This window comes from Pinus tabuliformis, chromosome J (assembly GCF_031772625.1).
Source record: "Pinus tabuliformis cultivar Carrire ecotype Pingquan chromosome J, CPIR1, whole genome shotgun sequence".
Taxonomy (NCBI): Eukaryota; Viridiplantae; Streptophyta; class Pinopsida; order Pinales; family Pinaceae; genus Pinus; species Pinus tabuliformis.
Genome location: NC_142295.1, coordinates 530,895,503 through 531,039,681, shown reverse-complemented (window position 1 = coordinate 531,039,681; position 144,179 = coordinate 530,895,503). Strand labels below are relative to the sequence as shown.

The window sequence follows — 144,179 nt, the reverse complement described above, 5'->3', positions numbered from 1 at the left end:
ATCACATCATCCAATTGTTGGTTATATAAACAAATCAATTATTACCTTTTCATGTTAATACCAAGCATGTTTCCTACATTGTTTACACATGTCAAACACATTGTTAGGCCCCTATACTACTAGTGTAACACCTTATCGTTATTAGTACAACCCCTTATTATATTTTTGTACCCATGTAGTCCCCATATTGTTATTATTGTGCCCCATAAAAGCCCAATATTGTTATTATTGTGCCCTTACATTATTATTGTTATGTCGGCTCTGATTATATTATGACCCCTTAGACTCCTATATATAGAAAGGAGGTCTTGTCATTTGTATCATCTAATAATTTTTCATTTGTGTAATGTAAAGGAGGTTGCCCCCTCGAAGAGGCTTATTTCTAAGGCGTTGATCTATCTTTTCTATCTTTTTGTGAGCTGGTTTCATAACATTTGGTATCAGAGCTTTGGATTCTAGGGTTTTGCTACTCCAAATAGGTCATTGTGGTATTTTCGCTATAACTTTTTTTTTCTGCGATGTTTCAGAAGCTAAATGAAACACCCATTTGAGAAGAAATCTTGTTGAACCGCACGTACGAATTTCAGATCTTGTCTCACTATATTTTCAGAGATATAATCTAAGACATTTAGGGTTTCTGCAGGCTCTTGAATTACATCCTAAACAGGTGACCTAGGGAAAATCATCATAACTTTCTCTTTGAGCATCAAATTGAAATTTCGTAAGAAGTTGCAGAAGGAGGACGGACTGTAGCTTTCTATGTATCGATTTTAGGCCCTAAGGTTGAAACAGTAACACGTGGCACTTCGTATAAGTTCGCTTTAGTGAACTAGTCTATAATCGGGTCATCGTGGGAGAGTTGACATAACGCTTCCTTACAGAATCCAATCTTGATCAGAATTTCAGGGTTAGAAAGAGGACTCATAGGGCTACTACAAGATGAAATTTCAGAACTTGGAGATCTGAAATTACAGAGTTACAAGCGTTTCAAGATCGAGCTCCTAAAATCAAGAAAAAGAGAGATGAGGAAGTTTGATGGCAAGGATCCGATAAATTGGATATTATAGATGGAAAAATATTTGATCTACATGGCGTACCACTGTTACAAAAGGTATGTATTGCATCTAATTATTTGGAACCAGATCAATTTTTATGGTATAAAGGGCTTTGTTCTCGTAAACCACTTATTACATGGTCAATTTTCACAAAGGAAATGATAACACATTATGAGGATACAAAGAGCAACACCTTCTTTACCCTATTGATAAATCTCAAACAAAAGTGTTCAATGGCAAAGAACATTGAAGACTTTCGAAAATTAAATATAAGGGAAAATGATATTCCAGAGAAGCAAAGGATTTATGTCTCCATAGGGACTTTAAAGGATAACATTCAACATGAGGTTTGTCATTAGGAACCTGATTCATTGGAGAGGGCAAGAAAAGTGCAAAGAAAAATTATGGCAACAATGAAGTCTACCCCTCACAACTATAAATATGGAAGTATTATTTCTCCTAACCTTCCACAACTTACAAGGTTGACACCACAACAATTGGAAGAAAAAAGAGCAAAAGGGTTTTGTTACAATTGTGATAAAAAATACACTAAAGGTCATAAGTGTGATGAGAATAAATTATTTTACATAGATTATGAAGAGGAAGAAGAAAAGGATCAAGAAACATCAAAAGAAGAGGATATACACCAGGAACCAACCCCAGAGAAAGAAGAAATTAATCTGACCATATCTTGTAAAGCATTGGCAAGAATTACCACTCCTCAAACTCTTAAGATAAAAGGACACATGATTTGGAATTAATCCAAGACAAAGAATAAGGTATTACAGACTCATGTGCATGGATGTGCCTATGTTATTTTATGCAACGGATCGATAAGATTGCAAAATACACAGGCAATGAAGTAGTTAAAGAAAACATAACAGGAAACACATATAAACACAACAAGTTTAGTAAGGAGTTCACCCAATACTCTTGGGCTACGTCTCCTGGTCTAGCCTTCAGTGGTAGCCTCTCTATTATGTTTTCAAAGCAAAGTTTTTACAATAGTGAGCTCAATTTGAGTCTCACTCAACAGATATAAATCATCAAGACTATACTTGGATCCCCAAGTCTCTAGAGTACACAGACTCTCCTTACTGACTCTCGACCTCTATTGGTCACAGTAGCATGAGTCCAGCTTGAGACTCATACATGACAGGCATATACAGAGGAGTTCGCTTGAACCTCTCAAGCCTTCTCTGGAGTACATAGACTCTCTAACTCTCTCTGGCTCTATCTTAACTCTGGCTCGATGCTGCCTTTGCTTCTGTAGGTCAGCTCAGCTTCTTCTTTCTGCTCTCTGCTCTTAGCTTTCTTAACTTGCCTCCTTCTTTCTCTGTCAGTTCGTGGCTTTAAAGCCAATCTGCTTTCTGATTGTTTGTTTCTGCTTCCTGGCTTTTCGGTTCCCCTGCCTCTGTCCGTTTGGATCCCTCTATTCTGCGTAATCATCACTGTATAACACCTCATAGGGAGGTGGCCACCTATTTCATAACGAATTGAGTGTGAGTTCTCTTGGACATATTCGAAACGACCATTTATTCCATTAACTCCAAGAATGCCCGCGAAACACGACCTTCCGCCAACGCATCGTCCACATCAGACTTCAAATCCTATACAACTCTGCCTATTGACCTCGTCAAATCCGGTCATCCATCAGAACACATTTTCATCATTGATCTGGGGCCTCCAAATCCTATGGTCATCGTCCATATCAGACAGATAAGTAACATGATGTTTACCCGTCCGATGTGAGCAATTTTCTCTTTCTTCCGCTGAACGCGTGGCAACCATTGTGTGGCATCAGGCGGGACTCGGTTGAAATTTCTTACTACTCATAGCCCTTATGATATTTTTCCGGTTATGTGGAATCCCGCTCCGTCAGAACCAAAACATTATTTTTCGCGTTTTATAACTATTTCGGGTCCCAGCGCTCGGGGTTTCTCTTCACTGAGAGGTTTTCCCTGCGATATGTGATTAGCGACTTGTCGCTAATCGCATATCAGAAAATACCTCCGTGGCTTAAAATTTGTCCCTGCATTTGCTGGTTGGTGTCAGCTCACATTACCATGGTCCGCTGCGCTGCGCACTAGATTGACGGCCCTCGTTGATCCACATTGATCACCATTGAAACTGTCTGAGGATTCCTTCCGATAGCTTGATCTTTATAAGACTTTCAATCTTTGCCATAATTTTTAATGAGTTCATGAAAACTTAGAGAGTGTTCTAAGATCCACTTTGGATCAACACATCAAGAAGAAAAAGGTTCAACAAGTGAAAGATCACATCGAGAAGGAAGAAATGAATTTGACCATGTCTTGTAATGAATTGGCCAGAATTACCACTCCTCAAACTATCAAGATAGAAGGACATATTAAGAAGAAAAATATTCAAGAAGGGAAATATCACATCGAGCATCAAGAAATGAATCCGACCATATCTTGTAATGCATTCGAATAAATTACCACTCCTCAAACTCTCAAGATAGAAGGACATATCAAGAAGAAAAATATTCAAGCAATGAAAGATCACATCGAGCATCAACAACAAATTCTCCAACTTTTAAAGGATAACGCCACTTTGGTGCAGAATTGAATGAAACAACAGGTAGATCAACATCGCAGTGAAAAAAGTTTTGATGTAGGTGATTGGGTATTTTTATGACTACATCTCAAGCAAGCTATTTATGAGAAGGAAATGTTGGCAATACTACATGCACTTAAGAAACGATGACCTTACCCAATGGGAAGACACTTCAAGGTAAAAATGGATCATGATAGTCTTAAATAATTTTTAGAACAAACATTATCTTTATAAGAACAGAAAAAATGGGTCACAAATATGTTGGGTTATGACTTTGACATCATCTACAGAAAAGGGAAGAAAATTTTTGTTGCAGATGCACTCTCAAGAAAGGATGAGGATGTGGAAGCATTGTTTTGTGCTATATCTATATCCAACCAAATTGGATAAACGAAGCAAGGGATGAATGGAAGAAGGACAAAGAAGTGTGGCCACTCATTCAAAAGTTGCAGAATATCCCAATTCAAACAATATTGCTAGAACTTGAAGAGGAAGGAAAAATCATATTGGAACTTGGAGCAGTCACAGAAACAAGAACCCGACAGCTATGAAATCGATCAATTTCAGAGTATCTCATCAAGTGGAAGAACTTACCCACTGAATATTCCACATGGGAGGACAAGAATTTTATACAGAAGCATCAAGAACTACTCAAGCGTTGAGGACAACACTTTTTGAAGGAGAGGGGCATGTTATGCCCCTATACTACTAGTGTAACCCCTTATTGTTATTAGTACAACCCCCTTATTATATTTTTGTACCCATGTAGTCCCCATATTGTTATTATTGTGCCCCATAGAAGCCCACTATTTTTATTATTGTGCCATTACATTATTATTGTTATGTAGGCTCTGATTATATTATGACCCCTTAGAATCCTATATATAGAAAGGAGGTCTTGTCATTTGTATCATCTAATAATTGTTCATTTGTGTAATGTAAAGAAGGTTTCCCCCTCGAAGAGGCTTATTTCTAAGGCGTTGATCTATCTTTTCTATCTTTTTGTGAGATAGTTTCATAACACACATGTTCCAAATATCAAGACAATCATATCTATCAATTTGAAATTAGCCTTTACCAAGACTAGCAATCATGTGATAATTCATAGTCAACTCATAGTCATTAGACATAATACTACAACTATCACCTATTACACTCAAGTACATGTCAGCTATCTCAACACATATGTGTTAGTACAATCATCTTAAGAAAAGATTGTTCATTCAGGAAATCTTACAAACACATACTCATATCATGAAAGTAATCAAACATTCAGACAACAGATAGGCAACATAATAGACACCAACACTCAAACACCAATTAAACAACATAATCAAACATTCAAGCACAAAGTAGATGACATAATCAAGCTGATACCTTAATGTATCTTAGGGGAAGTTATCTTATTTGCAAAATCAATCTAGTTAGAACGATATAAATTCACAACACATCAACTCAAACACAAATAAGATCATGATATCCATAATAGTCACTAACTAACATGTTCACATCATAAACTCATAAACAATTATCATTCATACATAATAATCACATCTGCACAGTCAGTCTAGATTAGTATGACATAATATCACAACATATTAACTCATACCTAAATGTCATAACCCTAACCATTTACATAGACCAATCCAACTTAGTATGATACATATAACAACAAGATCTTAATGTAATAACCCTAATCATCAAGTTACTAGCATATAACAACAACAAGTTATACATCATGCTCATTAACAACATATAACGTAATCATCAAGTTATGTAACATAAAATAGTAATAGAAATGCATACAACCACAAGTTACTATCATTCCTAACTATTCGACACATGTGCGTATGACTACAATAATCAAATAGCATCTATCATGTATGTAACCATAACATCAATAGACAAGTACATAAACCTAATGTATATAACCCTAATTCATATAACAATCCATTAACTAACATACATGCATGTCAAACATACAATACATGTATAATGATATGCTCTTACCCCAAAGTCTAATGCTACAACATCAGTATGATGATTTGCATCTCCTGCTCTATCTCAGGCAACACATTAGCACCATAACATACCAATAGCACCATGATGGCCTAATTGCATACAATGAACTCATGCACAAAAACCTTCACCATGACAATGCATGCATAACAACATATAGACATTGTCATGCATAATAAATGCATATACCACCATACACTCATGACGACACATCCCACAACAACACCATCAACCTTCACATGGCGAAATCACTACAACCATGATCAACACCATGCAAATGAAACAAGCACATAGACTGCAATCGTAAGGAACACTATGCAACTGACATGAATGCATGACCAACACATCGCCCATCCAGTTAGAGGGGTGAACCATGCTCTGATACCACTATGTAACACCCTCCTCCCACATTTACCCAAGTAACCAGCCAAATGGGGTAAACATGTCATGAGAGGTTAATATGATTGGATTCAACCTCCTATGTGACCTTAATGAAGTGGAATCAATGGAAACACAACATACATACCTTCCACATCAGCTACAAGACTCCCACGAACCATCCCAGCCACTCAGGTAGCCAGCCCCTGGGTCCCACTAAGGTTTTAGACCACTTTACCCCTGGACGATCCCATGATATGGACTTGACAATGTCCAGGAGGATTTGGATGCTCTCATGACAAGGCATGCCAGCGTTCAAGGACTATTTTTCTCAGTGTTGTGCCATTTTCCCTTGGATTTGAGCCACTTTTTCAGACCCCAATCGCAGGTCACTGCCCAGAATTGAATGATGCCTTCAAAGCAGAAAAATAATAAGGAAACAATGATGCAAATAAAAAAATTGAATAAGCCCTTAACCGGATCCTTACTAGCCATGACAAACATTTCGTCAAACATGTCACAAATATGTAATCTACAGGTGTAAACAACAAATTTAAGCATAGGGGTCTCATACTTATATGAGAATCACTATGAAGCATTTTTCCCTTATATCATTTGTTGCATTATCATCTATTAGGTCATAGATACATTGATAATTCATTTACAAGTAAAAACATAATGAGAACCATACATAGCCACTGTCATAAAACATATACATAACCAACATAATAGCAACAAAAATACCAAGGAAATCACAACCATATGATCCACATATAAACCAGTATATTACTCATAGAAATACAAGGAGAAATAACCACATATTGATGACACAAAATCCAAACACGGGATGAGACTACTACGTTCCACCCGACCATAGAATGGTTGAGACAAATCTCTCTTTAGCCATTCACCCTCGTGCCATATTCCAATCATGAATGTGGGACTCAAATAAAAGAACCAACTAGGGCATCCCGAGGCTAAACTATCTCACCCTCATCAATAGAAACCATGATTTATTGTAATCCATCTCAGATCACTAGGCCAACACAATCAACATGCAATAGCATGCTTTACCATGATCTCCACCCGATCACTAGGCCAAACAAGCATGGATGCCACCGGATTTCTCCACCTACACATAAGAAATTTTCCTGCCTCCTAATCTCTTAGGATTTACCGAATCCACACATGATCACTAGGTCCTAAACTGAGACCCACTCTCCAGGATTTACCGCATATCCCAACCCGGGATTACTAGGCCCAACATAGAGAAATCCATCCTCTTGGCTTTACTGTATATCTTGCCCTTCATTGGTAAGGATTCCTAGGCCCACCGAGGAAACATAAAATTTGGCTTTACCGCAACCCATAGTCTGGTTCAGGGGTTACTAGGCCATGTGTTCTATCATTTGGAGATCCACCTCACTCAACTTTGAATCCATCCGGCAATCCAGCTCAACCAAAACATGAGAAACCCATCACACCATGGTTATCCGGAAATGGCAAGGCTAGGCTGAAAACATTGTCACACTTGGAAAAACCCATGCCATAACAACAAAAGAACCACATGCAATACCATGCATGCCAAATCTAGCAAGGAAAATACACATGCAAATCAATACATGCAAAGAATCTTGTTGTAGCTACTTGATCCTGCTCTTCCTAGATTGCTCCTTCCTTCCTCTTACCTTCTTCGCCTTTCTTGATCTAATGCAAAACCTGAGCAAAATCTTGTGAACTGGGCCTCAAAAGCCTTTTTATCAAAGAGGCCTCTATTTTCTTCATTTTCCTCCTCACATGCAACCTGCGACCTTTCACATTCATTTTCATTATTTTCTTAAATAACTGAAATGAACACCCACTAGGATGTCTTGACCAACATTCATCTTGGAATACGTGTCCCATCACCGCGGCCTTATATATTTTTACATGGATTTTTAACTAGGGTTGTTACACACAGAGAGAGAGAGAGAGAGAGAGAGAGAGAGAGAGAAATGATGGTTTTATAGTTTCATTATGATCAAGAAGACATAAGGAGGCCAAGACACAACATGTGTTGCTTAGATTAAACAAGAATAATAATGGTTTACTATTATTAGAATGAGAGAGAGAGAGAGAGAAATGATGCGGTTTTATAGTGTCATTATGATCAAGAAGACATAAGGAGGCCAAGACACAACATGTGTTGCGTAGATTAAACAAGAATAGTAATGGTTTACTATTATTAGAATGAGAGAGAGAGAATCTGTGTAGCCATGGAGATGCACAAATCAGTTGCTATGGAGAAATGACATATTAAATACATTGAAAGCTAAACTCAATGATCTTTGTTTAACCAAATTTTGAGTGTTCGTAGAGTTAGTGACAAAGAACCGGAAGTAGAGAGAATAGTTGGTTGAAGGGCTGGACAGGTTTTGTTAAAGGGAAAGCTTATGGGATCTGTGAAGGAGGTAAAATGAAGAGACAATGAATGATTCGAAGATTGGATGCTTAACTAGGAAAATTTGATTAAGGGATTACAACTAACAAAGATACTTTTTAAATATAAGAAGATGTCTTGAGAAAAGGAAGATTCAATTGATTATTGGAAATACTAAACACTAAGAATGATTTTCTTTGAGGAGAGAGAAATAATGAGAGGCTAAATTTACAAGGGATGTGGAATTATAGAGGCCATGCAAATTTTTGTAAATATATAAATTTAAATAATGTTTTGAATGTTTTTCCTATATAAGGTTCTCTTTAAACATATTGTTTCATCATGTGTAAATGTTGAGTATTACTATCTTATTTTCAATTTTTTTATTTCTTAATGCACACATATATGACATGATATTAACTGCTTATACAAATTTCATTTTTCATTTTAATTAAAACATAATTTTAGTGTCATTGAAATATTTGGACTCAATACCTATTAGCTTTAAATCAATATCTTATAGATAGAGATGTCACAGCACCTATATGCACTTTAGGTTATACATATATTCACAACTAAGTTGAGTTTAGGTGAGGGCTAGCCACAATATTGGATGAAATAATAATCTACCTACAATTGGGATGTTATCATCAAGATTGTGCTTAGGCTAGGGCCAACCAAAATGTTGAATGGAAGAATGATTTTCCCACACGAAGATTGTGTGAAGGTTGGTTATCATCAAGATTGTGTTTAGGTTATGGCCAACCCCAGTGTTGAATGGAAAAATGATTTTCCCACCAATGGAATGTTATCATGAAGATTGTGTGAAGATCGGTTGAGCTTGGATGCCCCTTGGGACAGTTCAATTCCATAAAAGGGGACTTCCATCATCAATCCCTCCTCCATGAAATTCAAATCTAAAACCTAATAAATATTAAAATCCACACAAATAAACCCATATATATATATATATATATATATATATATATATATATATAGATATACTCAGAAAAATAAATTATATATAAATTGTTATGTGATATTATTACTGAATATGTAAAATGTCTAATTTAAAAATAATAATGAGCGAAAAAAATATTAATACTTAAATGATAATAACTTGGTTTTAAAATTTATTATTTAAATTATTATAATTTAAAAAAATTATGAAATATTATTTACATTTAATTATTAGACATTTTAATTTATTATTTTAGCAAATATTTTAATTGTGTTCAAAGGCATTCTCTATTTTGGTATGTTAGAGATGTTGTAATGTATTGTTCTAGACATTTTTAACTAGGTCAAAATAAAATTATTAATAATTATAATTATCATTTTATAATTAATAATTATAATTATCAATAAAATATTTTAACTAGATCAAATTACATAAAATAAATAAATAAATGATTAAAAATAAATAATAATTAAACTAGCCTAGATCCATCTCAAGTCTGGTTGAGAAAGATAAATCTCTAGAAATATAAACCTTTTTAAATCTTTAACAACTTGGTAAATCCGGGGTGAAGATGAATTACATATTTTTCTTTCCATAAGTTGAATAAACATCTAAAGGAAAAGAAATTCATTATTTACATTATTATACTTCAATTTTGAAAAATAAACATAAAAGATGAAAACACTCTATTAAGGAAAGAAATCTACTTATACATAATAATAACCAATCTTAAAAAGAAAAAGAAAAAAAAGAAGAAATAAATGGGGTAGCAAAAGGGGGAGGGATGCTTCAGGATCCTATTGAATAATAAGAAATTAAGTATGTTTGGGGTATGGATGAAGAATCTAACAATATGGTAGAGATGTCCGAACTTCTTCTAGGAATCTAGATTGCCAAAGAAAAAAAAATTCAAAAATTATAGTTATGAAATATTCCATTCTAATAATTTGATTCTTACAAAAATAAATAAATAAATTATATCTCTAAAAATAAATAAATAAATTATATCTCTAAAAACAACAACATGAGGTTGAACTTCCTTCTCAAAATTACAAGCCTCCTTGAATCTTTTCCGCTAAAAACACTTCTATCACATTCATAAGTAAACCAGCCAATAAAATTTACACCTTGAAAAAGGACAAATAGAAATTGATAGACAACTAGGTTGGCAATATATAACAGAAATTGATAGACAACTAGGTTGGCAATATATACCATGATATAGAAATGACAATGTTCACGAACCATTCAAACTATAGAATTATGAAAGCAAAACTTGATTTGATAGATTGCCCCCCGCTCATAAATTCGCCCTCGGTTCACTCAATCATCTGGGAGGATTTCATTACAATCGGCGACAGTGACTCTCATGTGGACGATTGGGGTTAGCCACAAGGCCACGCACCTCCTTGTACGACGTCCAGAGGGAGATCACACTACAGGTTTGGATTCACTTATTTTCTCTCTTGAAGTGCATATTTTTTTGAATGGATAGTTTTTTTTTTATCATTAATTTATTTTAAATACAGATTTAATATATAAGTTCAGAGTGGTTAAATTTTTTTATTATAAGTTCAGAGTGGTTCAATTTTTTTTATCTAAATGTATGGGATATTTATTTTTTTAGATTTTTTATTTTGGTAAAGTTTATAGTGGTTTAATTTTTTATTTAAATGTTTTGGATATTTATTTTTTTTAGATTATTTATTTATTTATTTTAGATAATATGAACAAGATTTTAATTTTGATAAGGATAAATACCTTTACATCATACTAAATTGTAAAAGAAATCTCTAACTTCAATAAGTTAAAAAAATAGCCTTCAATATTATAGAAATCATTTCACTTATGGAGAATAAAAATTAATGATTCAACTTTCCTTTCTCTCTACTTAAAGGTCTTCAGATAGAAATATAAATGCAAAGTAAGAAAAATCCATGTCCATTGACTCCTCCTCAGTTGATGAATGACTAATAATTTAAGTAAATGTGTTACTCTATGGGCAATTTTGCAGAATATATAGCAACCATTATGCTAGTAAGATGTATGTACTAATAACAATTACTGAATAACAATAGTGTCAGTCTCGTAGAAATTCCAATTATATTTGCTTATGTGAAAAAATCTGATCCTAAGAACTTGATGTAATCTTCCTATTATTTGTTTTGTTGTATGCACTGAGTGAATAACAATAGTGTTAATGAGGTAGAAACTCCAACCATATTTTCTTATTAAAAGAATCTGATCCAAGAATTTTTGTAATCTTATAAATTCTATTGGTTAGTGTTAAAATATATATATATATAAAATTAATATTTATAAATAAAAAATAAAGTGAAAATATAAATTTATAAATAAAAAATAAATATAATAAAATAATTTATTTTTATTTAATTTTATATAAAAAAAATATTTTTTAAAATATAATAATAATAATATAATCTTAAAATTAGTTTTTAAGGATAAACAATAGGTGAAAAAGTGTTATGTTAAGGCATTCTGTGATTAATAGGTTATTTCATGGGTAAAAATTCAGCCGTGCTAAGGGCTAGTGTGGCCCATGATGCTATCTCTAAGTGATTTTAAAGACTTAGATGCCCTTGTGTGGTAGTTACTCAGGCTAAATGTTAGACCTATCTAGCAAACAAACAAAAAAAATTAATATAATTTTAAAATTAATGAAAAAATAAACTAATTTTATTTATTAAAGAACTTAATTCTTAAGCTTTATCTTAGATAATGACATAAAAATAAAGGGTCTAAGAAGTGAAAAAATTAAAAGATGGAAGAAGAGAAATATAACAAAAGTTAAAGCTTCTTGTTCACGAGAGGAAAGAAACAATCACAAGAAGGGCATGAAGAAAATCAAAGGATCCCATTATTTATCAACTCTGCAAAATGTAAAAACTTACATTTTTTTTACCTTAGTTAAGTTGTTTGGTTTTTGGAATTCCACTTTACACCAAATAAAATATTTCTATACCCTTTTATTTTATTTAATGTCTTCCACAAATTAATAATATATTTGAAACTTACCCTGATCGGGGTGAAGAAAAGGACACGATGCAGAGAAATGATGGCAAGCAAGACGTGGAAGCTCAAGCCGCCTCCTGAGTTAATCATCCACGGGTATGCTGAAATGACGGCAAGCGGGATGTGGAAGCTCAAGCCACCTCCTGAGTTAATCATCCACAAGTATGCAGAGCCGGCATGCAGAGGTGGTCGAAAACCGAGGTGTGGAGGAGAAGGAGTAATGGTGAGAACAGGGGAGAATGATGGAATAGTTGGGGCGATGGAGTGTAGGATAGGCAACGAAAAATATTTAAGAGCTGGCGAAACCAAAGCAGAAGTTACCCAGAGAATTAGAAAAGTGGTGAAGGCAGAGAATAACAGTCAAAGAAAACCGGGTATTTGACTTAGGAGAGGGCAGGAGACAATGGCAGAGAGAAGAAGGAGGGTAGGAGGAAATATAGATGAGAAAGGGAGCCAAATGGGCCAGGACAAGGACAAGCAGGGAGCTCAGAAGGATAAAGAGCAAGCTAGGCAAAGAACTGAGGTGCGAGGAAATCCGCAGGAAGTTGAAAAACATCTGCCATCCAAAGGAAGAGCGGAGAGGGTGAACAATCAGGAGAGGGAACAGTCGGAGGAGGAAGAAGGGAAAAAAGAGGGAGAAATGGAAGCAGGCAGGGAAGAACAGAGGGGAAAGGCGACAATCGAGGAAGGGCAAGGCAGCCGGAGCAGTAACAGAGGAAGACCCTCCCGTAGAGGCAAAGGTAGAGGTCGCAGGGGCCGGGGAAGAAGCTGGCAAGAAGATGCTTATGAAGCAGAGATGCAACATACAAACCGCCAGAAACAAGGACGGAGAACAACAGAGCAGATGGCTCAGGATGCGGAAAAGGCGTATAACGAAGGGACGAATGAGGACATTAGGAAAATTATCCAGGAGCTGGAGAACAATGTTTTGCAAGAAGCCTCTGACCCTGAAATGGAGGACTGGAGCATTCTCTTACCAGACCCAGGAAACACTAGGGGCTGGTTATCTCTGTATAAACAAGCCCTGCATGTTTATTGGGTAGTGAAAAGGTTAATAGCAAAAGAAATGGAACAGGTAGCAGAAGAGATGATTGAAATAGCTCAAGGAATCCCCAATCTAAGAAGGGAGATGAAAAATCTTCATGTCACTATCCAGATGCAGGATACCAGGTTAGAAGAAATTCAAACTATGCTGAAAAAGATAGCTAATGGACAGCGCAAGGAGGAGATCAAGACGGAATCCATGGTAGATTGAGTTTTTTTGTTCAGTCTTCATTTTAATCCTTTAGTCAATCGCTAGGAGAATCATTTTTTTGATAATGGTCCTGAACTGTTATAATGTTGTATGTAGGTAGAATCATAATGTTGTATGTAGGTAGAATTATAATGCTATTCGTAGGTAGAACAAGATACATTTTGTAGACTCGGTGGTGTATGTTTACATGCTGTGAATTGTCATTCTCAGACTGATGGGGATCAACAGACCCGGTTTCCCTTTGGGGCGAGTTGAGATCACCTGTTGCTTGTACATATTTTATATGCATATAATAGAATAGATCCTTCTGTAGCTTACATATATATATTTGAAACTTACATTTTTTTTTACCTTAGTTGAGTTTTTTCATTTTGTTCAAGCCTTCACCCCAAATAATTTTTTTTAAGCCTTCACCCTAAATAATTTTTTTCTATCACCTTTCATTTTATTTAATGTCTTAGGCAAATTAATAATATATTTGAAACTTTATTTTTTTCATTTTATTTAATATTTTATGTAAATTAATAATATATATATATTTTTTTTTGTACAAATGTGAAACTCACAAAGCATCTAAGGCATTTTAACTTATAAATTTCCAATATTAAATACCAAGTCATAAAGGAAATAATAGTGTATTTAAAGTACATGAAAAATGATTGAATTTCCAATAAAAACAAAATTATAGAGTTGTTTATAAACTTATGGGATTAATTATAAAATTGAAAGATGTATCATATATATTAACATTATTTTAATAAATACTAATAAGATATGTGGACATATATTATTTTTTCAAATAAATACTAATAAGATATGTGGACATATTATTTTTTCAAGGTCATTTGTTATTTATTTTATCATGAAATTGTTTGTTATTTGATAATTTAATTGGTAATTTTATTATTGTATTATATAAATGTTAAAAAGTAAATATAGATTTAGAAATATATTATTTTTTAAGGTTATTTGTTATTTATTTTATTATGAAATTATTTGTTATTTGATAATTTATTTGGTATTTTTATTGTTGTATTATGTAAATGTTAAAAGGTAAATGTTGATTTAGAGATTTAATGTATTAATATTAAATTTTACGAGGGTTTGGTCTTAATTTTTTAATGTAAAATTGGTCATGTTAAGAGGTATTTTACAATTTAGCATAAAGATGTTCAATTGTTAGATTTAAAATTAAGCTAACCTGGATCTATCTTAACCCGAGATCTATTAAGCGTCTAGTGGGATCAAATCTCTAAAGGTGCAAACCTCTCTTGAAGTTTTGCATGCAAAAAAGAGTTTAAGATTTGCAACAAATTACATGTTTATATTTGCAAACCTTTTTTTTGCACCTCAAACATTTTCCCTCTCAGATTGTAACAACTAACCATATTCACAAGGATAAAATCCATACATAATTTTTTTACTATATAATATTACACTGCATAAAGGAATATGTAATATAAGTTCATTGATGTATTGAGAAAGAGTCCAATCATGAATTGCCTTTAAACATAACCGGTTCTTTGAATGTCCTTTGATTATGTGCAATCTAATGCTCAAGGTTCAGTACAATGATTCACAGTTACCATACTCAGCATGATACTTAGCAAATGTGAAATTTCATGATAATTTATAATCTCTACAACCATGCAAGGGTAAGGTTAATGTGTAATGTTTAATTTGTTGTTTCTGATGCTCTGAATCTCGAGGTCATTAATTTTATTAAGAGCGGCAGGAGGCTTCGTTGTCATACATCGCTTGTATTGACCACGATTGTACGCCTTACAGACCCTTCTGCACAGATGGAGGTTTCTCCCATGGTCAATGGTCGAGATCCCGATCCAATGGTTGAGCCGCGGCCAAGGGGAAAGAGGTAACCGCTTACCGCCTCCATTGGGCAGCTCACGACATTTGCACAGCGGTTTTCCTATGGAGAGGTTCTGCAAGTTGAAGGTTTGCTAAGGTGAGGGGTTGAATGGCTAATCCATCCAATGTGACCCAATTTCTGGCCTTCACTGAACAGACATTTCATTTCTTCCAGGTCGAGCATGAGTTTGACAATATTACTGGTCGTTTTCACTTTCTGAGGGAGCATTCTGGTTGCAACAAGGATTCTACTCCTCCCTCTACAACGTCTACGTCCATAGTGCAACCCAAGCTCTGCTTCGATCGAGGTTATGGCACAGGTAAGGATGGTGTCATTCCTTAATAGGTTCGGCTATGATGAAAGAATTTCGCCTATACTTACCCTTGATAAATTCTTGTCTAACAAGGTTCCTCGAAGTTTTCTTGCTTTCAAGGCTTCTTTTATAGGTAGGTTTCTTTTTCCCTCTTTCCCTGTCTAAACAAATGTTGAAGATTTTTGGTTTAGTGATTGTTTAACTCTTGAAAACCTTCTCTTACACGTATCTGAGGACCCTTCACTGTGCATTCTTTACATTTATGAATCCACCAACAATGAACCAACCATATCTCATGCTTGTTTCAGGTTGGTCTTCTTACATGTTCTCAAGCCCACGGTTCGTTTTGAATCACACTTTATTGTTCAGTGAATCCCACCAAGGAGGCCGCAGCCTCTGCCAATTCTATGGTGGCAAGGGATATAGGATTTCATGTTAGGGTTTCATTTCATTTATTTAAGACTTTGGAACTATATTAACCTTGATGTCTGTTCGTGTAAGTAGCAATTTCCTGAATCTGTTAGCAGATTATTATGCATTTTTTGTTTCAAAGAATGATTTGAATATTGTGACTATGAAATTGATGTGGCAAGACTCATACAATGCTTATATTTGTTAATGTTTTGTTGTTAAACAACGATTGTAGTCCAGAGTCATATGTATATTTATGTCTATGAATCTTGTTATTGGACGGTGAATGTTTTCCCAGCTCCATTCAAACTTTATTTTCCTTTTTGGTTATTCTACGCCTCTGTCTCGTCTTACGATTACTGTTTGTATAAAACTCAGATAAGAGGGTTTTATTGTGCATGCTCTGTGGGCAATGAACTTGATTATTTTGGTGCACTCTTGTAATTTTGGTATGAGATGACTTAGCTTTTGCTGGCCGTTTGGTTATAGTATTCTCTTAGTAAAGGCTACAGGACCTTAGAGTAATTCCATGCTTGGAAAACTGATGAATTTTGCAGCTATGCTAAAACCTAGATGCTTACTGTTTCTCTCTTTTCTAAAAATGTTTGTACAGTTGATGATGCAAGTTTTATTATTCTTTACATCAGTTTATAAATCTGCAGCAATAAACTATAATCATACACATTATGCAATGTACCAATTCCTTGATATATTTCTACATACCTACAGAATGGAATTTCATCATTCATAACCTGAGTTATTTAACATATACAGATTTGCATTTGGACATCACATAATAAAAACTTAGTAGTTGATGCCAGCATAAGCTGAATATACCCCAATGATGCAGCCTAAGCCGCATATACCCACAATATGAAAATTACGATTGCATCTCACACTATGTGTGTCCCAAGATAAATACCTATATCAATGGTGAAAACCCTCTTTATCAAAGTTTAAGTCTTTAAGCGGAAATACTTAGGGAAGCCTCCCATGACCTAAGGTTTAACGCTCTTTAATTAAATTATTAAGTCTCCTTAATAAACTCTAAGTGGAAACGTTTGATTTAACTGTCCAAAGTCTAAACCTTTGATAAACCTTTAAGCAGAACCTTACAAAACCCTTCATAAACTTTGGTTAAACCCCAAACTTAACACATGAAACCTTAACTCTGATTATTTCTATTATTAATTTCCAAATAATAGAAATATTACATAACCACACTTAAACCTTTACCTTTCTGCCTTTCTTTGAATCTTTGCACATACATCGATGCTCTCTTTGGCACATTAGATCTCCGTATTGATCTTATTCCCTGATTCAACAGTTATTGCGTCACCTGATCATCAACTAACCCTGAACGATCTTTACCATTGATCTGCTCTGTCCGATCCAACAGTTGTCACGTCACCCGATCACTAACAAGCTTGGTTGATCTTCACTATTGATCAATCCCGCTTGATCCAATAGTTATCGCACAATCTTGCGCAAAATTAAGCACGATCAATATCAGAATGAAGGCATGTGAGAAAAGTGGTTTTCTCTTTCCTCCATGTGCTACGTGTCAGTCGCTAAGGCTAATCACGTAGAATTCTAAAATACCATTTACTACCTTTAGGCCGCGTGAGAAACTGTATACCTTTACGAGACCGCTTCATCCTTTTCTAGCACATGGGCTTAATCTCCGCCGTCCATCTTCTTGACTTATTCTGCATGACTTAATCTTAGTCGTCTATCTCCCTCGCTCTCGTTCGTTGATCTGATTGATCCAACGACTGCGCTTCGCTACTACGTTCTTCTGTTTCTTACTGTGTAACAGCTCATTCGGGTTTTTGCCTGTGTATTTGCTCCCACCTGACGATCTTCATTGGTTCTGAACTCAATCTTCGCTCATGCCTTTATGTTTCCTTCACCTTCATTGTAACATTAATGGCTTCCTCCTATACTGTATGTGTGTAAAGACGTAACACTCCTCTCTACATCTCTTCTCTGGTTTTGTACACCTGCAACCTATGTTACGCAGAATTACTCAAGTTCACACACAACTTATAATTCCAATACACATCATACAAACTCGTTTTGAACTCAATCTCCGCTCATGCCTTTATGCTTCCTTCACCTTCATTGTAACATTAATGGCTTCCTCCTGTACTGTATGTGTGTAAAGACGTAACACTCCTCTCTGCATCTCTTCTCTGGTTTTGTACACCTGCAACCTATGTTACGCAGAATTACTCAAGTGCACACACAACTTATAATTCAAATACACATCATACAAACTCGGAATCGAGTTATTTGTATTAATAAACAAACATTTACATAGGAATTTCTTCCTCGGCCTGATTTTCAATACCAGTGGCCTTTCTTTCCTGCCTGTAGGCTTACAGTCAAACCTATCTAATCTCACTCTAACTAACTGACTGGCTCTCTACCTCTCTACTATGCCTTTTTGGCTTACATTTATACAAAAGGTTCTGTTTAACCAATTCTAGTTCAGATACTCAAGTTCACACACAACTTATAATTCAAATACAAACTCGGAATCGAGTTATTTGTATTAATAAACAAACATTTACATAGGAATTTCTTCCTCGGCCTGATTTTCAATATCAGTGGCCTTTCTTTCCTACCTGTAGGCTTACAGTCAAACCTATCTAATCTCACTCTAACTAACTGACTGACTCTCTACCTCTCTACTATGCCTTTTTGGCTTACATTTATACAAAAGGTTCTGTTTAACCAATTCTAGTTCAGATCCTTAATCTGCTGAACTAAATCCTGAATATCCTCTAAGTCCACTTTTAACTCCAGTAATCCATAAGAATCCTCTCTAGTTCCACGAATCATGACACCACTTTCTAGTCTAAGACTTATAATTGATTTCCAACTCTCTCATCATCACTCATCATCACTCATGTTCTCCTACATTCGAGAGCATTTACAAATATCCTCACAATATCTAATTAATTCCTATTCTAATCACTCAAAACATTAATAATTACATACATAGGAATCCAACTTCCTTGGAAACACAAGACCCCCTAAGTTAATTAGAACATAATGAAATTGTTGAGCTGTATGCTCCTGCATCAAACGCCCAAGGTTAAAATAATCATGACCTCCTGATCATGTGCTTCTGACCTTTGTCTTCCTGGATCCCATACTTTGTTTTGCAATTTGTCCTTGGTTGTTGTTGTTATTTGTTGTTTTTCTCCAGGTTTCCACACTTTAAGCTGCATTATTCCACTAGTTATGCTCTCACAGTCTGCTGCTGTCTTTTTCTTGCTGCTACTTTTCTTTCTTGCTGTTGTATTCTCCCTTTGAGACACTTTTCTCATCAATTCCATCATCAATTCAATTTCTACGTCCAACTCATTTCTTTGTTGGACTTTTTCCTTTTCCTCTCTTACATATCCCTTGCAATCTTCATCAGGGTCTTTCTTCCCCACTGGTGCTTTTAGCCATTTCTCCAGTAGATCCAATTATTTCTCCCATTCACTGATCTTTTGATGAAATTTTAGTCCTTCTTCTTTATTGAATGCCTCAACAACTTCCCTGGTTATCTCTGTTGTGCTTATCATCATGATGGAATGATGATCCTTTACTGTGTTTTCAGCTAACATAGTCTCTTCTTCAAGTTTTTGTTTAATCTTCTGATGTTTACCTTCACTTTGAAGTTGTTGGATCCTTACTACCACCCTTACATCCTTACCCTCTTGTTGCTTCTGAACTTCCATCTCATCTCCAAATAACCTTTGTTCAATTTCTTCAATCACAACATCACACTCATTCATTCTATTCATTGTTCCTGCAAAAAAACTATTGGTTTGTGAATTAAAACACTCTTCTGTCTCCATGTCTTTTAGAGACTCTCTGCTACTATCAAGTACTGCTATAACCATTTCTTTTCTATTGCCATTTCATCCTAGCAACTTCTCCAGCAATTCAATTTCCTCTTTACATTTAGCAAGTGTTTTATCACAATTCTCTTCATTTCCAGCTTCATCCTTTACATGGTCACTATTGCTCAATGATTCAATCGGATTGTCTTCCATAGACAATTTTGTCTCATTCATCGTCACAGAAATAAGTTCCTATTCTCTTCTTACGTTTTCAAACATCAATACTTCATAAAATCCATGCTGTGTAACAATATTTGAGGAATGTCCTCCTTCAACACTTATAATCCCTGTATTCATACAACAATTGTTAGTTTGAAAAATGTAAGGCTCAACAGCCTCAACTAACATTTCACATATCAGCTCTTCTGGACAAACTTCATCTCCTTCTTCCACAAGGAATTGTCCTTATTTTGTAATAGCTCCAAATATCAATTCATCAATATTTTTTTTTTTGCAACAATTTAGTATTTTCCTCATTCAAGAGGCATTGTCCATCATACTCTGCTCTAGAATACTTATCTTCTGAGAAGTACTCTTCATCCTCTGTCAACACATCAGTATGTTGATCCAAGTTCTCCTCTGAACTCTGGTGACTTTTATCAATTTTTATGACAACTTCATAAGACTGCCAATCCTCTGCAAAACCTGCAAACACACCAAAACTATTAGATTCAAAAATATAAGGCTTGATAGCCTCTTCTACTACCTTTGTCCACATTTCCTCACGTTGCTTTGAACTATCCCAATAGTTCACTAATCTCCATTCTTCATCTTCACCCAGAACTTCCCCTTGTTCTACTTCACAAATAGAAACTTCTATTTCCAACTCAGCTTCTCTAAGTTTTTCCATCAGCCACTTCACTTGCCTCTGTTGTAGCCTTCTCTATAACTTATGCCACTTCACTGCCTTTTTCCTCAAGACCCAACCTTGTCTTTGGTTTTCCTCTAGTATCATCCTTAATACATTGAGTTGTTATTTTAACTTTGCAATCTCCTTGTCACGCTCCTCTTGACTCATTCTCTTGCCATTTTCCTTGGCATCCTCCTTCTTCACTTTTCTTCTGTTGTGGTCTTCCTCAGAACCTCTGTTATCTCTGTTATGAATATTAGTAGTCATCTTCTTCTCTATCTTCATGAGTTCCTCACTCACTTACTATGAGCTGCATTGTAGCCTCTGCAACAAGAAGTTCTCCCTGTTGCCACTCACCTCACCAAGCTTTCCTCTATACTTGGTCTTTTGGAAAGAACTTGGTTCTCTATTCCTTGGAACATTTTCGAGCACTTCTCTTTGCTCCTTCTAGGCTTCAACTCATCTGCACCTTTTAAGAACACAACTGTCCTCTTGTATTTCAGTCATAATGAAATACTAGGTTCTGACCACCTCTTCTTTCACTCAGAAATTCTTACCAGCTTTCTTCATTCCTTAGCAATTCTACCCACATTCTCTGTGGAATTGCCTTTATGATCTTCCTGTGAGCTACAAAAAAACCTCTGCAATAACAAGTCTCCTTCTTGCTACACATGTCTCACTAAGCTTCTCTCCTCTAAGCTCAGTCTTTTGGCATCTCTCTGATTCTCTCCTTTGGAAACAATTGAGCACTCCTTGCTCTAGGTTGCTGCAATCTTCTCACCTGCTATCTTCAAGACCTCTGCATGATCTTGTTCTACCATTCACCTACACTTTGAATGGATTGTTCTCTGTTTCCTTTGCATTTGCAATTCTGCTGCACTTTATCTCTATGTGCCTTCTATTTGTCAGATATAAAACCTGATCTCCTCTTACTTGCATACGTACCTTCAAAACATAACTCTGTTCTAAGTTTTCTCAAAGAATTGTTACACACATAATTTCCTTATTCTGCTCTGATACCAAATGATGCCAGCATAAGTTGCATATACCCAAATGATGCAACCTAAGCCACATATACCCACAGTATGCAAATTACAATTGCATGTCACACTATGTGTGTCCCAAGATAAACACCAATATCATGGTGAAAACCAACTTTATCAAAGTTTAAGCCTTTAAGCGGAAATACTTAGGGAAACCTCCCATGACCCAAGGTTTAACGCTCTTTAATTAAATTCTTAAGGCTCCTTAATAAACTCTAAGTGGAAACGTTTGACTTAGCTGTCCAAAGTCTAAACCTTTGATAAACCTTTAAGCGAAACCTTACACAGCCCTTCATAAACTTTGGTTAAACCCCAAACTTAACCCATAAAACCTTAACTCAGATTATTTCTATTATAATTTCCATATAATAGAAATATTACATAACCACACTTAAACCTTTACCTTTCTGCCTTTCTTCGAATCTTTGCACATACATCAACGCTCTCTTTGGCAAATTAGATCTTCGCCATCAATCTTATTCCTCAATCTGACGGTTATCGTGTCACCCAATCATCAACTAACCCCAGACGATCTCTATTGTTGATCTACTCTGTCCAATCCAATGGCTGTCGCGTCACCCGATCACCAACAAGCTTGCCTGATCTTCACCGTTGATCAACCCCGCTTGATCCAACGGTTATCGTGCAGAATTAAGCACGACCGATATCAGAATGAAGGCACGTGAGAAAAGTGGTTTTCTCTTTCCTCTGTGTGCTACGTGTCAGCCGCTAAGGCTAATCGTGTAGAATTCTGAAATACCATTTACTACCTTTAGGCCACGCGAGAAACTGCTTACCCTTTGCGAGACTGCTTCATCCTTTTCTAGCACATGGGTTTAATCTCCGCTGTCCATCTTCTTGACTTACTCTGCACAACTTAATCTTAGTCGTCTATCTCCCTCACTCTCGTTCGTTGATATGATTGATCCAACGACTGTGCTTCGCTGCTACACTTCTTTTTCTTACTATGTTACAGCTCATTCGGCTTTCTGCCTGTGTATTTTGTCCCGCCTAATGATCTTCATTAGTTTTGAACTTGATCGCTACTCGCGCCTTTACGCTTCCTTCACCTTTGTTGTAACATTAAAGGCTTCCTCCTGTACTGACTGTGTGTAAAGCTGTAACACTCCTCTCTGCACCTCTTCTCTGGTTCTGTACACCTGCAACCTATGTTACGCAGAATTACTCAAGTTCACACACAACTTATAATTCAAATACACATCACACAAACTTAGAATCGAGTTATTTGTATTAATAAACATAAATTTACATAGGAAATTCTTCCTTGACCTGATTTTCAATATCAGTGATTTTTCTTTCCTGCCCATAGGCTTACAGTCAAACCTATCTAATCTCACTCTAACTAACTGATTGACTCTCTACCTCTCTACTATGCTTTTTGGCTTATATTTATACAAAAGGTTTTGTTTAACCAATTCTGGTTCAAATCCTTAATTTGCTGAACTAAATCCTGAATATCCTCTAAGTCCACTTTTAACTCCAGTAATCCCTAAGAATCCTCTCTAGTTTTACGAATCATGACACCGCTTTCTAGTCTAAGGCTTATAATTGATTTCCAACTCTCTTGTCATCACTCATCATTACTCATGTTCTCCTACATTCGAGAGCATTTACGAATATCCTCACAATATCTAATTAATTCCTATTCTAATCACTCAAAACCTTAATAGTTACATACATAGGAATCCAACTTCCTTGAAAACACAAGACCCCCTAAGTTAACTAGAACATAATGAAATTGTTGAGCTGTATGCTCCCGCATCAGTAGTTCTTAACCACATAACTGTATTCTGGAATGAAGTAAAACTCAACAAACTAAATCATCCTTATCTGTTTTCCGTTAGTTGAACAACCTCAGATCCTTTTTGGAAGATCTATCCTCCTAGCCTCAAGTCTGGCAATGACATCTAGACTCTTCCCCAAGCTCTTCCTCCTCCAAACAATATATAAGTTCTGTCTTAGTTTGGGTATCTTGAAGCGTCAGGACTGACTGTCCAGCATCAAGTCACATACCCTCATAAATGTTCTCCATATCTCCCATTGGTTTATTTCACCCAGCTCAAGGAGTTTCTGATGGCAACACTCTACCTTTTTGACCAATCTATTCCTTTCCTCTCTTCAATTCTCCAACCCCTAGGCCTTCCTCGAATTCTCCTTTTGAGGAAATAGGTGAGTAACCACCTTAACTATCTCAAGAGGTTAACAACTGTTTTCAGTTCTTGAAAATACTTTAATTCGTTAAATGTCCATATAACATGGGGTGTTACATCTTCCCCACCTTATGAGGAACACCGTCCCTAGTGTTCTCTTTGGTTTACGAAAATAGTGCAAGATAAGCTTTCCACATGAAATCCTCTTCTTCCCAGGTGGCTTCTTTTGGGATTCCACTGCACTTTAACCTAGGTGATGGCTCGTTTTTGCAAGGTTGTTTCTCTTTGTTCAAGAATACGAAGAGGTTCTGTTAGAAATTCTCCTTTCGGTTCAACCTGCACATTTTCACGAACTGTCATCAGAAATTTAATTTATATATATATAAAAAAAATTATACACTAATTATTTCATTAACTGATTTACCTACACATTTTCCCAATTAATTATATGTTGAGGATTGTACACATATTTTTTTAACAAGGAGACATGGAAAACATTGTGAACTCAAATATGGCTTGGTAATGTGAGCTTATACGCTACAAGTCCAGTCCGTTCCAATATTTGAAAGGGACTACAATACCAGGGTGCTCACTTAGCACAACCCCTCCACTGCAAGGTGTGTTTCCTTGGCTTGACTCTCAAATACACGTGATCTCCCACCTGGAATTCTCTATAGGTTCTCCTTTTGTCCGCATAAAATTTTTCTCTGTCCTGGGCAGCTTTTAAATTTTGACAAATCTTTTTAACTGTTTGCTCCATCTTGGCTAGCATATCAGGACCCAATGTTAGTCTATTGATAGGACTGTTCCAATATATGGGTACCATACACCATCTTCCATACAATGCTTCGAAGGGACTCATTCCCAATGACTTGTGGTGTTAGTTATTATAAGCAAACTCTACTAAGTGGAGGTAATCTTCCCACTTATGCGGTTGCTTCATCACAAAAATTCTTAACATTTCCTCTAAAACTTGATTAACATGTTTAGTCTGACTATCCATTTAAGGGTGGTAAGCAGTACTAAATTGGATATGTGTGCTCAATCCAGAGAAAAGGGTCTTCTAGAATGTGAATGTAAATTTTACATCCTAGTCGGAGATTACCACCTTGGGCATTCTGTGCAATCTAAAAATCTCTCTCATAAAAATATCTGCAATATCAACAGTCTTGTAAGTGGATTTTAACAATATGAAATGAGCATTTTTTCTTCTCTTATCAATCACCACCATAATTGAATTGTGCTACTTCTTAGTTTGGGGCAAGCCTATGATAAAATCCTAATCACCTCCCGTTTCCACTCGGTGATAGATAATGGTTGCAGTAGTCCAACGGGATGTTGATGTTCTACCTTCACCAACTGAAATTCTAAACATTTAGCCAAATATTCAATAATATCTTTTCTTAAACCTGGCTAGAAATAACCTTTCTTCATAGTTGAAAGTAGTTTCTGGTATCTTGGGTGGGCAACGTATGGTTTCCTGTGAAATTCATCCAATAAAAATTGTTTAATAGAATTCTGATTAGGAATATAAATTTGATTTCTAAAAGTTAACAATTTATCCAGATTTATTCCATATTCAGATTTCTCCCCTTTATTTTGGGCATTGATTGCTTGCTGCCAAAGGAAGGTATATTTCAGGGCTTTAAGAGATGCTTCTTTAATCATATCAGGGAGATTTGACTTCACTTGGCTGAATTGTATTTCATAAATACAGTGCAACTTTATGCTTAATGCATCAACAACCTGATTTTCTTTTCCCTTAAGGTGCCTTATTTCAAAGTCAAATTCGCTTAAAAAGGCTTTCCACTTGGCTTGACGGGCATTTAAACTGGATTGGTTAAAGAAATTTGTAAAACTACAATGATCTATTAACAACAGAAATTTCTTCCCCAGTGTTGTGACCAACAACAACCCCCCCTTTTCATTTAAGTGTCATCCGAAATACTAAATGTGTGGGAACCCTTAGTTAAATTTTAGGAAAAGTAAAAGCAGTGCTTAAATTCCTTTTCTGCAAATAAAGTTACCATCGTAAGCTTAGGAAATTCCTTGGAATACTTAAAACCTAAGTTTATGATAAGGGAAAAATCTTTAAAAAATCGCATCGTAAAATGGTAGTAGAATGCCACCATTCAAGTGCAATCCCGGCATGTGCGAGATTGTGATATTGAACAACTATCGTGTTGCAATAAGTAAAAATTATAAGAAATACTTCAGAATTTATCAATTTGCGATGACGCCGATCGCAAGATCGCATATCGCAGGAAATAGGTTAACGAAGTTTGTCATACATAAAAATTCTGCGATTTGCGATATTGCGATATCGCGATATAGCGATGGTTGCGATGTTAGGCCAGATCAATGCTGCGATTTTATGTTTGTGCGATTTTACGATATTGCGACGTTGCGACATGCGATGGTGCGATTTGTGATGTTGCGAAGCAAATCACAAAATTGCTCCATCGCAGATCTTTCGGGCACGATATTCAAGAAAAGCTATTTTCCATAAGCTGACACATGATTATGCGCTTTAAATGCTAATAAAGGAGTTAGTTGTAAGTTATTAATAAAATATGAACGCGTGCTTTTCAAAGAATCACTTCATGTAAGGTGGTGTATTTGGTATGTCTGCGGCATTTAAAACTCTCCCATCACCCTTCCTGGTCATTCATTTCCATTTCACTTGTGAATTGCAGGGACGAAGAACGGAGGACAATAAAAAGTAATACGCCGGTTGAAATGGGGAAGAAAAACAAAGCCCCGAGCTCCTAAGAAAAGGAAATGGCACCTTTGTATACAGACGGCTTGTAACAGAGACGCGGGAATAGCTACGTGGGAAGGCATGTACAATCTGCTCGAAGAAGAGAATCCTAGAGTAATGAAAGTTACTACTGTCGCGGGCTCACAGAGTTCTTCTAAAGCATCCCTAGAAGAGCTAGCGTGCTCATTCCTACATCGGATAGCGGCAAGGCCCAAAATTCTCCCATACACAGACATGGTCAAGTGGATACTTGATAGCGCAGAAATAAAAAATAGACAGTTCAAGGTTCATGGTCAAGGGCTCATCGGGTCATTTGCTGCGCAGGATTTAAAGCTCATGTATCATCTGCCTGAGCCACAGGCAACTTATAACACGCAATTCATAGAAAAATTCGTGAAGGAGAACCAGAACCTGTCAGAAACCACCAAAGACTGGTCCAGGAAAGACGAACTGCTCAAGAAAGATAAACACGGTATGTACAATACTGGTTCCCTTACCTCCCCATATTGCTTTGTTGCTGCCATGCTCTGTAGAATATTTGGAATGCTAGATATCAACAAATTTTCATCCGAATGGTTACCATTACTAGATGCTGCCACAAATGCCACTATTGTAGATTGGGCCAAAATTTTATCTGATAACCTAATCACGGCTATTGTCAGTTACCGGTCCAAAAGAGCTACGTCTCAAAGGATTTATCCTCCTTTTTACCTAGCCGCATATATTATGGATTCAATATGTTATGTTTCTAAGTTCCCTGTTATGGGTTGGAAGTGGACAACTCAAGACCCCTTACCCATCCATGTCTATCATAAGATATTGTGGGACTCTTAGTTCACTCCATACTTCTACCAGATTTGTCACAGACTTATGTTGCCCTTGTATAGAATGTTGTATGATAAAGAACCCCCGAGGTGCTCACCTGAAGCACAGATAGACATCATCCCCATCACAAGATGGTTCGGAGAGGAATTGTTCACTTATGTTAGGGTATCTGGAGGTACTGCACCCCCTCATGTTCTACCTTTGTATATCCCTGATAAACTCCTAGCTCGAGAAATTGCATATCAAACCTGTGGAGAAGGTGGCCTAACTAAAGACTTAAAGGACAAAAATAAGGCTATATGGCCATAGTTTCCTATAGCTTGTGGGGCCTTTTCGTTATTTTATGTAGGTCACGCGTTCACTAAAGTACAGGATATGACGTGTTTACAACTATTTAAATTCCCGGGAAGACCATTTGACCTGAATTAGGTTGCCTAGAATTTCACAACTACAGTCAAGATAAAAGTGTTCGTTGAGAAAAAGGATTTATTTGATGATATATTCCAACAGAAAAGCACACTTCAAGAGATTTTGCGTGAAGCCCAATTGCAATTGTCTCCAGAAGACTTTCAAAAGTTCATGGTATATAGAGAAAGAAGATTAGCCAGTATTCCTCTAGAAAAACTACGACTGTCTGCAAGAGAACCAACTCCAAGCGTTAGTCTAAGTGGGAGTTCAAGCACTAACGGATCTAAATCCAAGTCTGAACAAGAAATGCCTGAACACTCTAAAAGATCCAGAAATGACCAAGATAGGAGCAAAGAGTCAGCTAAGGATACTGTTGTGGGGAAAAGTATCCGATGTGGATGACCCTATCCCTACTCTAAAGGTGACAGTCTTTAGCAACAACTGAAAGTAAAGCTTTGATGTTTTCCTTTATGAAAGTACAGAGAGAAAGACGAAATGATTAACCAACCTGGTGTCCTTCGCTTAGTCGATCTTGATCCTCTCTCTTTGTCTCTTGTTCCCAGCTCCTTACTCTCTTTGCCGGTCCAGCTACACACAGATCCTACACAAAACAAGAGAGGAAACTACAAGATACATGTACTCATAACTGATGCATGGATTAGAGTGAATCAAATATACATGTAAATACAATACATCAATGCAATACAAGTATATAGGAGAACATGCAAAACTTTATTGATAGAAGTAACAGGGTTCTGAGAAGGTTACAACCAATGATGGCTCCAATCCAGCAGCACCTCCCCAGCAGCAAGAACTCTCCTCTTCACCTCTAGTAAAACAATCACCCAATAGCTCTAACTGTAATCCAACAGCACCTCCTTGCTTTACACAAAATTCCAGCCTCCTTAGACCTCATAGAAGAGCTCTATATATAGGATAGAAGAAGAGAGGATGAGTCAGCTTGAGACTGACATGAAGCTGCCTTGTGTCCTCTCCCTCTTCAATTAATCTTCAGTTCTTGAGTCCACTTGGAGATCCTTGGTTACACATGGTGATCAAGTACCTCTTACTCATCATAGGGCGAATCTTATGAACCAAGTGTCAGTTTGGAAGCTTCCTGGGCAGTTGACACCTTGCAGGATGACTGTGCCACTTGGCCAATCTCGCCCAGCGCAGGTAGCCTTCATTACTTTTGACTTCCAGCGCAGGTACAGAGTGGGACAGTTGCATTACAGCGCAGAAGCTCAGTTAAGCAGCTGACATGATCCAAAATAAGCCTGTTTTGAAGTGTTTTCAGGTGGAGAACTGATTGGAAGTGCTGTTGTTTGATGACCTTGTTCTTTTAGGGGTAAGAACAACATGTTTAGGGACTGAGGATCCCTGTAATTATCGACATTCCATGCTCCCTGACGCGAGGCACAAAAATGTCTATAACAGTTGCCCCCTAAAGTATGAGGCCGTTTATCGGGTGAAATGCTTTATCTAGAGGATCCGAAGTTCGTTCCAGTGCTGAGGAGAGTGCCCTGTAATACAATACAATACAATACATTATTTTTCATTCATCATTATTCTCATGATCTAGCTGAGGCGGGCATTCCCATGCTCAGCTTTTTATAAATACATTTTGGTACATATGACAGACGATCGTCTGAAGATAGACTGATAATTTTCTGCTGAAATTATCATCCTTTGACTAGGATGATCATCTGCTGCAATGATGTACATGGCAAATGCTTTTATATTTCCTGAATATATATCGCAGCCCGGATGGACGAAACTAGATCCGGGGTCTTCAAACTCGTTCGATCTTCACTCTAAGTACAAGTCGATCCATGTGAGAATTGCGCTGAAGTCGAACATGGAAAGACATCGCTTGATTACCGGTCAATAATGAAAACCGTTAACAAGCGCGAGAGGAATCACCAATAATGACGATGACCCTCAAGGTACTGCAGTACAATTCACGTGGCGTGAATAAAGGACTTGGCGTCGAACGCCACGCAAAATCTTCTGGTCGAAGGTCATTGATGTATACCTGTCGCCGGAAGTGAGAAACTTGCCATTGAGGCATGCAAGCTTCAAAGTACTGATGGGGGTGTTCCTAGATCCACTTCTTGGATAATGAGCTGAAGTCGACAAGAAGCGATCCGTCAAAGGAGGGCCTTAATGAATCCCACATCAATGACACGGAACGGAGCTAATGACTTTAGTGGAGGTGAAAACAAACTGTGACATATGATTCAGGGTGGCGATCATGAATGGATGAAGGATAATGTATGGCAGTGGATGGGACACGGTTGACACTTTCAGAATGACCCCTCTTGAACATATAACGACACTGATGCGATGGATCGGTAGCATTACCCCAAATGTGGATGGTGTGGCGAGGACCATGGTGATGAGACCGGTGAATGAAACAACCCAACCCGATGTGATACGGAGGAAAAGTGTCATGTTCAAGAGTGACTCGCTACCATTAAACTTTGAATGTTCTCCCAATTTTTCCCCAGTCATTTCTGACCAGTACCTCTTTATTTTTGTCAAGCTTGAGGAGGATAACATATGCTTGTTCTATAACCTGCCCTTCGGGCAAGCCCATCGCTATGATTTAACGAGCCTAGCGATAGGGAAACTCGTTCTCGTCTAAAGACAAGTTTGTCGCTATTTAATCATTTTAACGAGTCTAACGACAAAGAAAACTCGGTCCTTTTCATTTTTAGAGAGTCTGAAAAGGTACAGAAAGTTAACTCCATGATTCCTTTTTTGTCAGCAAATCCCTTAAGTCCGAAAAAGTATAAAACAATACAGAAGGGATGGCTGTTCGGTACTTTTAACGAGCCGAACAAGACAAGCGCTCGATCCTTTTGTGCAATAATCCCTCAGGTCCAAAAAGATTAAAATTTAGAGGAGGGATAGCGTTCCGGTCATTTAACGAGCTGGAAGGCCAAAACTCGGCAAACTTTTCATATTTTACGAGTCAGTGAAAAGAGCTGAAAGAAGACTCGTCTTTTGAGGAACGAGTGATAAACAGGGATAGCTACAGATTCCAGGTACAGGTTGGAATTTTCCAATCACGGCAGTGTCACAAGGATGGCTAGGTGAAATCACTCTTCGCAGCTGTTTCTCAAAAGAGGTAAACACACAAATGGAAGTGAATGATCGGCCAAATGAACAGTGGAGGTGATGGATGAAAACACGATCAAGGTTCTTATGGCTGATGAATTTACGATCTCAAAAGGTTATTTACCGGTTCATTTTTTCCATGAGCTTGAACTCTGAGGGAAACTTTTGCTCACACTTTTCTATTTTTTAACGAGCATAAATTCAGTCCTAAAACTGCTCGGATTTGCGTTTATTTTTTAACGAGCATGAACTATATGCTAAAACTGCTCGATATACCAGTCATATGAAGAACGCCTCTTGTAAGGACCAATTTTTATAGAGCTTATGCCTTACCACAGCTGTGCTCACTTTTGGCAAATTTTACTTTTGCCCCACAGGCTTTCTTTCATGCAAGTTTGGAAACGGCTAATCTTAAAACCAGATAAATAACCGCCCCTAGCTTGCACTCCAGAAAGTTTGCATGCCCCCAGGTATAGGATAGAATTTCGAGGCTGCCCCTCCTCTCCCCTACTTCTGCTTTTCTTTGGGTGTTCACATTTATTTGTCATCTTGCTAATCTAATGCTAACGATACTTGTCTTCTCGTTATTTTAAGGGGTCTTACGCAGTACTCAGGCTTCCCGTCGGCCCACTTTTAACAAACAGCTATTTATGACAATAGGAGAACACTACTCAAAGATAAAACATTGGTATTATTGAGGGAGGCTTGCCTCTTTCTTATTATTCCAAAGACGGTTCGATTTGCTGCCGCAGATCAATCTCTTTCTTCGGCGGTGCCTATCATTGGGTTGTCCTAAGATGGTTACCCTCTGTCACAACAATACGGTCTCCTTCTTAATAGACTGCCCCTGCTTATCCTTCAAAACACATGTTTCGATGGGCGAGGCTTGAATTTAAAGATGGTGACTACTTGTTGTAATAAGGGAATTCCTACTCGGGCATTGCCCACTTTTTTAGACAAAGGTGAATGATTCCCAAACACATAACTTTAACAAAAGATCATTATTCCAGAACAACCCCACTTCCTACGGACGGGGTACGGACTAGTCATGTTCTCCTGCGGAAATTTTGTCTTATACCCGGAGTTTCTTCTGCCCGAAGCAGACCAGGGTGCATGCCCCCTGGGTCCTAGTCTTTCTTTCCGAATCACTCGCGCTCATCGGGAAGGAGGACCGGGGGCGGAGGCGAATCTTGAGTGAACAGACCATTTAGGATTGGTATTTGACTATTTGCGATGCGAGATCCCGGAAATGAAAGTTGGTCTACGAGCTTGACCACCCTTCCTTCATGTGGAAAACACATTACTCTAAAGAGTGAGGAGACTATCGCTCCCATGCAATAAATATAGTCGCGTCCAAGGAGTAGGTTATAATCCAAGGGTCCTTGAACTACCAACACGTTCATCCTGACGGTCTTCCCCTTCAATGTAACAGGTACATCGGGGAGGATCCCTAATGGTCGACTGGTTCCTTTATCAAAACCTGAGAGATTTCTCAACTCAGGTAAAAGCGCCGGGGAACCCAGTGCTTTCCAAGCAACAGAGGAAAGGATACTCACAGACGCCCCTTCATCAATGATAGTACCAGCCATAATCATTCTATAGATCTGGACAATGATTCTGAATGGTACACTGGCTGGTAACCGGGGTCTGCCTAGTTGATTCCAATCAAAGGATACAACCAGGTTGCTTGGCGGTGGGACCGAATATACGGCCGGATATGACTCTGATGATGTTCCTTCCTGCGATAAAGGAATGGGCGCATTGCCCTGATGCTCATCGAAGTCGGTGCTGATGAAAAGAACCTGGATGGTGTCATCCTTGTTCTCATCAGTGAGGGTGTCGCATGAAGACGACTCTTCGGCGACGGTGTCATTTGAAGACGGGTCTTCAATGACGGGGTCATTGGACGATAGAACCTCTGAAGGAAGAACCGGGCCAACTGCCGTATCGACCTTTAGACTTTCGTCTAGTCTAGATTCAGTAGGTTCATTCTCAATGACCGACACTTCAGCTGACCACTTGAGTGGTTCAACCGGATTTTCAACTATCGAGGGATTAGGCGCGAGTTTTTGATATCCAGGTGGAAGTCGCACCGGTGACACCGGGCGATCTTCCAAAACTCTCTTGGCCTCATCTAAGAATGGACATTTGTGGATGGCATGATGACCTTCACACAATAGACAGGGTGATCTTGGTCCCCTTCTTCGTCCTTCACTCTCGCTAGTTGACGGAATGCAATCAACATGACAACCAGAGGTTGATGCTACCGGATTGTGCAACCTTGGGGACCAGTCCCTTAGTATCCGGGGAATACAAGGACAATCACGATGGAAATGGATCCCTTTGCAAATGACACATGGCGATTTAGGCCCGGTCGGTGCAGTGTGTGGGTTTTTGTCAGCTTTCTTCTGCTTGCCCCCAGTCGCCTTCGCCAGAGGCTCCTTCTGCTTCTTTTCTCTCTTCTTCTTTTCCTTCTTCTCCTTGGGAGGCTGACTTTTGCCAGCTTACCTTGCGAAGATGAAGGATCAGAGGAAGTATCATAAGAAGTGGAAGGCTGGTGGGTAGTTCTAGATTGTTCTGACTGTTGATTCGAATGCTCAGGATTAGTGGCGATCTGGACTACATTAGTTGAAAAGAGCCATACAGGGAGGCCGATTGTCAATCCTGGAAGCGACAATGTAGCCATATGAGGCGCACCAACATCTCCCCAAGAGGAGAAGGGATTTGGACTTCCGCCAAGGTTACTTCCTTGGTTGGTGGGCTCCATACTTTTCAACTGAAAGATCAACGTGGGAATAACAGGTGATTATGTTCCGCTTTAAAATAAATTTTATTAACGACGCTTTTAGACACAAACTTGCTTTTTCATGTTTTAAGAGTCGAGAAAAAGCTAAAGATGACTCTAGTCGCCTTCGATGTATTAACGAGCCCGAAGTGACAAATGCTCGGTTGGACTTTTTCAGTTATAGAGTTTGAAAAAGGCCAAAAGAAACTGCTCTGGAGATCTAGGCAGAGGGTGTGCCAAACCTTTCGCGAAACCACAGAATACGTTTTACGGTACGGGTGGTCGATCTTCGTGAATGCTGTGTTCACTGCATCGCGATCAGTAGGGCGGCCGACACGGTTTCCTAAGGATAAAGGATAAAAGCCTATAGGGGTCTCCCAATATACGCGACGGTACGCGGGAGCTCAAGTCCGTGTTAGTGCCACCGACTCTCAGGAGGAATCACCCACCTTCGTAGAGATCGACAGTCACTATGTTTAACGACGCCGGAACACGTCTCTACCTAGACCTCTAGATGTTTGCGTTAAATTCCAAAGCGTTGTTATGTAAATTGAGTTTATTTTAATGTTGATCTTTCTTAACAGTTTGCCTTTCAGGTTCGCCACGAGATGTATATATACAACTTCCTATATGCAATCTAAGAATGAGAAGCAAATCTTTTCAATCTTTCAACTTTGAAAACCTTAATCTACTTGAGGGAAAAGAAGGACACAACTTTTTCCACAGATCAAAGAACACACACTAAAATGCACATCTTCCTAAATCGTCAAGCATACAGTCAAATGCAAAATGCACAATGCATGTATTTCTTTTCGTTATCCTTAATGTTGATGCTAGACAAAAAGGAAACTGTTGTATGATTTTGAATCTAATTTCAAGTAGAAATAAACAAGCTTGTCCACAATCAAAAAGACACCTTATGATAGACTTGTTTAAAAACACAGGAAATGTATAGATTCAAACCATGAAATGCAAATCGAACAAACCAAACAGCTATGAACAGTAATAAAACTAGCTCTTAAGATCACAAAGACACTTTTACAGTTCAGGATCTAAGAGGTCACAGCTATACTGGTTCGCTTTTCACAATGGGAAACTGTAACTGCAACAAGAAATACTGAAAGAACATTCACAGTTTCATCACACAACTGAGGCGGAATAATGTCAAGGAGAAGTGGCTTACAGCAAGTACAATAACCAGCAAGCAATCAGCCAAAAACAAGTGCAAACAGGGCCAAGACACAATAGGAAGACTGAGCAAGACAAGGGCTAACTGGACCAGCGCAGGTTCTAGTCTGCCAATTCCACTCTCAGCGCAGTTCCCGAAGGGAGTACCTGCGCTGTAATGCAGGCTGCCTGTGTACAGCCTGCACTGACTCACGAGAGTTTCGTCTACAAAGTTTTCCGGGTCATAAAAAGCTCAAAAATGCACTGTTTTTGATGAAATAAAAAGCTATAGGTCAAGTACAGGCTAAGGTATGATCAAGAGGATGAAGATCTATCACAAAGAGTAAAGAGTCTTTTGTAGATAAGCTCTTCAAATCTTGAATTTGCTCAGCAAATGAGCAAGAGTAGCAGTCCCTCTACTTCGCTTTTGATATAGTCAAAAGCTTTTCGATTTGGTACTCTTTTCTTCAAGAAATGAATAGCAAAATACTACAAACACCAACAAGATACTAGGCTCCCCAGCGGAGTCGCCAGTTTGTTGTGGGGAAAAGTATCCGATGCGGATGACCCTATCCCTACTCTAAAGGTGACAGTCTTTAGCAACAACTGAAAGTAAAGCTTTGATGTTTTCCTTTATGAAAGTACAGAGAGAAAGAAGAAATGATTAACCAACCTGGTGTCCTTCGCTTAGTCGATCTTGATCCTCTCTCTTTGTCTCTTGTTCCCAGCTCCTTGCTCTCTTTGCCGGTCCAGCTACACACAGATCCTGCACAAAACAAGAGAGGAAACTACAAGATACATGTACTCATAACTGATGCATGGATTAGAGTGAATCAAATATACATGTAAATACAATACATCAATGCAATACAAGTATATAGGAGAACATGCAAAACTTTATTGATAGAAGTAACAGGGTTCTGAGAAGGTTACAACCAATGATGGCTCCAATCCAGCAGCACCTCCCCAGCAGCAAGAACTCTCCTCTTCACCTCTAGTAAAACAATCACCCAATAGCTCTAACTGTAATCCAACAGCACCTCCTTGCTTTACACAAAATTCCAGCCTCCTTAGACCTCATAGAAGAGCTCTATATATAGGATAGAAGAAGAGAGGATGAGTCAGCTTGAGACTGACATGAAGCTGCCTTGTGTCCTCTCCCTCTTCAGTTAATCTTCAGTTCTTGAGTCCACTTGGAGATCCTTGGTTACACATGGTGATCAAGTACCTCTTACTCATCACAGGGCGAATCTTATGAACCAAGTGTCAGTTTGGAAGCTTCCTGGGCAGTTGACACCTTGCAGGATGACTGTGCCACTTGGCCAATCTCGCCCAGCGCAGGTAGCCTTCATTACTTTTGACTTCCAGCGCAGGTACAGAGTGGGACAGTTGCATTACAGCGCAGAAGCTCAGTTAAGCAGCTGACATGATCCAAAATAAGCCTGTTTTGAAGTGTTTTCAGGTGGAGAACTGATTGGAAGTGCTGTTGTTTGATGACCTTGTTCTTTTAGGGGTAAGAACAACATGTTTAGGGACTGAGGATCCCTGTAATTATTGACATTCCATGCTCCATGACGCGAGGCACAAAAATGTCTATAACAGTTGCCCCCTAAAGTATGAGGCCGTTTATCGGGTGAAATGCTTTATCTAGAGGATCCGAAGTTCGTTCCAGTGCTGAGGAGAGTGCCCTGTAATACAATACAATACAATACATTATTTTTCATTCATCATTATTCTCATGATCTAGCTGAGGCGGGCATTCCCATGCTCAGCTTTTTATAAATACATTTTGGTACATATGACAGACGATCGTTTGAAGATAGACTGATAATTTTCTGCTGAAATTATCATCCTTTGAGTAGGATGATCATCTGCTGCAATGATGTACATGGCAAATGCTTTTATATTTCCTGAATATATATCGCAGCCCGGATGGATGAAACTAGATCCGGGGTCTTCAAACTCGTTCGATCTTCACTCTAAGTACAAGTCGATCCATGTGAGAATTGCGCTGAAGTCGAACATGGAAAGACATCGCTTGATTACCGGTCAATAATGAAAACCGTTAACAAGCGCGAGAGGAATCACCAATAATGACGATGACCCTCAAGGTACTGCAGTACAATTCACGTGGCGTGAATAAAGGACTTGGCGTCGAACGCCACGCAAAATCTTCTGGTCGAAGGTCATTGATGTATACCTGTCGCCGGAAGTGAGAAACTTGCCATTGAGGCATGCAAGCTTCAAAGTACTGATGGGGGTGTTCCTAGATCAACTTCTTGGATAATGAGCTGAAGTCGACAAGAAGCGATCCGTCAAAGGAGGGCCTTAATGAATCCCACATCAATGACACGGAACGGAGCTAATGACTTTAGTGGAGGTGAAAACAAACTGTGACATATGATTCAGGGTGGCGATCATGAATGGATGAAGGATAATGTATGGCAGTGGATGGGACACGGTTGACACTTTCAGAATGACCCCTCTTGAACATATAACGACACTGATGCGATGGATCGGTAGCATTACCCCAAATGTGGATGGTGTGGCGAGGACCATGGTGATGAGACCGGTGAATGAAACAACCCAACCCGATGTGATACGGAGGAAAAGTGTCATGTTCAAGAGTGACTTGCTACCATTAAACTTTGAATGTTCTCCCAATTTTTCCCCAGTCATTTCTGACCAGTACCTCTTTATTTTTGTCAAGCTTGAGGAGGATAACATATGCTTGTTCTATAACCTGCCCTTCGGGCAAGCCCATCGCTATGATTTAACGAGCCTAGCGATAGGGAAACTCGTTCTCGTCTAAAGACAAGTTTGTCGCTATTTAATCATTTTAACGAGTCTAACGACAAAGAAAACTCGGTCCTTTTCATTTTTAGAGAGTCTGAAAAGGTACAGAAAGTTAACTCCATGATTCCTTTTTCGTCAGCAAATCCCTTAAGTCCGAAAAAGTATAAAACAATACAGAAGGGATGGCTGTTCGGTACTTTTAACGAGCCGAACAAGACAAGCGCTCGATCCTTTTGTGCAATAATCCCTCAGGTCCAAAAAGATTAAAATTTAGAGGAGGGATAGCGTTCCGGTCATTTAACGAGCTGGAAGGCCAAAACTCGGCAAACTTTTCATATTTTACGAGTCAGTGAAAAGAGCTGAAAGAAGACTCGTCTTTTGAGGAACGAGTGATAAACAGGGATAGCTACAGATTCCAGGTACAGGTTGGAATTTTCCAATCACGGCAGTGTCACAAGGATGGCTAGGTGAAATCACTCTTCGCAGCTGTTTCTCAAAAGAGGTAAACACACAAATGGAAGTGAATGATCGGCCAAATGAACAGTGGAGGTGATGGATGAAAACACGATCAAGGTTCTTATGGCTGATGAATTTACGATCTCAAAAGGTTATTTACCGGTTCATTTTTTCCATGAGCTTGAACTCTGAGGGAAACTTTTGCTCACACTTTTCTATTTTTTAACGAGCATAAATTCAGTCCTAAAACTGCTCGGATTTGCGTTTATTTTTTAACGAGCATGAACTATATGCTAAAACTGCTCGATATACCAGTCATATGAAGAACGCCTCTTGTAAGGACCAATTTTTATAGAGCTTATGCCTTACCACAGCTGTGCTCACTTTTGGCAAATTTTACTTTTGCCCCACAGGCTTTCTTTCATGCAAGTTTGGAAACGGCTAATCTTAAAACCAGATAAATAACCGCCCCTAGCTTGCACTCCAGAAAGTTTGCATGCCCCCAGGTATAGGATAGAATTTCGAGGCTGCCCCTCCTCTCCCCTACTTCTGCTTTTCTTTGGGTGTTCACATTTATTTGTCATCTTGCTAATCTAATGCTAACGATACTTGTCTTCTCGTTATTTTAAGGGGTCTTACGCAGTACTCAGGCTTCCCGTCGGCCCACTTTTAACAAACAGCTATTTATGACAATAGGAGAACACTACTCAAAGATAAAACATTGGTATTATTGAGGGAGGCTTGCCTCTTTCTTATTATTCCAAAGACGGTTCGATTTGCTGCCGCAGATCAATCTCTTTCTTCGGCGGTGCCTATCATTGGGTTGTCCTAAGATGGTTACCCTCTGTCACAACAATACGGTCTCCTTCTTAATAGACTGCCCCTGCTTATCCTTCAAAACACATGTTTCGATGGGCGAGGCTTGAATTTAAAGATGGTGACTACTTGTTGTAATAAGGGAATTCCTACTCGGGCATTGCCCACTTTTTTAGACAAAGGTGAATGATTCCCAAACACATAACTTTAACAAAAGATCATTATTCCAGAACAACCCCACTTCCTACGGACGGGGTACGGACTAGTCATGTTCTCCTGCGGAAATTCTGTCTTATACCCGGAGTTTCTTCTGCCCGAAGCAGACCAGGGTGCATGCCCCCTGGGTCCTAGTCTTTCTTTCCGAATCACTCGCGCTCATCGGGAAGGAGGACCGGGGGCGGAGGCGAATCTTGAGTGAACAGACCATTTAGGATTGGTATTTGACTATTTGCGATGCGAGATCCCGGAAATGAAAGTTGGTCTACGAGCTTGACCACCCTTCCTTCATGTGGAAAACACATTACTCTAAAGAGTGAGGAGACTATCGCTCCCATGCAATAAATATAGTCGCGTCCAAGGAGTAGGTTATAATCCAAGGGTCCTTGAACTACCAACACGTTCATCCTGACGGTCTTCCCCTTCAATGTAACAGGTACATCGGGGAGGATCCCTAATGGTCGACTGGTTCCTTTATCAAAACCTGAGAGATTTCTCAACTCAGGTAAAAGCGCCGGGGAACCCAGTGCTTTCCAAGCAACAGAGGAAAGGATACTCACAGACGCCCCTTCATCAATGATAGTACCAGCCATAATCATTCTATAGATCTGGACAATGATTCTGAATGGTACACTGGCTGGTAACCGGGGTCTGCCTAGTTGATTCCAATCAAAGGATACAACCAGGTTGCTTGGCGGTGGGACCGAATATACGGCCGGATATGACTCTGATGATGTTCCTTCCTGCGATAAAGGAATGGGCGCATTGCCCTGATGCTCATCGGAGTCGGTGCTGATGAAAAGAACCTGGATGGTGTCATCCTTGTTCTCATCAGTGAGGGTGTCGCATGAAGACGACTCTTCGGCGACGGTGTCATTTGAAGACGGGTCTTCAATGACGAGGTCATTGGACGATAGAACCTCTGAAGGAAGAACCGGGCCAACTGCCGTATCGACCTTTAGACTTTCGTCTAGTCTAGATTCAGTAGGTTCATTCTCAATGACCGACACTTCAGCTGACCACTTGAGTGGTTCAACCGGATTTTCAACTATCGAGGGATTAGGCGCGAGTTTTTGATATCCAGGTGGAAGTCGCACCGGTGACACCGGGCGATCTTCCAAAACTCTCTTGGCCTCATCTAAGAATGGACATTTGTGGATGGCATGATGACCTTCACACAATAGACAGGGTGATCTTGGTCCCCTTCTTCGTCCTTCACTCTCGCTAGTTGACGGAATGCAATCAACATGACAACCAGAGGTTGATGCTACCGGATTGTGCAACCTTGGGGACCAGTCCCTTAGTATCCGGGGAATACAAGGACAATCACGATGGAAATGGATCCCTTTGCAAATGACACATGGCGATTTAGGCCCGGTCGGTGCAGTGTGTGGGTTTTTGTCAGCTTTCTTCTGCTTGCCCCCAGTCGCCTTCGCCAGAGGCTCCTTCTGCTTCTTTTCTCTCTTCTTCTTTTCCTTCTTCTCCTTGGGAGGCTGACTTTTGCCAGCTTTACCTTGCGAAGATGAAGGATCAGAGGAAGTATCATAAGAAGTGGAAGGCTGGTGGGTAGTTCTAGATTGTTCTGACTGTTGATTCGAATGCTCAGGATTAGTGGCGATCTGGACTACATTAGTTGAAAAGAGCCATACAGGGAGGCCGATTGTCAATCCTGGAAGCGACAATGTAGCCATATGAGGCGCACCAACATCTCCCCAAGAGGAGAAGGGATTTGGACTTCCGCCAAGGTTACTTCCTTGGTTGGTGGGCTCCATACTTTTCAACTGAAAGATCAACGTGGGAATAACAGGTGATTATGTTCCGCTTTAAAATAAATTTTATTAACGACGCTTTTAGACACAAACTTGCTTTTTCATGTTTTAAGAGTCGAGAAAAAGCTAAAGATGACTCTAGTCGCCTTCGATGTATTAACGAGCCCGAAGTGACAAATGCTCGGTTGGACTTTTTCAGTTATAGAGTTTGAAAAAGGCCAAAAGAAACTGCTCTGGAGATCTAGGCAGAGGGTGTGCCAAACCTTTCGCGAAACCACAGAATACGTTTTACGGTACGGGTGGTCGATCTTCGTGAATGCTGTGTTCACTGCATCGCGATCAGTAGGGCGGCCGACACGGTTTCCTAAGGATAAAGGATAAAAGCCTATAGGGGTCTCCCAATATACGCGACGGTACGCGGGAGCTCAAGTCCGTGTTAGTGCCACCGACTCTCAGGAGGAATCACCCACCTTCGTAGAGATCGACAGTCACTATGTTTAACGACGCCGGAACACGTCTCTACCTAGACCTCTAGATGTTTGCGTTAAATTCCAAAGCGTTGTTATGTAAATTGAGTTTATTTTAATGTTAATCTTTCTTAACAGTTTGCCTTTCAGGTTCGCCACGAGATGTATATATACAACTTCCTATATGCAATCTAAGAATGAGAAGCAAATCTTTTCAATCTTTCAACTTTGAAAACCTTAATCTACTTGAGGGAAAAGAAGGACACAACTTTTTCCACAGATCAAAGAACACACACTAAAATGCACATCTTCCTAAATCGTCAAGCATACAGTCAAATGCAAAATGCACAATGCATGTATTTCTTTTCGTTATCCTTAATGTTGATGCTAGACAAAAAGGAAACTGTTGTATGATTTTGAATCTAATTTCAAGTAGAAATAAACAAGCTTGTCCACAATCAAAAAGACACCTTATGATAGACTTGTTTAAAAACACAGGAAATGTATAGATTCAAACCATGAAATGCAAATCGAACAAACCCAAACAGCTATGAACAGTAATAAAACTAGCTCTTAAGATCACAAAGACACTTTTACAGTTCAGGATCTAAGAGGTCACAGCTATACTGGTTCGCTTTTCACAATGGGAAACTGTAACTGCAACAAGAAATACTGAAAGAACATTCACAGTTTCATCACACAACTGAGGCGGAATAATGTCAAGGAGAAGTGGCTTACAGCAAGTACAATAACCAGCAAGCAATCAGCCAAAAACAAGTGCAAACAGGGCCAAGACACAATAGGAAGACTGAGCAAGACAAGGGCTAACTGGACCAGCGCAGGTTCTAGTCTGCCAATTCCACTCTCAGCGCAGTTCCCGAAGGGAGTACCTGCGCTGTAATGCAGGCTGCCTGTGTACAGCCTGCACTGACTCACGAGAGTTTCGTCTACAAAGTTTTCCGGGTCATAAAAAGCTCAAAAATGCACTGTTTTTGATGAAATAAAAAGCTATAGGTCAAGTACAGGCTAAGGTATGATCAAGAGGATGAAGATCTATCACAAAGAGTAAAGAGTCTTTTGTAGATAAGCTCTTCAAATCTTGAATTTGCTCAGAAAATGAGCAAGAGTAGCAGTCCCTCTACTTCGCTTTTGATATAGTCAAAAGCTTTTCGATTTGGTACTCTTTTCTTCAAGAAATGAATAGCAAAATACTACAAACACCAACAAGATACTAGGCTCCCCAGCGGAGTCGCCAGTTTGTTGTGGGGAAAAGTATCTGATGCGGATGACCCTATCCCTACTCTAAAGGTGACAGTCTTTAGCAACAACTGAAAGTAAAGCTTTGATGTTTTCCTTTATGAAAGTACAGAGAGAAAGAAGAAATGATTAACCAACCTGGTGTCCTTCGCTTAGTCGATCTTGATCCTCTCTCTTTGTCTCTTGTTCCCAGCTCCTTACTCTCTTTGCCGGTCCAGCTACACACAGATCCTGCACAAAACAAGAGAGGAAACTACAAGATATATGTACTCATAACTGATGCATGGATTAGAGTGAATCAAATATACATGTAAATACAATACATCAATGCAATACAAGTATATAGGAGAACATGCAAAACTTTATTGATAGAAGTAACAGGGTTCTGAGAAGGTTACAACCAATGATGGCTCCAATCCAGCAGCACCTCCCCAGCAGCAAGAACTCTCCTCTTCACCTCTAGTAAAACAATCACCCAATAGCTCTAACTGTAATCCAACAGCACCTCCTTGCTTTACACAAAATTCCAGCCTCCTTAGACCTCATAGAAGAGCTCTATATATAGGATAGAAGAAGAGAGGATGAGTCAGCTTGAGACTGACATGAAGCTGCCTTGTGTCCTCTCCCTCTTCAGTTAATCTTCAGTTCTTGAGTCCACTTGGAGATCCTTGGTTACACATGGTGATCAAGTACCTCTTACTCATCATAGGGCGAATCTTATGAACCAAGTGTCAGTTTGGAAGCTTCCTGGGCAGTTGACACCTTGCAGGATGACTGTGCCACTTGGCCAATCTCGCCCAGCGCAGGTAGCCTTCATTACTTTTGACTTCCAGCGCAGGTACAGAGTGGGACAGTTGCATTACAGCGCAGAAGCTCAGTTAAGCAGCTGACATGATCCAAAATAAGCCTGTTTTGAAGTGTTTTCAGGTGGAGAACTGATTGGAAGTGCTGTTGTTTGATGACCTTGTTCTTTTAGGGGTAAGAACAACATGTTTAGGGACTGAGGATCCCTGTAATTATCGACATTCCATGCTCCCTGACACGAGGCACAAAAATGTCTATAACAGATACCGCTCATTCAATGGAACTTCTACATCAGCAGGTTATTGCCTCCCCGCAAAGAGATCCTCCTCCTCTCATCATTGAAGCACCACCAGTCACGACCGAATTAGATAAGGAATGGGAAACCTTCAACGAACTGATCAATATTGAAGGACAAGCCCTAAAAACACCTGTGCGCAATACACAGGTAGCACATGAAGTAGTCACAACAATAGTCAGCGATGTCTCAGATACGGAGCATATTCCTGTTGCCCCATCTTCTGAGCTTATACTTAATATAGAAGAAATTCCCCCTCTGGATATATTTTATAGTCCCCAACATAAAGCAGTGGTAAGAAGACAGAGAAAGAAAAGGAAATAAGAAAATACACTCTCTCAAGATGCAGAACAATTAGACATCTTGTGGAAAGATCCCACCAGCAATCCTACTGAAAATCTCACCAAACTATCTCAGATCGCAGGAGCATACGCCTCTGTGACTATTGATAAAGCATCAGAAGTACAACAATTGTTGAAAGAACGGGAAAATCAAATACAAGTATTGCAACTACAATTGCAACAAGCCAACACCAATAATGAAGCACAGAAACAGCTTGAAAAGTTGCAGGAGGACTTCCAGCAAATGCAAATAGGATACCAGAAAAGTTTGGATGAGAAGGGAAAGCAGTTACAGGATTTACAAGAGATGCACAAAGACGAACCTAAGCTTACAGAGTTTATTTCGGAATCTATTTCTTTGAATGAGCAATTACTGCAACAACAAGAAGTGTTGGGCCAAAAGATATCACAGTGGGGTTATTATTGTGAAACTAGTGATAAGATCACTAATCAAGTGGTCGATTTACGAAGTGACTATGATCTGATTGATAAACGGGTGACTAAGTACTTGGCTTGGAAGGATGAAGACGAGGGAAAAAGAGCAAGCACACCAAGGATAAATGAGAACCATAAAGAGCTTCTCTTTAACAAGTGGGACAATCAAATCAAGGAGGCAAAACAAGCGGCAGAAACAGCAGCCACGACAGCAAGCAGTCTTGTTGACTGTGTAAATGAGAATTTTCACAGGGAAAATTTGATCACAGAAACCACTCCGGGATATTTACTGAACAAACTACAACTAGAGGCGGAATAGAAACAGAGAGCACAAGAAAAGGCAAAAGCAATTCAAGTGCTGAACAGGTTAAATTGGGAATATTACTGGACATACTTGGTAAAACCGCATAGTCAGTGGATGACTGTGAAGTGTATCATAAATGTGGCTAAAAAGATGCCACTAGCTCTCATCGATTCCGTTTTCTCAGCTCAGCTCAAAGCAGAAGTCAGCCAGCCGACTCTCCTTAAACCAATGCTGAATACATGCAGTTTTAAAGACCAGATACAAAAGTAGTTTAGTTCTGGATTTAATTTTCACTTTAAATTTTGCTTAGGAAAAGGGCGGTCATTTAAACCGCATCCTGAATTTTTGTAAATAAGTTATTATTAGATTTAGGAAGTAGTATTTAAACCCTTCTCATGCATTTAGAGAAGGGTCCAGAAATTTATCAAAAACTTGTCCTCAGAACATGCACTTTTGCACCCTCAGAGGAGGTTTTGGTGAATGAATGGATCAAGATTTGTTGATATTTGCATTTGATATATGCTACTGATGTTGCACTTATGTACTCTTAGTGGATGTTAGAGCAAGGAGAGATAAATCATTGTTGCTTGAAACTTATGAATAGGACTAGTCATAAATGGTACTTTTATCTCTTGACCATTTCTGCTTATATGTTAAAGTGATATACAGTTTTTTTTAGTTGTTTATGTATTATCGCATCAATGCTTGAGTTATCATTTGGCACTTTTGTACGGTGATAGCTATTTATTTATGCCTAATGTATGAATAGCTCATTATGCGATATGATTTTCACAACTGTTTCGTCTAACTTTTTATGCGAAGTGGTTCATCTTGGTTGATTTCCTTTCTTATAATCGCTGAATGATATTTATTACCAGTTGTTATTTGAAATCTCTTTAGATCTCATAATAGAAGAATTACATCCCGGGTTAGTATAGATTTAGATGTGTTGTTTATTAGACTACAATAGCATAAAATTAGAGTAAAGATTGAATTAGAATATCTTAGATAGGAACTGTTAGATCAGCAACATCAAATTCTACACACACACACTCATAGATTGGGAAACTAATCCCATTATCCCTAGTCGGACCCGCTATACCAAACGGATAAGGAGCTGCCAACCAAGGTCCAGACCGGGCGGGTATCCTCCTTGTTGTCGATCCGATTTTCGGGGCTTCAACATATTTGGCGCTAGAAGGAGGGCTGAAACATGTTGTCTGTTTGGGTTTGTTTTCAATTGTAACATTCGAATTAGGATGGATTCTCTTAAACTTCCCATTTGGAGTTGTATCCATGTTCGTGCCTCTTCCAACACTCCACCCGAAGTGGTAAGACTCTTGTCTCAGGTAAAATTTAATGGTAAGGGAAATTCTTCTGCTTTTAATCATGCCCTTCAATTTATTCAAAACATTTCAAATTCGAATTTTCAAGGAATTGATGAAGGCATTTTATGCAGAATTTTTACTCTCACATTTGTAGCGGAAGCGAGAAACTGGTGTAGAACCCTCCCAGTTGCCTCAATTCACAGCTGGGACCAATTTGTCACGGCTTTCATTTGTAAATTTGATTGCTATGATTATGATCAGGTATATGATGAGATTTCAATATTCAATTACATCTTAATTGTTTGAAATATGATTTTGAGAATGAACTCATGAATGATGAATCATTAGATTGTGTTGATCATAATTATTCCCTGCCCCCTATCCCCGATCCAGTGGAAATTAGTCCAAGCTTTGTTCCATTTTCTTCTAGTATAAATGAGAAATCCAATTTGGATGTGCGAATAAATCATGATGAAGAAATTTCCCAAAGCTCAGAGGATACGTCTAATCCCATACAAGAAGACAAAAGTGGCAACTTTGGAAGAAAGGCCGCCTTGGAATCAGAAAGCAACTTTGAGACAAAGTCAGATAATATGATCGCAACTCGACAAATGCAAATGCCAAGGTTAGAACAGCAAAGTAATCCTCTTCCAAAAAACATGAGCACACAAAGGTATGATCTAAAACCTGAAATCTACGATGAATGTAATGTACAAGAGTTTTCACAGGGAGATATTTTTAAATGCATTATTTCAGAGTCACATTTTTCTCTTTATCCTGATATTTTTAATGATGATAATTTCCCCCCCTCAGTATTAACGATATCTCAGAAAATACAGAGGATCATCCAAATGAATCACCATTAGGTTTTCAAGATAGAGAAGCAGCTATAGAACACCCTTTTGTCATTAACAAACATGAACGGCTTGACCCTCCTTGTTTGAATATACTGGATGAAAAAGAGCAATCTAGGGAATCCTGTGAAGTCATTTATGATAGCTACTTTGATGTTGAAGATGTTGATTTATCTCGAGTGAATCATCAGAAATCTGAGAATGAGAGATATTCTAATTCAAGAATTATTTCAGCCGATCCTCATTCCAAAGTAGCAGATCATCTGCATGATTTCACTACCCAAGAGAGTATTCCAATCTATGATTCATATCATGAACAAACCTTCACGCCTATTCACAATCATAATTTGTTTTCTAATTCACAAGATGGAATTCGAAATTACTCGAATCCCATAATTCTGGCCAATCCTTGTGAAAGAGAAAATATTTCAAAACGATCCCAATTGTGCTATAACACTAGTTGTACAGATAGTCATTGCATTCTTTTTCGTTTGCACTCATTTTGTATAAAACCGGATTTTGCTTTAAATTTTAATTTTCAGACTCTTGATAGATTACTCTGGCATACTGAGCACCTTACCGACAAACATTCGAGTGATGTTTTACCATTTTGGAAAATTGAAGTTTGTCGAAGGAATGTAGAACTTTTTCAATTTCAATTCCAATCAATATCAGTTTTTTTTGAAAAACTTCTATCTTATCCAAAACAGCATCAACAAAAGAATGTATTTTTGGAGAATTGCCAACAATTCAAGTTAATTGATAATTGTCCTTTGAGAAATTTCCATCCATTCTTCATTGATTCATTCAGAGAGATATATTTGGAAACTTTCCTTTCATTAGAAATTGTCAAAGGCCTAACTTTCACACATAATAAAAATAATAGGATACAGGCTATTAAATCCAAAAATTCATATTCGCAACCTAGCCTGTCATCTTTCCTATTGAACGATTACCAATCCATAATGGAAACTCATCCTGATTTTTATGATCCAATAGGTATCCAATTGGAAAGAAAATTTCATAAGAAGGAGATTTCAGGCAGAATTCTGACAACAGTTACGCTTTCTAATTCCACATTTAACGTTTGCAGTTCAGTAAAAAATTTATTCCTAATACTGATATTTGAAATGTATACACATGTAGGAATAAAAATGAGAAAATGGTTACACTGGAAATATCATTATACCTAGTCAATTTTGTGTGTATAGTTAAAATAGGAGTAGAATTAATTTAGCTAGGTTGTCGGGTGGATAGTTTATTTTTAATAGTTTGTAGGCAAAATAAAAGAAGTAATTAGCCCTATTCATATTATGTAAACAATCCAAGGGAATAGTTACCTCTCATTTCCTTAAAAATGTTTTTCCATAATAAAATCTGTTGTCGTTAACAGCATTTGACATTTACTAAAAGACACCAATTCTCTTTCAGATTTTGAACTTTTCGCTTGTATAAATAGCAAATCTTTTGGAAAGCTGATCTTTATTATTGATAGATACATTTAAAGACTCTAGCCTAGATATGATACTAGTTTCAACTTCAAAAAATTTGACGAAAGCAACCTTTAGTGAAGAAATTGCTTTATCTCAGTACAATGAAAGGCATCAATAACAAAATAAAGATTCTCTGTAGAACAGCTGCTTCCAAAAACTCTATTATTGTTGTCTAGAGCTATCTTAAGGAAACAATGACTTCCTCCCTGCTAAGGAAATCACAACTTTCAGAGGAATGATCCAAGGATACACTTTATCTTGAAGAATGAGAGGTTTCATCACGAGCCGGTTTATCATTATCACATATATTATAACTTACTGACTTTGCCAATACTGTACACCACAACAGGGCAATGACTCAAGATTGTTGCAATCAAAAGACAAGGGGTCTCATCACGAGCCAGCTTGTTCAACAAAGTTATAAATCAAGTGAATGACTGTGTCATAATTTGGCTACCAAACCAAGACATTGTTCTTTAAGAATAAAAAGAAAATCAAAGCAATAAGTGTGGATATGGATTTTTCTTTGGAAGTTGTAAGCCACCTTAAGTAGGATACAGGATCATTGCTGGGTAATAGGTAACCCTGTCGAGGCTATAAATGCCTACTGGCAGTAGAGGCTCTACCTATGAAAAATGAGCATATTTAAAACTGGTTTACAGAGGAGATTTTGTTTTATCTTTACAAGACCAAGTAATGGCTGATGTAAATACAAGGACTATCCTGAGGAAGCAAATAATCAAAGTAGAAAATGGTTGAAACAAAATATCATTGACGGTTTAGAGCATAATGTACTTTATCTTTACATAATAAAGTTTAATTTTCTGAAAATTTTTCTGTTTTGGAAGTTTGAAAAATTCAATAGAAAAGCAGAGATAACTGGTTCTTCCAAGTAAATCGCCAATTGTTGTGACCAGCAACAACCCCCCCTTTTCATTTAAGTGTCATCCGAAATACTAAATGTGTGGGGACCCTTAGTTAAAATTTAGGAAAAGTAAAAGTAGTGCTTAAATTCCTTTTCCGCAAATAAAGTTACCATCGTAAGCTTAGGAAATTCCTTGGAATACTTAAAACCTAAGTTTATGATAAGGGAAAAATCTTTAAAAAATCGCATCGTAAAACGGTAGTAGAACGCCACCATTCAAGTGCAATCCCGGCATGTGCGAGATTGTGATATTGAACAACTATCGCATCGCAATAAGTAAAAATTATAAGAAATACTTCAGTATTTACCAATTTGCGGTGACGCCGATCACAAGATCGCATATCGCAGGAAATAGGTTAACGAAATTTGTCATACATAAAACTTCTGAGATCTGCGATATTGCAATATTGCGATATAGAGATGGTTGCGATGTTAGGCCAGATCAATGCTGCGATGTTATGTTTGTGCGATTTTACGATATTGTGACGTTGCGATATGCGATGGTGCGATCTGCGATGTTGCGAAGAAAATCACAAAATCGCTCCATCGCAGATCTTTTGGGCACGATATTCAAGAAAAGCTATTTTCCATAAGCTGACACATGATTATGCGCTTTAAGTGCTAATAAAGGAGTTAGTTGTCAATTATTAATAAAATATGAACGCGTGCTTTTCAAAGAATCACTTCATGTAAGGTGGTGTATTTGGTATGTCTGCGGCATTTAAAAATCTCCCATCATCCTTCCTGGTCATTCATTTCCATTTCACTTGTGAATTGCAGGGACGAAGAACGGAGGACGATACAAAGTAATACGCAGGTTGAAATGGGGAAGAAAAACAAAGCCCCGAGCTCCGAAGAAAAGGAAATTGCACCTTTGTATACATACACGGCTTGTAACAAAGACGTGGGAATAGCTACGTGGGAAGGCATGTACAGTCTGCTCGAAGAAGAGAATCCCAGAGTAATGAAAGTTACTGTTGTCGTGGGCTCACAGAGTTCTTCTTAAGCATCCCTAGAAGAGCTAACTGCTCATTCCTACATCGGATAGCGACAAGGCCCAAAATTCTCCCATACACAGACATGGTCAAGTGGATACTTGATAGTGCAGAAATAAAAAATAGACAGTTCAAGGTTCATGGTCAAGGGCTCATCGGTTCATTTGCTGCGTAGGATTAAAGCTCATGTATCATTTGCATGAGCCACAGGCAACTTATAACATGCAATTCATAGAAAAATTCGTGAAGGAGAACCAGAACCTGTCAGAAACCACCAAAGAATGGTCCAGGAAAGATGAACCGCTCAAGAAAGATAAACACGGTATGTACAGTACTGGTTCCCTTACCTCCCCATATTGCTTTGATGCTGCCATGCTCTGTAGAATATTTGGAATGCCAGATATCAACAAATTTTCATCCGAATGGTTACCATTACTAGATGCTGCCACAAATTCCACTATTGTAGATTGGGCCAAAATTTTATCTGATAACCTAATCACGGCTATTGTCAGTTACCGATCCAAAAGAGCTACGTCTCAAAGGATTTATCCTCCTTTTTACCTAGCCGCATATATTATGGATTCAATATGTTATGTTTCTAAGTTCCCTGTTATGGGTTGGAAGTGGACAACTCAAGACCCCTTACCCATCCATGTCTATCATAAGATATTGTGGGACTCTCAGTTCACTCCATACTTCTACCAGATTTGTCACGGACTTATGCTGCCCTTGTATAGAATGTTGTATGATAAAGAACCCCTGAGGTGCTCACCTGAAGCACAGATAGACATCCTCCCCATCGCAAGATGGTTCGGAGAGGAATTGTTCACTTATGTTAGGGTATTTGGAAGTACTGCACCCCCTCATGTTCTACCTTTGTATATCCTTGATAAACTCCTAGCTCGAGAAATTGCATATCAAACTTGTGGAGAAGGCGGCCTAACTAAAGACTTAAATGACAAAAATAAGGCTATATGGCCACAGTTTCCTGTAGATTGTGGGGCCTTTTCGTTATTTGATGTAGGTCACACGTTCACTGAAGTATAGAATATGACATGTTTACAACTATTTAAATTCCCGGGAAGACCATTTGACCCGAATGAGGTTGCCCAGAATTTCACAACTACAGTCAAGATAAAAGTGTTCGTTGGGAAAAGGATTTATTTGATGATATATTCCAACAGAAAAGCACACTTCAAGAGATTTTTCGCAAAGCCCAATTGCAATTGTCTCCAGAAGACTTTCAAATGTTCATGATATACAGAGAAAGAAGATTAGCCAGTATTCCTCTAGAAAAACTACGACTGTCTGCAAGAGAACCAACTCCAAGCGTTAGTCTTAGTGGGAGTTCAAGAACTAACGGATCTAAATCCAAGTCTCAACAAGAAATGCTTGAACACTATAAAAGATCCGGAAATGACCAAGATAGGAGCGAAGAGTCAGCTAAGGATACCACTCAGTCAATGGAACTTCTAAAACAACAGGTTATTACCTCCTCGCAAAGAGATCCTCCTCCTCTCATCATTGAAGCACCACCAGTCATGACCGAATTAGATAAGGAATGGGAAACCTTCAATGAACTGATCAATCTTGAAGGACAAGCCCTAAAAACACCTGTGAGCAATACACAGGTAGCACAGGAAGTAGTCACAACAATAGTCAGCGATGTCTCAGATACAGAGCATATTCCTGTTGCCCCATCTTCTGAGCTTATACTTAATATAGAAGAAATCCCCCCTCTGGATATATTTTATAGTCCCCAACATAAAGCAGTGGTAAGAAGATAGAGAAAAAAAACTAAATTAGAAAATACACTCTCTTAAGATGCAGAACAATTAGACGTCTTGTGGAAAGATCCCACCAGCAATCCTACTGAAAATCTCACCAAACTATCTCAGATCGCAGGAGCATACGCCTTTGCGACTATTGATAAAGCATCGGAAGTACAGCAGTTTTTGAAAAAACGGGAAAATCAAATACAAGTACTGCAACTACAATTGCAACAAGCCAACACCAATAATGAAGCACAAAAACAGCTTGAAAAGTTGCAGGAGGACTTCCAGCAAATGCAGATAGGATATCAGAAAAGGTTGGATGAGAAGGGAAAGCAGTTACAGGATTTACAAGAGATGCAAAAAGACGACCCGAAGCTTACAGAGTTTATTTCAGAATCTATTTCCTTGAATGAGAAATTACTGCAGCAGCAAGAAGTGTTGGGCCAAAAGATCTCACAGTGGGGTTATTATTGTGAAACTAGTGATAAGATCACTAGTCAAGTGGTCGATTTACGAAGTGACTATGATTTGATTGATAAACGGGTGACTAAGTACTTGGATTGGCAGGATGAAGATGAGGGAAAAAGAGCAGGCACACCAAGGATAAATGAGAACCATAAAGAGCTGCTCTTTAACAAGTGGGACGATCAAATCAGGGAGGCAAAACAAGCGGCAAAAACAGCAGCCACGACAGCAAGCAGTGTTATTGACTGTGTAAATGAGAATTTGCACAGGGCAAATTTGATCACAGAAACCACCCCAGGATATTTACCGAACAAACTACAACTAGAGGTGGAATGGAAACAGAGAGCGCAAGAAAAGGCAAAAGCAATTCAAGCGCTGAACAGGTTAAATTGGGAATATTACTGGACACACTTGGTAAAGCCGCATAGTCAGTGGATGACTGTGAAGTTTATCATAAATGCGGCCGAAAAGATGGTACCAGCTTTCATCGATTCTGTTTTCTCAGCTCAGCTCAAAGCAGAAGTCAGCCAGCCGACTCTCCTTAAAACAATGCTGAATACATGCAGTTTTAAAGACCAGATACAAAAGTAGTTTAGTTCTAGATTTAATTTTCACTTTAAATTTTGCTTAGGAAAAGGGTAGTCATTTAAACCGCATCCTAAATTTTTGTAAATAAGTTATTATTAGATTTAGGAAGTAGTATTTAAACCCTTCTCATGCATTTAGAGAAGGGTCCAGAAATTTATCAAAAACTTGTCCTCAGAACATGCACTTTTGCACCCTCAGAGGAGGTTTTGGTGAATGAATGGATCAAGATTTGTTAATGTTTGCATTTGATATCTGCTAGTGATGTTGCACTTCTGTACTCTTAGTGGATGTTAAAGCTTATGAGTAGGACTAGTCATAAATGGTACTTTTATCTCTTGACCATTTCTGCTTATACGTTAAAGTGATATACAGTTTTTTTTAGTTGTTTATGTATTATTGCATGAATGCTTGAGTTATCATTTGGCACTTTTGTACGGTGATAGCTATTTATTTATGTCTAATGTATGAATAACTCATTATGCGATATGCTTTTCACAAATGTTTCGTCTAACTTTTTATGCGAAGTGGTTCATCTTGATTGATTTCCTTTCTTATAATCGCTGAATGATATTTATTACTAGTTGTTATTTGAAATCTCTTTAGATCGCATAATAGAAGAATTACATCTCTGGTTAGTATAGATTTAGATGTGTTGTTTATTAGATTGCAATAGCATAAAATTAGAGTAAATATTGAATTAGAATATCTTAGATAGGAACTGTTAGATCAACAACATCAAATTCTACACACACACACTCATAGATTGGGACACTGGTCCCATTATCCCTAGTCGGACCCGCTATACCAAACGGATAAGGATCTGCCAACCAAGGTCCGGACCGGGCGGGTATCCCCCTTGTTGTCGACCCGATTTTCGGGGCTTCAACACCCAGTAAGTAGTGTCGCCACATTTTTGTGTGTGCACTACTACTATTAATTAAAAATCATAAGCAGAGTATCGTTGCTCATATTCCTTCAAATTGCGGGATTCATAAGCTATAACCTTTCCCTCTTGTGTTAATACTCCACCAACACCCTCCTTGCAAGCATTTGTGCATACAAAAAAATATTTCTCCAGATATTCCACCTTTAATATAGGTGCAGTAGTAAGTAGGTGTTTTAGTTGCTCAAAGCTTTGTTGAAATTCAGTTGTCTACGTGAAATTCCTTCCCTTCTTCTGTAACAAAGTCACGGGGAAAGAATTTTTTGAAAATCCTTCAATGAACCGATGATACTACCCCGCTAGGCACAAGAAGGACCTAATGTTAATGACATTCTTCGGGGTGGTCCACTCCATAATGGTCTTAATCTTCTTCGAGTCTACCGATGTACCTTCTATTGATATGACATGATCGAGATATTGTATCTGACTTTTGTAAAAATCACACTTGTTGTGCTTAGCGTACAGTTGATTCTTCCATAAGGTTTGCAATACAATTCTCAAATGATTTTCATGTTCCACCTGATTCTTAGAGTAAATCAATATATCATTAATGAAAATCAGCACAAACTTATCTAAGTATGGCTGAAAAATACCATTCATCAGATTCATGAAATTTGTCGGGGCATTTGTAAGACGGAAAGGTAACATTATGAACTCATAATCACCATAACGAGTTCAAAATCAGTTTTACAAATGTCTTCTTCCTTAATCCTTATTTGATGATACCCGGACCTTAAGTTACTCTTGGAGAACACACTTGCTCCCTGAACTTGATCAAATAAATCGTCAATTCGAGGTAAAGGGTATTTATTTTTGATAGCCAGTTTATTCAACTAACGATAATCAATACATAATCTTAGAGTTTTGTTCTTCTTTCATATGAACAATATGGGAGCTCCCCAGGGAGACACACTGGGGCGGATATATCCTTTATCAAGAAGCTCCTGCAACTGCATTTTGAGTTTTGTTAATTCGGGTATACTCATACGATAAGGAGTTCTGGAAACAGGAGCTACACCTAGAACCAACTCAATTGTAAAATCGATATCCCGCTTGGGTGGTAACCCAGGTATGGATTCAGGAAACACATCAACAAAGTCTTGAATGACAACAATATTTTCCAGAGAAGTCATCTTGCTCTTGGAATTTGTATATTCTACATGTACAACATAAATTTGACAACCTTTCCTGACGCATTTTCCCAGCTGGTTAGTAGTAATAGAAGGTAACTTAATATTTTTCTTAATTCCTTGAATTTCCTTCCTCTATCCCGATTTAGTAAGGTAACTAACATATTTTCTCTTACAATCTACTAAGGACCAATGTCCTTCCAACCAATCCATCCCTATTAATACATCATATGATCCCAATGGGAGTATATTTAAATTAACATAAATCTGTTGTCCCAAAATATCCACCGGACAACATTATGTTTTTGCAACTACCCTTCACTTTGCCTCCATAGCTAATTGGACTAACCAGGGTTTTTGAAATTTACTGCTTTGCAGTTGGCATCCCTCTACAATCTTAGGACTAACATAGCTTAAGATAACAACTAGATCAAACAAAATAGAGACAGGTTGATTAGCAATTGTACCTTCACACTCAATCATAGTGGGTTGGTATTCCGCTTGATGGCCGCCAAGTGCAGCATTAATCGTGGGCATGCTCCTCACCACCTCCCCAACCATGGAATCTTCTTCCATGTTCGAAAGTTGTTCCGATCTTTCTCTATGTAAACAATTTTTGTAATAATGGGATTCTCCACACCCCCAACATTGCAGAGGTTGTTTTTGTTGCTGGTCATTAGCAGCCTTATTAACCCCCAATCTGCCTACTTTTAGTAGATTTTGGGACTGTTGGTTGATTCTTTGCTGGAAATTTGCTAAAGGTTCTTTGCTGTAAATTCCTTCCACCGGCAATTTTTGTCTGTCCATTTGGGGAAAATTTCTTCCCCTCCAGTTCAAATCTCCTTTCGAACCCTTACTTTTCTATTTCATTTGTTGCTAACAGATGTAGGCCTTTCGCAAAGTGTCGTCCATCATTTTTTGATAATCAAATTCCAGCTTCTCCTTCATGAAATTAGGTAGACTACTAATGAAACGTTGAATCTTGTTCTTTTCTTCCTGCATATACGGTACATATCGTAGTAAAGAGGTAAATCGTTTCACATATTCATCCATAGTTAAGGCTCCCAGCCTTAAATCATGGAATTCCTTTGCTTTTTCATCATAATAGTGTTCTGTCAAATATTTATCTTTGAAATGCTTATGAAATTATTTCCATGTGACCTGTTCTTCATCAATTTTCCTTACAATTTTTATTTCTTCCCACCACAAGGTGGCCTTACTTCTTAGTTGATAAACTGCTAGTCGTGCCTTTAATTTATCATTATAGTCATAAATCTGGAAATATTTATTCATATCTATTAACCAAGCTTCTATCACTTCCTCTGATTCACCTTCAAAAATTGGGGGTTTTATCTTTTTAAATTCCCCTTGTAATTCATCTTTCTATCTTTTTTATTTTCACTGATCATAAACATTATTAGAACATCCTTCATCATCCTCATATCTTTCCTTTGACTTAGCATTATCTTCCCCTTGATGGACAGTCATGGTTTTCTCTCTATTACTAGCACTAGGGTTTGGCCCAAGTTTATTTTGTTGATCCGATAGGCTTTTCAGAATTCTCTCGTCTTGTCGTAATCTCTCATTATTCGTCCTCAAGTTAGTCACCTTAGCACATAAGCGTTGAACAATTTTGAGTAGGGCCGCATTAGCATGACGGGATTCTTCTCCCAACTATATCCACATATCAGGGTTTGCCACTACACATGTCGCCCCTGACTGGTTCGGTGGTCTAGAACCCCTTTGCATTATCTTCTTGTGGATCCATGCCCTTCTTTTCTCTCTGTCTTTATCACTGTGTTTAATCATTCACACCCGGTTCTACTTAGTCTTTTTTTTTTAAATGTATATTATATTTGTATATATCCCAAAAGCCTCAGTGTCGTAAACCAATTCTAATACCACTTGTAATAGCGAACCATATTCACAAGGATAAAAACCATACATATTTTTTTATATATATAATATTACACTGCATAAAGGAATATAACACTATGTATTTGTAATATAAGTTCATTGATATATTAAGAAAGGGTCTAATCATGAATTGCCTTTAAACATACTCGGTTCTTTGAATGTCCTCCACTTATGTGCAATCTAATGCTCAAGGTTTAGTACATTGATTCTACAGTTAACATACTCAGCATAGTACTTAGCGAATGCGAAACTTCATGATAATTTATAATCTCTACAACCACGCAAGGGTAAGGTTAATGTGTAATGTTTAATTTGTTGTTTCCGATGCTCTAAATCCCGAGGTCATTAATTTTATTAGGGGGGCAGGAGGCTTCGCTATCATACATCACTTGTATTTAACACAACTGTACACCTTCCAAACCCTTCTTCACAGATAGAGGTTTCCCCCACCGTCAATGGTTGAGATCCCAATCCAACGGACGAGTTGCGGCTAGGGGGAAAGAGGTAACCACATACCTCCTTCGTCGGGCAACTCACAGAATTTGCACAACGGTTTTTCTGTGGAGAGGTTCTACAAGTCGAGGGTTTGCTAAGGTGAGGGTTTGAATGGCTAATCCATCCAATGTGACCCAATTTTTGGCCTTCACTAAACTGGCATTTCATTTCTTCCAGATCGAGCATGAGTTTGACAATATCACTGGTCGTTTTCTCTTTCTGAGGGAGCATTCCGGTTGCAGTGAGGATTGTACTCCTCCCTCTGCAACGCTTGCATCCATAGTGCAACGCAAGCTCTGCTTCGATGGAGGTTTTAGCACAGGTAAGGGTGGTGTTATCCCTTAGAAGGTTCGGATATGATGAAATAATTTCGTCTATACTTACCCTTGATAAATTCTTGGTTGGCATGGTTCCTCAAAGTTTTCTTGCTTTCAAGGCTTCTTTTATAGGTAGGTTTCTTTTCACTCTTCCCCTGTCTAAACAAATGTTGAATATTTTCGGTTCAATGATCATTTAACTCTCAAAAACCGTCTCTTGCAAGTATCTGAGGACCCTTCACTATGAATTCTTTACATTTATGAATCCACTGCCAATGAACCCACTAGATTCTTCTGCTTGTTCACGTTGATCTTCTTACATGGTCTCAAGCCTGCAGTTCAGTTTTGAATCACAGTTTATTGTTAAGTGAATCCCACTAAGGAGGCCACAACCTCTGCCAGTTCTCTAGCGACAAGGGATGTAGGGTTTCATGCTAGGGTTTCATTTCATTTCTTTAAGACTTTGGAACTATATTAACTTTGATGTTTGTTCGTGGAAGTAGTAATTTCTTGAATCTGTTAGCGGATTATTATGCATTCTGTGTTTTAAAGAATGATTCAATATTGTGACTGTGAAATTGATGCAGCAAGACTCATATAGTGCTTATATTTATTAATGTTTTGTTGTTAAACAACGATTGCAGTCTAGAGTCATATATATATTTATGTCTATGAATCTTGTTATTGGACGGTGAATGTTTACCTGGCTCCACTCAAGGTTTATTTTCCTTTTTGGCTATTCTATGGCTCTGTCCTGTCTTATGATCATTGTTTGTATAAAACTCAAATAAGAGGGTTTTTTGTGCATGCTCTGTGAGCAATGAACTTGATTCTTTTGGTGCGCTCTTGTAATTTTGGTATCAGATGGCTTAGCTTTTGTTGACCGTTTGGTCATAGTATTCTCTTAGTAAAGGCTATATGGACTTAGAGTAATTCCATGCTTGGGAAACTGATGCATTTTGCAGTTATGCTAAAACCTAAATGCTTATTGTTTCTCAATTTTCTAAAAATGTTTGTACAATTGATGATGCAAGTTTTATTATTCTTTACATCAGTTTATAAATCCCGTAGCAATAAACTATAATTATACACATTATGTAATGTACCAATTCCTTAATATCTTTCTACATACCTACAGAATGGAATTTCATCATTCATAACCTAAGTTATTTAACATACACAAATTTGCATTGGGACATTACATAATAACAACTCAGTAGTTCTTAACCACATAACTGTATTCTGGAATGAAGTAAAACTCAACCAACTAAATCGCACTTATCTGTTTTTCGTCAGTTGAACAACCTCAGATCTTTTTTGGAAGATCTATCCTCCCTGGCAATGACGTCTAGACTCTCCCCCGAGCTCTTCCTCTTCCAAAAAATATTTATAAGGTATGTCTTAGTCTGAGTATCTTAAAGTGTCGGGACTGAGTGTCCACCATCAAGTCACATACCCTCATAATTGTTCTCCATATATCCCACTAGTTTATTTCACCCAACTCAAGGAGTTTCTGATGGCAACACTCTTCCTTTTTTACCAATCTATTCCTTTCGTTCAATTCTCCAAACCCCTAAGCCTTCCTCAAATTCTCCTTTTGAGAAAACATGTGAGTAACCACCTTAATTGTCTCAGGAGGTTAACAATTGTTTTCAGTTCTTGAAAATACTTTAATTCTTATTATGCATTATTTGTAAATTGTTGTGGCCAACTCAGCCATAGTTCTTTAATGTTCTTATAGAACATACGATGATCTTAAAAATACTTTAATTCTTATTATGCATTATTTGTAAATTGTTGTGGCCAACTCAGCCATAGTTCTTTAATGTTCTTATAGAACATATGATGATCTTAAAAATACTTTAATTCTTATTATGCATTATTTGTAAATTGTTTTGGCCAACCATAGTTCTTTAATGTTCTTATTGAACATATGATGACAAAATCATAACAGTAAGTAAAAGTAATAAGTAAAATAATAAAATAAGTTAAGTGTCCATATAATATAGGGTGTTATAGTACTCGATAGACCGGGGTTAAGATAGATTAAAATAAGTGAAAATTAAAATTTATAAATAAAAATAAAAATGAAATTAAATAAGTTTATAAAAATAGTTTAATTGGTATTTGCCATATTATATTATGATGTGTTAGGTAAAATATAAAATTTAGAGAATCAAATCAAAATATAATATAATATAATATATTATTTTATTTAATTAATAATAATATAATTTTACAATTGGCCCATGGGACTTTGGATTGACAGTAAATTTAATTACTAAGCCGGCCAGGAAAATCTCTATTTGTCTTTTTAAAATATATTAGATATTTAAAAATTAGATATATATATTTTAAATTATTTTTGATAAAAAATAATTAAATTTATAATATTACATTATTTTATTAAATTATGAAATTTACACCATACATTCTGAGTGGGCCTAATGATTAAGGGCATGTGTTTCTTCATAAGAGGTTCACAGGTTCAAAACCAGAAGGGTAGAGTATGTATGCCTTCGTAGAGTTAGCAGTGAAATTGCTACACAAAAATAGGTCCCTTATCCCACAAATAAAAAAGTCTCATACACCAATTTGACTTGTTACCTTAAAATATAGATTATTATTATTATTAATAATAAAATAAGAAATTTAAAGATTACTCCCACAAATTTTGGGCATACACAAGCCCTCACAGACACAACCGCGCTTGCAAAAGTGACTCCGAGACCTTGGACCGGTAACCCACAGAGTGGCATATGACAAGCTACCAGCTCAATCCTGCATATTTATATTTATGGACATGTGTAATTACATTATTTGAGAACAAGTGAATCTATGGAGATGATTAAATATAGAAATCAACAGTGGTCGAACTGTCTGTGGTATATCAAACGCATGTTCCTGCAAGCAGAAGTGAAGCCACCATCCACCACCAAATTATGACCGCTGATGAACCCACCTTCTTCACTGGCCAGAAACAGAGCTGCCAGAGCACTGTCATCGACCGTAGCGCTTCTCCCCTGCAACAGACTTCCACCCAAAGCAACAATCTCACTCACCTCCTTTGCAGTTATGTGATCTCCGATAATCTTCCTGTAAGACGCCACCAACATCTCAGATGGGACGCCATGGGGAGATATGCAGTTCACACGGATCCCATACTCGCCCAATTCACAGGCCGAGCTCTTCACCAGCCCTACAATGGCGTCCTTGGTAAGGGTATAAACATGGGGCGCCAGGCCTCCCATCAGGGCCGCCGAGCTCGAAGTGCAGAGAATTGATCCCTTGATCTTGGATGCCACCATCGCCCTTGCTGCGTGTTTGATGCCGTGGAGGACCCCTTTCAGGTTCACCCCCATTACGGCGTTAACCTTGTCCATGTTCAGCTCCAGGATGCTTCCAGTGGGGCCCAGGATGCCTGCATTGTTGAACATTATGTCAAGGCGGCCGTATGCGTTGAGTGCCTCGTCCACTGCTGCTGCCACGTCATCTTCTTTGGAGACATCACAGTGAATGTAAATGGCAGAGGGAATGGTTTCTTGGCACAGTTTTGTTCCCAAATCGTCCAAGATGTCTGCCACAATCACCTTTGCTCCGTTCTCTGCAAATATTCTTGCAGTGGCTGCCCCGATTCCTCTTGCTCCGCCTGTTATTATGGCTACTTTGCCTTTCAACCTGCATATAGCATCAATTTCCAAATGGTGTCTTTCATTAATGCTCCAATGCCATGATGAACAATAAAGTGCAAAGCTCCACTTGAAAATCAAATAGCCGTTCTGCTTGAAACATAATCTTATAGAAAAGTTTGAAGGCATTCACAAAAATTGGAAACATTGATACTGCTAAAGAATTGGGTTAGGGTATTTTATTTTTCAGTTCTTCTTTCTTTGAGAGAGATTATGCTGGGCAACAGAAAATGCACTTTTCTTGGCAGGCCAAATCCAGCGTAAAACACTGGAAAATCGGTTTAAATGGATGCAATCTGATGTCATCCATCCATTCGTAGTTGCCAAAACAGGTATATGAAATACTCCATCTCGACAGTTGGATTTCAGAGACTTATTATAATGCAAAATTGAATTATGTAAAAATTAGGGTATGTTAACGTTAAGCTGAACAACTGAGATGTACAGATCCAACTGTATGTTTGGGAAACCTGGGAAACCTTAGAGGAGAATATGCTATCTGGAAAATCGGTTGAATCTATGCTGCATGATGCCATCGAGTCCATTCATTGATGTCAGAACCTCAGGTGTATGAAATACTCCATCTCAACAGTTGGATCTCAGTGTCTTATAAGGCAAAACAAAAATTGAATTATAAAAAAATTAGGGTATCTTAAGGTTAAGCTGAGCAACTGCGATGTACAGATCCAAACAGTATGTATGGGAAGAAACCTTAGAGGAGAATCTACTAACGATTTCTATGAGAAGGATTAAGGTTAAGATGAACAATTGAAATGAACCTGGGTGAACTGTATATATGGGAAATCTTGGAGGAGAGTCTACTAACTGTTTTTTTGAGGAGTAAGGTTGAGGGACTGAGATGTACAGATCCAGGCCAACTGTATGTATGGGAAACCTTGGAGGAGAATCTACTGATTACTTCTTTTAAGGAGTAATGTTAAACTGAGCAACTGAAATGTACATATCCAACTGTATGTATTGGAAACCTTCAGGAGAATCTACTAATGATTTATTTGAGAAGGATTAAGTTTAAGCTGAGCAACTGAAATGAACCTGGGTGAACTGTATATATGGGCAATCTTGGACGAGGGTTTATTAACTATTTTCTGGAGAAGGATTAAAGTTAAGTTGAGGGACTGAAATGTACACATCCAGGCCAACTGTATGTATGGGAAACCTTGGAAGAGAATTTACTGATTATTTCTTTTAAGGATTAAGGTTAAACTGAGCAATTGAAATGTACAGATCCAACTGTATGCAAGGGAAACCTTTCAGGAGAATCTACTAACTATTTCTTTGAGAAGGATTGAGGTTAAGCTGTGCCACTGAAATGAACCTGGGTGAACTGTATGTATTGGAAACCTTGGAGGGGCATCTACTAACTATCTTTTTGAGAAGGATTAAGGTTAAGTTGAGCTACTGAAATGTACACATCCAGGCCAACTATATGTATGGGAAACCTTGGAGGAGAATCTACTAACTATTTTTAAAGAAGGATAAAGGTTAAGCTGGGCAAATGAAATGTACAGATCCCAGCTAACTGTGTGTATGGGAACCTTGGAAAAGAAAGAACAGATCCCAGCCAATTGTATGTATGAGAAACCTTGGAAGAGAATCTACAGATCCCAACCAACCAACTGTATGTATGGGAAACCTGGGAAGAGAATCTATTCACTAATTTTTTTGAGAAAGATTAAGGTTAAGCTGAGCAACTGATCCATTTATAGGTGTCAAAATTCCTAGAACATAAAAACTATTCAATCCCAATAACTAGATTTCACCACCTTATCAATCTAAACGTATATTTTACAAAATTCAAAAGTTTTAGACTTTGCTTTTTTTATCCCACATCCTTTAAGAAGATAAGAGAAGTATATTCTTAAACAATCTTTCCCTTCATGTCTGTTTTCCATCCTTTGAGAAGTATTTCTTAGACAATATTTCCAGCTATGACTGTTGCCATGTAACCAACGTGCAGAGGACCTGGCTTCTTCAATCACAAAGATATCTCACTGATTATGGAGCATCAGTTAAAAAGTTTCTCAATAATTGTATTTTAGAAAAACAAGGTGCAAATTTCTCTGTAATTAAGCCTGGCTAGTCATATTTGTTAGCCCAGTTAAAAAGATGTCACATGTGTCATGGTATCTCGATCTTTTAAGCTGCTAGAAGTTAAGCCTGGTTTTTGGCTAAGTTGCAACTGTTTTTCTTTTATTCCTCGTCATGTTTAATAGAATATAGACGCTGGGTTTTAAGCTGCTAGAAGTTATACCTGGTTTTTTGCTAAGTTGCAACAGTCTTTCTTTTATTCTTCGCCATGTTTAACATAATATAGACGCTGGGTTTTAAGCTGCTAGAAGTTATACCTGGTATTTTTTTCCAATTTCACATGCTTTTCTTTTATTCCTGGCTATGTATAATAGAAAACAGATGCTGGTTAAGTCGGTTCTATAAGAACAGGGAAAATAATAGAAATGTCAAGTTCAAATAGTTGCATCCCCAAATATTTCACTAACTTTGTGCATTTGTAACTTACTCCCTGGAAAGCACAAAAACCCAAATAAATCTCAGATTCAAAGAAGGAAGAACACTGGTTATAACCACTCACAGAGTACAAACTCATTATAGAAATTTACTCAAATTTATATTTCAAACCTTTCTCCCTTGCTTGGTACATCGACCAACATATGATTACCGTCTACTTCCATCCTTCGATCTCCAAGTTCCAAAGATTTCTGCAACCTGTGAACACTATTATCTCTTCTAATACGCAGTAACGGAATATCAGAATGCTGTTCACCAAAACTGTTCCCTTCAAATGGAATTCTCGGAGGTTTATATCAGGTGGGTAAGAATTATACTTACCAGGATCACGCGTTCCTTCTCTTGGGCTCTTGTTCTTGATCTTGTTATGTCCCGGCCAGCTGGAATTTGCATATAGAGAGTAGCGCTTCAGTCTATAATTATTATTTTGTTGTGGGTGCTTTGGATGATCTACCTACCAAGCAATTCTACTTTTCTCATCAGGTCATACCAATTATGCTCCTTTGCTTTCATGCAATTTTCACCTTCAGTACTCCATTCTTTCTTTTTGCAGTTAATCAAAACCATGATAGGCCCATCTTTTATTAGGAAATGTCTGACACTAACGCTACTGTTCACAATTTGAAAGCCCATTACACTTCCCATGGCAGATGTGCATCACTGGATTTCATATTGAAACACTGGTGCATCCAAACGTTTGTGAAGTTAGTGCAAGAAAAATAATAAGTTATAATTCAAAGGAATGAATGCTTATATGGCGTTTGTGAAGTTAGTGCAAGAAAAATAATAAGTTATAATTCAAAGGAATGAATGATTATATGGCGTTTGTGAAGTTAGTGAAAGAAAAATAATAAGTTATAATTCAAATGAATGAATGATTATAGGGTGATTTAGATTGGATTTAAAGGCACTTCGAATTCAGTGTAATAGAGATATTGTAATTTAATGTTTAACATTTTGAATAAACTATAAATTAAATTAAAAAAGGTTAATGTAATGTAAACGTTTTAATTCAATAAAATAAATAAATAAAAATAATTTTTAAAATTAAATAAAATATAAAAATAAAAATAATCTCATAAAAATAAAAATGGCCCATGGTATTGAGAATATATGTTATATATCCATTTTGACTTTAGATCTATGGACGATATTGATCAAATGTTTGCATATCAAGAGGTTTGATCTCTTGGCTCTAGGTAAATATTACAATGAGTATGTCACAGATTTACATTGTATATTTAATTGTTACATAGAATCTATCCCTCACGGTTCATTCATTGATGCATTGTTGAGTGTAATATGATAGTGCATAGTAATCATCCTCTATAACATTTATATATTTGAAATTGTTCTGAGAATGAGTAATATACATTTTACTATATAAAACAGTAAATATTTACTGTTTACTTATATTTATATTTTTAATTTTGGAATACAATTTTTAGAATTTTAATTTAATTGTCAATAATTATTAGGTGCGTGATAGGATTTAAACTCCATAGAATTTTTTAGAATATTTTTAATAGTAGTCACAAATAAGAGAGATTACATTTATGTCAAAAGTAATTATAGCTTTTTAATTAAATTGATTAATTAAAAACATGCCATACTAAAAATGAGGTATGGTTTTTTGAGTATGTGGTATTAGTAACTCATGGTATTGTAACAACGCCTATTTACAAGTTAAGAATTTCATAATAAAGTGGGGTTTAAAATATCGTTACATGTTTATAAATATATGTTTAAATCATATACTAATTCTTTATATAATTAATAATAATTTAAAATAAAGTTATGTTTTAGTTAATTTTTAAGATTTTTTTTAATCATGAAAACGTGAAATGTGTCATGAGTTAAGTGTTTTGATGTTGATCTGTGTTTATGAGCTCCATTTGCTTTATATCATTGCGCCACGATTTAATTTTTATATAATATCTATAAGATATATTTAGTAGTGGTTAAGATTGAGGGTTGATATTTATCACAAAGGTAGTCATGCCTCTCTCTCTCTTTCTTTTTTTGGTCAGTTTAATTTAAAAAATATTATAAAACTAAATATAAAAAACATTTTCACTTTGAAATGTGTTATAATTTTTTGGCTTGCAATATTGATAAGCCATGATATTGTAAGAAAACCTATTTACAAGTTAAGAATCTCCATAGTAATAAGTCATAGTCTAGAAGATAAAATGAGGGATGGCTAGGGAAACCCTAGCCACCTCTATTTCCCTAGTTAGGGCTTGCTAAATGCACCTGGTTTCCATTGTTTTTGTCGCCTCACCTTGCTGGAATTGATCTCGTTGATTGCTTGTTACGAGCTTGGGTGTTGGTTCATTTCGTCGTGGTCTTTGTGCTTCAATCGTTTTGGTTTTCCATCGTCGACTCTCTTTCCTTTATTAGTTTCGTCTGTTTCCATCGTAACTGCATGTTTCATGTGATGTTGTGGGTTTCCTTAGGTCGGGGTCTGCAAATGTATGCCATGAAGTTATTCTAGGCTTCGTTTGTTACATTTTTTTTCCGTCGTCTTACCTTGTTTACCTCCCTCTACTCACTCTTTCATTGCTTAGGGTTCTAACCTTCAAGCTTACTTGCCAATGAGCTTTTGGGTTGGATTTACGGTCAAATATGTTGTTTGTTCATGGGTTTTGGCCCAATTTGTTGTAATATTTTCTGATTTTATATTAGAATGCTTTGAGTTGTTTCTCGGCTCATTTTTGTGTTTTTTTTCATACCCCTGGGGTCATGCTGTTAAGATGTATGTCTTGTGTTGGGAAACTTATTTTTTTGTGGCCATTACACGGATCTAGGAAGATCTTTTATGAATGCATACTTTGTGTATTTACAAAATGTAATTTTTTTTATTTCTATAGATAAAGTTACCATGTTTTCACTCGGATGCGGGTGGTAGGATTAGTGTTAATGCTCAAGCGAGCGAGGAGGGCAGCTGGCGTCCTTGCGTCTTCGATGATTGAATGCATGGCAGAACATTTAATTCCCTTAATGCCTCACTCGGCTCACGGCAGGCGGGATTTGTTTATCAAGATGGTTAGCAGGTTCAGTAAAGCATTTCTCAGGGAGCCGACATTCCTTTGGCAGCACTCAGGCAAATACGCTCCTGAGCGAATAGTTTCGCGTGCTCCAGAGGCAGAGTGGCGCACTTGGAAACCTCCCTGGTTCCATAGGCGCAAACTCCTAGCCAGCTCAATTACTTGGATCACGACTCATAGGCTTTGCATCTGGTATGGTAGCTATCTGGTATTTTGGTTTCTTTTTGGAATAGCTCAAGTCTCTGCTCTCGGGACAGTTGAATATTTTCAATTTGGGCCAAGATTTGAAGGATTCAGGAAAGATTTAGAAGTTCAGAGTCATAGTTGGGTGAAGTCTTTCCTGGGCATCCACTACTCCGGGTACTGGTATAATTGGTGTCTGTTTCCCTTTTGCACCCAAAGTCTGGTTCGCCCCCTTGCAATGGCTCCCCGAAAACGCGGAATTCCCCGAAGAGGCAGCAATTATGGAGGTCGTGGGGGTAATAGGGGCAGAGGAGAACCTATTCCCCGTCGTATCGTCCCGCTCGCCTCCATCTCTCCGTCATCCCCTTCTTCTGAACACTCTGGCCCTTCTCTGCACAGTTCCCTTCACTCCTGTCGGTTCAAATTCAAAAGCAAATTACACAAGCCCTCCATTTCTGCCCTGCTCACTGTTATTTTTTCTGAGGAAGAAGAGGATTCCTCAAGCTCAGATGAACACATCAGGGACAGTCCTCTCTCTCACAATCCCAGTAACTCTCAAGGAAGTGAAGCCGGTGACATTCTCAATGCCCCAGACCCGCTTCAGACTGAAGAACAACGCGAGGATTCGCCCCATCATTCTATCTCTGCTAATGAAGATATCATTCCCTGCGCTCCAGCGTCTTCCTCAGGCAACATATTGCACATGGTGTCTCCTCCGGATCGAACAGAAAGGGATAACGAGGATAACATGGGGGTCGAATGGGTCAGTTCTCCAGACCGCGACATGGATGCAGATAATGATATGCCACCTCAGGCATAAGCTTTCCGTCTCAGCTCGAAGTCTCAGAATGAAGGTTTTGTTTTGAACTTGTTCACAGTGGTTTTCTTCCAGAATTTTCACTATGGCGCACTATTATCTTCCAGTTTATAAGTCTGCTTTTCTAGTTTTTTGTAATAGCCTCAGAACTGTAGGATGGCGGGAAACGCAGGATAGATCTATTTTGGGGTTAATATATTTTGAAAACTGGGTCTTATGGATTGTAATCAGACATATCAGAGCTGTATGCAGCAGACTTTTTGATAGAGGGCTGGCTGTAGCCCCCTCAGAGGTCCATACCTCTATGTAAATATTTTTTACCTTTTTATTTAATAGAATAGTCTTTACTTAGAAAAAAAAAAGTTACCATGTTTTCCTTGAAAAAAAAATCTCCATGGTAAAGTGGAGCTTAATCTTTGTAGTTAATAATATTGTTACATGTTTTTTTTTTAAATGTATATAGGTTTAACTCATATATTAATTATTTTATAATTAATAATAACAATAATAATTGCCCACAAAGTGTAGAATAGATGGTGATGTGGTGTACTATTAAGTCACTCTGTGATGTGAGGGTCACCGGTTCAAAATTCCATGGGCAAAACTCCAATCAAGTTAAGAGTTGGTGTGGCCTAGGCTGGGTGCGATCCTTGGGTGTTTTTGACGAATTAGATGCCCTTAGGTCACAGTTTCTCATGCCACAAGTCAAGCCTGATGTAATCTCTGATGAAATCAAGCCATTTGACAAATTGTCAAATAATAATAATAATAATAATAAGAAAAACCAGTCTATCCCATGACTTCGCTCTGCTCTGCTCACCAGCTACAAAAGCCCTAGGCCCTCATGGCAACGGTGTCCTCGGAGGGGGTTCCTCCCCCTCCCCATCCCTCTCAATATGCAAATGAGGCCACTGCATTCCAAGCATTGGTAGCCCCCATACCAACGTGTGCTCGAACTGCTAAAGCACATTCCAAATTTGTGAAGCAAAACGATGAGATCTGCAACGTGGACCTCCCCTTGGGAGCTTGTCAAACTTCACTTGCATATTCTAAGTATACATTCATTGATAAATTTATAGGGATAAGGCCATCCTCGCGCTCGATGGAGATCTCGATTGATAAAACTTAGAAATCAAAGATAAAAGGAAATATTGCTCTATTCGCAGTGGGTAACAGATTCTTTGCTTTCTTGTTTGAACTTAAAGAGGACATGGATGTAATATTCAGAAATGGGCCTTAATTATTTGGATTTGGGGGGATGCATTTGAATAAGTGGAGTTTATATTTTATCCCAGATGAGGATATCCCCACAACAATCCTGGTGTGGGTGAAGCTTCCTCGTTTTCCTTTGTCATGTTGGAGCGACGATTGCTTAAGAGAAATTGGGAATGGGGTTGAAAAATACCTTGATAAAGTCGAACCTAAAGGAGCCCAATTTTCTTGTGAAAAAATTTGTGTGGAGGTTGACCTAGAAAAGGGGCTTCCAACAGAGATCAACCTAACCCTCGGTGACTGGATCCATAGACAAATACTTGATTACGAGTAGATTCCTTTTATATGTTGTCATTGCCATGAGTATTCCCAAATGTCTACAACTTTGGGAATATTGAAGGAGGTGTTTAGGATATTTGACAACTCGCCTTGAGTGATGACTATAGGATAAGGGCATGATGTGAATCATGAGCAACACTTAGAAGTGGCTCTCCCTCAACGAGAAGAATTCATGCAACCAATGGAAGAGGATAGTATGTGGCAGGAAAATAGTGTGTAGAATAGGCAAGTTAGGCCCTCTGATCTGCACCAGGATGACTGTGGTTAGCACCCCATGATTTGGTTAATGCATTGCACATACATAGAATATAATGGTGCTTTTTGGAGGAATTATAAGCTTAGTATAGTTAGTACTATAAGCAGAAGTAGGTAAGGCAAAATAAGTTCGTTTTTGTAAAACTTTAGATTTTTGAAGAAGAATACAATCTTAATGTAAAGGTACTGGCCTATTTACCAATTGATTAATATAAAATTATCTGCTCCTTTAAAATAATAATAATAATAACAAAGTTATAATTTAATTAATTTTTATGATTTTTTAAAATCTTGACAATGTAAGATGTCTCATAAGATAAATGTTTTGATATCTATTATGGATTGATGTTTATAGATTTTTACCGGCCATTTAATTTATATAGCTACTCTAGTCAATACTATGTCATTCTTTATTTAAGGATTCACATAGTTTATAAAACAATTTAAAAACCAAAAACATAGTCTTATTACCCTTAAAAACTAAAAGCATTGTATCTTTTTGTGTGTTGAGGTTACTTTCAATAGAAGTAAGCTTATTACTCTATAATAGTGGATTCAATAGTTATTTATTTCGACATAATGGTAACAATTGTTAGCCATGATTTTAGGGTACAAAATCGTAATTGTTTTGTCTCTTAATCTTCATAGAAACTTCATTTTCAAGGATTTTATAGGACCGCATTCCTCATATTTGCATTCTATTCTTTAACATTTGTTATTTGAAGAATGAATTAGTCTCCAAAAAAATAAAATTTAATATAAAGAGAGCAGTGCCCGAATGATATCATTTTTTCGTTTGTTAATTTGTTTACAAATAGGAAGAACTAACCTAAGGTTTGAAAAACTATTACTCAGGGACATCTAAGTTATCAAAATCACTCAATTGTGACTCAGGGGTGTCTAAACAATCAAAATCACTCGAGGATGACACTCAATTGGAGCCACACCAACCTATGCTCATGGTTGGATTTGTGCCCATAGGCACTATCACCATGGAGTGTCTTAAGAGAACACCTTGTCAACTTGTGTGTTGAAGTATGTAACTCCTATTTGTCTTAGTGTGATCACATTCATGATTGTTTTTATTATTGGTTATGATTAGGTAGAGATGGTTTTCTACCTAGAGTATATTATTAGTATTTAGGAGGTTATTAGACCTAATTTGATTTGAAAGATTATCTCCAATCTAAATTGATATGTGGTTGAGATATTCCCTCAACCAATAAATTGTGTCCAAAAAACTTGTCTATATGGAAACAACAATGGTTCTCCTAAGTCTCGTGATCCAATCCTGAACAAGACAATGCACATCTAAAAAAAAACTCGGTTTCTTCAGTTTCTTCGTATAAAAAAATTAAGACAACTTTTATATATTTACACATATTTATGTGACCATGTTCATTTAAACTATAGAAGTATTGGTGGTGCATTGAGGACAAGATAGCAAGTGGTATGGTCTGGTCGTCCCTAGTGCTACCAAATTTGATGTTCGCGCCGGGTTTGCTTGACTATCCCAACTGGGCGTTGGCCACAATGGCGAGCACAAGCTACCCGACGAGTATTCTTTGGGTTTCGTTTCATGTAAGAATGTGTAGCAATTGAACAGTGTTAATGCTCCTGGGATTTTGTATAGATAGGTAAAAATTTTGTGGTGGAAGACAAGGAGGCTTTGCATCTGCAAATACATACGCAGAGGCTAGGCAAAGAAGACATCAAAGTAAGTTTGGTCTACGAGTTATAGAATTTTGGAGGTAGTGGCATAGATTCAAGCTTCACAAGACGACCAACTAGTTTGCAATGACGATCAACACTCCAAATATTTGGCCATGGTAAAGTGAAATGTGTTTTTTAATTTATTTGGAGTTTCTTAATAGAAACATGTTGTACGGGATTATAATGGAATTTAATAGAGTTAACCAATATATTATATTTAATTAATTTGATATAAAGTTTAATGATTACTTTAATGATTTTATTAGAATTAGTTATTTACAATTATATTTGTGATTATGGAAATTCAAGATAATTATGTCTACCGGTATTTTTATTTTGAAATAAGATTTTTAGAATTTTAATTTAATTATCGATATTCAAGATAATTATGTTTAAAAGTATTTTATTTATTTATTATTTTGAAATAAGATTTTTAGAATTTTAATTTAATTATCAATAATTATTAGGTGAATAGGGATTTAATTTTCTTAAAACTTTCTAAAATGTTTTTAGTAATATGCACAAATTTGATATGGAGATTTATTTTCGAAGTAGATATGCCTTTTTTCCATTTTAATTAAATTCATTAATTGTGTCAAAACACATAAACATAAATGTAAATGTTTAACATGTAATCTTTAACATTTAACATTTTTAATTTAAGGTTGGCCTTATTTAGAAATCAATCTAATTATTGTTATGTATAAATACAATATAAATTTAAAATAAAAAGAGGTTTATGAACACTCAAAAAATAGGTATGTTAATAAATATAAATATAAATAAATTGGAGGTATGGTAAATAAATAAAGTATCTTTTTATACTTATTCCAAAGGTATGGTAAATAAATAAAAATATAAATAAACTAGAAGTATGGTAAATAAATAAAAGCTCTTTTTATATTTATTCCATAAACCTCTTTATATTTACGAAGACTCAAAAAATAGGTTTTATTTAGGTGAAGTCTATGGGTCAACTACCATTTTAATACCATGGGCCAAATTCGATATTTATAAAAGATGTATGGTAAACTAATAAAAATAGAAATAAACCAGAGATATGGTAAATAAATAAAACACTTTTTTTTTTTAACCCATAATTCACTTTATATTTAAAAACACTAAAAAAAAACAATTTTATTTAGATGAAAGCTATGGGCTAAATACCATAGGCCAAATTATTATCAATACCATGCAAAAAAAACATTATTAACCCTAATATTAATATTAATAAAAATAAATATGGCACATGGTATTGACCTATGGTATTCACGTGGAGTGTAGTCTATTTAAAGGGGGGAATTAAACTAGCATAGATCCATCTTTACTCTAGATCTACTAAGCCTCGAGAAGGATGAAATATCTTGATATGCCAACTAACATAGAGTGAAAAAATATTTGATCATCTGAACGCTTGGTGGATCTATGCTAGTTAAAAAAATAACATATGAACATGTAACGATGGTACTGGTTTCAAATTATTCTTCATATATTTATATCTTATAAATATATATGAATTTATGTTTAAAAAAGCCATAGTATTACACCAAAATCTAATTACCATATTTAAAAATCTTATTACATATTTTTTTATATATTTATATTTATACTAATAATTATAATTTTAATAAAGTTATAATTTGAATGGTAATAAAGTAAAATAACCATAATTATTATAATTTTAAATAAAATTATAATTTGAACGGTAATAAAGTAAAATGTAAGTGAGACGAGTAAGAATGGCGATGGTGAGAGCTAGGGTTTTATTTATGCAGAGAATCGACGAACGTTGCTGCCGTGTAGGAGCCTGTTACAGGCATCGGAGGAGATCCAAGATGAGGGGAAGTTGATTTCATTTCTCATCACAATGAAGGATGACTTCTGCTTCCGACTGCGTGTGCGGTGAAATGGTTGTTTCCTTGTAGTCTAGCGCTCAAGCCTCGCGAAGAAAAACGCCGGCCCGCCTGTATGGTTGCCTTTGACGACAGGGACCGACTAGAAAATGGAATCACAGATTACCGACACAACAAGAGTTTTCATATCTGTAGTTTTGGCAATAATCTGGCACGTAAGGCAAGGTTGTGGCAGAATAACTAACATAAGCCTATTAGCTCGTAGAGGTGCACATGTATTCGCTAAAGAGAGCCCCATTTAATTAGGATCTGGAGAATGGTTTTCAAATCTTCATTAGGACTCTAAGCGGGAACTCGTTCGATTATGGGTGAATGGATCTGACCTTTTGTTGGATTTAAAACAACAGATTAAGCAGAGCTGGCATCTCTATGATTTTGCAAAGCCATTATATGAGGGGAATCAGTTAAGGGATTTCTCTCCGCTCAACGGATATGGTATCACGACAAACTTCACCATCGTCATGATTATCAGGTTGTGTGGTGGAGTATCAGGTACCAGGAACCAGATGTCAGATGTCACGACTTTTTACTAGGAAGCTACAAGTTCCAAAAACCCTAGTGGATTCATCTCCAAAACCCTAGTGGATTCATCTCCTTTAATGATGCAGTGAAAATGAAGGTTCATATCCCCATCATATCAAATTCTAAACTACTAAGGATCTTACATGGTAGAATAAAGGGAAAAAGCACTAGATATGGAAATATTTTTCAGAGGTAAATTCTGTGTTTTTCTATCTCGAATCCAAGGTTGTTATCTGCATATTCAATGGCCCTGATGCTTTACACCATTGGGTTTTTTTACATGGATATCCAAATGTGATATCTATTTATGTTCCAAAGGTTCCTTCATTGTCCAATTCGATACAGAGATAGATTTGGAGCATGCCCTAAATGAAGGGCCATGGTTTTGGGGCAAAGTTGGGTATCTTATTGTTGATTTTTCAAGACTTTCTAATCTGATAATTACTTCTAATGATTATTTAATCAATTCTTCGTATGTCACATTTATCATTAAACAATTACACATAGAAAATGTCAACAATGAAACAATTATGACAATAGGATCATGAAGAGACAGCAAACACAACAGACACAAAACTTTACCCTAGGAAAACCCTAACTAGGTAAAAACTCGACAACATTTTCTTAGAGAAATTGTCCAATTCAACAAAATGTACAATCTGATATTTATAGAACAACTTGGAAATTCGTAGGCTTTAACCAACCCTTCTTCCATGAACGACAGATACTCAAGGTTATAAGTCCTCCTTCTAAAGCTTTGACCCTTCCACAGAAACAAAGTATTTCGTTCTTCAAATTTTGTCACAAAACAATCCTAAACTTTGTCCTTCATTTTGCCTCAGAAAGTCCTTCTCTTTCGCACCTGTGAACATAAATTATAGAAGATGAAAATGATCCAAAAAATGTTAATTTTAGGATAACAATGGTATGTTCTATGTTTAGAGAAATTTTACTTCAATTTCCTTATTAGCCCAATATCAATATCTAGTTTAGCAATCACATCAACATGATAGTAAAATGCAGATAGAACATAAACAATAATAGTAGAAGACTAGCCAAGATAAGAGGACACAAGATATGGCACCAACCAGGGATAAACCCCAATGTGGGGAAACCCTTGATTAATTCTTCTTATAATTCTTCAAAAGTTCAACAAAGTGAGAGAGTACAATGTATAATATTTACTTGCCCAATTACAGTGAAAATCTAATCAGTCAAATAGCAGAAACATAAAGCCCTAACCAGAAAGTCAACATTGGTCAACATGGTAGATTTCTTCCTCAATTCAGCTCGATCAAAACCCAATCAACTTTGGCCTCCAACAACAAGTCTAATCAACCCAAAACAATCTGAAAAAGTCTATTCAAACCTGGTCAGCAAAGGTCAACGTTGCAGCCAACCCTAGTACAGTCAATGCTAGTCAAATACGAGGTCAAATTGCCTTGGATTTTGTGCCCAAAATTGCGGTCTGCTCAAACATAATTCCTCCGCCAAAAACCACACCTAAAATAGGTCAACACTTGGTCAACGCAGTCAAAAACAACCTCTGTAATTTCGGTCAAATCTGGTCAACAACTGGAACATAAAATCCTTCCTTTCCTTCACACGTGTGGAGAGAAGCTTTTGATTTTCATACTCAATCAATGAAGGAGAGAGAAGATGTGTGTGAGTGAAGTGTCCAAATGAGGAGGAGGCATCATGTATTTATAGGAAAACGTTGAGGATGAATAGACATGACTGTTGGTATTTATAGGAAAACGTTGAGGATGAATAGACATGACTGTTGGGCTTCTGAGCCTACATGAGTTTGCTAGCTGATCTTGACAATTTTTCCATAATCAAAATAAATTCATAATTCCTTTTGTACATGTCAGAATGGGATAATATTTAGATCAATCCTACACCTCTCGGAGAGAGGAATCTAAGAAAAATATGAGCTGCCTCATATGAGTCAAGTCCAATGTGAAGTTTGGCCCTAATTGCCAAATTTAACACTCCCTCTCAACTAGGGAGAACTTCACCTGCAAAACTGTCTGACAATCTGTACCATCATTATCTCTGCTTTGCTATGTTGAACCATGGAGAAAGAAGAAATGATTGAGAGGGTCATACCACTCTTAACCGACCCAAAGTCAATTTCCATTGATCCTAGATCAATATCAACATCCTAGCATAGGGAGTACGGTAGTACACGATGCGTCCATCGGTAGTACTATGGTCCCTATCCTCATTTCCATACTCATTGGCTAGATGAGAGGTACTTCCCATGAGTCCCGGACTACATGGGTAGGATGTGCCAGTAAGAGAAGGTGAACCACTCATCCTACTCATATGCCATAGGAGAAGGTGAACCACTCATCCTATGCATATGCCACCATGGGGTATCATAAGGGAAGGTGAACCACTCATCCTGTACATCGTGCACCACTAGGGGAAGGTGAACCACTCACCCTACGGTAGCTCATCACTCCAAGAAGTACCCCAAGCCCCCCGGAGCTCCCAAGCTCAACATCCATCTCATACAGGACCCTCATAAGAGGGTCCCTCCACAACTCCAAGTCGGTCATGGAAGGCCCAGAATTTGATCTTCCCTAGGGGCTTCGTAAGAATATTTGCGACCTGATCATTAGTCCCAATGTGTTGGAGCCTTATTGCTCCTCGTTGTACCATATCCCAGATAAACTAGTACTGATATCAATATGCTTGGAGCGGTCATGAAACATAGGATTCTCTGAAAGACGAATCTCACTCTAGTTGTCGTAGAAGATCACGGTGATATCCAGCACATGTCCAAACAACTCACTAAAGAGCTTCCTTAACCAAAAAGATTCACAGGAGGCCAAACTAGCAACAATGTATTCAACTTCAATGGTGCTTAAGGCAATCGACTTCTGCTTCCTCCTCATCTATGATATCGAAGTAGAACCTAGAGAGAAGAAACATCCAGATGTGATTTTACGATTCACCATACTGTCAACCCAGTCTGCATCAGAGTAACCATGGAGCCTCACATTCCCGGAAATGTATCTTAGTCCATAGGAGATTGTGTCCCGAAGATATCTCAAGAGATTCTTGGCAGCAATCCAATGTATGTGCTGAGGCTCAACCATAAAATGGCTTAATGAATTCCCTGCAAAACATATGTTTGGATGGGAGTTCACCAAGAACATCAGGGCCCCCACGAGTTGACGATACTCAAAAGGATTTCCCAAATCAGGCCCAGCAACACTTCCACATAACTTCTTGAAGTTAAGTTCCATTGGAGTAGTCACGGACTTGCAGTCCACCATCCTAAATCTTTCAAGTAGCTTCACGATGTATTTTCCCTCAGAAAGGAAAATCTCATCTGGCTTTTGCCAGACTTCCAACCCTAGGAAGTAAGGCATCAATCTTAGGTCATTCATCTCAAATTCGAAAGCCAACTCCCTCTTACATTGATGTATAAGAGGGTCTGCACCTGTTAGAAAGAGATCGTCCACATAAAGTACCAAGATGAGAGGTCTATCGTTTTCAACCTTAAAATAAAGGTTTGGATCAACTTCACTTCTCGCAAATCCCAGCTTTATCAGATAGTTATCAATCCTCTCATACCAAGCTTAGGGAGCTTTCTTCAACCCAAAGAGGCTTTCTTCAACCTACATACATGTGTCTGATGATCTTGAACTTTGAACCCTTGGGTTGTTCTACATAGACTTCCTTTTTAATTGAACCATGTAAGAAGGTGGTCTTGACATCCATCTAATGTAGATTCCATCCTTGCGAGGAAGCAAGGGCTATAATCAAATGAATGGTGGTATATCGGGCAACAGGTGCAAATATCTCATCATAGTCCACACCTTCTTTTTGAGAGAAGCCTTGAGCAACAAATCTAGCCTTGAACTTTTCAACACTTCCATCAACTCTTGTAGAGCCATTTCGAGGTGACAACGGATTTGTCCTTGGGTCTAGGGACCACATCTAAGACATCATTATTCATAATCGACTCATACTCTTTGTTCATAGCATCCTTCCAAACTCGGTGCTTTACAACTTCTTCAAATGTGCAAGGCTCATATTGAACAATGGTGCTCATTGCAGTTAAGTACCCTTGGTACCTATTCAGCCTCTTACTTTCACGAAATGTCCCCCTAGGTGCAACATGTCTCTCGGCATCTTTGAGAGTTTCCCTAAGCCATGAGGGTCTCCTTTTCGAAGAGGAGGGGTCATGAGGGGGTGGATCAATGAGATCCATTGGTCCTTAAACATCGTGTATTTGCTCATCCTGTAGTTCTCCCTGCTTTCTGAAATTTGCTTCTTTTTCCTTCCTTGGAAGAGGAAGGTTATTAATCTTCCCAAGGGCAGCATCCTCATCGAAAGTGACATCATGACTTATCTCCACTTCTCTTTGACTAGGCACATAGATTCTATATGCCTTAGAAGTTTCACTATAGCCCACAAATGTTCCTTTCTTCCCAGAAGCATCTAATTTGTTTCTCTTTTCTTTCGGCACATGAAAATATACAGGGCTACCAAAAATTCTAAAGTGAGAAACATCAGGTTTCTTACCACTGAAAACTTCTTCGAGAGTTTTGGAGTCCAACGCTTGATGAGGGCATCTATTTTGAACATACACGACAATATTTGCATCTTTGACCCATAAGAACTTCGAAAGTATTTGATCATGAAGCATGGCATGAGTGGCTTCTATGATAGAATGATTCTTCCTTTCAGCAACACCATTTTTCTTAGGAGTATATGTGGTAGTAGTCTCCCTCTTAATGACAACTTCGCTACAATAATCTTTGAACTCATTTGATTCATATTCGGTTCCATTATCGGTCCTCAATATTTTGATCTTCTTCCCAGTTTGATTTTCGACCAAAGATTTGAAAGAATAGAACCATGAGAATACTTCATCCTTCTTCTTCAATAAATATATCCAAGTTTTGCGATATAAATCATCCATAAAGATATCATAATATAAATATCCTCCCAAAGAGTTCATGGGAATCGTACCAAATAGATCAAAATGAACCAATTCCAATATGTCGGTAGTCTTGCTATCACTGGAGGAGAATGGTCCCCTTGTATGCTTTCCTTCGACACACCCCTGACAAACACCTTCATGTTCTACTTTAAATTCGAGCATACCTGTCACCATCTTCCTCACATCGTGTAGAGCCTTATAATGTAGATGAGCAAACCTAGGGTGCCATAATTTGGATTGAAGTGATGTGTCGCAAGACATAGCTCCCAATGGACTTCCTCCAACTTGATATAGGCTGGAGTAGCATGATCCGGATTATCCATAGTATTATGTTTCTTATGTCGATGTTTTGAACCCCAAAGGGGGTCCATCATCAGGACCAAATTGATAGAATATGATATAGGCTATCAACCCTGAATCCAAGTGTAAATGCATCTTTGAAATTTTTATTCCGCACAGATATCTTTCCATCGATGAATGCCACTTTGAATCCTTTATCCTCTGTTGTCGAGGTAGATAATGGGTTCTTCTTTTGATTGGGTACATATAGTACTTTTTGTAGATAAATGGTGTTACCTTGATTCAATTGAAGAGTAACATTCCCAACTCCCTTCACGAGATAGGTGGCATTGTCTCCAAGGATAATTTCTAAATTTGTATCCTTTTCAATCAAATTTGAAAGAGCTTCCTTAGACCCAGTGAAGTGCCTTGAGGCACCACTATCAATCAACCAATTTCCCAAGGTGTCCAGAGGAGAGGAAGTAGAGAGGGAAGATATAATATAAAATTCTTTTTGCTTGTTATCAACAACATTAGATTCATCATAGCTAGAGTTTCTTGATCTTTTGGGAGGGAGACCATTTCCATGTTGAGTAGCGGGAGCATTGCTTTTTCCTCGGTTGTTGAATCTGTCATTCCTTTGATTGTTATTGCCCCTAAAATTGTTGTTGTTGTGGTTCTCATCATCATGAGGTGTGTCCCTTATATTAGGACACTCCCTAGCATAGTGCCCAAAATTGTTGCAAATGAAGCATCTTCCCTTCCTTCCATTCTTGAAACCCAGTCTTCCTTGACATTACTTCTTTGAACCTGCATTTTTCTTCTTTTTAGCATGAGCAAGAATGTAGTAGGTTCATTCCTATTTGAAGGCATATATAGTTCTCATCCTTGTTTCTTCTTGAGAACATTTAGTCAGTAATTCTTCAAAACCTAGGATCCTGTCGTTGTTAAGAATAGTAGTGTTGAACATGTGTCATTTACGAGAGAGTCCTCCAAGGGCAATGAGAGTGAGTTGCTTATCAACAATAACTTCTCCAATAGAAAGAAGATCATTTTTTTATCTCAGTAACCCTGATGAAGTAGGATTGAATGTCTTCACCTCTTCCGTTCTTTATATCCTTTAGCTTGTTTTTGAGAAAGAGAACTTGGTTTGCATTGCTAACTTTGAACATGCCAAATAACCTGTCATATATCTCGTTTGATGTGTTAAAATCAGAGACAAAAGCAACTAAATGTTTATGAATAGAATCTTTGTCGATCTTCTTTGCTTTGACTTCACCCTTCTTGTATTTGATCTTAGCAGCAGCCGGTGCATTAGAAGGAGGTTTTGAAATCTTTCCCTGCACATAATCCATCACATCTTTCTATTCTAATGTCAAGTCAAGGGACATATTCCATGCATGATAATCAAACTTATCATGAAGCTTATCATTAGACTTGAAGTAGGATGTGGAAGCCATTGAATCTTGTCTTTGATTAGTGATTTCTCCTCATGGTGATTTCTCTTCTCACTCTTGCTTGGGTTTTGTCTTCACATCACCTCTGATACCGTGTTAATTTTAGGATAACAATGGTATGTTCTATGCTTAAAGCAATTTTACTCCAATTATTTTACTAGCCCAATATCAATATCCAGTTTAGCAATCACATCAACATAATAGTAAAATGTAGATAGAACATAAACAGTAACAATAGAAGACTACCCAAGACAAGAGGACACGTGATATGGCTCCAGCTAGGGACAAACCCCAATGTGGGGAAACCCTTGATCAATTCTTCTTATAATTCTTCAAAAGTTCAATAGAGAGAGAGTACAATGTATAATATTTACTTGCCCAATTACAATGAAAATCTGATCAGTCAAATAACATAAACAAAAATCCCTAACTAGAAAGTTAGCGCTGGTCAACATGGAATATTTGTTCCTCAATTCAGCTCGATCAAAACCCAGTCAAATTTTCCCTCCAACAACAAGTATAATCAGCCCAAAACATTCCGAAAAAGTCCATTCAAACCTGGTCAAAAAATGTCAACGCTGCAGCCAGCCCTAACACAGTCAACACTGGTCAAACAGGAGGTCAAATTGGCTTGAATTTTGTGCCCAGAACTGTGGCCTGCTCAAACATAATTCCTCCACCCAAAGCTACACCTAAAATAGGTCAACGCTTGGTCAACGTAGTAAAAAACAACCTTTGTAATTTCGGTCAACTCTTGTCAATGAATGGAACATAAAACTCTTCCTTTCCTTCACATGAGTGGAGAGTAGCTTCTGATTTTTCTTGCCCAATCAGTCAATGACAAATACTCAAGGTTATAAGTCCTTTTAAATCTTCGACCCTTCCACAGAAACAAAGTATCTCGTTCTTCAAATTTGGTCACAAAACACTCATAAACTTTTTCCTTCATTCTGCATCAGAAAATCCTTCTCTTTCCCACGTGTGAATAGAAACTATAGAAGATGAAGATGATCCAAAAAATGTGGTCACAAGTGAGGAGTTCGATTGCTCCTTATATAGTGATCTAAGGTGCTCCAAGGGGCACGTCTCAGTTGTTGGGCCGACTTAAGAAGATCTGAGCCAACCTATACTTTGGGGGCAAAATAATTTAATTTTTAAATTTTAAATTCTTCCTTTTTGATTTTTCCTTTTTAGGACCGACTTGTATACCAACCGACGCTACATTAAGATGAACATTCATTACCCCATGGTTCCCTTATTTTGTTGCTACAAATATGGTGGTTTCAATAATGTCATTTCAGGTGAGACTACCCAATCTCCCGCTTGCTTTTGGGCACCATCAAGTACTAACGAATATTGGAAACACTCTTGGAAAATACCAAAAGATGGACCTTGATAGAGCAGAAAAAGGGATATTCACTTATGCTAGAATATGTATATAGATCGAACTCAGCAAAGGTCTTCCCGATTGAATCCATCTGAAACATAAAAAAAATTGTGGACCCTAGTATTAGATTACAAGAACACGACATTTAGATGCCAATTTTTTTTTCAAACAGGACACCTGCAGAACTCATGTCCCTAGGGAAAAATTCTCCCGAGAAAGAAAAAGACGCAAACCCACAAGCCAAAGGGTTGACAGGTATTTGATCCTCATTATTTTGAAGAAGAGGAAGAAGAAACCTTGGAGAACCAATAAGATATAAATGCGTGGATAAATAAGGTAACCAAGTAGAAGGAGGTGAAGCGAGTTAGGTTGGAGCCAAAACCCACATCTAGAATGACATTGAATTATTAGAGATGATTCAAATTGGATCATTATATTTATTTTCATCCATCTCAATGCATTTGGAGTGGAAAAAGTGGAGGAATCAGCGCTCGAGACCATTTTTATTGGCTGCACCTAGTTTGGCGAAACAGGGTCTGAAACCTTCTGGGAGCATTTTGAGGCATCAAACGACGTTTATTGGGGGTAATTTTTTTTCTCTTAAGTGAAACATATTTTCATGCTATTCTACACACATAAATATTTCCAACGACGTAAGAATCACGTCAATCGGAGTCTGTATGCAAAAGTTATGCCACTCAAAAGTTGACCATCTTGTTTTCACACCTATAGTTTGGGAGAATGTCGCGTCAACCCATATTATTCATGGAAAAGGGGATAGCCACGTGTTTGTGATGTAAAAGAATCTAGAAGAGTCTATTTTGTAACTCTAGTTAAGGGTTGATGTAGTCAAACTTAACCACTAGTAGGCTATCGAGTTGTGTTATAACCAGGCCACTAAGAGGAAGAGGCATTCCATTTTTTCGAGAGCATTTTGTTCCATAGTTGAGCAAAGATAGCCAGGAGAGATAGGAGGTAAAACACACAGAGAAGATTTGTGCACTGTAGCAGCCCATGGGCCACAGACATTACTTCTTTGTATATGCAGCCATATTTCCAAACAGAGAAAGGAGTGAAGCGACCTCACCTTCCAGCTGAGTTATCTCTCGAAAGGGTTTCCCAGAGAGCATATCTTGTGTATTATGTGTGTTTGAGCTTATTTTGTTGTTCTCTACTTTTTTGCTTGATTTACTTTTACATGCATGCACTAATTACAGTTAATTCTATAGATCTAGAAATTAAATAACACTATAATAGTGTAGAATCTCAGATTTTTAATAAAATATTATCACATCTGTTGTGACGAAATATCTAGTGGAATATCCATGTGGCAATTTATGGATCAAGTGATATAAGTGTCGTGACACAAAAGGAGGAACCACAAAATGAAAATGAAACATGAGGTATAAAGAGAACCCATGTCTTTGAAAGTTTGGAATCAGACAAAGAAGTCCCCTTACATATAGACGGAAATGAATAGGCAATTATAACTAGTTGATCCCAACCATGGGGTTTGGAAAAGGGTCTAGAAAATGAAAGGAAAAAGGGAGAAGTTAAGTGATTCTTATCACACTTAATACGATGTATAATCTATGTAATTTTGTTACCATTTTTTTTTAAATTGGTCATTGGCTGAAAGGCTAATATATTCGAATGCTTTCAACATATGCAAAATGTAATTTTGTTCCTTGAATACAATTATTTTAGCAACTTGAGATGTATGATGAAGTAATAATTTTGATGCTTATTATAGATTGATGCCTATCGACATTTACCAATGATTTAATTTATATGGTTGCATCAGTTATTGGAGATCTACTTATATTTAAGATTCTCATTATATGAACAATTATAGGAAAGGAAGGTGATATTATAGTCACTGACCATGTATCTCTTGCTAAGTGTTTTGTATTATTGCAATACTTTTACAATGTAAAAGTCATTGCTGAGTTTACTTAGAAAGGAGTTCTAGCTATATGTTTTTTCTCCATGAATTGTTTGTCGAATGTTGCACTATAAATTCTAATCAGTAAGTGCAAAGAGTGTATGATTGACATAGATACATCCTAGATTTGGACTATTTTCCTAGATAATTAGAAAGTACGGTGGATGACACCCATGAAACTTGGTAAATGGAAGCATGTCCATAGGATGGTCAATTGATCAATTTTTACAATCATATTGATGTTAGGCCTTGGAGTACAATAAGTTTTCATTCAATCTGCAATACCAATGGTACAATTGTTTTCTAGAGGATGGGTATTTGAGTAATAGTCCTACAAGTAAACAAAGGAACATGGACACTTTCTAAGATGGAAGTGTGTTACATTATTCTCACTTAAGAAACCAAAAATTAATTGTAGATTGAAATTTTGAAGTGGATTGACAAGTTTGTAGTAGGAAAGACAGATGTTCTAAAACATAGAGTTTTTTGGAGTTTGGTCCAAGGAAAGCAGGTGATAGTGCTTTTGGAAGTGTTGTGGTAGAAGTAGATGTCAAATGATGATGGAAAATCAAGGTAAACTATGAATGGTTTGAAATAATAACATTCTCATGAAAATATAATAATGTCATCCACACATTACAATTGTAACAATTCTATATGTCATGTTTTTATTCAATGTGTCCATCCTTGAAGAATTAAGTATGTAATTGGTATCTCCAAGGAATAGAGTGTGTTGTATGTACCCATATCTATCTAACATTTAAATGGAATATTAATGTAAAACCTAAATAAACATGCACCAACCTTTGTCATGTGTCCCTCGTGACTTAGATAACTTCTCTACTATAGTGCAATAACCTCTATTAGGGAATTGTTTAAAACTTGGAGTGGACCATGTTGGTCGTAGACTCTGGAGGTGAAGTTTTACAATCGATGGGAGTTCATCGAGAATTTGACTGAATCATATGCACAAAGGGACATCCTATTAGGCTGGTTCAGGTGGATGGTTCTTTCTTTGTATGAACATTAATAGTTTGACAATGTTTGCATGATCGAGGTATGAGGTGATAGTACCATGATGGACTAGATATATGGAATTTGCTATTGAGGAGGTTCTTCAAGTCATAATGAAGCATTTGTTATAGAGGATAATATGTTAAATACCTTAGTTGATGAAAATTAAGACAAACAGTTATTAAGGGGGAGTGTTGAAGTCTATAGCTCCTACTTGTCTTAGGTGTGATCACAGTTGTGGTTGTCATTATTATTGGTCATTATTAGGTAGAGATGGTTCTTTATGTAGAGTCTATTACTAGTCTTTAAGAGGTTGTTAGGCCTAGTTGGATTTGAGAGATTATCTCCAACTAGTTAGCTTCCCAAATTGTTGTGTGGTTGAGATATTCCCTCAAGTAATATATTGTGTGTCTAAGATAGTTTTTTTTCTTTTGAGATAATTTTCATATATTTATTTTTGTACTATTACATTGTTTAACATGGCACATTTTTTTTTGTAATAAGGTCTAGTGTCTCATTATGACATTCTAACACCATAGGTTTCCCAAATGATACTATGAATATAACTCCATTATGCATTTTGTTGAACTACCCACATGGAAGACTTTTACATTATTATTATAAATTTCTATATGCAATAACAAACAATGTATCTAAACCATGAAAGAAAATTTTAGGGATAATATTCTTAAGTAGACAAATTTTCCATACTTTTCCCTTAAAAAATTAGTTAATTTCCATTTTTTTTGAATAATAATTCATCCAAATTTTATAATATTAAATTATTTTATCTTAAAAATTGTAAAAAATGATAAAAACTATATAAAATCATTATAAATTTGAATATTTTTATAACAATATCACCTTTTATAATATTTTTGGTTAATTCTTAAAATTTCCCATTCAAACCCGATTTAAGCCTCGAATCCACTCCAAAGCATAATTACCAAACCAAGTATATAAAATTCTAAAGAAATATCTATTTAATAGATCGGGTAGTCTACAAATGCATTTGGTTATTTTCAAATTGGCCTTAAATGATGATAAAGGGAGCAAACGAATCTTGCCACCAATGAGATTCAAATTATTACTTTTTCGAAATATTAGAATTCATTTTCTCTTTATAGAATGTAATTTAGTAGGGAAAAGTGAGTAACATCTTGACAATTATGGTCATGATTTTAATAGCATAATATTATTTATTTTATTTTAATTAATAATTTATATCTTTTATTATTGGATTGGCCGTGTTTCTAAGACATAAAATGGGGTTTTAGATCGTTTTAAGGCCAGCCTTGATTCGGCTAACCTTGAGCCATCGGCCAGCCTTGATGGGGCTCATCCTTGACCCTTGAGCCTTTGGCTTTCCTTGAACCTTGATATTTGCATCCTAAAGATGGGCAAACAGCCTTCCAACCTTATTATATTAAAAAAAAAATATGATGAATTAAAAAAAAATTACGTTATTGGTATGTTTTTTTATGGAATAAAGTTTCAAGAATTTTAATTTAATTACCAATAATTATTAGTTAGATATAAAAATTTAACTTGTACAGAATATTTTAGAATATTCTTAATAATATATACAAATCAAAGGTTGAGATTTATATTCAAAATAGTTATGCCATTTTTTTCCTTTTTAATTAAATTGATTAATTAAAAAAATGTCATATGAACAAATGCCATATTAAGTGAATTATGGTTTTTTAGGCATGTGGTATTGATAAGCCATGGTATTGACCCATGATATTATAACAAAGCTTATTTACAAATTTAGAATCTCCATTGTAAAGCAGGGATAAGTCTCTATGGTTAAAAATCTTGTTCCATGTTTTTAAAAGTATATATGTTTAACTTATATAAATAATAATAATAATTTAAAACAAAATTATAATTTAGTTAGCTTTTATGATTTTTAAAATTTTAGCAATGTGAGATGCATCATGAAATAAGTGTTTTGAAGTTTACTATAAATTGATGTCTATCCACATTGGTCAACCATTTAATTTTATAGCTATATTAATATTTTGAAATTCATAAAAAAAAATTTAACAGTCTCACCACAAACAAACCCACATAACTTTTTAAAATTACTCGTAGGAAAAATCCAAATTTGGTGTATTACAACCTAACTTTATATTTATCATATTTGCTATTGTGGAAAATGTAATATTATTTTAAGTTAAAATAAATAGTTCCTGGTTATGCTAATGATTAGTTAGCAACATTGGTTTAAAATCAGCCGACATATCAAAATTTCAACTTTGATGATAGATGAACATCCTTACACATCATACTGGGCTGTAGAATGAGCCTCTTTGCTTAAAAATCATGTAATATTTTTAAAAATTTTGCAAGTAGGAAGTGACTGAATTGGCTTGCCCATCATTTATTTAGTCACGATTTTTTTCCCTTGATGAAAAAAATATTATATTGCCATTATTTTGGAATCAAAATACAAAAAAAAAAGAGTCCTTCCAAAAGTGCCTTGAGGTATTTCTTTCTCGCATACAAATACCATTCCAAAATGATTATCCATTCATTTACTAATTTTATTTCTACATATATGTTCTAAATAGATAAACATATTAATGTCCAACTCAATACATTAATAAAGACAACAATGCTCAGAAAATAGAATAATAATGAAAATGTTGAGTGCGAATAAAATGTTCCTCTGACACCAACTAGCCTACCATAAGAGAGGGGACCTCTTTTGCACATCTACAATTGACATGTTGAATTCTTGATGTATGTGTGTTGCTACCACTCCCTCAAAGAGCTCCTGCATTTGGCGAATATGTTTTTTACAGGGAGAAATTGTTATGTTTAGTAGAGTACCCTTGTGAGTAAACCAATCCAAAACCACTTTTGAATCACTGAAGAGTTGCAATTTCCTTAATCCATCGCTTTTTGCAAACATTAAAGAAAATCATAATCCAACGGTTGGAACCTTTCCTTAGGCCTAAGCTCATATAGAAGAAATGCTCACTGGATAAATGAAACATAATACTAGCCCCACATTTTTCAGGATCATGTTTTTTTTCTCCATCGAAGAAGGCCCAAGCTATTGATTCATAGATTGTTGGACCAACATACTTATGAATTTTCCACCCATTTTGTCCATCATCTAACTATTTTTATTTTTAGGTGCACCACTACAATATTCGACTTGTGATTCTCAAATATACTTTTTTTTTGTGCATCCACAACTACCATATGACCAAGTAAGTAATGGGGAACCAATCCATTCATTCAAACACTGATCAATTATCTTCAATCCACATTCCTCAATAGTCCAGGCTATATAGAACCTCCTTCCAAATTTCACTTGATAAACTGCGTAAAATGAATAAATGAGTGATCGATTCTGAATCTTGTTGACATAGGACACATGTCGTTGGACCCACTTGTTGGAATATTAATTCCTACTTGACTTAGATGTGACTTTCTATGTAAAGAGTCTGTTCCTATTCTATAGGAGCTGTTTCCCTAGTTTGGTGTGTGGTTGAGATATTCTCTCAACCAACATATTGTGTATCCAAAATAGTTTTCCTATCTTGAGACGATGTTCTTATATATATGTAATATCATATTTCATTAATGTAACATATAGATTTCCCTTATGAAATCTTAACATGGTATCAGAGGGATTTCCCTTATGAAATCTTAACATGGTATCAGAGTCCCTGAGGGCCTCGCCCGTCCTGCGCTGAGGAAATAATAGAGTATATTTGGGTTGGGCCCGTCTTGGGCTGAGGAAATAATAGAGTATATTTGTATGGTTTTTAGTTTTTCTTTTTGTCCATCAATATATGCGTTGAGAGTTGCGACGGTGGTGAGCGATCTGTTGGTGTGTGAGCTCAGGTAGATTTTCGACCACCCACAAGCGTTTACGTAGACAACTCCTTGCTCTCAACTAGCTGGTGCAAGATGTGGGATATCTATCCCAGTATCTCTCGCAAATTCTATGCGTGGCGCAAATTTTCTTGAATATGGAAGAAACGAGGATCGTTCCACCTGGGATCCTCGTTGTTCAGTACGATGTCACAGTGTTCAGATGTTGTGTTGATGCCGGATTCTAAATTCTGTGAGGCATATCAGAAGCCTGCCCTTCGCATAGTTTACATCTGCATAGTCTTGTTTTGTCCTGCAGGCCCGATCTGTGGCTCTACTGATCAGGCCAACCAATGGTGAGAGCAGTCGATGGCAGATCTGTGAGTCTGTTGATAAAGGTCATGGATCTTGTCGTGGTGAAAGCCCTGTGGACCTACTTTGGTGTGGATCGATTGTGCCCGTTCATGGTGGCCGTCGAGCGGTTGTTGGATCGGGCATCTAGGCACTGTTAATTTTTGCGACGTGGTTGCTTCTCAAAAGCATTTGGTGACTAGTGAGGTTCTGGATCTGAGGGAGCAGGCTATCGAGACCTCCTTTGACCACCTTTGTGAATAGGACCTTTTGTGTTTTAAGCCATGGCATCTCGCTACGCATCCAGTGTCGAAGAGCTCCCGATCCACTTTGATGGGTTGAACTTGTGTGCTCATTGTAGTGAAGACTAAGCCTGTTAGGGATTTTAATGGTGTGGCATGGTGAAGAAAATTGAAGTGCTGGAAGTAATTTATTAATATGCAGACTATGTTTTTTCTTAGTAGCGAAAGAGATTATCCGGGCAGAAGTCTTTTTACATGGACATGGAAATGGTGGAGCTCTAGCGAGAGAAGGGCACAGGTTTAGTGACGGTGTAGTCCATCGGTTATGACTAGTGGCATAGGTGGTCGTTCTCAGTATCCATGGGATACGCAGTGTAGATTTTCAGAGGCATTGTGTCGCCGCGGGAGTTGGAAAAGCCAGCAAGGACCTTCTCGGATTGGCAGCACAGAGATGACTTCCTCAACTATCCTTTCAATGTATGGTCGCTACCCAGGAATCCATGTCAGAGGACCCTGGTGTTCCAGCTCAACAATATTTATTATCAGCCTTCCACGGATACTGTTCTCAGCAACTATGCATGACAAGAGGAGGAAGAGAAGGAGAAGCCCATGCCCATCTGCGGTGGCAACATTTCCTCACCTCACAGAGTGTAGACTATCTAGGTGTCGAAGCATCGGGGAGATAATTTCTGGTTGAAGAGTCTAAGGAGGAATTGTTGTAAAATAAAATTTGGAAAGAGGAGTAAGAAAATAGAGATTAAGGTGGCAGATTGCGAAGAGGGTGAAGATCATGAAACCAACTTTTTCACAATGTTGCACAGTGCATACTAGTGTTCTTAAATTTTGAGTTTTGAAAGTGAAACATGTTGAGCTTGATCAACTCAACCTGTAAATGCAATTGGTTAGAATTAATCACTCTAGCAATTGCTAATTGAAGTTAGAAAGATTCAAGATGAAAGCATTAAGTATGATTCTATAAAAAGTTGGTTGATGCAACAATAGATGGACAAATAAGGTAAAATATTGTGTGTTGAAATAAAGCAGACTCATAGTATATGTCACATACATTAGTAAGCAAGTCTAGAATGTTTTGTAGTGGTCGTTGTGAAGTATGTACCTCGTAACTCCAAGAGTTGGAGTTGTGGTATAAGCCTTGTAAGGCACGTGTACATCCACAGTTTGTGGTAATCTAAAAACCACTTTGTATTTGCAATGTCGGTTTGTGGTAAGCCAGCAACCACATGTAAGAGTGAAGTGGTACAGAGATTATTGTTGGCATGGTTTAGGGTTAGCCGAGAAAACCCTCGGCCTGGTTGAGTCAGGTATTTGGTGAGCCTTAGTGGTTGGAGTGCCCTAGTGGCAGGTTTGTAGCCCAGAGTGGCAAGGTTGTGGCCCGGAGTGGCTGGAGTACCTTCATGGTTGAGTTGAGCCTTTGTGGTTGTGTTGAGCCTTGGTGGCTAAGTTGAGCCATGGTGGCTGAGAGCCCTTGGTGGCATGGTTGACAGTGATCTGATAAAACCCAGACCATGCTTACCGGTAATCCGATAAAACCCATGATGATGGAGGGGGATTTACAGGTACAGTACATGTATGAAGTTATAATGGTTGATAGAACCATGTATGCGAAGGACATCCTACAATAATGGCGGTTGTAGCGGTTGGCACCCATGCATTCCGGTGGATGGTTGCTCCTTTATATGGACATCAACATATTCTTTTATGTTTGACCACAACTAGAATTTGCAAATTGATATCGAGACAAGTACTCATTAAGGGGGTGTGTTGGAATATTAATTCCTACTTGTCTCAGTTGTAACTTTCTATGTAAAGAGTCTGTTCCTATTCTATAGGAGTGGTTTCCCTAGTTTGGTGTGTGGTTGAGATATTCTCTCAACCAACAGATTGTGTGTCCAAGATAGTTTTCCTATCTTGAGACAATATTCCTGTATATATGTAATATCATATTTCATTAATGTAACATAGAGATTTCCCTTATGAAATCTTAACACCACTCAGCCTCTTTTCATCTGCCTGAGGATATGATTGTGAAGTTCCAGCCAAAGCAATATATTGGTTTTTATGTGACATTTCCATTTCCATATAGTCGTGAACCATCTTTCAGTTATTTCACTAGTGCGCTCCAATACTTCATAAGCCTTTTTGTTGTCACACAATTAGATTCCTTATTCCTTGACTAGAGGAATTAGTCTTATCCTCTTCCCATAATCAATCCATTGTGAGTTAGAGAGGAAGTAAAATATTACCATTTAACTGCCAAGTCTCCTAAAAAATCCTAGTAATCTATTGTGAACCATTTTTTAGAGCCATTTAATTCTTGATTTGAAAAAGCATACATCTTCTAAACATAAATTTTCTTTTATCTTTAATGCCAAAACTAGATTTACTGAGGGTCATAGAATTCAATCACCACCAATCCATAAATCATTACCAAATATAACTAATTTACCATATCCCACCTGCCACACAAACCACTAGTTGATTACTGGATAAACCATGATTAAGGCCTTCCACATATTGGAGTCATGATGCTAATGTCTTATCTCTGGGTTAATCCAATCCACCACACTCTAATTTTACTAATATTTGTCCCCCATTAGCCTCCCCATAATCCATTCTCAAACATACATCTCCATAAGTTTTTAATTGCAATTTCCTTTGGAAAAAAAAATGTTTTTTAATCCCCAACCCCAAATTTTTTGGACGTGCAATCTCCTTCAAGTGCACAAAAGTAATTCCTTCTTCTTCCTTATGTTCCATTAGAAATTGAATCAATCCCATCTGATTTTTTCCAAGATCTTTGGCATAATAGCGAGTGATAGCCAGTGAACTTGTATCCTTTTAAGAACCAATTTGACTAGAAATAGTCGACCTCCCAGGGATAGCCACCTGTTACACCAATGGTTTATTTGGATGTCTACCTCAGTCACTGTTGATCTACAATTTTATAACTGTTAGATTTTAAGTGTTAACCGAAGTACTTAAAATTGGTATCCAATGAAAAACCCTAAATAGGAATAATTAATTCAATATCATTGAGAAGTGATTAAAACAAATGATATGGCAGTGGTTATTTCCATCCTTGATGTACTTCACAGAACAATAAAACTATTTTCCATATATTTCTCTATTCCTCTAAAGAGCCATGACCAAAAATCAAGACATCATCGACTAAAAGAAGTTGAATTAATTTGATCACTGTTGATACTTGTATATTTTTTATTAAACCTTTCCTAAGCTTATTTTATGAGGATGCCAAAACCTTTCGCTACAGCGGGAACAAAAAAGGCTAGAGGGTTCCTTCTCTGATCCCTTGTCACTTTAAAAAATCTCATTGGAAACCCATTTATCAATAGTGCAAAGTTTTCCCAAGTGACACATGTCATCACCTAGTTAATAATTTCCAATGATAAGCCAATTTGTAACATGATTAGTTGAGTAAAAATTCAATTGACTCAATCATACGACTCAATAAAGTCTTGTTTTAGGATGAGCCCCGATAACTTATTCACCTTCATGTTGTGAATTCCTTCTTGCGTTGGCCCTATTGTGTATAATATCTGCTTGTTCTCCAAAAATCCGAGTTCTTCCTTTGCTATGCCTACCGAAAATTGCTTTCACAGTCTATCCACTAGGATCTTGTCAATAATCTTGTAGAGGAAGTTGCATAACGAGATAGGTCTAAAATCGTTGAAGGAGTCTAGATTGGCCTTTTGTGGGATTAATGTAATGAAGGTAGCATTCAATCCTCTTGGGACTCTACCACAAAGCCTGACTTCTTCCATAACTCTAACCAAATATTGTGCCATGAGGTCAAAAAAATCTACGAATAATTTGGTAGTAAAACCATCTGGCCTTGGAATCTTCTTCTTTTTTTCTTTTTTTATCACTCTCATAATTTCTTATTCCATGATTTTTTCTTTTAAAAATTCAATGGATTCTTCAGTAAACATACATGGCAAAGCTCGTATAACTTACATATAAGCCTATATTCTGTTAATTACCGGATCTTGAAACAAATTCTGAAAGAAATTGTGTCCAACTAATCAAAGCTTTTCATGCAAGACCACCTTTGTCCCTTATCCATCATCTAAATCCCAAATTGTATTCAAAACTTGTGAAAACTTTTTGTTTTTGTCCCCCTAACCTAGCCAAAAAAATCAATTATGGAGTCTCCACATTTCCTCCTCAACTAAAATCTTTCTCTTTTTTTCTTCAAGGCAAAGTACCCACTTTTCTTCTTCATAAGTTAGTATTCTAGATGACCAAAACCCATACAAGGAAGATAGTTCATCTTCTGACTATCACATATCCCACCTTTTTTCATCCCTTTTCCAAGAGTTCCATCATAGCCTTCCTGCTTTATTTCTTTTAGAGTAGTCATCCATTGTTTTGTAGAAAATAGAGGATCATCAAGCTTATGGTGTTTCCAATGTGTCCAAACTAGACTTACAAAAGATTGGTCTTTTAACTAATGAGAGTTGAACTTAGACGAGGCCTTTTTCTTCCCATAGCTTTGATCTTCCCTAGTTGTATAAATATTAGGACATGGTCTGAGAGACTATATTTTACTTCTCCTATCCAAATTATGTATGTTTAGAATGTAGACAAGAGACCTTCAACTAATAATAAATTATTGAGTCATTTGGAAATACCTTCCTCGCCTCTGCTCTTATTAGAACATGTTGGTATAATAGGAAAGGGCTCAATGTCCACTAGCCCAACAGACTCAAACAATTTAATGAAGTAGTGCACTAGTAGATTAGGCCAGATTGAGGAACCACAACATTCCCTGTCAGATAGGGTCAAGTTTCAATCCCCTCCTCCAAAAATTTCATGTCCCTTACCAGTTACCAAAATGCTTGACAGTTTGAGTACGGGCCATAACAATTCAAGAGTTTAAAGCTACAATGATCTATAAGAGAAAAAAACCCTTCCAATAGTATCATTGCAGTCGAAACTAAAGCAATTCTATCCTTTATTAAGGATCTCCAAGCTACGAGGAGCCCTCTTGAATGACCTCTCACATAAATAGTAGTGAAACTTCATCTTGGATAGAAGGGAGAAAATAGGTCTACCAAATTGCATCCCTCACACATTGTTTCCTGTAAAATAATTATTTATGGATTTGTAGATTGTATTAAATCTAGGATGGCTCATTTTTTGGGGTTCCCTTCCACCTCTCTAATGTTTAAGGAGAGAAACATCATCGGGCCACCCCACTATTGGGTTTGTAACCTCTAAGAGCCTAAAAAGAACCTAGTGCTATTAATAAACTTGAATTCTGAGACTAGGGATGCCTTCCTTTTACACATTGATGAGATGGGGTCCTTGAACCCCCTCCTACAGTCCCTATAAATGTAATCAACTTTTCACTGATAATATTTGGATTTTTTACCCTTGAACGTGAATAAATCACCTTTTGTTCCACCCTAGTCCCAACACTCCTTACCATTGTAGGAATAACCTCCTTTATCAAGCATTAACTAGAATTTGAGGATAAATTTAGGTCCTCGCCATTTCCTAGGAAAGCTTGGCTAGGCCACCCTTGAAAAATGGTTGACATCACGACACCATGAAAAACTCATTAGGGGAATTTTTAGGTAAAAAATGTGCCTCAAAACAAAAAATGTACTAACAAAATTAACTTTGAAAGAACCAATAGCATTCATGATGATGATGTCATCCCATGGGGGGAATATTTTGGAGGGAAAAGAAGAAAACTATTTTTTTAATTGTATTTTTGGGTTATCTCCTTACGGGTTTACTCAAATGTCAGGTGTAGAAACTCGTTGGATCCATAATTCAATTCCACATCCAACGAGTAGCCACTTTGCATACTTTTGAGTAGACCTGCATTGAAAAAATGAAAATACATGAGAAAAATGTGTTGAACATACTTTTTGATGTATTTCAAATTTTTTATGATGTTGGTATACTCAAAAGTATGTAGAGCAGGTTCTAGTTCAATGTGTATTTGAATTATGGATCTAAAGAATGTCTACACTTGAAATTTGAGTAAACCTATAAGGAGATAAGCTAAAAATACAATAAGAAAAGTAGTTTCCTTTCTTTTTCTTTAAAATTTCATAAATATTATTTTATTATTTCAACTATTATTTAAGTATTTTCATTAGGAGGCCCATTTTATACCTTGAAATTCCCCTAATGAAATGTAACACCCTAATAGTCGATTGGTTGCTTGAATACCCCATCTCCCCAAGCCACCTCCAATTATGCTATTGGACCCTTACTGAAGTCCACTTCTATCAAGACCTTTGCCACATGTTTGTCTATGTCATCAATTAAAAATTCATCAAAGAAAATAAATTGACCTAACATTTGTGGATTTCCTCTCTATAACCTCCCTATTCCATAGTGGTAATGAGAAACCCTGAAGCAAAGCCTAGATGTTCTAGACCAATGTCATATTGTCACATTTTCACCCTCTGTAAATGGTCGATATCATGGCACCATGAACAACGAAATGACACATCCCAATATTAAATTGGTTTCTTGAATACCTTATCTCCCCAAGCCACCTCTAATTCTGCTATTAGACCCTTACTCAAGTTCACTTTTATTAGGACCTCTGCCTCATGTTTGTCTATGTCATCAATTAACTCTTTTCAAAGGAAATAAATTGACCCAACCATGTGGTCGTCCTCTCCATCACCTCCCTATTCCACAGTGGAAATGGGAAACCTATAAGAAAAGCACAGATGTGGTGGACCATGAAGAGATTCATCTTTGGGTTGAAAGCTAGATGCCAATTTTTTAAAACTAGGCTCGACTTCCCCAAAACCAGGCTTTTGTGCAAACAAAATAAGCATCTCCTTGGCTCTTAAACATTGCACAAAGCCACCCCTTAACTGATATTTTGACCTATGGCATATAAGCCATGCTTTTAGTTTGATTCTTCATCACCCATGCCTGGAGCCCCCTTTTGTTTACCCTTTTTTTCATAAATATACCTACCATATATGTCATCAATATATATAAGACCTGATCCATACCCACATCCACCCCTAGTACATGTCCAAAAACACCTTCTCACCTCTTGATGCACTTTTATTTGCATTTTTGCTTGAAACCTTTCCTTTGAGCATCAATACTTTGTGACAAAAAGGGGAGTAGTTCTTTAAGCAAACTGAACTCCTTCATTGGTAAATCAAGTTTGATTCACTAGAAAAAATAAGAGGGTTTTTTGGGAGGTGTCATTTCCTTGCCTTTTTTTGACACATCCCCAAACCAAACCCCTGTACTACCTTAAATTCATTAATGATCCAAAATGGATCCAAGAACTCTCTAAGTCTTCGAAATCGTTTAAAAGAGCAAAAATATCGCATGAGGAAAAACCCTTAGAATAGGCAGAAAACACTATTGACAACCAAAAACATGAAGAAATGATAAAAAACAGGCTTATTGGCAGAGAAAGGAGTGATGCACAGGAGCCATCGGATCTAGCCGATCAACGGTCCAGATCTGATCAGCAAATCACAAATCGGTGGAGGCAATTGGAGGCTATCGGAGGCAGTCACATAAACGTTGTGATAGCGATCGGCAGGGTCAACGAGGACCGTCGATCAAGCACACAGATCGATGGCCCACGTTGCACCGCCATATCGCATTGGCAGATTATAGTAGGAGCACTTACCCACGAATCGGGGCTCATGCGACATGCGACTGCGACAAGTCGCATCGGAGCCACACAGAGGAGCGAGCATATATATATGCGCACACGATAGTCGGACCCGATAGAACCATAAACGATATTCTATATAAGTTCAAATCCGTCAAACGACAGTTTCTATGTGTTTTCGTGTATTTCGTTTATTAAACAGAATACGACGGGAAGCATTGATGCAATGAAACCCAGACCTGAAAGGGTTGCAAATGAAAATTTATATTATTTCAAATCCGACTAAAGCCATTGTTATGGGATTTTGCGATATTTTAATGTATTTTATAAATACAAAATGGAAGCCATGGAATGGGCAGTTGTGATATGCGATAGCAATTGAGGGTGGACCCGATAGGAATATAGTGTGGATTTATGAATATTTGAAGTCCGAAAGACTGTGTTGTGGCGGATTTTCTCGAGTTTGAAGGCATTTCTCTATGTAAACAGAGAATGGTTGTTCCAGGGATTTCAACGGCCAGATGGACTCTTCCGTTGCAGAACAGGTGGCCACCTCCCCTAAAAACATTAGCAATGATTATTTAATGCCCAGAAGGGGGATTCGAGCGGACAAAGGCTGGGAGCCAGAAAGCCTGAGAAGAGGAAATGAATAGTCAGCGCAGATTGGCTTTAAAGCCACAGATTGACAGAAAACAGGGCAGGCAATGCTAAGACAGAGATCAAACAGAGACAGAGAGTCAGTGAGGAGAGTCTGTGTACTCAAAAGAGACTTGGGGGATCCAAGTAAAGCCTTATTGTTTTGTATCTGTTGTGTGAGGCTCAATTTGAGCTCACTGTTGTAAAACTCTGATTTTGAAAACATAATAGAGAGGCCACCACTAAAGGCTGGACCAGGAGATGTAGCCCAGGATTTTTAGGTGAACTCCATATTACACTTGCTGTGTTTATGTGTGTTGTCTATTATGTTTCTTTAACTGCTTCATTGTCTATGTATTTTGAAATCTTATCGATCCATTGCACAATGTAACATAGGCATATCCATGCACATGAGTCTGTAATACCTTAATAATTGTCTAAGATCTCATTATGAGATCAAGTGGTATCAAAGCTTTAGGTTTGCTAAGGTTAGACAAGCTTGTGCTGGATTGTTGAATGCTAACTAGGTCAAAGCTCAAGTTAGGAGAAGGAGAACTGGTTGAGACTAACCCAAAAATTGGAAGAGTCTATCCTAGGAGGAAAATGGCAGAAGAAATTCCCTCAGAATCAAACTCTCAATTCATGGACAATTTCATGACCATGAGAGCCATGGTAGAAGAGATGTATCGAGAATTTAAGAAAGGTAGAGGTGAAGATACTTCAACCTCCAAACAAGACAAAGGAACAGAAGAACCTCTTCTAGATGGCCATTCTGAAGGCAAAGGGAAAGGAAAAGAGCCTCCTCTATCAACACCTCCTTCTAATCCTTTGATTAAATTAGATGTAAAATTTGATTTGCCAATATATGATGGAGAATTAAATGCAGAAAAGCTAGATAACTGGATTAGACAGATTGATGTATATTGCAGGGTGCAGAACATCGATTCAGAAAGGAGAAAGATTCAGCTGGCCAGCCTACGCCTTGGAGGAACTGCCCTAGTGTGGTGGGAAGGCAGGACCCAAGCTAATTTGAAGAAGCATGGTAAAATTCTTTCTACCTGGAGTGAATTTGTTTCTACCATTAAAAAACAATTCTATCCACTAGCTTATATGCAGCAAGCCATGATGAGTTGGAAAACTCTTCGCTAATTAAAGGGGCAAAGTGTACAAAGCTATACCCAGGAATTTAGAAAAAGAGCTTTAATTCTAGGCATTTCTTTAGACTCACCTGAAACTTTGCTGAAGTATATAGGTGGTCTACACAGCTATTTGAGGCACACCATTCTCATGTTTAACCCTACTAGCATAGATGAGGTATCAGTTCAGGCTACACATCTGGAGGCTAGAGGCAAGAATGTGAACCCAGAGATTGGGGGATCATCAAAACCCACTGCAAGAAAAAACAAGGAAAAGAGGAAGCAGAAATGGAAAGAGAGGAAGGCAAACGCTGTACAGAAAGACAAACCTTCATGCACTCACTGCAAGAAGGATGGACATGATGATGAACATTGCTGGTCTTTGCATCCAGAGCTGAAACCCAAGAAGTTCGATGGCAAGAAGAAGAAGACTGTTGCTGCTATTCAGAAAGATTTGGGGTCAGACTTAGGTGATGAAACAACAGTCACAACTACAGGTATAAAAGGTAAAAAATTTTAAGCATCTACTAGTAATTCTGCACAAACTAATGATAATGAAGAAAATGAGAGGAAAAGACATGAGCTTTTTCATATTAGAGTTATTTCCAAGCATCAAAAGATTGATACTTTATTTGATAGTGGTTCAACTTGATTTCTAAAGAAATTGCAAAGAAGTTGGGACTACTAACCACACCTCACAAGAAACCATATCCATTAGGTTGGGTATGTGATAAAACAAAGCTGCAAGTGACTAGACAATGTAAACTTAGGTTTGCTTTTGGGTCAGCATTTGTGGATGAGGTTGAGTTATACATAGTTCCCTTGGATATATGTGATATTGTTTTAGGACGTCCTTACTTGTATGATAGAAAATCCATTTTCCATAGAGTTGAAAATAAGTATCAACTCACAAAAGATGGAATAGAATATATTGTAAGAGCTCATTAACTCAAAAATAACTACACTCTCATAAACTCAGGGCAGATGAAAAGAATTGTAAACTCATGCAAGCAATTTTTACTAATGGTTGTAAAGGAAAAGAAACCTGATAAAACCAATGTATTTGAGGGCTATGATGCTAAATAGAAAGATGACTTAGAAAAAGGTGTTTCAAAATATGATATCATATTTCAAGAACCTAAAGGTCTGCCACCCAAAAGGGAAATTGTACATGATATTCATTTGCAGCAAGATGCTCCATTGCCTAACATCGGAATGTACAGGTTATCCGCTTTAGATAATGCAGAGATCAAGAAGCAGGTACAGGAGCTGCTCGAGAAAGGGTTCATAAGGCCAAGCACATCACCATGCGGATGTCCAATCATGTTGGTGAGAAAGAAAGATGGTTCGTGGAGGATGTGCATTGATTACAGAGCGCTGAATAAAATAACGATCAAGAATCGTTATCCCCTTCCTCGCATTGATGATCTATTGGATCAGCTGAAAGAAGCTGTTTACTTTTCCAAGTTGGACTTGCGTAGTGGCTACCATCAGGTCAGAGTTGCAGAACAAGATGCATGGAAGATTGCTTTCAAAACGAACCAAGGGCTGTATGAATGGCTAGTTATGCCTTTTGGCTTAACTAATGCCCCTGCCACTTTCATGAGAGTTATGAATGATGTACTCCGACCTTTTATTGATGATTTTGTAATTGTATATTTAGATGAAATTCTTTTTTTAGTAAAACATGGGAAGAACATTTGAAGCATGTAAAGAAGACTCCAGATGTTTTGAAAAAAGAAAATCTCTATGTTAAGTTATCAAAATGTGAATTTGGCAAAACATATTTGAATTATTTGGGTCATATTGTAGGGGGTGGTGAATTGAAGATAGATCCCTCTAAGGTTGAAGTCATTGTAAACTAGCCTAAACCAAAATCTGCTACAGAAGTTAGGAGCTTCCTAGGAGTAGCACAATATTGGATAAAGTTCATTGCTAACTTTTCCTTGATTGCAGCTCCCTTACATGCCTTAACAGGATTAAACAAGGTGTTTCAGTGGGGAGGAAAACAACAGAAAGCCTTCAACACCTTGAAAGAAAATATTAGTACAGCACCAGTACTAGCATTGTTAGATCTTCAAACACAATTTGAGATTGAAACAGATGCCAGTGATTATGCCATGGGAGTAGTGTTGATTCAACATGGTAAACCCATATGTTATCATTCTGAGACATTTAATTCTGCAGTAGTTAATTATCCCACATATGATAAAGAATTGTATGCATTAGTGCAGAGTGTGAAAAAGTGGAAACATTACCTATTGGGCAAAGAAACAGTTATACATATTGATCATCAGCCACTTCAATATTTGCACTCACAAACTAAATTGCAGCAATCAAGACATTATAGGTGGATGGGTTTTCTACAACAGTTTCATCTAGTCATCAAATATAATAAAGGCATACACAATAAAGTTGTAGATATGTTATCAAGACCAATCATAAATGAATCTACTATACTTAAGCATAATTTAGTATTGCATGAAAGCTACATTGAACAATATGCTCAAGATGTAGATTTTAAAGATGTATATGCAACTTTAAGTCATGGCAAACAAATAGCAGAATTGGATTCTAATATTAAGGACCAACTCTTGTATCACTTGGGAAAGCTATGCATTCCACAAACTGAAAGAGTTAATATAATCCGAGAAGCACACACTTCTCTAATATCAAGTCATTTTGGTGTAAGTAAGATAGTTGCACAGCTGCAAAGATTCTGCTAGTGGCCAAGAATGCATGAAATAGTTTCTAGATTTATAAAAGGGTGTACCATGTGTGCTAAAAGCAAGCCCAGCAATAGAAAACTATGCTTGTACACTCCACTTCCAGTTCCTTCTCATCCTTGGGAAAGTGTTTCCATGGACTTTGTTGGGGGATTGCCAAAATCTAGAAAAGGTCATGACTATTTATATGTTAATGTGGACAGGTTCAACAAAATATGTATTTTAATACCTTGTAACAAGCAGATTACAGTTGAACAAACAACGAAGTTGTTCTTTCAACATTTCTGGGTACATTTTGGGTTACCCACTTCCATAGTATCTGATCGAGATTCCTAATTTGTTGGGAAGTTTTGGTCAAGTCTGTGGGAGTTGATGGACACCAGACTGAAGAAGAGCACAACATTTCATCCACAAACAAATGGCCAAACAGAGGTGGTCAACAGGACAGTGATCCAATTGCTCAGGGGCTATTGCAGCAAGCATCCCAAGCTTTGGGATGAACATTTATGTTATGTGCAACATGCTTACAACCGTGCTAAACATTCTTCTACACAAAGATCTCCTTTTGAGACTTGTTTTGGTTTTATACCAAGGTCTCCCTTGGATTTTGTCTTTAGTAAAGACATGGCGGTTGATGGACACAGTGATGTTGACAAAGTAACCAATTTCATTGCACATATCCAAGAAATTCACCAGGCAGTGCAGGAACAGCTGGAACAGAGCCAGGCCAAGTACAAGGCAAGGCATGATAAGCATCGAATTGAGCATAGCTTCCAAGTTGGTGATCAAGTCTGGTTGTACATCAACAAAGACAGAATGCAAGGTGAAGGGAAGAAGCTGAAGCCAATAAGGTATGGGCCTTTCCAGATACTTGAGAAAATTGGTGAGAATGCTTTTCACCTTGATCTTCCAACTTACATGCACATCTATTCACTAGTTAATGCAGAGAACTTGAGACTATTTGAACCTTCATTGATTGAAGATCCCGAAGAGCAAAGTCAATTGCCTTCTATTGATGATCTGTTGCCTGAATATCTCAATGAGTTGCAGGAAGATATAGTTCTCAACAAGTAGGTGAGAACTACACGCAGAGGGGATGTTGAGTACCTCAGAATCAAACTCAAAGGTTCAAAACCAAGCAGTGAAAAATGGATAGAGATTGGGAAAGTGAGGAAGTTGTATCCTCACTTGATCGATGCTTGAAAACCAACTTTTGGTGGTCCAAAAGCTATTTCAGTGGGAAGGCGTGATCCAAAATGGATCCAAGAACTCCCTAAGTCTTTGAAATCGTTTAAAAGAGAAAAAATATCGCATGAGTAAAAACCCTTAGAACAGGCGGAAAACACTATCGGTGGCCAAAAACACGAAGAAATGATAAAAAACAGGCTTATCGGCAGAGAAAGGAGTGATGCACAGGAGCCGTCAGATCTGGCCGATCAATGGTCCAGATCCGATCAGCAAATCACAAATCGGCAGAGGCGATTGGAGGCTATTGGAGGCGGTCGCATAAACGTTGCGATAGCAATCGGCGGGGTCAATGAGGACCGTCGATCAAGCGCGCAGATCGACGGCCCACGTTGCACCACCATATCGCATCGGCAGGTTATAGCAAGAGCACTTACCCACGAACCGAGGCTCATGCAACATGCAACTGCGACAAGTCACATCGCAAAGTCGCATTAGAGCACACAGAGGAGCGGGCATATATATATATATATATATATATATATATGCCCGCTCCTTTATATATATATATATATATATATATATATATATATATATATATATATATATATATATATATATATATATATATATGCGCGCACTATAGCTGCACCCGATAGAACCATAAACGATATTCTATATAAGTTCAAATCCGTCAAACGACAGTTTCTATGTGTTTTCGCGTATTTCGTTTATTAAACGAAATACGACGGGAAGCACCGATGCGATGAAACCCGGACCCGAAAGGGTTGCGAATGAAAATATATATTATTTCAAATCTGGCTAAAGCCATTGTTACAGGATTTTGTGATATTTTAATGTATTTTATAAATACAAAGGGGAAGCCATGGAACGGGCAGTTGCGATATGCGATAGCGATTGAGGGTGGACCCGATAGGAATATAGTGGGGATTTATGAATATTTGAAGTCCGAAATACTGTGTTGTGGCAGATTTTCCCGAGTTTGAAGGCATTTCTCTATGTAAATAGAGAATGGCTATTCGAGGGATTTCAACGGCCAAATGGACTCTTCCATTGCAGAATAGGTGGCCACCTCCCCTAAAAACGTTAGCAATGATTATTTAACGCCCAGAAGGGGATTTGAGCAGACAGAGGTTGGGAGCCAGGAAGCCCGAGAAGAGGAAATGAACAATCAGTGCAGATTGGCTTTAAAGCCACAGATTAACAGAAAATAGGGCAGGCAGTGTTGAGACAGAGATCAAAAAGAGATAGAGAGTCAGTGAGGAGAGTCTGTGTACTCAAAAGAGACTTGGGGGATCCAAGTAAAGCCTTATTGTTTTGTATCTATTGTGTGAGGCTCAATTTGAGCTCACTGTTGTAAAACTCTGCTTCTGAAGACATAATAGAGAGGCCACCACTGAAGGCTAGACTAGGAGATGTAGCCCAGGAGTTTTGGATGAATGTCATATTAAACTTGTTGTGTTTATATGTGTTGTCTATTATGTTTCTTTAACTGCTTCATTGTCTATGTATTTCGCAATCTTATCGATCCATTGCACAAAGTAACATAGGCATATCCATGCACATGAGTCTGTAATACCTTAATAATTGTCTAAGATCTCATTATCAGATTAATTAATCTCCTTTTGGTTGAAATCAAGCCTCTTGGCTATCATGTTTGCACTAGAGAAGTGACTATTTTCCATTCCTTTATAGCCACCTACCATTACCTCCTTCAATACCTTTGGGGTTTGTATGCTAGTTGTAAAGGATTTGACACATCCTAAGATTTCTCGGTACTCCTTACCAATCCAAAACACCTATGGAGAGTTCCAGTTTAATTATCCAAAGTCCACATGCTCTTCCTTGTCCATATTATCCTTCACCATGTTCATGGCCACCCACCTGTCCTAACCCTTCTTGTAGCCAAGATCTAATATGTAGGGTTCTGAACCCTAGACTGCAAAACCTTAAACCCCCTTATTTAGTTTTTATTTACAAAGACTGAGTGTTTGTTGATATAATAAGAAACATTTAATTAGATGTATTAAAAATAAATCATATTTATGTGTAATTAGTGTTCATTTCTTGGCATAATTAAGATTTTATGTGGAAGTGGTTTAATTTTTTAGCAATTAATATTTTATGTGAAAATTTATAATGTTTGCACATTGAAGTGTTTATGTAGCAAAATACTTTATCAACTACAACATGACTATTTAATGTTATAATCCATATATAAGGGAGTGGTAGAACAACAAAGTGTTAACTATTTATTAGTTTACTTATCTCTTATACACATTCATGTTTCCTTTCGTGGTGGCTTCCATATGTGGTTCCTTTTAGTTATAAAGTCAGAAGCATGAAGGAAAATTCATTTTGTAAAAATAGTTAATAAACAAGTCTGTTTATCATGTGGCCTTACCATGATGGAAGAAGTTGCTATGTTCTCGTATCTGAATTTAACAAGCTTCTAGTTCGTCTTTCATCCTCTAAGAAAATTTGGAATGAACATGAACAAAATGAATAGAGAAAAGTAGTGGGTAAGGTGAGCACCAATCCACTAGATGTCAAAATAGATGATCTTGCAACCCTTTTGAGAGCCACTCCTCTAAATTGTGATCAATTCTTAAATATTTTGGATGATGGTCTTAGTTGATCCCAAAAACCTTTAAGTTGCATTGATGAATAAAACAATAGTTATATAAATTCACACTAGAGGAGAAGAATAATTTTATGCATGACTTGATAGCTTATTGTCAGGAATAAGAACTCAAAGTTTCTTAGTAGGCTTTCATAGGGCTATTTTTGACTTTGGATTAATTATAAAAATGTATGACATTGCAATGAGTTTCACTTTAATTTTGATTCAATCATTCATAAAAAATAGGAAACAATAGCATATCTTAACATTAATCACCATATAATGATGGGAGTGAGGCTAATGGTTCCTTATCACTCAATGTCTTACATGAGAAATGTCATTATGTGTCTAGTAATGCATGTTGCGATTGTTTTGTCTAGTTCCCACCAATGGGTATGTGTTCTAACCCTCCCTCGTATTGACACTCTTAATAGAAACCAAAGGCCCATTGGTTTGCATTGCACCCTCATTTCTCATACTTAAAAACTTAGCTACTCATTTCTCATGTGTGAAAACTTAGTTACTCAATATTAATACTTGTTCTTACTATTGAGAAATAAATATAAATAAGTTCAAAGCTAATTCGAAATGAAAACTTGAACTGCTACTATTTTTGTTCTATAAAGGAATGAACAATATAGTGCACTAGAAAATATGTGTTACTATTAGTGGATATGATAAGCAATAGATCATATGCAAGAGTTCCCTAGGAGAATTTGATTGAATATTCTCCAAAGCCACAAGCATACAAAGACTCTTTGCACTTTTCTCTCCCTTATTCACCTTGTTGTGGTTGTGAGGCACCTTGTGCTTTAGCACACAGGCTTAATTTTTGGTGGCTTCCACCTTAATGGAGTCTTTTGTATTTCTCAAAGAAGGTAGTGATTATGACCCTTAGTATAGTAGTTATCTATGAGTGAGTATCATAGTGATATATTTAAAATCGCAAGGGAGAACTATGGCATTAAGTGAAATGACCTCTAGACACTATCATTAGTCACATAATAACCAACGTTGAAATGAGACCAAATAAGACCTCAAAGTATAACCATCTAAAAACTTAAATTAAAATATTGATATTTTATGACAAAAAAATTGTATTATTTTAGATTAAAAAAATATAATGAGAAAAGACATGCTATTTACAATAGTTCATGCTACCTTGAAGTAAAGTGATAGAAAAATGATTAATAAATGGTTTAGTATTAAGATCATTAATAATGAAATCATTAAAAATAAAGCATGATAAAAAAAGATTGTCTAGACAAGGTAATGATTGAAAATTTAGTCATATAAAATCAGAAAGAAATAATGATAGCAAATAAATAAGAAATCTAAAAGCCGAGACTAAGAAAGTGGAGAAATCATCAAGATACGAGTTATCTAAGAAATACAAAATTAGCAATATTTAGAAGAGTGAAAGGAATGAAGCGTAATAAACCTTTGATGGAAAGAGAAGATACAAAGATAAGTTGAATTAGGGAAATGGAAGGAAACATTAAGCCCCAATACTACAATTGAAATAATATGGAAATGGAAGGAAGAAAAAAAAGGAAGACATGTTTGGAAATATTGAAGCATTAAAGAAATATGTTTTCTTTATATGAGAAACCATGAATAGTATGAGAGAAAGATAAGCCTTAAGGTAATGAACATACTATAAAATCTAAGGCAGTTACCTCATTAGGTAAATAAAGGAAAATATAGATATGTAATCTAAAAACGATAGTGGAAAGTGGAAAAAAGTCCCATAATAAAAAAATTGAATTACCTAAACCCACTTAAATCAAGAATAAAAATATAAAGTAAAAGATATCAATTTATTAATGATCACCAAATGATGAAGATAGGATAGGGACTAAGAAAAAAAATGAAGAAAAAAGAACGATGTTGTAATGTTTCAAAATAGGAAAAACAGTGATTTGCCAACAAATAACAATTTTCACCACACAAATTTCAAAACAATTAGAAAACGTCCATAACTATAAAAAATATGGAAGCAGCGGAACCATTTTATTATAAACTGGTGAAAGAGTACAAAATATGGAAGGAATGCACCTGGGCTTGCTTCGAAGGCAAGCAGAGCAAAGCCTAGGTGAAGCAATGACAACCCAGAGCTACAATCAACTGACCAACTACTACACTGTGCAGTGCCCAACAATTCTACAAATTTAGAATCTCCATAATAAAAAAGGGATAAATATCCATGTAAGAATCTTGTTCCATGTTTTTAAAAATATATATGTTTAAATTATATATTAATTCTAATAATAATAACTATAATAATTTAAAACAAAATTATAATTTAGTTGGTTTTTATGATTTTTTAAATTTTAACAATATGAAATGTATCATGAAATAAGTGTTTTGAAATTTACTATGAATTGATATCTATCCACATTTAATAGTCATTTAACTTTTATAGCTATATTAATATTTTAAAATTCAATTTTATTTTTATTTTATCAATCTCACCCAAACAAACCCACATAACTTTTTCAAATTACATGTACGCAAAATCCAAATTTGGTGTATTACAACCTAACCTTATATTTATCATATTTTATGCTGTGGAAAATGTAATATTATTTAAAGTTAAAATAAATAGTTCTCGGTTATCCTAATGATTAGTTAGCAACATTGGTTTAAAAAAATCATGTAATATTTTTATAAATTTTGCGAGACCAATAATTTGTGGGAAGTGGCTGAGTTGGTTTGCCGGTCATTTATTTAACCATGATTTGTTTTGTTTTTTTAGTAAAAGAATATTCTACTTGTTATTATTTTGGAATTAAAATATTAAAATATAAAATAAAAATAAAATAAAATAAAAATCCTTGTAAAAGTGCTTTGAGGTATTTTTTCCTTGCATACAAATATCATTCTAAAATGATTATTTATTTATTTACTAGTTTATTTCTACACATATGTTCTAAATAGATAAACATATTGATGTCTAACTCGACACATTAAACTTAAAAATATGGAGACTACAATGCTTAGAAAATGGAATAATGACAAAAATGTTGAGTGCTAGCAGAACGTTCCTTTGACACCAAGTAGCCTAATTGAAGAGAGGGGGCATTTTTTGCACATCTATTAGTTGACATGTTGAATTCTTGATGTATGTGAGTTTCTACCACTGCCTCAAAGAACTCCTGCATTTGGCGAATATTTTGTTTACAAGGAGAAAGTGTTATGTTTAGTAGAGTACCCTTGTGGGTAAACCAATCCAAAACCACTTTTGAATCACTGAAGAGTCGTAATTTCCTTAATCCGTCACTTTTTTCAAACATTAAAGAAAATCATAATCCAATTGTTGGAACCTTTCCTTAGCCCCAAGCTGATATAAAAGAAATGGTCACTGGATAAATGAAACACAATACTAGCCCCACATTTTTTCGGATCATGTCTTTTTGCTCCATCGAAGAAGGCTCAAGCTATTGATTCATAGATTGTTGGACCAACACACCTATGAATTTTCCACCCATTTTTCCCATCATCTAATTCATCCATGGCTATTTTGATTTTTAGGCACGCCACTGCAATATTCGACTTGTGATTCTTAAATATAATTTTGTTTTTATGAATCCACAACTACCAGATGATCAAGTAGGTAAGAAATGTGTCTTGATTACATGATGGGGAACCTATCCATTCATTCAAACACTCTGATCAATTCTCTCCAGTCCACATTCTTCAACAGTCCAAGCTATAGAGAACCTCCTTCAAAATTGCACTTGATAAACTGCATAAAATGAATAAATGAGTGACTGATTCTGATTCTTGTTGACTTAGGGAAAATGTTGTTGGACCCACTCAACCTCTTTTCTTCAAAGTATCCCACATGAGGATATGATTGTGAAGTTCCAGCCAAAGGAATAATCGGTTTTTATGTGACATTTCCATTTCCATATAGTCGTGAACCATCTTTTAGTTCCTTCACTAGTTGGCTCCAATACATGGCAATCCTTTTTACTATCACACAATTGGATTCTTTATTCCTTAGATAGAGAAGATAATCTTTTCCTCTTCTCAGAATCAATCCATTGTGAGCTAGAGAGGAAGTAAAAGATTACTATTTAACTGCCAAGTTTCCTAAAAAAAGCCAAGTAGTATGTTGCGAACCAATTTTGATTTACTTCTTGATTTGACAACACTACATCTTCTAAACATAAATTTCCTCTTATCTTTAATTCCAAAACTAGATTTACGGAGGGTCATAGAATTCAATCACCACAAATCCATAGATCATTACCAAATATGATTGATTTACCATCTCCCACCTACCACACAAGCCACTACTTGATTACTGGATAAACCATGATTAAGGCCTTCCACATATTGGAGCCATGATGCCAATGTCTTATCTTTGGGTTGATCCAATCCACCACACTCTAATTTTACCAATATTTGTCCCCCATTAGCCCCCCCAATCCATTCTCAAACATGCATCTCCATACGTTTTTAACTACAATTTCCTTTGCAAAAGAAAACATCTTTTTTAATCCCAACCCTCCTGCCTTTTTGGACGTGAAATCTTCTTCAAGTGCATAAAAGTAAATCCATTAGGGAAGTTTTGAGATCTAAAATGGGCATCCTAAGGAAATTATAAAATAATAGTGGAAATAATAAAATAAGATTAGATTACATCATCAAATTTTAGAGGTAAAAAAGAAGAAAATTATTTTTTCAACTCGTATTTTTAACTTGCCTCGCTATGGGTTTACTCAAATTTTGAGTGACAACACTCGTTGGATGGAGAATTTGATTCCTCATCCAAGGAGTACCCATGTTGCATACTTTTGATTGACCCTCCTACACGAAAAATGAAAAATACATGAAAAATTTGACTGCAATCACGTTTTTTCATGTATTTCTTATTTTTCATGTAGTAGGGTCAATTGAAAGTATGCAACATGGGTACTCTTTGAATGAGAAATTAAATTTTGCATCCAATGAGTGCTCTCACTCAAAATTTGAGTAAAACCTTTGGGAGATAAGTTGAAAATAAGAGTTGAAAAAGTAGTTCTATTAATTTTTAATCTTTTTACCTTTTTTACTCCAAAAAAGGTGAATCATCCCCATGGTTGACATCATCATCTTGAATCATAATGGTTCTTAGAAACTTTATTTTGGTTGTACATATTTCTTAGGAGGCCCATTTTAGACCTCAAAATTCTCCTAATGATTCCTTCTTCTTTCTATTCCATAAGAAATTGAATCAATCCCTTTGATTTTTTCCAGGCTTTTTTCGGCACAATGGCGAGTGACAGCCAGTGGAATAGTATCCTTTCAAGAACTGATTTGACTAGAAATAGTCGACCTCCCAGGGATAGCCACCTGTTACACCAATGGTTTACTTGGATGTCTACCTCTTTTAGGAGTCACTGTTGATCTGCAATTTTATAACTGTTAGATTTTAAGTGTTAACCCAAGTACTTAAAATTGGTATCCAATGAAAAACCCTAAATAGGAATAATTAATTCAATATCATTGAGAAGTGATTCAAAGATGCCAATATTCAAAACAAATGATATGGTAGTGGTTATTTCCATCCTTGATGTGCTTCACAGAACAATAAAATTATTTTCCAGATATTTCTCCATTCCTCCAAAGAACCATGACCAAAAATGAAGACATCATCGATGAAAAGAAGTTGAATTAATTTGATTAGGGTTGATACTTGTATATTATTTATCAAGCCTTTCCTGAGCTTAGTTTATGAGGATGCTAAAACCTTTTGCTATAGCGAGAACAAAAAGGGCTAGAGGGGACATCCTTCTCTGATCCCTTGTCACTTTAAAAAATCTCGTGGGAAATCCATTTATCAATATCGCAAAGTTTTCCCAGGTGACACATGCCATCACCCAGCTAGTAATTTCCAATGATAATCCAATTTGTAACATGATTAGTTGAATAAAAATCAATTGATTTAGTCATATGACTTAACAAAGTCTTGTTTTAGGATGAGCCCCAATAACTTCTTCACCTTCATGTTGGGCATTCCTTCTCGCATTGGCCCTATTGTGTTTAATATCTCCCTGTTCTCTAAAAATCTGAATTGCTCCTTCGCTCTGACTACCAACAATTTCTTTCTCAGTCTTTCCACTAGGATCTTGTCATTAAACTTGTAGAGGAATTTGCATAACAAGAGAGGTCTACAATCATTGAAGGAGTCTATATTGGACTTTTTTGGGATTAATGTAATGAATGTAGCATTCAACCTTCATAGGAATCTACCAGAAAGCTTTATTTCTTCCATAACTCTAACCAAATCTTGTGCCATGAGGTCAAAAAATTATAAGAATAATTTTGCAGTACAACCATCTGGCCTTGGATTCTTCTCCTTTTTTGCTTCTTTTTTTTTATCACTCCCATAATTTCTTGTTGCATGATTTTTTCTTTTAAAAATTCAATGGATTCTTCAGTAAACATATATGAAAATTCTCATATGACTTACATATAAGCCTCGATTCTGTTAATTGCCGAATCTTGAAAAAAATCCTAAAAGAAATTGTGTCCAAATAATAAAAGTTTTTCATGCGAGACCACCTTTATCCCTTATCCATTATCTAAGTCCCAAATTATATTCAACACTTTTGAAAACTTTGTGTTTTTGTCCCCCTAACCTAGCCATAAAGCTCAATTATGGAGTCTCACATTTCCTCCTCAACTTATAAAAGCTTCCTCTTTTTTTCTTCAAGGCAATGTACCTGCTTTTCTTCTTCATCAGTTAGTATTCCAGATGACCAAAACCCATCCCAGGAAGATAGTTGTTCCTCTATATGTCACATATCCCACCTTTGTTCGTCCTTTTTCCAAGAGTTCCACCATAACCTTCCTGTTTTATTTCTTTTAGAGTAGCCATCCATTGTTCTGTAGCAAAGAGAGGATCATCAAGCTTATAATGTTTCCAATGTGTCCAAACTAGACTTATAAAACATTAGTCTTTTAACTAATGAGAATTGAACTTAGACAAGGCCTTTTTCTTCCCCTCATGATGGCTTCACTAACAAAGCAATACTATATTACGTGCGTTCATATTGGGGTAAAAAAAATTAAGAAATGAAAAAACATTATATTGACTATATAATAAGGATGTATTGGGTTTTTATATACCATATAGGAACATAAGTATTTTAGGGTTTTTTATTGAGTATTGTGGCCAAGCGCATAAAAAAAAGGGGCAGGTAAAGCAAAAATAAAAAATTAGAGTCGACTATCATGGTGTTTTCGTGCTCGTGAGCACATTACTTCGCATTGAAGGCATCAAGAGAAATTTCGCCAGGGGTTATGAACAAGACTTATATGTGATTTTTAACAAAGACCTAAAGAAACATTTTCTGGAAGCCTCCTTGAAGAATGATCTGTGTGAGAGGAATCCAAAATCTTGAAGACTAGTATGTGTGAAAGGAATCCAAAAGGCGATTATCCCATTCCCATATATGACTAAAATTTCAGTGGATCGGAACTTGGCATTGAGTGATTGAAAGTTGGATGGACGCTTGGATCAAGTAGTGTTATGTTAAGATATTCCAACACATAGGAAATAGTTAAGTATAACTTGGTCTAGTGAAGAGTTAGGTAAAGTGTGTTTCTTTACTACGTAATTTTGTAACTTACAATCTGGCGGTCACGATATGTTCTAGACATAAGTGATCTAACGGTTCATTCTCTCATCGGTATTACCGACAGTTGATCTGTGGCTTAAAACCCGATTGGTCCATGATTTCTATTTAAAGAGCATGGAGGGTAATTTGTAGGGTGACCATTCATAAGAAGAGCTTATGTAAATTTTCTTTCTTTTATTAATAAATTTCCTGAAGTGGCCGTGTTGGCTCAGGCTGTGGACTGTTTCTCTCTTTGAGGGTTTTAACCACATTAAGAACATTGGTGTATTGATCTGTGATCTGTTTGTGAGCGGTGTACTATGGTGTTTTATTTGAGGAACTTACCCTGTAAATTCCTACATGGTATCCAAGCTATTTGAGGTCTGCATCCATTGGTGATCCAAATCTGAAGTCGGTACAAGTGCATGTGACTGTCGTTTCCTAGATCTATTTCTCACTGCTTTTGGGTCGAGAGAACTGCTCTATTGTTTTAGGAGAATCTGTTCCAGTGAGTAACCTTTTTCGTTTCACGCGAAAAAGTTTCTAGTAGCCCTAACTACATCATTTTTAAGATATGGAGGTATACAGTCTTTATTTGCAGTTTTAGTTATTCATCTCTCTATTTATTTCAGTTTATTTATCTCTTTGTTTTTTTTATTACCGGATCTATACCTTTAATTTTTGCGTATGCTCTTTTCCCTGCGACTCTGTGCGATCTGGGCAAATCAGAAACAGAAAGGAACGATTTTTCTCATGCATATGCTCTTTTTCGCCATGCCTTAGTGTGATCTCGGAAAATCAGAAACATTGCGGAAAATATTTAGTTTCTAGCGAAAACTAACATCAAGCCATAAGGTTTCGTTTTTTTGTATGCATGTGTTGGGTTGTGTGGTTTTTTGTTTGGTGGGAAAAAATGGATTTTTAAAGTAAGCACGCACCCCAAAGCTTCAATGACAAAAAAAACCCCTTCTTCTTTTCCAAAAATTACTAACCTTTTAAACTAGCTCACTTAGTCCAAAGTTACTTTATGAGAATAGAGGTCTTGAGTTCAAGTCTTTCTTTTTGTTGAGTTACTTTTTCAAAAAGCACATGTATCTTATATTCTAAAGTTACTTTATGTAAAAGTGTTCTCACCCATTATAAAAAGTGAGTCACTTATAATTCTAAAGTCTCTTTATCTTTTATTTAAGTTACAATTTAGTGGGTAGCTCATAAAGTATTATTGTAAAAGTGACTTTCACTTATTTATAAAAGTGGGTTATATAATTTCTTTTTTAAAGTGAGCTAATTAGATTAAGTTTGAAAAGGGGGTGGGGGAAGGGGGATTTTTTTTTAAATATCACATTATCATTCACTTTCGCAAATTCACGCACTTCGTTGGCATCTTCAACAACTTTTCTTCAAAAAGCCATAACTTCTTCATCCGAAAGTTGTTTTCAGAGTCATTTTTTTTAATAGGCCTAATTTTTCGAGATCTTTCCATTGGAACACTTAGTTTCAGCATCTACAGCTTTAGTTTCTATTAAAATGGAAATTTCATGCCAAGTTATTTGTTAGGCCCTTATACTACTAGTGTAACCCCATATTGTTATTAGTACAACCCACTTATTATATTGATGTACCCATGTAGTGCCCATATTGTTACTATTTTGCCCCATAGAAGCCCACTATTCTTATTATTGTGCCCTTACATTATTATTGTTATGTCGGCTATGATTATGTTATGACCCCTTAGACTCCTATATATAGAAAGGAGGTCTTTTCATTTGTATCATCCAAGAATTGTTCATTTATGTAATGTAAAGGAGGTTTCCCCCTCGAAGAGGCTGAATTCTAAGGCGTTGATCTATCTTTTCTTGAGCTGGTTTCATAACATTTGGTATCAGAGCTTTGGATTCTAGGGTTTCGCTGCTCCAAACAGGTCATCGTGGAATTTTCGCTATAACTTTTTTTCTGTGACATTTTAGAAGTTGCAAAAAAAACCCATTTGAGAAGAAATTGCGTTGAACATTGGGTCCAAATTTCAGAGCTTTTAGCGTTACATTTGCAGAGATATGATCTGAGGAAGTTGGTCTTTTTGCAGACTCTTGAATTACATTCCAAACAGGTGACCTGGGGAAAATCGTCATAACTTTCTCTCTGGGGATTGGATTGAAATTTCATAAGAAGGTACAGAAAGAGGACGGATAGTAGTTTCGTTTATGAATTTTTTAGATCCAAAGGTCGAAACAGTGACTCGTGGCACATCGTACAAGTTCGCTCTACTGAACTAGTCTATAATCAAGTCACTGTGGGAGATTTCACATAACTCTTCCTTGGAGAATCCAATTTGGGTCAGACTTGTGGCATTGGAAAGAGGACACAGAGGGCTACTACAGGTATCAATTTCAGAACTTAAATATTTGAAAGTACAGAGTTATATTCGTTTCAAGATCGAGGTCCTAAAATCAAGAAAAAGCAAGATGAGGAAGTTTGATGGCAAGGATCCGGTAAATTGGATACTTCAGATGGAGCAATATTTTGATCTACATGGTGTACCACTGTTACAAAAGGTATGTATTGCATCTTCAAATTTAGAACCAGATCAATTTTTATGGTATAAAGGGCTTTGTTCTCGTAAACAACTTGTTACGTGGTCAATTCTCATGGAGGAAATGATAGCACATTATGAGGATACAAAGAGCAACACCTTCTTTAGAGCAACACCACAACAATTGGAAAGAGTAAAAGGGCTTTGTGACATATTGAAAAGTAAAATTATGGCAACAAGGAAGTCTACCCCTCACAACTATAAAGATGGAAGTGTTGTTTCTCCTAGCCTTCCACAACCTACAAGGGTTACACCACAACAATTGGAAGAAAAAAGAGAAAAAGGACTTTGTTACAATTGTGATAGCAAATGCACTAAAGGTCATAAGTGTGCTGAGAAGAAATTATTTTACATAGAATATGAAGAGGAGGAAGAAAAGGATCAAGAAACATCAAAAGAAGAAGATATATGCCAGGACCCCACCCCAGAGAAAGAAGAAATGAATCAGACCATATCTTGTAAAACATTGGCAAGAATTACCACTCCTCAAACTTTTAAGATAGAAGGACATATCAAGAAGAAAAAGGTGCAAGAAGTGAAAGATCACATCGAGAAAGAAGAAATGAATCCAACCATATCTTGTAATTCATTGGTCGAAATTACCACTCCTCAAACTATCAAGATAGAAGGACATATCAAGAAGAAAAATGTTCAAGAAGTGAAAGATCACATTGAGCATCAAGAAATGAATCCGACCATATCTTGTAAAGGATTGGAAGAAATTACCACTCCTCAAACTCTAGAGATAGAAGGACATATCAAGAACAAAAAGGTTCAAGTAGTGAAAGATCACATCGAGCATCAACAACAAGTTCTCCAACTTTTAAAGGATAACGCCGCTTCAGTGCAAAATCAAATGAAACAACATGTAGATCAACATTGTAGTGAAAAATGTTTTGATGTAGGTGATTGGGTATTTTTACTCCTACATCTCAAGCAAGCTATTTATGAGAAGGAAATGTTGGCAATACTACATACACTTAAAAAAGGGCGACCTTACCGAATGGGACGACTCTTCAAGGATGAGGATGTGGAAGCATTGTTTTGTGCTATTTCTATTATCCAACCAGATTGGATAAACGAAGCAAGGGATGAATGGAAGAAGGACGAAGAAGTATGGCCACTTATTCAAAAGTTGCAAAAGATCCCAATTCAAACAATATTGCCAGAAATTGAAGAGGAAGGAAAAATCATATTAGAACCTGGAGCAGTCACAGAAACAAGAACCTGACAGCTACGAAATCGATCAATTTCAGAGTATCTCATCAAGTGGAAGAACTTACCCGCTGAAGATTCCACATGGGAGGACAAGAATTTTATACAGAAGCATCAAGAACTACTCAAGCGTTGAGGACAACGCTTTTTGAAGGAGAGGGGCATGTTAGGCCCTTATACTACTAGTGTAACCCCATATTGTTATTAGTACAACCCACTTATTATATTGATGTACCCATGTAGTGCCCATATTGTTACTATTTTGCCCCATAGAAGCCCACTATTCTTATTATTGTGCCCTTACATTATTATTGTTATGTCGGCTATGATTATGTTATGACCCCTTAGACTCCTATATATAGAAAGGAGGTCTTTTCATTTGTATCATCCAAGAATTGTTCATTTATGTAATGTAAAGGAGGTTGCCCCCTCGAAGAGGCTGAATTCTAAGGCATTGATCTATCTTTTCTATCTTTTCTTGAGCTGGTTTCATAACATTATTCTTGACAGCACTAACTACTTCCAATGGTGGTCCTACATTAGGGATTTACTTAGAAGTAAAGTTTTCTATAGAATAGCCTCAGGCCAAGAAACTAAACCTAAAGATGAAGGTAAGGCAGCTAAATGGGAAAATAGGAAAGATCAAGCACGTGGGTTGATAGGGATGTCTATTTCTCGAGACCTTAGATTCCATATTGCAGAACTTGATACCCCTAGTGAAGCAATGAAACAACCCACTAAAGTTTTTGGAATTAAAAATCAAATTAGAGCCCATCAACTTGAAAATGAGTTGCTTACGTTGGACCCCAATAATTTTTCTTCCATTGAAGATTTTTTGTCCAAGTTCAAGACCCTTGGAATTCTATTGGAAGGTGTTAAGGTTAAGAAAGAAGATGGTAGCCATGTCTATTCCATTCTTACTAAGTTGGGACCAGCCTACTCTGTGTTTGTTTCGACCTTCCATTCTACTAGAGAAGCCTTTATTTCTCAAGGAAAAAACTACAAGTCCCCCTCTTTTGATTCCTTTTGTGATTCTTTAATAAGAGAACAAGAAAAATTCTTACATCTTGGTCTTCTTAATCTTGGAAAATCTTCTAAGAAAGCCTTAGCCGCCCAGCAACAACCAAATTCAAAGAATCCTAAGAAGCAATATCCTAAAAAGAATGGTCCTAAACCAAACAAGGGTCCTAAGCAATTTCAGTCTCAAAATGAAAAATCAATTCAACAAAATGATAAGGAAAATAAAAACAAAGGGAAGAAGACTGATAGACATTGCAACTTTTGTAATCGAGATGGCCACTTAGAATCCAAATGCTTTAAGAAGATGGAAGCCTTGGAAGCAGAAATGAAGAAGCATAACATCCATTTGGAGCACTCTTGAACTTCAACTTCATCTTCAGGAATAACACTTTCTGCATGTGGTTGTCAAGCATCTCGGTCTGGCTATGCACTAAATCTATCTTCTTCTTCTCATCGTCATGAGTGGCTCATTGATTCTGGAGCTTCTTATCACATGGCCAAAAACAAAGCCATGTTTTCTTCTTTAAATGATTGTAACACCAAAAGTATATATGTTGGTGATGATAGATCTGTTAGTGTTGTAGGGATTGGAACTATTCATCTAGACAATGGTCAATTTAATGATGTATTATGCATTCCAACGTTATCCTGCAACCTTCTATTTGTATATCAGATAACTCATTCAAGTGAAGGTAAAACCATTGAATTTTCACCTCACGATGTTGTAATTAAGGACCTAAGAGATCCTAAACAGATTTTAGCTACTGGCATTGCTGATGATTCTACAATGTTGTATAAGTTTAACAACTTTGGGTCATCAACTCTTCCCTCGATATTTGTTGCTCATAATGATGAAGTGAGAAAACTTTGGCATGAGCGATTTTGTCACTTAAACTATCACTCCCTTCAAAATCTATGTAAAGAAAATATGGTGACAGGTCTTCCTATGGTATCTTGCAGAAATGGTGTTTGTTTTGGATGTGTACTCGGAAAACATCATTGAGATCGTTTTGAAAAATGTGTCTCTTGGCATGCCTCAACCCCTTTACAGCTTGTGCATAGTGATTTATGTGGTCCACTTCCAGTTGTTTCATTCTCTGGCTACAAGTATTTCTTAACTTTCATTGATGATTTCTCCAGACGCACTTGGGTATACTTCTTAAAACTCAAGAGTGAAGTATTTGACATGTTCTCGGCCTTTAAGGCCTTTGTTGAAAAACAATTTGGACATCAAATTCTTAAGCTAAGATCTGATAATGGCAGAGAATATGTTAACAACAAATTCATCAAATTTTGCACTGAGCATGGAATTCAAATGAAACATACTGTTCCATATACTCCACAACAAAATGTTGTAGCTGAAAGGAAGAATCACACCTTAAAGGAAATGTTTAATTGTATTCTTCAATCTAAAGGACTTAGTCTTAATTTTTGGGCAAAAGCAATTAACTGTGCAAATTACATAGTAAATCGCACTCCTATTAAGGTTTTAAAGAACATCACCCTAAAAGAAGCATGGAGCTCAATTAAACCAGATGTCAGTCACTTTCGTGTTTTTGGAAGTGAATCATGGGCCCATATTCTAGATGAGAAACATAAAGCCTTAGAACCTAAGAGTGAAAAATGTATTTTTGTTGGATATTCTAAAGATGTCAAAGGATGTACACTTATTCCAATTAAATCCAAAAATGCTATCATTAGAAGAGATGTAAATTTTTTTGAAAATATATCATCCTACGATCCTAGTTCGGCAGATGTGCCATCTCTTTCTATCCCTTCTACTTCTAAAAATATTTCTTCTTCAGATGATGACAGCGAGGATGAAAATACTCCCCCACCTTCTCAAGATCCTCCTTCAGCTCCTCAGCTTCCAAAATGGGTCTGTGCTACTCGGGATGCATTAGGTGCTCTTGCAGGTGATCCTATAGATCAATGATGTACATGTTCTCAGTTTGATAGAACCTCTTCTTTACTGGCTCAAGCTTCAGCAAATTATGATCCTAACACCTTTGCAAAAGCTTCAAGCCATCCAGATTGGGACGTGGCTATGAATGAAGAATATCGTTCATTATTGGAAAATGATACATAGGATCTTGTTCCTATTCCAAAGGGACGAAAACTTGTTAGATGCAAATGGGTTTACAAAACCAAGTTTGGACCAGATGGAAAAGTTGATAAACATAAAGCTCATCTTGTTGCTAAGGGTTTTTAACAAGTTAAAGGCATTGACTATATTGCAACCTTCTCCCTTGTTTCCAAAATGAACTCTATCCGCCTTGTTCTTTCCCTTGCTACCTCTTTCAAATGGGAAATCCATCAGATGGATGTTAAATCTGCCTTCTTGCATGGGGACTTGCATGAAGAAATCTATACGGAACAACCTCCTAGATTTATACAAAAAGACTCCAACCTTGTATGTCGGCTTAAGAAATCCCTTTATGGTCTCAAGCAAGCCCCTCGGGCTTTGTATGCCAAAATGGATAGCTTTCTTTTAGATACTGGCTTTTCTAGGTGTCATTCTGACAATATTGTCTACACCAAGAAAGTGGGTAAGTCTCTTATCATTCTTTTTCTTTATGTGGATGATCTTATCCTTACTAGTAGTGATCCAAAACTTATAAACCATGTGAAGTCTAGCCTTAAAAAGTAGTTTGAAATGACAGACTTAGGACACTTGCATTATTTTCTTGGTCTTCAAGTCTTGCAACCCAAGGAAGGTATTTCCCTTTCCCAGTCCAAGTATGCGTGTGATCTTCTACACCACTTTCACATGGAAGACTGTAAGCCAGCCCCTTCTTCCTTTCAGTCTGGAGTCAAACTTTTAGTCACGTGTACTTCCCCTGAAGCTGATGCTACCTTATACCATCAACTTGTAGGAAAACTTTTGTATCTGACCCATACCCGTCCTGACCTTTCCTTTGCTGTTGGACTTATTGCTTAGTTTATGAAAAACCCACATGAAATTCATTGGAAAGCAGCTAAAATAATACTTCATTATGTTCGAGGTATAATTCAGTTTGGGATTCATTACAGTGCAGAAGCATCTCCTCTATTGGTTGGTTTCACTCATTTCGATTAGGCTGATGACCCTGATGATCAGAAGTCTACTGCAGGTTATGTGTTCACTCTTGGTTATGGAACTATTACATGGGCTTGTAAGAAACAAAGTGCCATTTCTCTTTCTTCAACAAAAGCAGAGTATCATTGAATCTTAGAAGCTAGTAAGGAAGCCATGTGGCTTCATCAGATCCTATCAGAGTTTGGCTTTCAGTAGCAACATCTGACTACACTTTGGTGTGAGAATCAAAATGCCATTCAACTATGCAAAAATCCAGTCCAACATTAGTGCAACAAACACATTAAACTACACATGCACTTCATCAGAAAGCTCATTCATGACCATGTTATTGAAGTGCAATATTGTTCAACTGGTGATTAATTTGCAGACATCTTTAAAAGGCTCTCACAGAGGCGAAGTTTACTAAACTTTGATTTATGGTTGGAGTTCAGGAAGTTGTCACTAAGGGGGGATAGGCTCTAATGCCTCCTTCCTTCTCTTATTGTGTCATATTTGTACATCCTTCAATCCTATCCCAAGTTGTTCTTAAGGGGGGATGTTAGGATATTTAACACATAGGAAATAGTTAAGTATAACTTGGTCTAGTGTAGAGTTAGGTAAAGTGTGTTTCCTTACTATGCACTTTTTAAACTTACAATCCCACGGTCATGATATGTTATAGACATTAAGTGATCTGACGGTTCATTCTCTCCTCGGTATTACCGACACTTGATTCGTGGCTTAACACCCGATTAGTCCATGATCTCTATTTAAAGAGCATGGAGGGTCATTTGTAGGGTGATTGTTCATGAGAGAAGATTATGTAAATTTTCTTTCTTTTATTAATAAATTTCCTGAAGTGTCCACATTGGCTCAAGCCATGGACTGTTTCCCTCTTTGAGGGTTTTAACCACGTCAAGAATATTGGTGTATTAATCTGTGATCTGTTTGTGAGCGGTGTTCTTTAGTGTTCTATCTGAGGAACTTACCCTGTAAATTCCTACACGTTATCGGCCAGACTTCGCCTCCATGGAAACCTATGCCTCACAACTCCGCCTTGGAACCATCCTTACACTCCATGCTTGTGTTGTTAATTGAAGTTATCTACATTGAAGGAAGGGTGATTCCATCTTTAAAGGGTTGCAACTTTACATATAATTTCCTATAACCAACATAAAAATTCTCAAAAGAACCAGTTGATAAACAAGAATTGGAAGAAACAATGGTCCCTACCTCAGAACAATGGTCTTGTCGCTACCTCGGAATATCTTATTTACTCTGACCCAAAGGTAGACCCTGATACCAAACTTTGAGGGTAAAGTGAAAGCCAGGGAATGAATTTCGAGATTGAAGAACATGGGGGCATCGGAGGAGCTAATTGAATGGTAGGCCCGTCAGTTGTTATTTGATCTATATTCTTCATATAACACTTTCATCAGTTCACTGCCTAAATCGGCTTAACATTGCAAGGGGTAGAAACTTCTAGATGCCATCGACATCAGATTTGTATGTGGTTTTATCTCTAGATGTCTTGTAGGGCTATCTGTGACTTTATATTTGTTAAAATATGTAAACTTCAAAGATTCAGAGTGAAATATCTTGGTTATAATTTTATATTAAAGTGATATTTTCATTCTCTTTCCAGAAAAGAAGAATTGGTTTAGTGCATAAATTTGGTTTCGATCTTGATGCTTTTATCAATTTTAATATAGCAGATCGAGGTGACATTGAGAAAAATGGTTTCAGATTCTGGGTTTGTGATGAATAAAGTACATGATCTATTTTTTTCTTTAAATACTTAAGTTCAAGATGTCCAAAAGCTATGGTTTTCTTCCGAGCTGAGAAGAAGTGCAAGCAATCATGCCAAAAAATGAAGAGAATGAATTAGGGAATCCATGTTTGGATCTGGAATTTCCTAAGTTGTAGAGTTCCTCCCCATATGTTTTGGCTTCATGTTGCTTGTTATGACTTCATTTGCCTAGTTATTACCTGAGCTAGAAGGGTCAACCTAACCCATTCTAGTTTGGTTATCATACCCTGCTAGCTTAGTTCTGTTGGGTTATGTAATGACTACTTGAGCTAGAATAGTTTCACGGTTTAAGGCATAGTTACCATGTTTAAATTTAATACCGTTCTTAGATACTATATATTGGTTTATTCTACTCGACCTACCTTCATCACACTTTGAACTCACAAAATCATTATTGAAGTAGAAAACAATGTATCCCTTATTGCTTTCACTCAGTCAAAAGTATTAATTAGTCATGTGAGATAGTAGAGGTTGATACTTTGAATCCAGTAGGGTGTTGAAATCTTGGGTTTTTGTCGGAAGAGGAAATGTGCCCCTAGATTTTTCTACCAAGGGTGATGCTATTCATTATGGATGATGGAGGATGTGTTGACTTATTGAACCTAATCAAATTTAAGTTGTGAATGTTTTGGGATGATCTGGCCAAACTAGGTAACCCTGGGTTAAGGGAAATTAAAGTGTTATGAACCTAAACTTGGAATATGACTATTTCTTGTTTTAAAAATGAGAAAACTGATAGGTGCTAACAACAGCAACCAACAGAAACAAAATTGAAGTACATTATCGATATTGCTCTTATTACAGTGTGAGACGTTATTTGATATCAATAAGAGTTATGTTTTTGAGGTTTCCACAAATATTTCAATTCTTTGGTTTCAAATATTCCTGATTTCATTTAGAAATTTGGATCTTTAGTTTCAGGTATCACAAATCATAAAACCTTTCATGATATAACAGTTAGGTGATTTGATGGAATGTGAGTTTACCAGTTGTTTCAACAAGAAGATTTGGGTTGTGAAAGCAGGATTTTGTCTGTGTTTATTATCTGTTAATTTTCAGGACGATAACACAATTGCAACATTCATGGACCTATGACTACAAATGGTGGGATCAGTAGTCTCTACTAAACTATAAATAAGGCCAATGAGCAGTTTGGTGTTTTTTTGGTAAATATTGTCTTGTTATACATAAATATTTTTAAGTATAAAGATAAGATAATTTTATTAATGTTTGAAAAATGATCACAAAAGTAGGTTAATGGGACTAAAAGATACATTCAGTGTGAACACAATCTAGGAATGCAAAAGCAAATTTTAGGTAATGCTGAAAGTAAGACAAAGAAAATGGAAGAAAATGTGCAGCGTAGATAAGAGTTTCTATGTAATATCCCTCTTGGGAAAATTCCCCTTAGGGCACACTAACTAAATTAGGTGGATGCTCCACACTGATTACAACACTAACCACCTCAGGCTCCAATCAACCAGTATCCCCTCAGATTCTTACAACTCTCATGCTTTTGCTTTTTTCTGCCACCCGCAGCTTGAAAATTAGTTATTTTATCTACTGTTGCTACAAGGGATGGTTGTCCCTTTCCTTAGGCGAACCTATAGGGTCACCTGCAGCCTTATATGTACCCTCTACTGGCTCAGAATGGAATTTCCAAACTCGCTCCTATAAAGAATGGTGCTTTGACCTTGCTACTTCGAAACAACATTTCACTGCCATATCAGGGTTGGTTTTGTCTCCTACGTAACTTGCTGATTCATTCTAGTATCACATGCCTTGGAAGTACTTATTGTCACAGAAAAAACTTCATTGGATAATATTAATTGATGACAAGATCTGTCTTTCAGATAATATCAACATGAAAGAACATGTTAAAGGGAAAATACAATTCTATTAAAATTCAAAGTATTTAATTCAGACCTTCACTGTATGCAAACCAAAACTTGAGACTACCTATTTGATTTCCATCATAATATGAATAAATGATCTAAACATTTATGGCATATTCCAAAAAATAGGACTACCAATTTGGCCAAACTATTATACCTATGATACATTTAGATCCTTGGATTCTTGAAGTGCAGGTTTGTACTTAACACTAGATCAGGCAGAGGAGATCGCTACAGATAACCCTTTGCTCATCCCAAATTGTGTTCCCTTCTATTATTGCAATCCAATCACAATTTTGTCATGTCTAATGGAGGATTTAAAGTCATCTTGAAAGTACCTTCTTAGTTTTATTCTTTATGTACTGAGTGTGTCATGACCCCATATATGTCTTGAATACCCTTTTCTTCTCTTGATAAAAGGAGTGGGCTTCCACTCTCATCTTTATAGTGAGGATGAAGGGTATTTCTCCTTGGGAGATCCTCAACTCTGATAGAGATTAATGACCATAGTTAACTTAAGTTTGTATAAATACTTAGTGTCTATATTAATTAATAAATTCAATCTAGGTATTAACTGAATTAATAAAGTCATTCAAACATACTCCCTTAGTTTTGGGAGTTATTGTTGTTATGTTTGCAGTCATGTATTAAAAATATTTTTATTTAACAAAATATACAATACATACTGTGTGGTTTCTTGCTTGCAGTCTTTTTTATCAATATGGTATCTGGGTATTATAGGTCTAGAGGCTATGTGATTGGAGATTCAAGCATATCTTTATCAAAAATTGGATGAGGAGACTAGGTTAGATCAACAAGTTGGAGAATTAGGAATATGGATGTGTGTCATCACATGAATCTACACCAATTGACTCAGGAAATTACTCTGAACAACTAATCACGTCAGCATTACTATCTCTCTCTTTGGATTGGTGTTTTTCCGGTCTTAGGGGTTTGTCCCTAAACACAGCGTATGTTGTTAACTAGTACGCAAATCTACATACCAATCCAATTAGATTAGCACACTAAATTTCCCTTGAGATACCTAGAAGCACTCAAGAACAAGAGTCAATTCATGATTTGAATTGATAGGGTTGAGATCAGATTTGTTAAACTAAATCCAACAGTGATTAGAAAAATGAAATGAAATGAATGTGTACCTTAAAACAAAACAAGAGTTTAAAATAATTGCATGGAAAAGCAAACCAAAACCTTGGCAACACAATTGAAGATATAATCAACAATGGGATTCAAAGAGCTAATGACACAACATAATTGAATCTTGTTTCAAATATTTTTCTGGGTTCGTCGCATAATGTTTGTTAGATAATCAACGTTTCGAACCCTCAACTGTGGTTCATCTTCAGGATAATATGAAATGTGGAAAACTAATTAGACCAAGGTAGAAAATAAATAAGGATGATGTGGTGGAAAAATGTCTGACAATTAAAAAAACCCTAAAAAAAGGATCTTTATTAATATATAAAATGTATATAATATTATTAATGAAATTAATAAAGATTTTGTAATTATGAATATTAATATATAAAATGTATATAGTATTATTAATGAAATTAATAAAGATTATATAATTATGAATATTAATAATGATCCAATTTATATTAATTAATGAAATATAATTTGATGGTAATTAATAATAATGTTTGATGGACATGTTTGAAATAATGGTATAATGTTAGTAATAGCAATAAATCATGTCTTTGTTACATGTTAATGATTAATTAATTATTGGCAATTAACGATAATGGTATTAAATAATAAATTTTAGGTGAGGCAATTTAATTATTGGGACAATTAAGGTGAGCGGATTGGGCAGATGTTGTTTTAGATGTCAATATAGGAATCCAATTTTTACTAATACTCCATCCTTCATCCCTATTGAGGTTATTTGGGTGTTTATTGATTTCTATGGCCTCTCTAAATTTTCTGTGGAAATAGTGGTCAATTTTGGCGAGGATGCTAGTTTTTTCAATACAAATTTGATGTTTGGTTTTATTGGAATGTTCTGCAAGAGCAGAGTTTTTTGAATGATTATTTTTAATGTCAACGAAATGTTCTTGGATTCTAGTTTTGATAGATCAACCAGTTTCTCCAACATAAGGAACCCCGCAAGAACATGGAATTAAATAAACACCTTTTTGACATTTAGGGTCAATGGGATCTTTAACAGATTTGAGACAACTCCAAATGGTATTTAAAGGTTTGAAGGTGGTTAAAATATTGTTTTTCTTTAGAATGTGGGCAATCTTGTCTGTGGTTCCAAGGATGTAAGGAAGGTTTACTTTGCCAACAAAATCATTCTTGTTTTTTTTTATGACAAGTTTCTTTGTTTGCATTTTTAATAGCCTTGATAGCTTGATGCCTTTTATATCCATTTTTTAGGAATACATTCATGAGATGTGCTTTTTCTGTTTCCAAGTGTTCCTTATCAGAAATTTGTATTGCTCTTGTTGCTAGAGTGCTTAGAATCCCTAATTTTTGGGTGGGATGATGGTGAGAGGTGGCATGAAGATATTGTTCGGTATGGGTCTTTTTTCGATATACTTGGTGGGATAAGGAGCCATCTTGGTTTCTGGGATCTTTAACAGATTTGAGACAACACCATATGGTATTTAAAGGTTTGAAGGTGGTTAAAATATTGTTTTTCTTTATAATGTGAGCAATCTTGTCAGTGGTTCCAAGGATGTAAGGAAGGTTTACTTTGTCAACAAAATCATTCTTGTTCTTTTTTATGACAAGTTTCTTTGTTTGCATTTTTAATAGACTTGAGAGCCTGATGCCTTTTATATCCATTTTTTAGGAATATATTCATGAGATGTGCCTTTTCTGTTTCCAAATGTTCCTTATTAGAGATTCATATCGCTCTTGTTGATAGAGTGCTTAGAATCCCTAATTTTTGGGTGGGATGATGGTGAGAGTGGCATGAGTATATTGTTTGGTATGGGTCTTTTTTCGATATACTTGGTGGGATAATGAGCCATCTTGGTTTCTAGTGATGAAGATGTCAAGAAAAGGGAGGTTATTATTAACTTCTACTTCCATGGTGAATTTTATGGATGAAGAGAGGCTATTTAAATGTTGGTTAAAAGTCTCTAATTTGTCACACCCATGGGGCCATATGATAAAGGTGTCATCTACAAACCTTTTCCATAATTTGGGTTTTAAGGGAGTAGATTCTAAGGCTCTGGTTTCGAAATCTTCCATAAATAAATTAGAAATAATGGGTGATAAAGGAGATCCCATTGCTACTCTGCAAGTCTATTCATAAATGTCACCCATGAAACTAAAGAAAGTAGATCTAAGGCATAATTCAATTAGTTTAGATGTGTCAGGATCAATTAATTTACGGACCACCTCCATGGCTCCATCAATGGGAATGTTGGTGTATAGAGATGTGACATCAAAACTAACAAGAATGTCATTTTCGTCAAGCTTGATGTTCTTAATCTCATTGATGAAATGGGTGGAGTCTTTGACAAATGATTTAGTGTTGCCAACCAAGGGTTTTGAGTTTTTTGGCTAGGTATTTGGCAAGATGATAAGTGGGTCCACCAATAGTGTTCACTATGGGTCTAATTGGAATCCCTTCTTTGTGAACCTTAGGAGCACCATAAATCCTAGGGGTATAAGGACAACTATCTATTAAGTATTTGTTTTCATGGAGATTACAAGCTTTGACAGAGTTGCAAACTTCCTTAGTAATTTTCTTTAAAGGATTCTTGTTTAATTTTTTATAGCAACCACTATTGTTCAAATGGTCTATCATTTTGTCATTATAGTCTTTTATATTCATTATAATGGTAACCCCTCCCTTGTCTTCTTTTAAAACAACAATGTTAGGGTTAGATTTTAATGATTTTAAGGCTAGGTATTCTTCCTTACTAATGTTACTTTTAGGAGGAGGTTTAGATTTTCTAAGGATAATGGAGCAGTCTTGTCTAATTTTTTCTTTGGTGTTATCAAGCATGTATTTAATGCCATATTCAATATGACATAGTATGTCTTCTATAGGGATTTTTTGGGAGTCATAGTATGTATTTAAAAGATTTATGATGGATTCAATTGGATATTCGATAGATTGATCACAAGGTTATTGGGAGTACAAGTTTTTAATGAATGGTTTAATGGGAGGAAGGGTTTTATATAGTTGAATGTATTCAATGTATTAATCAAGAGACTAAATCAAACCATAATGATCAACACATTACAAGCTATGTAAGTTCCATGGCGTGTTGTGGTGGAAGCAATTTGTTTGATCTGGATGGAAGAACAATGAAAACAACCTTCTGTTGTAAGCTACCCAAGAAAAATGTTTATCCCTTGCATAGAGATCTCAACTCTGTCGTTAAAGAGGCCAGGAGAAAGGAACCACACCTTAGTTGTGCATGAGGGAAAAAGGATCAAACTGGACTAATAACTTATGCATGTAGTGCTAAATCTGAGTGACTTGTTGTTTGCCAAAAATAAATCACCAACAGGTTGTAAACAAATTCTTCTCAAAACACCCATGCCCACTGATCTTGCTATCTAATATGCTAAAAATAAACTTGGGAATAAAGTGTTGTCTACTATTTCAGATCCTCAAACAAGCCCAAAAGACACTAAGACATACCCTCTGCAGGACTGTAGCGTGTAAGTGATGGGATTACTGCTGCACAACTATCATGCAAAAGTTGTCACCCTAAATTTGGTCTTCCACAATAACATTGTTGTTCAACAATCATAAGTCCCAAACCTTCTCTAGATCACTTCTCCTTCACAAATATAGCCAATGTCACATTAAAACCATGGAAAAATCCACGAAACAACACCATCAATGCATGAATCCTAAACCAATTTACTACTTTCTATTTGGTATAGAACACATGCATATGTTGGAACATCAAACATGCTCAATTAGGTAGTTCTTCCTCTAATAGGTTGGTGTTTACAAGTTGTGAACTTTGAAATATGCTAAAAATAACCTCACAATAGTTCTCCTGGCTTGATTTTCAATAATAAACATAACAATTATTGGAAACTCATCAATTGTTGTTGTCACCACTCCAGTTAATACAATGATCTCTGACATATGCTACTATTTTCTACTTTTTTTATGAATGAAAGGCATGCCTCGATCATATCTGTTGGAAAGATTAGATTAGGGCATCATATCATTAATTTTTTTCCATCCATGACAATTATTATTACTTGACCCTTGGGGTGTGGCCTATGACATTTTTTAAGCTTTCTATAAAGAAACTACCACCTCATCCAGTGCAATTTTCTACAGTAGCACTAGTTAGATGCATTTGTGTTTCAGTTGCCTTGGTAGTTGGAGGAGGTGAGTATTTTCATATGCTTAGGATTAGCCATACCTGAGTATGGATGCAATGTTGGAACCTACAATAATCTGTTGGTAGGACTTCCCATTTTATTAAGGCTTCCTCCTCTGTCAACCAAATTGTGTCAAGGACCTTGGTTCTATAGGTTTCTGTAATAGCCTAGTGGTCTGCCAACACACTAGAAACCTGATTATTTTGTTGACTAAGTGTATATTTTATGTGTATTTGAACCTATTAAATTCTGATTAAAATTAAACAATTTAATAACAAAAATTTATTATCATTCTATTTTAATAAAGACTAATAACTATTTAAGAAAAAAAATAGGAATATTTTTCTTTCAATCAATCTGGGCTACATTTAGATCTTAATATGCTAAGATGTCTAGCCTATTTATGGCTAAGAATGCATGTAAAGTTGTTTTAAACTCTAATCTAATCCTAAATTGCTTCTCTTATTTATATGAGAGATCAAGCACTGTCCTTATCCATTGGTAGCTCCAAAAACATAAAAAAAAAAGTATTTATCTCTCACAAGCCCTAGATACCAACGAACAATAAAATGAATTAAATGCATTTGATACCAATGAACAGTAAAAGTTACAAGGGTTTGGTTTTGACCTCTTTAGGACACAAAAAAATGATGTAAATAAGGCCAAAATTGAGGCAGATCTAGGGCCTAAGCTTGCCTATAATTTTGTCAATGTTTGACTCAATAAATCAACTCTCAAATTTGTTTTAGTACTCTGTTTTATTTTTAGTTTTAGTTCCATTTGAGGAATCCACCGATAGTACATTTTGAGTCAAGATGTTTCATCCAAATAATAATATTTCTTCATCTTTTTTGGAGCTTTGAATTGAAAGTTCATACCTTGCTTCCTTGCTCTTTGTTTTATAATAAACCAATATGCTTGTGGAATTTTACTTACTTTTTCATTTATTTATGTGCAAAAACAGATGGAGTTGTTTTATAAAATTACTATCGGTGAAGAGAATTCTATCATTGGCATGGTCAGGTGTTGATATGGTTGTACATTGGATGAAATTGTGGATGATGAAATCATTGGATACCATTTTGATTTTATCTAGGATAGATTAACTTTAATTCCAAAGCAAGAGAAAAAATGGAAAGTTTATAAAATAGTTTTTGGCATCAAGAGGAATCTAGGCACATTTGATAAACAACCAAGAGCTGAAAATATGTCTTTATCAGTGGAACAAACCATAGTTGTTGATCCTAGTGTATTGGCATCTTGGGAAAAAAAAAGTGAAAAGTTTAATGGAAGAGTTTGTTAATGAGAAAATTACTCTAAAAGTATATTTAGAAAAGGGAGAATCTAAAATAAAGATCCATTGTGAAATTTGTGGCATTAATTATGGAACAGGTGATGTATCCTTGGCAGCGCAAACAACGCGCAACTTCAAAAATCATCATATGAAAACAGGGGCCCATCAACGACGCCTTTCAATGCCAAGTGGTAGTGAAATTCCTTCATGTAACGAAGTACAAGATACAATGATGGTAGGAGATCAATTTCATATTTATTAAACAATCAAACTTCTAGATGGTTTCAACAAGACACAAGAGCCTAATTTGTTTAAGGTGGTTGAAGCAAAACTTGCAGACTATAAGGACATGAAAAAGTCAGAGTGGACTATACATGATGCAATAAAGGGTTTTGTTTAGTGGTGAAAAGTAGTAATATTGTCAATTCTATAAATGAATACATGAAATCAAAGAAGCACACTATTACTGCTGCAAATGAGGCTTCACATGAGGAGATTGGGTTGTGGAGTGGCACGATTGGGAGACCCAAGAAGCCTACCAATGATAAGTCCCAACAAAGTTTGACTAGGTTCTTGGTCCCATCATCACCATCAATATTACATAGGGTTCTACAAGTGCAAATCCTTCTACTTCAGGTGTGTTAATTAACAACTTAGACTAAACTTGAATATGAATTTGTATATTATTTTATTTATCTTACTTCAATTTTTATTTTTATTTTAATTGTGTTTTAATCTTATTATAGCTCAATTATATACCTTGTTACTACAATGTTGGGGGTATTTTTATCCTTATATTGATAGAAATGGGGAGAGATTGGAAACAAAGGTCCTAATGGATGATCAAAGGGGTGGAAAATTCTGGGCCATAGAGAAGCATACCAAGATCATGCTATGTTAAGAGGGTATTGAATGTCGTATTGATGGTAAATATAGGCATATTCATTGCCAGAGGGCTTCTAAAACAGGGATCTCAGTGGATTCATTAACATGCAGATTTTGTAAGTTGGTTCCAAAATGTGATGACTTGAGGATGCAATTATATAATGAATCAATGTGCACGAATAAAAGAAGTGAATGAGATACAAGAAAAGGTAGAAGATTGGACTATTTGACTCAAAATTAATTGAAGAATGCTACAAGGGTTACAAATGGTAACGATAGATCAAAAATGTGAGCTCGGGAGAGGACAAAGGTTGCTACACTGTCTATTAGAATGAGATCCCTAAAGGAAAAGTTGTTTGAATCTTCAGAAAGGAAGGATGTCTTTAGGTTTTGCAAGGATGTGTGTGAGGCACATAAGCAAGGAAAATTACAAGGTAAAGATGCAGTTTGGGAATTTTTCAAGGATATCTTTCATAACTTGATGCATGCAAAAGTAGGGAGAAGGTATAGTACATCCAAAAAATCCCTTTATGAGATGATCAAGTTATGGGGAGGTCCTAGATTACATAGCTTTATTAGCTTGAATCTGGATGGTCCTTCAATATCTACGACTTTAAGGAAAGTTAGAAAGTCATTAGCATATATCCCAGGGGAGCACGGACACACTTTGAGGCAATCAGAAAAGTTTATGTTTCTTATAAAGCCAAGTATAGATGGCCCAATTCTTGTATTGCTTGCTAAAGATGAAACAATTATGAAAAAATATGTTATGTGGGTAGTAAAAAGCAATACATTGGTGGGGTTTTGTGGTACGAAAGAAGAAAATCAATGCCAATCACATTTCTTGGTGAGAGTTGGTGAGAGAGTTGTGGGCTATGAGATTATAACAAATTATCTTAAGAACAATGTTATTAGCCATTATGCACATGTTATTATTGCAAAACCTTTACATGAAAAACATCCTCTTTTGGTTGTGGTTGTTCATCCAACATGCAATAGGTTCAATGAAAATTATGTTTATCAACAATGGGAAAAGGTAGAATCTATGTGGAAGAAACACGTGGAAAATAATTTGGGACCTATTTTTGGTAATTCCGCGGATGGGGATAGCATAAGAAGACAACTTATGTTGAAGGATTATTCTTCAACATCAGGTCTTTGATATCAAATTCCTTGGGAAGGGTGAAGGCTAATCGGGTTGTACAATGGTTACAATTTCACATGATTGCATGACCAAGATTACATCCACAACAACAAAAAGCTAGTGAATCCTTTTTTTAGTGGTTGACGAGAATTTCTTTTAGGAAATGAGCACATAAGTTTTGGTCATGTCATAATGGCTTATCACACTTTTAAAGTGGATGATCACAATCTTAAGGGTGAAGATATAGAGAGGATGGATAGACAAAATTGGGGTTTACCACAACGTATTGCTTCAAGGCATGTTCAGAGGTGTTTGAAAGAGTTGAGAAGTACACCAAGCGGAAAGTTAGAGAGGACACTATTTATAGGGACTTATCTAATGATTGTTGTTGACTACATTGACATCTTTATGTCTCATAGTTTGAGCCTTTGGGAAAGGGTGCGAAATGCTTCATGAGTTCATCATTTCTTCACATTATGGTTATGTTGGGTACATAAACAATCTCATACTAATGTCAACATAAATTTCATTAGCAGAGTGGCATATCAAGATGTGAAAATTTCTTGCCATTTTTCAGTTTTGTTAATGAGATTGTTTCGAGATCATTACTCTAACTTTCCATATGTTTTGCACCTGACTGGGTCAGATGTATGCGAGAACTTCTTCAGTAATGTTGGTGGGATGGTTGGAGTGGAGAGGGCCTATGATTTCATTGACTTGATTCATGTTGTTGGAACCCTTAATAGAGTTGTTGAAGAAGAATCAAATCCCCAAGGGCTTCATTTTAATAAATCTCATAAGAAGAAAGAAAGATTTTGGAATAGATTTCACCAAGAAACAATACAGAACATTGACATATTGTCACAATATGATTCAATATCCATAGACGCTAAAATTGTAGAAGCCCTTAAGTTTGGATTGAAGGATGCACAAGAAATTTTATCAACCTTGGAATGCAACTAGAAAATTACACTCAATCCTCTTGGTGAGTTAAACCATGGATAGAGTATCAAAATTATCCAACATTCCAAATTGTAGATGAAGTAGTTGATGATTCTCCACTGATTTGTTCCAACTCTATATTCCAATATTCGTCATCATTGGTACAAATTGAAAGTGAATTGCAAATAATGGAAAGTGAGTGGAGACATAAGTTGGATGAAATTTTAGATTACATTGATGAAAATATAAGAAAAATGATAAAACCAGCGGTGGATCTTGATGGTAAGGATATGTTCAAAGCATGTTTTGTTAGCCAATTGAATGGAAATCCGACATTATCCAAAGATAGGTTAACAAAAGTGAGAAATGGGGTCTCCTTTAGGTGAGATGGGAAGGCTCCACAAAAGGGTGTTTCAATTAGCTTTGGAATTGGATTAGATTGTGGGATACTGGTTGAAAACAACTCAATTTCCCCCACTGAACGTACTACAAGAAAAGGTGTTCCTCGAAGTACAAAAAAGGTGTTTCTTGTGGAACATGGTACATTGGAAGGGTTCAAAGAATAAGGAATAAGGATGGTAATAGGGATTGTTTGATTACCATAATGACATTGACCTTTTGGATATATTAGAAGGCATCGAGCCTCAATTATGTTGGTATGGTAGAATAAAGGGGAAACGCATGTATAAGTATGATTTGACAAATCATGCTTTTGTACAACTTGAATATGTTATAGCAATCACAAAATTATCATACAATGCTAGGAATGATACATAAAAATTAGAAGAAAGTGATTACAAAGTTTTTTTCAGATTTTTTGAAAAAAATGAACAAGGTTGATTTTCAAAACATTCTACTTTCACTTTCCTTATGTACTTCCATATGTTGGATCATTTATAAATAATTATTGGTTGTATTTTTGTTGATTTGTTTGTTTGAATCAGATGTTAGTTTTGTACTTTTTGGTTTTAGATCTAGTGAATAGTTCAAATGGTGAATGTTCGGGATAGCTCGACCTTTTTTTGCTACCTAATTTTTGGTGTAAGTTTCTTTCACTATCCATTCATATTTTTGTAGTCGTGTTTCATTCAAACATTAATTTGGTATTTCCTCAATAAAAAAAAATAGAATTACATACCTATATAACTATATGTACCTATTACCTCAACACATATATACAATTTGGAGATGAGGGTACCCCTTACCTCAACACATGTGTTGGATGCATTCTACCGTGGTTCCTTTGAATTTGGTCCATTTAATCATGATAACAAGAAGAGGTGGTCCCTTTTTCACAAATATGTTTTGCGGATAAGTATGTGGTTCTTCTCACTAATGTTAATGTTTTCCTTAAACTTTTAGATTAATGGTTTGCTTTCTAGAAAGGATATCAAGGATCTGATGGCACGAGCTTCAATCAGGATGGTTTCTGCTCACTCAAGTCAACATATTTACACCAGAGCAACATATAACACATGAAGTGCATTTTATTTTGAATGTTTATGTGGTAGTTGGCTTTCCTATTTTTTAAATTGGACATGTAAATCAGAGTATGTAGTTCAAATGTGCCATTAGAGTCTTTTTGGAAGTATTTATATTTTGGCCATACTCATGGGGTATACAACAGTTAAACTGCACTTGGTTATTATTTATAATTTAGTCCTCAATCATCTTTTGGACATTTCCTTTCAACGCTTTCACTAAATGACATTAACATTAATTACTATCTGTAAAGGCTTTTGGACATGTGATGGTAGTTTGTTTTTAAATTGTTTGCAACTTTATTGAGATATGTGCTTCTGTTAGATTAGAAGGGTGATGGCACTTTGATTTCTTATTTTTTCCTACATTGATATATATGTGTTTGATGGGCCTTGCAATGTGTGCGTCTAATCCAAGGGGTATTTTAAGGTGAATGGTATCTGATTTTTTACAACTTTTGGATTAACAAGAATTTGACAAGGTGAATGGTATGAAAAATTTAATTGATTTTACTTTTCCAAAGAAAGAATGCATAAGTTTCTATTTCATGGTTTGGAAAAGTAAAATACATAGCAAAGTGCTTATAGCATGCCATATCACCTCCAAAAAGGAAAACCAGGCCACCTAGTGGCCACTTTTTACAAAGATTGAAGATTACATTAAATAGGAGACAATACACTCAGATATGAGAAATGTGAACTACTTCCTTGCCATTTTTCTATGTATTATTGTACAACTGGCCCACACCCTTTCTCTGATCTCTCTCTAGCTTTCCCCTTGAGAAATTTATACTTGTAAGGAAATGCAAAATCCAGACATGACACTGAGAATCAGATATAACTGCAAAAAGTTTGAAAAGCACTTCAATGAAGTGGTAATCTAAACTTTGAGAAGGTGACCATAAAGAATTACCAGGAAGCCACTGACTAACAAATAGAATGGAGCATAGACCATTCAGTAGACTTTCCTTTAAACAACCGGATAAAGCTCTGCTCCAATTTTTGCCAACCAAGTACCTTATACTCTGAAGTGTTTTTGTAAGGATTTCACCCACATTGGGATTCTTCTCTCTTTTTTTGTTCTGCTTCTTCATCTTCATTGTTTGGTTTGGAGAATTGAACCATATAATCATTGTATTTATGTAAACAACATCCTTGTCATATAAGAGATCACCCAAGTATGTATTGGTGCATAAATAACTTTATCTTTTCACGCAGTCCCTTCTTTTTAACATCATTTAAATCAAAATGTGTAAGAACACTCATAACTTTGGGAAATTCATGAACTTGAAGAATGTTCAAGAGCTCAAAGGTTTTCATTTCAAAACCGTAACATCCATCTATGAGAAGCAAGACAAAGCGAACATATTTGGTTGCATCAATCATAGAATCCATATCATTTGAACACTCCATAAGTTGTAGGCATAGTTGTTTACCTGATATAACAGTTATTGGACCACGCATGTCTGAAAGATTATGTTGGGTGTAATGCTTTACAAGTGATTTTATAACTAGAGACCTTCCAAACCTTTGGAGGACCCTGCACCACAATTACATAGGGAGATGATTCTCTAGTAGAATGGTCAACTATAGGCGTATGAAGTCGATGTTGATTTTTCTCTGATGCAATTGACTGTAGATGCTTTTCCTTTAATGAAGACTTAAAAACAAATTGCTTTGGATTATGCTTGTCACCTGATAATCCATGCTTCTTTTGTTTGTTTTCTCTTTTTCCTTTGAAGATAGCCCAAATTGATGAGCTCTATGGTCCTTGTGAGATTGTTATTGCTTTTATGTAATATTTGAATTTTTATGCAAAAGGAATTCTAATTCCTTGTTAATATCAAGATTCTTCCAACATTGTGATGGCTTGCTATGAAACTTCTATAGTAAATATGATGTCTAAAGTTGCAAAAATTTTCTTTGGGCTCCTCTGACCATCTAGATTTTAGAAAATTGGATCTGAATAGAAATGGAATCACTGCAAATGCCAAGTGTAGAAATCTTAATGAAAGAATAAAAAGAAATCCAATATTATTCTTTCAATGTAAAATCTTTCATTTCACAGTTTAGCCACGTTTCCATCAAAACAACAGATGAGCTAGTCTTAAAAATCATGACTTGCCCATTGTCTTGGCTAAAGTTGATGCTAATGAAGAAACAAATAAATATTTGGCTAGTGAATATGATGTCAAGGGATTTCCAACTCTAAAGATCATTCAGAAGGGAGGGTCAAGTGTTTAAGACTATAAAGGTCCTCGTGAAGCAGAAGGTATTGTGAAGTACTTGAAAAAGTAGGTTGGTCCTACATCTGTGGAAATCAGATCTTCAGAAGAGGCCACTAGCCTTATTGGTGACAAGAAAGTATTTATAGTTGGAGTGTTCTCAAACTTTGAGGGAAAGGAATATACCAATTTCAATATTGTTACAGAGACATTATGTTCAAATTATGATTTTGGTCATACATCTGATGCTAAAATCCTTCCTTTGAAGGATTCTACAATAAACCTACCATTTGTTCAGTTGTTTAAGCCTTTTGATGAGTGATATTATGACTCTTAGGATTTCAATGTTGATTCATTAGAGAAGTTTGTCAAAGAAGCTAGTATGCCCCTTGTAGCAGTTTTGACTAAGGACCCTGATAGTCATCCTCACGTAATCAAATTCTTCAACAGCCCAGATGCCAAGGCCTTGTTTTTTTTTAATTTTACTGCAAATACAGCGGAAGAATTCAGAGCTACATATCAAGAGTTAGCAAAATCTCATAGAGGAAAAGGATTGAAATTTCTCCTTGTTGATCTTGAGGCTAGTCAAGGTGCTCTATACGTGTCAAAATGCACACTGTCAATATTACTTGTTTGTTTCCTTTACAGGGTTCTCTTGAAGCTCACCTGAACTAAAAGCATGCTTAGTTTAGAATAAGAATGACACATTCACTATTTCACTTATTCCAATTACATAAGTTTCATTAGTAAGAATTTGTTTGAACTTTGTAGACTTGTGGGAACTTTTGCATTCTTCGTTGCATGATATTTTTATTTTGTTAATATGAGTCTGTATTGTCTTTTCTGGTATGCTCATGTAGGATCATATTGGGAACCAAGGTTATGCTTATCTCAGCATGTTGGGTGTCCTTGGTTTTGTTACATTTGTTTTCAGACCATCCTTTGATGCACTTGGTGTGTTAGATCTTCTTTTTATAATGTGAGAACAATCATATTTGTTGCGAGTTCGTAAAATTATGGTTCATGTCATTCACTCTATTTTCATAGAGGAAAGTGAGGTGCTCTTACAGCCTGGGGTAGAATATATGTGACCTGTGCATGTATCATGCTAATAAACCAAAATGAAAAAAAGGTTGACATCTCGTGTCTAATTCTGGCAAATTTTAGCCTGGTGGGTTAGCTAGTGGTTGAGTGTTGTGGCATGTAGGAGGTCTCGGGGTCAAGTCAACCATCACCATATCAACCAGGGATCACCACACTATCATGACCATTAACCATGGCTTATGCCACCCAATGTTACTCACAAAATTGACAAATTACCTAGCCATGGCCTTGTTGGTGGTGCTGAAAGGTCCTACACTAGGGTCAACTAGGGACTGTGAAACTCAGTGAAATGATCATTTACATGTTAGTTCACCATTGTGATTTTTTATCCCAAGTGATATTTCAAATGTAAAGATCTTCAAGGTGTCAAGAATCACATTACAAAGTATTTTTATTTTTATTTTAAAGTGCTTAGAAGGTGATTGTTTTGTTGAAATTAATATGAATTTCCATTTGTTTAAGTCAATCATTTTCTGATAGACACTTTGATGATTGTTCTCTTCCAATTCCTCTTCCACTAAATAGTGACATTAGGCATCCTGTCTCTTTCCTAAGTAACATAGTAAATTATATTGGCCACCCTGTACTTGTTGTGAATATTTTTGTAAGCCAGAGTTGTGTTTTCATCGTCTAACACATGAAGTGCATTTTATTTTGAATGTTTATGTGGTATTTGGCTTTCCTATTTTTTAAATTGGACATATAAATCTGTGTCTGTAGTTAAAATATGCCATCAGAGTCTTTTTGGAAGTATTTATATTTTGGCCATATGCATAGGGTCTACAACAATTAAATTGCATCTGGTCATTATTAAAATTTGAGTCCTCAATCATCTTTTGGGAATTTCCTTTCAGTTCTTTCACTAAATGACATTAACATTAATTACTATCTATAAAGGATTTTGGACATGTGATGGTAGTTTGTTTTTAAATTGTTTGCAACTTTATTTAGATATGTGCTTCTGGTAGATTGGAAGGGTGATGGCACTTTGATTTCTTATTTTTTCCTACATTGATATGTGTGTGTGTGTGTGTGTTTGATGGGCCTTGCAACGTGTGCATCTGATCCAATGATATAAATGGGAAAGTTAGTGTTTGTTGTGCTAAATTCCAATTCAGAATAGTAAACAAAGTGCTTGAGGATTATGAGGTAAATTGCAAGTTTTACATGAGTTTTTATGTCTTTATATGTAATTCATGAGCTTAAAACATGAATTAAAAAAACAATGAACAAAAACATAATAGTAATACACTCAGAAATTGATAAAGGAGTTCACCCCTCTTGGGCTACGTCTCCTTGGTCCAATTTCTAATAGCTTGACCCAATCTCCTTATGCTCAAAATACTTTAGTGATAAAGAGTACATAAAGTGTGTTGACCAAAAGAGTGGCTAGTTTCCCCTTCAAGGAAACATCCTCTTGCAAAGAACTCTCACTCTAAAAACATGACAGCCTGTACTCAGTCATGAAACAAACAGCGAGAAAAGGGTTCTCAAATCAAGACCCCATACTCCATCTGACTATGAGCATAACAAGTACAACAATTCACTTGAAGTACTAAAAGAGAAATTTCCTCAAAGACATAATGAGAAAAGAGAAACATAAGCTACACCATAGATGTATCAACTGCTGCAGAAAACATATGAAGGCTAGAAAACCCCTACAAGGTCCTCTCCATTCTCAAAAGCCTTCAAAAACTAATTCAACCCATTGGTTTATCCTAGCACCCATAGACTCAAACCTACAAAAAGTCTCTTCAGAAGTGCTCCAATGGCTCTGAAACCTATTCCATTAGCTTCAGAAGACCCAAAAATGCTTTTCTAGCCTCTTCCTACTCTTGAAAAGACCAAAAAATGAAGAAGATATGAGCTTCCCTAGCCTTTCTTCTAGTCGCTCTACAATTTCCCCAAAATCCGGCATCGGTCCTACAATTTCGCCCCAAAATCCGCTAACGGAGCGTCGATTCCGCCAAACTCCAGGTGAAATTATCAGAGCGTTTAAATTATCTCCATGACCTTAACTCTGAAAATTATGTCCACATGGGGGCCACGTGCTTAAGGGCCAGGGCTAATCGCCCGCCCTCGCTAGTCGGGCCCCCAACTTTTCGCTCCACCCACAGTCATCTAGTGGTCCTTAACTCCTCCGCTCGACGGTCTTCACTTGGCGGTCACGACATTCAGGCGTGTTCACATGACACATCGGAGAGTGCGGTTAGTTGGTGGTGTAAGGGTGGTTAGAGTGAAATAGCCTCCGACCCCAGTCCTATGGGCCGCCATGCGACCAGGGGCCTTGCCAAAAAAATTCTGTCATTCAAGGTTAAATGTATGTCGACGACTATACATGTTAAGAAACAAAGTATGGCACATTGGTTAAAAGCTTTTTCTTGGACCTTGGATGTCACGGGTTCAACCCCGCCCACTGTTGCTTGAACCTCACCCAATTTTGGTTGCCCTCGGGCTGCCATGTGGTGGTCCCTGGCTGTGCCACATGGTAGCCTGTGATTGGCCACCCTCCAACCAATCAAAATGTGCCATATCTTCTGCCACTAGGACTGCCATGTGTCAACACGTGATTCAAATGAGTCTGATCATATGCACAGTCACCTTGCCACGTTAGCATCCCAGTCAGCTTGCCACGTCAACAATATGGACAGCTGATTGTATAGTGCTGCTCATTTTTTCGCCAAATTCGCATGTTTGAGAAAAGGGACAGAACACGTTTCTAGGAGCATATGGTGTTTGTTTTGTGCGAAACAAGTTGTGCCAGATTCAGGATGACAAGCACTATGCAGTCGTTCAGGTTCCACACTGATCCAACAACTTTGAATTTTGAGCAAATTTTTGAGCACCTGATCATCCAAGGGGTATTTCAAGGTGAATGGTATCTAATTTTTTGCAAATTTTGGATTAACAAGAATTTGATAGGGTGAATGGTATGCAAATTTTAACTGATTTTATTTTTCCAAAGAAAGAATGCATAAGTTTCTATTTCATGGTTTGGAAAAGGAAAACACATAGAAAAGTGCTTATAGCATGCCATATCACCTCCAAAAAGGAAAAGCATACCACTTGGTGGCCACTTTTCACAAACTTTCATACAGAATATACCTATGATCTCTCTCGGGAACACAACTAGAAGAAAAAAATATGCTTTGATGAGCGAGGCATGTTGTCAATGGGAGAAGAAGATGAGGAACAATCAAAGAACATAAAGTGCTTCTGGTTTATTGTTGTCACATTTTCCTTGTAGCAGAATTCTTTATTATTGTATGCAGATAGATTATAGAGATAGGATTTGAAATGTGAGCCATATATTTCACGGCAAGTCTCCCACTCCCTCACGTGTCGTTCCTCCTCTAAAACCTTTGATAAGGTAGATATTGCATTAATTCTATCGAGCCTTTGATGTTATTCATCTGTTGTGGTAAATCAAGGTACCAATATATATAATTGAGATATCTTCGAAGCACTTGTGAGGAGCTCTTATTACTGTAAATCATGTGAGATTCCTATTCTTAAATTCTTATGTTTTTCACCTTAGCAATATAGCTTCATCATGGTTTTCTAAGGAGCCATATTTGCATGGATATAAGTGACTTCTAAAGCCCTAGAAATCTTAACTTTAACTGACCAAAGTCTCTTTTCTATGCAACAACTTTCAATTACTATTGGCATAATGCTGACATATTTATTTGGGTTTGTTTCATGGAGGCTTTTGGCAGTTATAGGTATGTGATTAGTAAGAAGGGTTTACAAATTTTTTGTCTTTTATTGTCTTTTTCTCAAAATATTAAAACCAATATCTCCTGTGATGTGATGTAGAGCTAGTTCCTAGTGTTCTATTGCTTATTGGTCTCTCCATTATCCCAAAATCTCCAAGATGGCTGGTAAGCTTTTAGAAAGCTTGAATTCTTGCAGTAAATGATATGAACTACATAAGCTAGAGAAATTTTGTGTGCTATGTTATGTAAAAGGAAAATATTATCTAACATCTGTTCATGCTGGGAGCAAGCTAAAATAGGCAAGAAGTCAGATTTTGAAGCTTCATTATAGGCTCTTCGTGGCCCTGATGTTGATATTTTAGTTGAAGAAGATGAAATTAAGGTACAAGGCCTCTTGTCTTTTAGCATTGTGATCCTTTTGTTTCTTTCTTCTTGTAATATGACTGTGTATTAATTCTCATTTAGGATTTTTTTTCCTTATTCTAGTGTTGTTGCCATTTGTTACCACTATTCAACAAATTTTCTAGATTTCTTGTGCCCTTGGTCAATATTTCTCGCGTGTTACCTTGCAAGTTCATCATACACACATGTAGTTTGTATATTGGTGCAAGATTCCTTCTAAAAGATATTTTAGAGTA

At 36.7% G+C, this 144,179-nt stretch overlaps 2 protein-coding genes and 1 pseudogene across 2 annotated transcripts; 1 reads left to right on the top strand and 2 right to left on the bottom strand.

Moving 5' to 3' along the window:
- Window positions 1-55,523: 55,523 nt before the first annotated feature.
- Window positions 55,524-56,354, bottom strand: LOC149228095 (uncharacterized). The gene is made up of 2 exons (XM_089380674.1): window positions 56,246-56,354; window positions 55,524-55,804 (listed from the first exon to the last, which is right to left on the bottom strand). Exons 1-2 carry the CDS (start codon window positions 56,352-56,354, stop codon window positions 55,524-55,526), a joined length of 390 nt encoding a protein of 129 aa, XP_089236800.1.
- Window positions 56,355-61,181: 4,827 nt separating this feature from the next.
- On the bottom strand, window positions 61,182-65,090 carry LOC149228094 (short-chain dehydrogenase reductase ATA1-like). Its single transcript, XM_089375635.1, has 2 exons — window positions 64,852-65,090; window positions 61,182-62,185 (listed from the first exon to the last, which is right to left on the bottom strand). The coding sequence occupies exons 1-2, from the start codon at window positions 64,902-64,904 to the stop codon at window positions 61,369-61,371; spliced, it is 870 nt and encodes a 289-aa protein (XP_089231761.1). The 5' UTR covers window positions 64,905-65,090; the 3' UTR covers window positions 61,182-61,368.
- An 8,958-nt stretch (window positions 65,091-74,048) lies between these two features.
- Window positions 74,049-139,388, top strand: LOC149228093 (protein disulfide-isomerase-like; annotated as a pseudogene).
- Window positions 139,389-144,179: the final 4,791 nt, after the last annotated feature.

Bases quoted from the DNA above. Each gene is read 5' to 3' on its own strand.
- LOC149228094 (XM_089375635.1), bottom strand. From the start codon at position 64,904: ATGGAAGTAGACGGTAATCATATGTTGGTCGATGTACCAAGCAAGGGA. The intron at 62,186-64,851 runs GTTTGAAATATA...TGCTATATGCAG, and splicing joins GTACCAAGCAAGGGAGAAAG to GTTGAAAGGCAAAGTAGCCA.
- LOC149228095 (XM_089380674.1), bottom strand. From the start codon at position 56,354: ATGGAAGAAGATTCCATGGTTGGGGAGGTGGTGAGGAGCATGCCCACG. The intron at 55,805-56,245 runs GTACAATTGCTA...TTGTACATGTAG, and splicing joins CACTATGATTGAGTGTGAAG to AATATACAAATTCCAAGAGC.